The sequence below is a fragment of the Dermochelys coriacea genome, chromosome 2 (assembly GCF_009764565.3).
Source record: "Dermochelys coriacea isolate rDerCor1 chromosome 2, rDerCor1.pri.v4, whole genome shotgun sequence".
Classification (NCBI taxonomy): Eukaryota; Metazoa; Chordata; order Testudines; family Dermochelyidae; genus Dermochelys; species Dermochelys coriacea.
This window is the reverse complement of record NC_050069.1, coordinates 206,455,384-206,599,562: the sequence shown is the minus strand read 5'-3', so window position 1 is coordinate 206,599,562 and position 144,179 is coordinate 206,455,384. Positions and strand designations below refer to the sequence as shown.

Sequence of the window (144,179 nt, the reverse complement as noted above, 5' to 3'; positions counted from 1 at the left end):
GTCTCCAATTAAGCCCTTTAAAACAAGCAAACATTTATATTAACAGATTTCAAGGCCAGAAGGGACCATTGTGATCATCTAGTCTGATCTTCTGTATAACATAGAACTTCCCCCAAAATAATTCCTAGAGCATCTTTTAGAAACACATCCAACCTTGATTTAAAAGTTGTCAGTGATAGAGATTCCACCGCAGCCCTTGGTAAACTGCTCCAATGATTAATTACCCTCACCGTCAAAAATTTACACATTACTTCAACAGAAATCGTATCCCCTATTAGAAATATATCAGCACAATTCTGAGATGTGCTGAGTACCGTTAATCCCTACAGAAGTAGATGGGTATTGAGAGAACCCAGAACTTTGCAGGCTCAAGGATAATGATCTCAAGAGAAGGTGTAGTCCTTTTACAAAATGTTGCTTTAACTATGTGAGCTTTCTAAGCCTGTAAGGCTTCCAGATACCTGCAGGCTTTGGCTCAACTGCAGAATGCATCCACTCTGCACGAAGCAGTCTGCTATGCGCACACAAAACCTGGGATCATCTCTCTGCTTTTGGTTCCCTGTTCATCTCTGAACATTAGTAATAATCTTCAAATACCTACATGTTTTGGGAGCTAGTTATTTAAAAGCCATTCCTTGTCCTTGTACTGTGTAGATTGGCTGGGAGACACTTGCCGTCAGTAACAGTGCTTGAAATATCTAGGGCCAACAACAGACTCTCTCTCTTCTCTTGAGTTACTACTACAGCTAGAGCTGGTTGAGTTCCAGGACATGATTTAAGATGCATTTATGTGATTTGGCTTCTCTTTGATTGTTTTGTTCCCTGACAAAAGGACAGCAGCAGGGCTATAATTAATGCTACCCGCTGTAGGTATCTTTATTTAATTAGTACTATTGAATTTTATAGCTAAGGGGCAACCCCCTTATCTCCTCTTTCATGTGTACAAAGTGTCCCATACACAGTAGAAGCAGCATATTACTGAGAGGCAGGCTTTGAGAGTACACAGGGTTGTGCATTCCCCTTGAAACCACAGAGACCAGCTCCATAGGAGCTCTTTATGACTGCACACAGAGGTTCTTTGGAGGCAGGACTAGTGGATCCATCCCTTTATGGAATCAGTGTCTATTGTTCCTTGGAGAGTAGGTCCATGAGAGCTAAAGGCACTTCTCTAACCCTTATGCTGGAGTACCAGCTCCAGAGCAGATTCTCTGCCTGGAATAGAGGATTCCTTCTGCTCCTACCCCTTCCACCCAGGGTGATCCCCAGAGCTCAGTCTGGGCACTGGGAAGAGGACATTTTTTTAAGTGCCCAATCAGCATGGTAACAGGAGCTCCATGGATCATTAAAATAAACAGTAAATAAATTTTTGGCATACATTAAGATTCCAAAGTGTATAATTTCCCCATTCAGTGTGGCCTCAGTAACACAGTAGTCTCTGTAAGCATGCAGAGCTCCAGCATGGCATCAGTGTTGTCAGACAAAACTCAGTGCCAGAATAAAATGGGGAAATAAATAAATGCTTTTTAAAAAGTTAATTAGAGATGTTGGCTATTTTATCACTTCAGTTTCCTTTACATCAAGCCAACTTTCTCTAAAAGGTATTTATTTTGCTCTGGTTGAAAACCACAGATTTTGCTCAAGCACACCAACTCCTTTTATTCTAAAACAAAATCTTACAATGCAAGACTTAAAAAAAGGGGTAGTGCTTCTCCATCTGGCAGATGATCCTCTGAACTGGAAAAGAAGATGTGCAAGCTTATGCTATTAAACTTTCAAGTTCAAATGAAATCCAGCTGGTTAGGATCCATGAGCACTCTTGCAATTTTACTGCTCTCACTATGTATACTTCTAATCCCTTTATTTTTGTTTTCTTTAATTGTTGGGGCCTGAGATCATAAACGCCTTAGTGTTTCAAATCTGAAGCATAGCTCTTGGTAATTTGTTCTAATCAACTGTAGTAAGAAATGTCTGCTCCATAACCTTGAATGTTTTTTTTATTCCCCTGACAATAGAAAATACTCCTTACAAAAAATAAACATCTGGTTTGAATTGAACATCAAATTGCAGTTACTTTAAGTGCCAACTATTAAGTTACCTCAAATGTTTTATGTTTTAACATGATTTTTCAAGACAGCTAAATTTTTTACTGAAGCACAAATGTACATGTAAATTTACTTTAGAATGTTAATTCCCTGAAGAACACTTTTTCCCCCCTATGCAATACAACTTGGTCACTTTTTCCAGGCCTCCACATACAAAAACTTATTATTCACAAAGGTTTATTAACATAACTAAATACACACTAAGTTACTTACAGAAGAAAACTGTCATCTAAAACTCACTTGGGCCATGATTCTGCAATGCAGAAGAACTGCTGCATCTGTCTGGAATCCCATTGAATTAAGTCTATGTGTTACAAGTGGCAGCATTGGGGCCTAGATTTTGACCATAAAGGTAAGTGCAAAAACCCAAATTCAAGAATTTCCCTCAATAGCCATTCCCAACTTCCCTAGTGAGGTCTTCTGGGGTGGAGAGCGATCATGCAATTTTCATTACAATGTTGCCAACTCTTGCAATTTTATTGCAAATCTCACAATATTTGGTGTTTTTTTAAAGATCCAGCTCCTGGAGTCATAGGATTATGTAATAATCTTAGAGGTTTTGTTTTTTTAAGTATGTTTCTAGGCTTCAGGTTTTCAAACATCTCTCAGCAACCAGGAACCCTAAAGACTCAAAAAAAAAAAAAAAGAGAAGGCAAATAAAGAGAATCCCAAATCTGCTTTTGGTTTTTAAAAAAATCTCATTGTCTTTAGACCTCCCCAGATTATGAGATTGGTTTAACTTGTGATTTTTGAATGTTTGGGATTGGCAATACTGCTAAAGCTTCAGAGGATTTAAAGTGGATGTCTCACTCATTGCCAGAGGATTATAAAAGGGCTTTATTGTAAATAAGAACCAGGCCCCAGAGTCCTTCTATCCCCCTCACTCCTATATATAGAGGAACCACTTTACTCACCAATACAACCACTTCTAAAGTTAAATAGGGCAACCAAAAGCACTTAACAATACTATACAACAGTTTGGGAGAGGAAGTGACAAAGAATCCAAGTGAAACTGCACAGGGAATTGAGTAAGAAAAGTGGTTATAACTACAGCTGGGCAAATTATCCACAGTTGTATTGGTGACTTCTAAGTAGGATGCTCCTTGGAGGTTTTATACAAATAAGCATTCCCAGAAAGTAAACATAGTTTTTGCAATTATAAAAAAATTAGTTCAGGGAAGAAGCAGTAGTCCATAAGGTTAGGTCATCCAATCAAGGAACAAAAAATCTCAGCTGATTTTAATGCTAACACTTGAATATGGAATCATAAATACAGCAATATAGCAACCAAACTGTGAGCACTCCACAGGGTGAAATTTGGTCACAACAAACTTCCATTGAATGATTTAAAACTGCAGTCTGTTCATGGACAGTTCACAAAGCAGACAAAGGCTGAATTTACTGAATACGTTGCTTGTTGAAAGTTGCCAGGACAGTTATAACAATCATCTGGGTTGGAATTCAGCAAAGACAGTGAAGGTAACAGCCCTATTCGTGCACAAAATATTATGAGATCCTTAAGGCACACAAGTGGTGGAGGACTTTTGTTTTTTATCTTAGCCAAAAGATAGAACTGGTAGCAGCACTAACACTGATGTATTAATTCAGAGGAAAAAGCAACACACTCTGAACCATCAACAGTTCCTGTAACATAAGATTTTCCTTGGAGGTCTGTCAGTTACCAGCCTTGACTCTATTTAGACTATGATCTCACAAGCTAAAGTGGAACTGCCTCAGATACTACTTTTACATTATGAATGACCCAGGCTGAAACACATACAAGTCTGCTTATCATTAACCTATCTTGCATAACTTCCTTACAGACAACACGCAAAGACATTTCAGTGTACGTAAGATATGAGTAAATTGTGTTGGCAGAAAACATAGCTAAAAATATATTTAAAACTTTTAAAGCATGTTGGGAAAAAATGGCACCATGGCACTTGGATCTTCAAGAAGTACTGGATGAGCATTTTAAACCAAAATGGAACTGTTTTGAAGAAGAACTACACACTGTGAAAATACTGAGTGGATTGTTAAATCCTGGAGATATCTCCTTCAATTTTGACTCATATGGTCTTTGGCACAGCCAAAGAAAAGATTGACCTGAGAGAATCCATCCCAGGCAGTCAATCAAGTTCACAGCATTCTGAGAGAGGATCTGGGAACTTTGTAAATGCTGTTTGAATACTCAGACTGAGACATGCTTAATAAAGTTTGTAGCGATTTACCTCACTGTAGCTCAGCAAAGCAGAAGAATATATTCCCAAATCGCTATTCAAATGTGAAAACTATTTTTGAACAAACAGAAACAGCAATTTTTTCATGTCTACTTTGTGACTATTCAGCTACTTGACTAACATGAATACTCTCAGAAAAACAAAAAATAAATACATAAATAAAAACAATACCACCCCACTCTCACTTTTAAGCTCAAATGCTTCAGTATTCACTGAAGGCAACACTGGTACACATCACAGTTTACACTGAAGCACCACAGCTACACGAATGCAAATCCCACGTGTGTAGCTATTCCAGTGGCTAAAAGTCCCAATGTACACAGACCAGACCCTAAGGCACTTTCCAGTTTTAAGAGATTTTCATGTGCAGTTGGAAGGTCAGGAACAGAGAGTTAGAAGGTCAGGAACAGGAGAAGAGTTGGTTGGAAGGTCAGGAACAGGAGCAGAGCAGGGGGTGCAAAAGAGAGAAAGCCAGTGAGTGAGAGTGGAAAGAAACCTGGGGGGGAAAGTGGACAGAAAAGGTAAAAGAGAGAAACAATAGGAAGAGAAAAGAGAGGGAACCAGAAGAAAAATAGAGGAAAGATGGGGGGAGTAAAAACCGAATGACAACAGAGGAAAAATGGGGCTGATGTCATTTCTTTGGGAAATAAAATGACCCCAAAACCATAGAGGAATGTTCAGGGGAGGATCTCAGATTATCTTCTGTCACCCATGATATGGGATTCTAAACCTTCATCAAATTCAACTATTGTCTCAGACACTTCTTATTCCTCTTTCCCCTCACCCCAATAATTTGTTCAGAATCAGCTGTATCCAAGCTTTTCCAAACTTGGGGGTGTTCAAGATCTAGGGTTTTGGTTCATGATCATGTCCAATTGTTACCATGCTTGGTGTTTAGCAGATTGTAACTGAGATTGTGCTGTGCCTGAAGCTAATGGCTAGGCAGTTAAATGGACTTGTTCAGCAGGCAGAGTGCTTCTTTCCCTAGCCCTTCCCTGAGTCAGAACTTGCTATGGGTACATCCTGCACAACACCAGAGCTCAAACGAGGAACCCCCATTTCTAAAGCAGCTTTTTCATGTCTGTAGTAGGGTGGTCACCTGCTCCAGCCTTAAAGGGCTTAAAACAGCCCAGGAGAGGGCTGTGGCTCGGAGCAAGCTGTTCCCAGGCTGATGGAGGAAGCAGGCTCAGCTGGCCCTTATAAGAGGGCAGTGGGCCAGGAGCAGACAGAGACACTCTCTTTGCCTTTAAAGGGAGAAGGGCCTGTACTGCTGGGGAGTATACCTGGGTACCCAAGGTGAAGAAGGGCTGGGGAAGGCCAGAGGAGCTGGGAGGCTCCAGATGGCCTAAGATAGGTACCCAGCAGGCAGAAGCAGCAGGTCCAAACCCCCCTTGTTTGTGATGATTGGCTTATACACTGCAGTCTGCCCCAGAGTGTGGGGGCTCAGTGGTAACTGGCAGTAGCCAAAGACTGAGGTGAGGTGGGGATAGTGGTTGGGGGTTCCCTGGGGAGGGGAGACCCAGAGACTGTGGGGGTACTGCCAGGGGGCAGTACCTAAGAGAAAGAGGGGGGTCAGTGGCAAATGGGATGTTGGCCTGCAGAGGGTGCTCTGATGGCTGGTGAGCTAATTCCTGAGATGATCAGCAGGAGGTGCCGCAGGGGTGAGTTGCTGCATTGTTACATCTGCACAAGCAGCAATGCTAAATTTCTCTCTGCTGGGAGTTACTCAGATGCACTGATAGAAAAGACTTCAGGAAGAGCTAAAAAGAGAGGTAAAATGCTCCATCCTCTCCTGGATAGCAACACAACCACTTCCTAGCAGGGTTTCTGTAACCTTCCATGCTTCTTGGGTGAGAAGTTAGAATAAGAATTGATTATTATCCTTTCAACATACTCTCCCCCTCAATTTCCCACATCCTAGTATCTCACTTCTAGAAGAAAGAGCAACTTCTCTTACGAAAGCTTATGCTCAAATAAATTTGTTAGTCTCTAAGGTGCCACAAGTACTCCTTTTCTTTTTTGCGAATACAGACTAACACGGCTGCTACTCTGAAACAACTTCTCTCTGAGCCTGTCCATGTTTGCTCATGGGTATCTTAGGACTCACAGTCAGCATTATTTCTATGCCCTTGGGAGGCATACATCTTGCTTGCTGATGCAGGTTTCCTGTGAGTCTGGGCAGCTTTTAAATAACCAAACTTTTTTTTTTTTTTTTAACAATTGTAGGATGATGGGGGGGGTACATTTTACAGCTATATACGGCTTATTACGTTGCCAGCAACAACTCTAAAAAATCAGGTTCTCACCCATCATAGGGAGGTCAGAACCTGGTGTCCAAAGGGATGCACTGAGCTACGCTCAGGGCAGAATGACCAATCCTGAAACGAACACGAGTGCTCGTTTACAAAGGGTGGAGCAAAGGAGGAAGTTGTGCTATTGGGCTTGTCTACACTACTACTTAAATTGATGTAACTTACATTGCTCAGAGGTGTGAAAAAGCCATCCCCCTGAGTGACATAAGTTACATCAACTTAAAGCAGTGTCCACACCAAGATGCTCTCCTGCCGATAAAGCTTCCACCTCACATTGAGGTGGAGTAATTATGCAGCTGTGCCGATGTAGCCAAGTAGTGTAGACTAGCCCACCATGCTACAGCTGCACCAGCTAAGCACTTGAATAGACTGATCTTGCACATTTTTACCATTATCATGAAATTAGTGGACAGGAAAGGTGAAAGTGAGAGAAAATGAGCAGGTGAGACAGTGATATGGACATGTCCTTCACGTTGGAGAGGGGAAAGAAAAAGCTACATAATCTCCCGTGTTGCCTCTGGCAACCCAACCCGCAGATGCAGGGATGGAAGGAAAGAGATGAAATGCTCTTATTCCTTCTTCTTGGGAAAGAAAGATGAGACCTCACCAGCAGCCAGGCAGGAGAAGGGAGGAACAATCCAATAGGCCAGGACAGCCCAATGAGCACCTCTCAAACCCAATCAAAGAATTACAGTACTTTCACCATGCTGTAATCACTGTTTTCACAGAGCCTTTGTCTGACTCTGCAGTTTCTTCTCCAGGCCTTCTTCTCATCCTTTCCACCCACTGGCTAGAACACATCTCCTCTGCTGTGCATGATCTTTCTTGGTGCTACAGTTCCTCGTATGGCTTGCTGCCCAGTCCCATTGTTAGGTATACAAATGTTGGTGTTTAATATGTTTAATTAGGTATTTTAATAATGTATTTTTGAAGTAATGTTAAGTAAATTACTGGCTTCAATAGAATTTAATATGGAATATATGAACTATGATGACCCTTGGACTCCATCTTTGTAAGCAAACTTGTTTACAACTTAGACACTGAAGTCCTCTGGCTCCAACCGGACAGAACCAGATTTTTGCACCAGAGCCAACACTCAAAACTTTTCCCGCCTTAGAGAATATACAAGATTTTGCTCAGCGCCTGTGCGGTGCTGCCCATTCCAGCGGCAGCAAATGCATGGTTGGGTCTGCCCAAGTCTCCAAAGCTAGAGAGAAGAGTACATCTATCCCACAGCAAGGTTGAGAAAGGAGAGGCCTGTCATCACTATCCCTGCCACAGCGAACCGAATCCATTTTACCTATGGAGGGTCCTGCTTTCCTGGTGTCCATCATCCCAGAGGGTCTCCGTGCCTGCAACAAAATCCAGCAATCGTCGGGACGCCCCAGCGGTCCTCCTCAAAGGTTTCCAATTAGCCAGACAGTACAAGGTCCTGGGCCTCACATCCGTGCATAGTGTCCACTGCGCCTAAATCATAGGAAAGGTTTCTGTATTGGGGTTTCATTTATTGTTTTTCTGAATGCCAAGGGAGATTTTGTGGGTCTGAGCTTCAACACCTAGAGCCAGTCACTGTACGGTTAAGTTTGCGTTTGTCCTCACCCCCGCCCCATTTTCCCAGTTTTCTGTACCTTTACCCTTAATACACTTACTTTTGTTTGCACCATATTATCTTGTCTTTTCTTCATTTTTATTACATCACACAGGGAGGGAGGGACAGACACCCTTATTGTAAGCTAAATCCACCAGTGACAGATACAGAAGGGAGTCCAGTCTGTCCTTCTGAGAAAAGGGGCTTTCCTTTTATCTCCCCTCTACCATTTATAAGTTTTCCTTTCTGAAGCGTTGCCTTATTCCCCTTGAGGTAACACCATGTGCCAGCAAATCATCTTTTCCTCAGACATCCTTTGCTGCCCTCTCCCCTTCTGGCTATTTGGCTAGCTCTTCAAGCCCAGTCTTTCAAAAATCACTATGGCCTAGGTCCTGGCTTTGTGGGCCTGTTTCTATCCTCTTAAAGAGGGTGGGATGAGATCACATGCTCTCTTCCTCCTGCTTTTCCCTAGACTGGGTTGCCAGAGGCCCTGTGAGAGACTAGGAGCATCTTTTTCTCCCCCTTTTCTGTGAGTGGGACTCAGCAGCAGCTTCCATACGACTGGGGGCATTTGCTTACTGCTCCACCCTTTGTCTAATACAGCTGGAAGCACTGCTGTGATTGGCACTCCCTCAAACTCGGACCCAAACAAGCAGAACACTGATTCATGACCTCCACCAGCAGGCCCCTCAGCGTGGGCTGCAAATACAGTACTGGCAACAGTGCTCTCACTTTCTGCACGCACCAAGCCTCCACAAGGCAGCTGTGAAGAGGAAAGCCATGAAATTAACCCAACATGATAAATTCAGCAGCCAACATACTGCATTCATGAAATAATGAGTCTGTAAACAAGACAAACAAGTTAACATCCTCCATGGGCACAAATGCAAAAATATTGTCACAGGTATTTTTCTTGCTGAGCAGTAGTGTGCAAAATTAACATGAAAATAGAGAAGCAAGTGTTCTCATTGTATTTACTGATCATTTGCTTTTCCTTCTCACCCTCTTTTTTCATTGCCTGGCAGGCTGCTCTTTGTCATGAGAATCTAGACAAAGATGCTATTAAGAGACATACAAACCTAGAAAGATACCTGGGGGGTTTCCTCTCAGTTAGTTCTCCTTTGATTGCTGGATTCTTCTGAAGTTAATTATATTGACTCAACATGTTTCTGCTAGAACTTTTGCTCTGCTTTACTGTTTCCCATGGCCTCATGAAGATGTGTGATTGCCAAGTATTTTTCCATTTTGTTTCATCCAATACAAAAGGATCACCTCAAGTATCCTTTTGTTATTATCTAGCTCTGAGCTCTGTATACAATAGGCAGCAACTCCAAGAAGGATGCATGTTGCTAAATTACTGAAATGTTAGTTCACAGGGATGCAAGCAGATGTTTCCTTTTGGTAGCCTCATTTTCCATGTGATAATCCAAGATGTATACTAGACCTAGCTGAATCAGATTAATATGTTCCAGAGACTGACTAATTTCACAGTGTGTCACAGATAATGAAAGCATATCTCCTCATTTACAGGAAAGAAGCCAATAACTGGTCTGTTTAAATCTACTCTTTTTTTAAATAGACTATCATTACTTCCTAACACACAGTAATTACTCTGTAAATAAAGCAGGGAATTAGAAAGAATGGGCCAGACTCTGTCAATATAATTCCATTGAAATTAGCAAAAGTTGGTTTGCTTCTGAAGTCAATAGTGCTACCCCAGGGATGAATTTGGCCTAATGTTATGTTAGTTATGTTGATTAACTAAATTACTAAAAGTAACAATTACATCATGTTTTTGTGTCTATTCCACTCCTCCAGTCTAATTTGTTTGATAATATAAACAGTGTCAACTACACTACACTTCTCCAAAATAGTCTTTTACTCAGTGATATATTGCCCACCATTTAAAATTACTTAAACTTATAAAGTCGTCTTTGAGCAGTTTGGGAGTTCCCTTCCTGGGGAAAATACATGTAATTTGGTCTATTTCAGATTAAAATATTTGCTTCTTGGAAGTACATCTTTGTGAATCAAGGACAAAGTCATCTCTGGAAGAGATGTGTTAGCACTATCCAGAGAAGATCCCCTCTGCTCTGTTCTTGTCTTCAGTTCACAATTTCAAATTTGGTGACAATCTATACCTCCAGACCAGTGGCACCGCTCTGGGCACTCACATGGCCCCACAATATGCCAACATTTTTATGGCTGACCTGGAACAATGCTTCCTCAGCTCTCGTCCACTCATGCCCCTTCTCTACCTACGTTACATTGATGACATCTTCATCATCTGGACTCATAGGAAGGAAACCCTGGAAGAATTCCACCACTATTTCAACAGCTTCCACCCCACCATCAACCTCAGCCTGGACCAATCTACAAGGGAAGTCCACTTCCTAGACATCACAGTGCAAATAAGTGACTGTCACGTTACCACCACCCTATACCAAAAACCCTCTGACTGCTATGCCTACCTTCATGCCTCCAGCTTCCATCCCACACACCACACGATCCATTGGCCTACAGCCAAGCACTAAGGAACAATTGCATTTGCTCCAACCCCTCAGACAGAGACCAACATCTACAAGATCTTCACCAAGCATTCTCAAAACTCTGATACCCACAAGAGGAAATAAGGAAGCAAATCAACAGAGCCAGATGTGTACCCAGAAGCCTCCTGCTGCAAGACAAGCCCAAGAAAGAAACCAACAGAACTCCAGTGGCCATCACATATAGTCCTCAGCTAAAACCTCTCCAACACATCATCCGTGATCTACAATCCATCCTGGACAACAATCCTTCACTTTCACTGGCTTTGGGAGGCAGGCCAGTCCTCGCCCACAGACAACCTGAAGCATATTCTCACCAGCAACTATACCCTGCACCATAGTAACTAACTCAGGAACCAATCCATGCAACAACCTCGATGCCAACTCTGCCCACATATCTACACCATCACAGGACCTAGCAAGATCAGCCACACCATCACCGGTTCATTCACCTGCACATCCACCCATGTAATATACACCATCACGTGCCGGCAATGCCCCTCTGCTATGTACATCGGCCAAACTGGACAGTCCCTACGTAAAAGAATAAATGGACACATCAGATATTAGGAATGGCAATATACAAAAACTTCAACCTTGCTGGACACACAATAGCAGATTTAAAGGTAGCCATCCTTCAGCAAAAAAAAAATCACAACCAGACTTCAAAGAGAAACTGCTGAGCTTCAGGTCATTTGCAAATTTGACACTATCAGCTCAGGATTAAACAAAGACTGAATGGCTAGCCAATTACAAAAGCAGTTTCTCCTCCCTTGGTGTTCACACCTCAATTGCTAGAAGAGGGCCTCATCCTCCCTGATTGAACTAACTTCGTTATCCCTAGCCTGATTCTTGCTTGCATATTTATACCTGCCTCTGGAAACTTCCACTCCATGCATCTGATGAAGTGAGTATTCTGCAATGAAAGCTTATGCTCCAATACGGTGCCACAGGACTCTTTGCCACTTTTACAGATCCAGACTAAAATGGCTACCCATCTGATTTTCCTTTTAGTGGTTAACAGAGAAGATATAAATTGTGTGTTTTGATATGAAAGTAAAATTATACATTGTAATTGCCTCCAAAGGTCATTTTAAGCCTGAGACAGCATTTTCCTAAAGAAAGACATAATATTCTAACTGTACAGGCGTAAGAGTTTAAAAGCTGAATGTGGTAGAAATGTAAGGAGAATGGTAGGGAACAAAAGTGGGATTGGGGTGCAGGGGAACATGGGGCAATCCCAGGTGCGCATAAAGGAGTGGGATATTGCAAGTAGGAGAAATGGAGCACTCTGGGAGAAGGAATGCAGCTCTGCAGGGGAGCAGGAAGGGAAATAGGCATGTGCTGAATGCAATGGTAGACATCAGGTCTTTGTGACAGGATGTAATGGATTTGGAGCTGCTCTGTAATAGTTTTATGAATAATGTACATTGGCCTGGTTATTTGGATTTTTCCTGTACGAATATATTAGCTTAGCTCCATGTGGGGCTGACTGAAAAATAGGCAGGAAGGAAAAGAATAGCTCAAAATGGATACCTCTCAGCAAACACTAGTTGTTAAAGGACAGTGCCAGAATGATTAGCTTTAGCTCTGATTTTTGTTTCCATGTCCAGACAATCTAGTTTTGATATGGGCAGGACAAGGCCCACAAAAACAGAACAAAAGAACTCTGGTAGGAGTTGCTAGTTGTTTGGAGGAACCAGACTAGACACAGGCCCCCACTGAGGATGTCTGAATAAGTTAGGCCTGCCTAGATTACCATCAGGGGAGATGGACATATGTGTAGACTACTTCTTTTAAAATTAATTTTCCTCTTATGCTTTGTTCCTACTGAGAAATAATGAATTCTTTGGTATAAGGCAGCTGTTTGGTCACTAAGTACACCACTGTTCACAGAATCCTGATGGGAAGAACTACAGATGCCCAAATGCAGTTGGACCTGCAGGAAGGCGCAGTTGACATATAGAGGGGCTGTAGTCCAGGGCATGCGCTAAGTGAGGGAGAATGCAAAATTTCACCCCAGGAGAGAGACGCCTGAGGGAGTGCACTCAGAAAGACCAGAAAGGTTTATTGAGGGGAAGAGAATAGAGATGCAGCTAGCCCTGTACCCATTTCAGGAGAATGAATATATATCTCAATATCAAAGTGGACAGCTATCCAGGTGAAGAATAATTAGTTTTTAAGTAGTGTGTATAAATGTTAACTAGGAAACTTCCCACACAAATTTTAGTTAACTGTGAATTAAGATTGCGAGGCTACATATTTTCTCCCCTCTACCCCCCCCAAAAAAAAACAAACCAAAAAAGCAACAAAATAAGCAGTTAAAGTACTACCTACTCCAGTCATTAGCCCAGCCATCTCCACTCAGCCTGGAAAAACCAACAAGGATCTGTAAGCTTTGACCATGTGTACAGATATATGATCTGTATAAAAATACCAAATTTAGAACAACCACTAACAGATCATCAATTAACGTAAGCATTTCTACACAACAGAAAACATCCTTCAGACACTCTTTGCAATCTAAGTTTGAGATTGTGTTTTATAGATCCGGGCAACTTTACTTCAATGTTAATAAAATGGTGTATATAAGATTATATATGGAGGATGATTCCCCACTGAAAATTCAACAACAGAAAACAATAAGAGTGGCTGTCAAGTTGAGCATTAACATATATAGGCAGCATATTACCCTACTGTGAGGAGTGACTAGTGCTTTCCACCCAGCTAGAAAGCCCCCCTCTGAACAAGCTAGAAAACTGACAGGAAGAACCCACATGTAGTCAGCCTCCTTCATCTGAAAGATATCGGGAAATTCAGGGGCCATATGTTTAAACTTGGATGCCTCAAGTAAGCTCATAAATCCATATTTTGTCTTCTAAATAAGGGGCCTGCTTCTCAGAGGTTCTAAGCACTTACTAGTCTACTGACTTCAGGGGTTGTTTAACATAACTGACCCCTTATTTAGGTCCATATAAGAAATTTTGGCTTGTCTTTTTGATGGACATAGAGAAAAAATAAAATGGGGTGGGGGAGTCAAAGAACACCCTGGAAAACAAAAACAAACAAAAATAGTAAAAATAACTGTTAAGGCCCCAACCAAGCAAAAGTAGTGCTACTTCTGTGTCATACAATCTCTTTCATGGCTTGGCACAGGCTTCTGTGGTGTGAAACAGTGAGAGCCTATTTATGATTAAATGAATTGGCCCCATCTGGAAGGCTGATGAACCTGTCAACTATCCCATTCCACAAACACCAACATACAATCTAGTCAAGGAGCAAGCAGGTTAAAATGTGCCCCCCCTTTTTTCTCCCCCCCCCATACAAGAGAAGTGGCTGGGAGTGTTTTTAAAAAAAAACAAACAAAAAAAAGCTGGAAGTGAGATTGACAGGAGTGTTTCAGATCTAATGGGAATGGGAGACATAATTTTAATCTGTTACATGAATAAGGAAAACCAAGCCATATAAATCAGCTGAGACACATGAATGTCTCAGAGGTATTAACAAACACAAGGCTAAACACCAAATACATCCAGAATCCAACAATTAGGTCTGTCTCATTAGGAACCATCACTTTGGAATTAATTGTTATTTTCAAACTGCAAAATGTTTTAAGTATGAACAAACCATAAACAAATATTTTAACTGAATAAAACTTTCCCTGTACCACATGTATTAATATACGGATTGGCAACCTTTGACATGCGGTCAATCAGGGAAATCAGCTAGTGGGCTGGGACGGTTTGCTTACCTGCAGCTTCTGCCGGTTCGGCCAATTGCATGTGTGTGGTCACCGATACATACACCACTGAAGTGGACCACAGAACTAAGTGCCAGAGAGAGCAAGCACAAAAGACCTATAGTTTATTCATCCTCATATTTTTTCCCCTTAAAAAAATCAGGCATCACTTTGGATCTGATCCTGTTTAGATTGGTAAAACCCACACTTACTTCAATGGAAAGAGGATCAAGCCCTTACAGAGTAAGTGATGAATAGGACAGATGCCCCGTTTTACTCAGCAATATTCCAAGTTCTTTCATAGGCAAAACCTTTGGTCTTTGTACTGTAATACACGTGATATGTAGATCCTTGTATTGCAATATGGCATACACCATGTTATTCCTCATATATAACAAAAAATAGGAGAAATAATAGTTTTTTTCTCATATAATGCCTTTTCTGAGTATATTCACATGAAGGAATAATAAAACCCTAATGGTTTCTGACTCTTCTGATTATAAGTGATATATATGCTTAGCATCAATTACTAAGATTGTTCACACCCTTCAAATTATTTCATATTAAGCACATATGGACTTCTATTGTAGTGAATAACAATCTCTTTCTTCTAGTGGTAAACATTAACCAAGGTTAATAGTAGTTGAATTTTGATGTTCAATCAAATAAGAAGTTAATAGCTATATTCTTACATCAATTTTGAATACCTTCAAAACAAATATTTGTTTTCCAACTTTAGCCATGAAAAGTTCAACAGCTTTTCCGTGTAACTAAAGGGAGTGGACATCCAGAAAAAACTATGCAATGGTTTCACAAAACTTCTACTGCAGACAAATCAGGATGCATGCATATCCATAGGCAATATGATTTCTTAACATTGTACCACCTCTCAATATTACCTCCGAGGAGATAAACAGCCTTACATAATTGTTTTCAGCCAACCAGGACAAAGTATTTTCTTTCCGCATGTACAAGTAAGAAAGAATATATTGTGTAGGCACTCAGCTTCACCTTGTTCCTTACATACAACACTCCTGAATTAATGATGTCACAAAACCATCCTTGTGTCTTATCTAAATAAGCTACAGTGCAAAGTCTGCACTTAGATAATTATTTTGTTTAATATCTAAATGATTGCTTAACAATCACAATTAAATGAACAAGAGACAATAGAACAACATCTTGTGAGCTGATTAGAGATACTGAGTCAATGGGAGTTTTGTTATCAACTTCAGGGGGGCCAAGATTTCACCCAATGTCTTATAATGAAATGAAGAATTAAGTGGCCATAATCATAGAATCATAGAATCATAGAATATCAGGGTTGGAAGGACCCCAGAAGGTCATCTAGTCCAACCCCCTGCTCAAAGCAGGACCAAGTCCCAGTTAAATCATCCCAGCCAGGGCTTTGTCAAGCCTGACCTTAAAAACCTCTAAGGAAGGAGATTCTACCACCTCCCTAGGTAACGCATTCCAGTGTTTCACCACCCTCTTAGTGAAAAAGTTTTTTCCTAATATCCAATCTAAACCTCCCCCATTGCAACTTGAGACCATTACTCCTCGTTCTGTCATCTGCTACCATTGAGAACAGTCTAGAGCCATCCTCTTTGAAACCCCCCTTTCAGGTAGTTGAAAGCAGCTATCAAATCCCCCCTCATTCTCTCTTCTGCAGACTAAACAATCCCAGCTCCCTCAGCCTCTCCTCATAAGTCATGTGCTCTAGACCCCTAATCATTTTTGTTGCCCTCGCTGTACTCTTTCCAATTTATCCACATCCTTCTTGTAGTGTGGGGCCCAAAACTGGACACAGTACTCCAGATGAGGCCTCACCAGTGTCGAATAGAGGGGAACGATCACGTCCCTCGATCTGCTCGCTATGCCCCTACTTATACATCCCAAAATGCCATTGGCCTTCTTGGCAACAAGGGCACACTGCTGACTCATAACCAGCTTCTCGTCCACTGTCACCCCTAGGTCCTTTTCCGCAGAACTGCTGCCGAGCCATTCGGTCCCTAGTCTGTAGCGGTGCATTGGATTCTTCCATCCTAAGTGCAGGACCCTGCACTTATCCTTATTGAACCTCATTTAGATTTTCTTTTGGCCCAATCTTCCAATTTGTCTAGGTCCTTCTGTATCCTATCCCTCCCCTCCAGCGTATCTACCACTCCTCCCAGTTTAGTATCATCCGCAAATTTGCTGAGAGTGCAATCCACACCATCCTCCAGATCATTTATGAAGATATTGAACAAAACGGGCCCCAGGACCGACCCCTGGGGCACTCCACTTGACACCGGCTGCCAACTAGACATGGAGCCATTGATCACTACCCGTTGAGCCCGACAATCTAGCCAGCTTTCTACCCACCTTATAGTGCATTCATCCAGCCCATACTTCCTTAACTTGCTGACAAGAATACTGTGGGAGACCGTGTCAAAAGCTTTGCTAAAGTCAAGAAACAATACATCCACTGCTTTCCCTTCATCCACAGAACCAGTAATCTCATCATAAAAGGCGATTAGATTAGTCAGGCATGACCTTCCCTTGGTGAATCCATGCTGACTGTTCCTGATCACTTTCCTCTCCTCTAAGTGCTTCAGGATTGATTCTTTGAGGACCTGCTCCATGATTTTTCCAGGGACTGAGGTGAGGCTGACCGGCCTGTAGTTCCCAGGATCCTCCTTCTTCCCTTTTTTAAAGATGGGCACTACATTAGCCTTTTTCCAGTCATACGGGACTTCCCCCGTTCGCCACGAGTTTTCAAAGATAATGGCCAAGGGCTCTGCAATCACAGCCGCCAATTCCCTCAGCACTCTCGGATGCAATTCGTCCGGCCCCATGGACTTGTGCACGTCCAGCTTTTCTAAATAGTCCCTAACCACCTCTATCTCTACAGAGGGCTGGCCATCTCTTCCCCATTTTGTGATGCCCCAGCACAGCAGTCTAGGAGCTGACCTTGTTAGTGAAAACAGAGGCAAAAAAAGCATTGAGTACATTAGCTTTTTCCACATCCTCTGCACTAGCTTGCCTCCCTCATTCAGTAAGGGCCCACACTTTCCTTGGCTTTCTTCTTGTTGCCAACATACCTGAAGAAACCCTTCTTGTACTCTTGACATCTCTTGTTAGCTGCAGCTCCAGGTGCGATTTGGCCCTCCTGATATCTTTCCTACATGGCCCGAGCAATATTTTTATACTCTTCCCTGGTCATATGTCCAACCTTCCACTCTGTAAGCTTCTTTTTATGTTTAAGATCCGCTAGGATTTCACCATTAAGCCAAGCTGGTCGCCTGCCATATTTACTATTCTTTCGACTCATCAGGATGGTTTGTCCCTGTAACCCCTGTAACCTCAACAGGGATTCCTTGAAATACAGCCAGCTCTCCTGGCTGTATTTCAAATCAAAATCAAATCTTTTAAAGTTTTCCATTCTCAGATAATAAAGATTCAGAGCTATACTATAGTCTTGAGCAATGAAATTCCTCTTCACACCAGCTAGGAGTAATCCATAAAGAGAGGGCAAAAATATGGCCCTATATATACACACAATATTATTTAATTGCTCCCTTCACAAATTAGTTTAAAAACAATAAACTTCCCTCTCACAGCACCTCTAAGCAGCATTATTACTAATAAAAGCCTCAGCACCTGCAAAGTGGCATGCCCACATGGACTCTTGCACCAATGATTTTGGTGGGATTGCACAAACACTACATGCCCTCTATGTGGGTGGATCTCTAAAGAACGAAGGAAGAAATAGGTGGAAGGAGAAAAAACAACTTATTTTTGTACAAACATATTCCAAAAGAAAAAGATCTTAAGTAAAGTAAGTAGCAGTGTTTTACATATTTATTTGGTCCCTAAGAGCATTATAAATTGTGCTAATTATAGGACTACTGTACCTGGAAGCAATTTGATTTGAGTATTGGAATAAAAAAAAGTGATAATCTTAGGGTATGTCTACACTAGAAATGTAAATCAACCTAGATTAGATCATCTGATAGCAACCAGTTAATTACTGCAGCAACCTCACCAGGAGCGCTTCCACCAACCAAAGATGGCAATGTGGGGAGCTGAGAGCCCAGTCTCTCAACTCCACTGGCAGCTCCTGAGCCATGAAATTGACAAGGCTGCCCAGCTCCAGGCGCGGAAAAGGGTCTGAAGGTACCAGGGCTTCTCAGCTGAGCGGCGTCCAAAGCCAACCGGGGCTTCTCACTCTGACTCCTAACTGGGAGCAGGTTGCATTCTTCCCCTGGCTCACAGCCAGATGCAGGGGCAGCGAGGCTCTAGGTGCCTGGCTTCTTGTCGATTTCACAGACTTCAGACATAAAATTGACAAGACAACCAATGTAATGCTCTGTATTTGTATCTCAGACATGTGTTTGTTCCTGGATGACATGCCCCCAGACAAATTACATATCAGACTAGCTCTCACTGGTTATAGGCCATCCATAGGGCCATTGAAGGGAATCAGCTCTTCCTGAGCCCTTCCTGAGGACATCTCAGACAGCATGAAGCGAATGGCTACCTCTATGATTCAGCAAAGCATGCAAGGACACGTGATGAGGCCATGTGATTGAAGTCTCCATCTTTTACTAGTAACTTTCCATGCACATATGACCCTGGACTCCATATTGGCCCGGAACTTTCCAGGCGCATGACCTGGGCTTAACTTGCAAGCTGTGACATCACTTGCTTTGTCTTCATTACTGCTTCTCCTCTCTGAACTGGGATTATCTAGGAAAGCTTTGAACAAAGTTATTGAATGACCCCCAACCTGTTGGGTGAACCAGAGAGACTTAAGCCAAGCTAGCAGATTTAACATCACTGCTATCATTCTGACCTGCAAACTCAGAAAATCAATTGTAATGTATATGATTCCTAACCATTAATAACTCTCCTTTAGTAATAAAACTTTTAGTTTGTATAGTTTCAAAGTGGTAGCCGTGTTAGTCTGTATCTTCAAAAACAACGAGGAGTCCTTGTGGCACCTTAGAGACTAACAAATTTATTTGGGCATGCTCATGGCACAAGGACTCCTCGTTGTTTTTAGTTACTAAAAGGATTAGCTACAAGCATGATTTTGGGGTCAGATCTGAGTTATATATTGACCTGGGGAAGTGACTGATTCTTTGGGATTGGAAGAACTTTATATATGATTAATCTCTTTTTCAGTAACCTCTCATCCGAAACTGATGTCTGCATGATGATAGGGGCTGGAATGCCTAAGGAGACTGTTTTTTTGCTTCTTGTTAACCAGTATGGTACTGGCCTTATCTTGGTAGTGGCTGGGTGAACTCTTAACATTAGAATAACCACCAGTTTGGCGTGTGTCTACCCTGAATTAGTCATTTTCAGTTCTGACCAATTCTAACACCAGGCACCCCTCCACAACTGGTAATAAAATTGGCTCATCAACAATGCCTAAGGCCTATAAAATGATATCATACTGGATATTTTCACCAATTCCCTCCAAAACCTACTTTATCAAAAAGTTTGTTAATGTATTCACATTCTTTAAGGCAGTTTTCTTCCAATGATTATTTATTCATACTGACCCAATCACATTCTGAAATTTTTTTATAGCTTTTTTTGTAAGACAAATGACAGATTTGTTTTGATAAAAGATCTCAAGGAATAGTTATAGCAATACATTTATGATGTAATTGTCCATGAATGTAAGCAATTCAAAGACAACGGTCTTTTCTTCTATAGGAATTAATGTGCATGCCTGAGAAAAATAAACATTTGAGAAAAACAAACAGCAGTAAAAAAAAATGTATCTAGGGACATTCTGACAAAACTATGTTATATTATGGTACAACAAAATAAACTCTCTGCATTCAAAAGGTAGCAGAATGGGGCCTTACATTTATTCATTCAATAAGATACATAACGAATTATAGACCACCATTTCATCTGCAGCAACTCTTCTCAAAAAACGTCCCAAACAAAGAATAAATGTTAATGTGTGTTGATGCATATTTGTTCAGATTTGGGTGTTGCGGTTTTTTTTTTGCCAACTTTGCAGGCCACATTTTTCAAGCAGCTCCATCTACCCCCCAGACAAAGCTTTTTTCCCTGTGCAGACAAACCCTGAATTTTGTGTGTCGCTAGATGTTTGAACAGGTAAACTGGGTAGCTTTCCTCCTACCTGCCCCTTCACCCATTACATCTATTGGAAACACACTGGATATATGTGAAATTTTGTGGGTGAACCTATTGTAAACTAAAGTGTAAAGTGACTTCTTATTACCCTATTAACATGCTGATACTGACCCACTTCACCTACTTTATTTAACTTTGATCATAATCAATAATTTAAAAGGTTATGCTGATGAAACTGAAAATGACATGATTTAGGGAGATAAACCTTGGATTTATTTATTGGGCTTTTTAGGGGGACAGGAATGAGGAGATTTCTGAAGATCTCTTTAATAGTTTAAACTACATTTCTACTCTGAAGTCACTCTACAAATGGCATTTGGATTCCGTATCTATTGTGTCTCAATTTCCATATCACACTGACCTCAGTATACAAGTAAAGGTATTATTTTCTGCCAGCCCAGTAAACTCAACCCAGACTCCAAAAGTCAAACTCAGTTATGGTTGTTTCCTGTAATATCAGTTTAACAGGACAAATCAGGTTCTCAGTTACACCTATACAAACCTATTCCTGTCAGACTGTGCCCTCCATGATGCATTTGTGACATCTGTTGTAGTCAATGACTTTATATAGTCATTGATTTCATCTGTAGTTGGAAATTTTTAAACAATTCTGATAATTTATAGGCAAAGTAGGAATAACATCCAGCTCACTCTCTCCAAGTTTTGTGGCCTGCAAGGCGAAGAATAGAAAAGGTCAATTAAAATTTATTTTTGTCACTAAAAGAAGTAGATACAATTCTGAATATAGATTGATAACAGATCAATTAAGTTAGAATGTTCTATTTTACATCCTCTGGTTTTAGAGAAGAACTGTAGCAGAGAAATGCTACTATTTTACTGGTGAAACAAGACCTATGTAATAACAGTCCCATAATGCAGGAACTGACATTCCTCCCCAGTTGTTAGTCCAGACCCATGGTACAAAAATGTTTACTGATCCTGAAAGAATTTGTATGGCTCTGCTAACCTGTTTCCAGCCCAAAGTTAAGAAACATTAGACTTTAAAAATCACCCATATCATTCTGCTAACCATCTTGATTTTTTACCCATGACTTCCATTATGGCTTTGACATGAACTGCCAGAATTAAAGACCGATTAATACAGATTTATATAAGTCCAGAATTTTAGATGATATGAACCATTCATTACTATCTCTAGCAATCTTTGGGTACTGGCCATTATCAGAATTCAAAAACAACAAACAACATGGAATGACAGTATTTTAGGGTCCAATAGGATCAGCCAGTCATATAATAAATGCCTTCTACCCCTGTGAAGCTGGGACTCATATTCCCCAACAGTAAAAGTATTTGTTGTTAACCCTAACAGTTCACGAGATATCAACATTCGAGATGATCCCTTGTACACTGATCTGATAATACATTATCGGCAGAGGTCCAACATGGTCTGTACCAACCCAGGAAAACCTCTAACCAGTAAAATTATCAGTACTTGCATCCTTGGCATACATAAAAAGTGTTTCTTTACAGATATTAAAGTATTTTGGTTTAAGCCAAAATCATCCTAAACTAACCCAACATAGGTTTCAGAGTAGCAGCCGTGTTAGTCTGTATTCGCAAAAAGAAAAGGAGTACTTGTGGCACCTTAGAGACTAACAAATTTATTAGAGCATAAGCTTTCGTGAGCTACAGCTCACTTCATCGGATGCATTTGGTGGAAAAAACAGAGGAGAGATTTACAGTGTGTATGATAAACCCATTGTTTCATGTTCTCTGTGTGTGTGTATATAAATCTCTCCTCTGTTTTTTTCCACCAAATGCATCCGATGAAGTGAGCTGTAGCTCACGAAAGCTTATGCTCTAATAAATTTGTTAGTCTCTAAGGTGCCACAAGTACTCCTTTTCTTTTAACCCAACATACTATAACCAGAACAAAAGTATGGTATATTGGAAAAATATGTTGAGAAAAGATGACAGGAATGAGGTAACAGACAAGGTGCAGCCTTGGGTAATGTAAAAACAGTTTATAAACTAATAAACCAAACAAACAGTGTATTTTATACTGTTCATTTTAAAATCAATCTGGAGACACTGCTTTTCTTTTAGCAAATGGGTTTATTGATATAACTGATCATAATTGTGTACAGCATGTATGCAACTCCTATTAGAAGAATATCCAGTGACAGAGCTAAACTAAGTGGGATATACAGTTTAATGCTAATGCAATCCCCATTAATTTCTAGCAATAACAATGGTGTTGTTCACTGATAATCACTTAATCACATGGGACTCATAGCTATATAGATATTTGAAAGTAAACAAGCCAAGAGTTTAAGATACTTACAAAATTAATTCAATTTAAGGACTGATCCTGCATTTCTTCAATCCAAATTTCATTCAGTCCTGCATCTTAGTGATTTTAAGTGAAAATTTTCCTGCATATGGACTACAAGTTTTTGTCCCTGAAAGATGCAGCTTCACGAAACTTTAGACTGAGGGTGAAATCCTAGCCCCATTGAAATCAGTAGAAAAATTCCGACTGAATTCAATCGGATCGATATTCACTTTGAAATACTCTCTGCACATAACTGGTAAGGGTTAAGACAAATTCTCCTAACACTCCCTCTTCACTGTATATGGACCCTAATATTAAGAAGCCATCTCCAGGGCATAAAAGGCTCATTCCCATTCAGTCACTGGATTCTCAACAAAGGTACTAATTACTATGGTGTCTTTTGTAAATATTTGTTCATTAAAAAGCAGACACCACTACATGACTTAGTTTAGGCTACCGAACAATCATCCGACCATAAACAAAGACTTTCTGGTCAGCACCAACCTAGGTCAAATGTGAACCAGTGACACAGAGATCGACACCTCCATATATCATCAAACTCATGAGCCATTCAGTTCCTCAAGAGTTCATTTGAGGCTCTAGGTAAAATGAATAGGAGCAGAAGTAACATCAATGGTCTCAAAAACATATTGAACTCCTTCTAAAATATTTGCATATAATTGTAACCACAGTTTGGACTTTTTTTAAATTAGCCCATTTCTAGATCACACAAAAAGAACTAATGTAACTAAACCACCAAGTTAATAAAGGCAGAAGCACATTTTTGTAAATATTTAGGGAAGTAAAACTCCCAGAAAGTAGAGAGCAGCTGATCATAAAATGACTAACACTACTCAGAAAACAAAAATGCATTCAAATAAAAGTAATATACTACTGCAAGAGATTAACTCAAGATAAAGATTTAACTTTATCATTACTCAACTGGCTGAGCAAAACACTGAGAAACACAGATTAACATAAAAAAAATCAATGGATTTCACAGTGAAGGTACAAGTACATATAAAACTAATTTTAGTACAGTAAAACTAAGAGAATTACTTATTGGCATAAGTTGTTTCACATTTCTGAATATCCTCCACCTCTTATTGTTAAAGAAGGAATGCATCTATGCTACCTATCAATCAATAATTCACCTTAATATGAATTTAGGTAGCTACGAAGATGGATTATTTGAAGGTCAGTGATCCACTGACCAACCATGTACCCAGACAACTAAAACACACATTAAAGTGTAGAAGTACCAAACAGTATTTAAAACACAATTTTGAAATAATTCCCTGTAAACATGTTACAAAACTTGTGTTAGTTTTCCCCTAGTGGTGTCAGCAATATATTCCTGCAAAATAAAATCAATTGCATTACTGTTTTTTATTTAAAAGATATAAAACACACCACACATACACACAGTTGTCTTGCGTTCTATTTGAGTTAAAACACCCACATCATTCAAACGCTCCATATTCCATACTGTTCAGATACTTGCATGTTGCAGAATTCACTATTGATGCTGTTCCTAAAGTCTTATTTCAACAATATGCCTAGGAAGTGATGATGGGTTTAAAAAGTCAGTGTTCAGTAAACTTTAAACATACTCTTGTATCACATCAGCTATTTGGATTATTTGTTTGGACTAGTGAAAGATAACCTGGACCTTCTTAACACAGTGCAAGAAGATTATCCTGAAAGATACAATACATAAACTGCTGGCTCTGACGACAGAGTCCACCCCTGCTGCTATGGCATTAGCCTCCGATACTCTTCTGCTCTAGACAGCAATTATTTTAAAATGCAGAGTTACTTCCTTAGGTAGTGATTTTTTTTTTAATCTTCAAGCAAGTACTAATATTTTTAAGGATTTCTTTATAATAAATGTGCCAGACCAAACCCAACCCCACATAACCTCTCCTGGTAACTGGGATGTGCCCACGAGGAGACCTCCAGCCTCCTCCTACCCTGCAGAAGGAACACTGATATTTTGAGATTGCAGTGATGGAATTATGTAACAAGCTTGGGTCCTAATCGGTTAGACGCACCCACATGGAGCTTACTAGGTCTTACTGCAGGTGCCCATTTCAACCCACTCCCACTCTGCTTGGCAACAGCCTTAAATTCCACACAGCTCTGCCCTCGCTGAGGCAACAGGAGGGAGAGGGGAACTACAACTCCCAGTCCGCCCTGCTGAACCATGATGCCAGCATGGGGCCAGCTGGAGTTGTAGTTTCCACAGGCCACACTGCTAGTCAGCGAATCGCTGCTGCAGCAGGTGGTCGTCCCCACGCCGGGCACTGCTGCTGTCGGCAAAGCGCTCGCAGGGGAACTCGATGAGGTCAGTCTCACTGAGAGCACAAGCGACGGCACCGCGGGGTGGGCGATGGGACTGGAAGCCAGAAAAGTCGGCAGAGACACCAGTGCCCATGGAGCGGGAGCGGCCGGCGGGTTGAGTACATCTGCCAGCACATGCACCGGCGCTGCCTGCCGCCGCCCCTGTATTTTTCCTCCGCACCAGGCGGGATACCCAGGCTGCCAGGGCCGCAAAGAGCAGCAGCGCATTCACCGCCAGCAATACCAATGTGAGGAGCTGCTGGTCTGGGCCGCTAGCTGTGCCCCCGTTGGGCAGGGTGACCAGCCCCACACAGTGGTCCCGGGGCGCCACAGGGCAGATTCGGCCACCCAGCACCCCCTCCACACAGACCAGGTAAGGGGTGTCAGGTCGCAGCTCCCGGAGGGTGGCGGCTGGCTCGCTCCGCTCCGCCAGGTAGACAAAGCGCTGGAACTTGACAGCGGCCCCAAAGCGGTCAAGAGGAGCCTGAAGCGCACGGCCCCAGCAGGCGGGGACTGCGGTGAGGCCGCACCCACCAGCGCACGGTCACTGAGCTAGTGCTGACCGCCTCGACTGACAGGTTGCACAGGAAAGAGCTTGTTGAAGTCACAGGGGGTCAGATACCAGCGGGGGCCCCAGCTGCAGAGGGGGCTAGGTGGAGCTTCCTCGCCTGCCGAGGCCATGCAGGGCCAGCCAGAGGCGAGGAGATGGCCTGGAGCTGCCGAGCAGGTCGAGTAGGGAGGTAGTAGGGTGGGCTCTGCTCTCCTCCGGCTGCCTCGCCTGAAGCAGGCCCCTCCTGAGCACCCAGCAGGCGCATGGTGGAGGCAGAGGGCAGGGATCCGGGTCCCCCTTGGGCCGGGCTGCGGCTGCTGTTGCCCCCAAGCCCCTCAGGAGCCAGAATCAGCTGCCACTGTTGCTCCCTGGGTTGCTGCCCTGTTGCAGGTGGTGGGGAGGGAAATGGGAAGGCCCCGCTGTGGCAGTCGGGCGCCATCGGGCGGCAGCAGGCTGTGCATCCTGAAGGTAGTCGAGGTACTGCCGGCCAGGGCAGGTGGCAGGTGGCACTGCACAAAGACGGTGAGCAGCCGGCCCTGTGAGTGCCGTGTGCACCAGCCAGCGCTTCAGGCCCCTCAGGCGGCAGTCGCAACTCCAGGCGTTGCCGTCCAGCTCTAGGTGCTGAAGAGCCAGGCTAGAGGTGAAGAGCTCTCCTGGCAGCATGGCCAGTGCGTTGTCGCGTAGGCTGAGCTCCCGCAACTTGGGCAGGGGGCCAAAAGCAGCAGGGTGCAGGGCAGCCAGCACTTGCGGCTCAGGTCCAATGCTTCCAGGCTGCGCAGCGGCTCCAGCAAGGTGGCGGGCAGGTGACTCAGCAGGTTCCCATCCAGTCGCAGCTCCTTCAGTGCCCCCAGCCCAGCGAAGGCATTTGGCGCCAGCTGAGCTAGCCGGTTGCTGCTGAGCGAGAGCTTGGCCAGGCTGGGCAGGTGCTGAAAGAGGCCCCCACCCAGCTGCTGCAGGCTGTTGCCAGAGAGGAGCAGTGTGCTGAGCGAGCCCAGTGACCCAAAGGTCTCTGGGTGACGCAGCGAACTCTGCTGGTTCCCAGACAGGTCAAGGAAGCGCAGTTTGGCCAGGCCAGCGAAGGCGCCACGGCTCAGCCAGCGGATGTGGTTGGATTCCAGGTGCAAGTAGAGCAGGTTGGGCAGCCCTGAGAAGGTGGCTTCGCCCAGCGAAGCCAGCGCGTTGCCGTCCAGCCGCAGCTTGACCAGGCTGCCCAGGCCGGCGAAGGAGGCAGTGCTCAGGCGGCCAATCTCATTAGCATTCACGTAGAGGATGCGCAGCTTGGCCAGCGGGCGGAGGGTGCCCGGCACCAGCGCCACCAGCCGGTTGTTGCCCAGGTAGAGCTCCTCCAACAGCGCCAGGCGCTCGAAGGCCTTGGGGTGCAGCCAGCGGATGCGGTTGTACTGCAGGTCCAGGCGCTGTAGCCCCGCCAGGCGGTGGAAGTCGAAGGCAGAGATGTTGGCGATGAAGTTGCCCCCAAGGCTGTAGGTCAGGATGCTCTGGGGGTCGGCCGTTTTGGGCACAGCCCGCAGCCCCCGGTTGGTGCACAGGAGGTGCTGCTGCAGCTGGCAGTCGCATGGCTCCGGGCACATGGACTCCACGGGGGGAAGCAGCAAGAGGAGGGAGAGGCAGCCACAAAACAACCACGGCAGTAGCAGCAGGAGCATTAAGCCGAGCCTGCGAGGCGCCTCCATCCCGGGAAGAGCTGCGGCGGGCTGCTTCCCCCGCCGGCTTTGTGTCTCTCCAGCATCCCACCCCCCTTCCCAGCGGCTGCTACTCGGCCCCTCCTCCGCTCTGCGGGACAAGGTCTGAGCTCCGCCGGCAGCGGATGCGGCGCGCCCTGCCCAGCACCCGGGCTACTTGTTGCACTGGCTGAGCCGGGGGAGCCGTCGCTGGACTCGGGATCCCCGGGCAGGAGCCGCCGCCGCCGCCGCAGCCCCTCTCGGGCCCGCCTCGCTCCGTTGAAGCCGCTGCCGCTCCAGCCGCGCAGCCCCGCGCCGGCCGCTCTCCCTGCCCGGCGGGGCGCGGGAGGGGCCCCGCGTGCAGGCGAAAGAGCTGGGGTCGTCCCGAGGGACCCTCCGCCCCCGCTCCTCTCGGCTCTGGCACGGGCGGGGCGGAGCGAGGGGGCAGAGCGGCGGAAAGACCAGCGCGGAAACTTGCCGAGAAAACCGAGCGGAAACTCGGACTTCCCACACTCCCCCCCCCCCCCGCCCCCAGGGGGAGCGGGGCTGGCGGAGCGGAGGCAGAGCCCGGACCTCGCCAAGGGGGAGAGGGGACGTGGGCAGCAGAGGAGGACAAGAGGCTAAACCAGGAGGCGGCGGGGCGCGCGCCCCTTTTTTGGAGCGCCGGAGCCGTGGCCCCGCCCGCGCTGCTCCTCTTCCCGCCCGCCGCCCGCCTCTTCGCCCCGCCCCCGGCTCCCAACCCCTCGCGCCCCTCCCTCCAGGCTCCCGAGCGCTCGCGCCTCTCTGCTCCCGCCCCCCGCCGCCACCGCCGCCGCCGCTCTGGGAGCGCTAAGTAAACGCACGGGCGGCAGATAAAGCGCGGTGGTTTTAATTTAAAGCGCGGCGGGGAGGAGTTGAAGTAAACTGGCCCCTTCTAGCTGTATTTAGAAACCTGCCAAAGGCACTAATCAGGGTTTGGCACAGGTTAGGTCCCGATGAAACAAATAGAAAAGGAGGACTTGTGGCACCTTAGAGACGAACCAATTTATTTGAGCATAAGCTTTCCTGAGTTTCATTGCATCCGATGAAGTGAGCTGTAGCTCACGAAAGCTTATGCTTTAATAAATCTGTTAAGTCTCTAAGGTGCCACAAGTCCTCCTTTTCTTTTTGCGGATACAGACTAACACGGCTGCTACTCTGAAACCTGTCATTATGCAAGGCACTGAATTTAGCCGTATAGAGTGGAAATCTGTCAACTTCATGAAAAAACTCGCACACATACAGACAGACATCATCTTCTCTGTGTGTGTATATAAATCTCCCCTCTGTTTTTTCCACCAAATGCATCCGATGAAGTGAGCTGTAGCTCACGAAAGCTTATGCTCTAATAAATTTGTTAGTCTCTAAGGTGCCACAAGTCCTCCTTTTCTTTTTGCGAATACAGACTAACACGGCTGCTACTCTGAAACCTATGAAACAAATGGTTATGAAAGGACTAAACCTCCCCTAGCCCAGCAGGACAGGAACCCTGAGCCTTTTTCTGCCCCCCCGGGCAGTCCTCCCCTCACAGCTGCTAAGGCACAGGGAAGTTGTCAATGCAGCCTCAACAACACGCCAGGCTCTTTAGAAGGGTATTGAGACCCGGTCCCTGCCCCCCAAAGAGTTTACAGTCGGTAGGGGGGGAGGTGGGAAGAAGGCAGTAGAAAGCCACAGCTCTGAACATCGAAGTAAGGTGCAGGGCCTGGTTAGTTCCCTAATTTTTTTTTAAGCATGTGTTGGGAGGGAAGTCAGAAGAAGGGTGGGATAGGGTGACTAGATGTCCTGATTTTATAGGGACAGTCCCGATTTTGGGTCTTTTTCTTATATAGGCTTCTATTACTCCCCAGTCCCTGTGCTGATTTTTCACATTTTCTGTCTGGTCACCCTAGGGTGGGAAGATTAGGGTTTGAAGGAAGACATGCATATAGGGTGACCAGATGTCCCAATTTTATAGGGGCATAAGTCCCAATATTTTGGGCTTTTTCCTATATTGGCACCGATTTCTCCCCAACCCATCCCGATTTTTCACATTTGCCATCTGGTCACCCTACATGCATATTAAAGGCAGGCATGGAGAAGAGAGAGGGTACATGGCAGCTTGGTGCTGAGAGGGGGATGCAAACTGAAAAAAATATTCACTATCATCTGCAGTTGGCCAGAAGAAAAAGTCTCCAATCCTATGGAAGACAGATCTAGACAAAACGATCCATAGATTTTTAATATCTAGGCTGGAATACTTCAACTCTCTTCCTCAAGGAATGAAGCGCCATTCCATTAAAAATCTCCAACTTGCTCAGAATAAGCAGCCTGGCTGTCCAGCAACATAGGATGCCAAAAACATATAACCCTAATGTATTGCTGTCTGCAATGGCTCCCCATAGAAATCATGGAGTAGGAGAGTTCAGGGCACCTTTCTCTTCCTAATAGCATCACTTCAGTTACATCCAGGTTAATTTTCACTAGCTGTTCTTCTTCCACCTGCCAATCTTGGAAAGCTAAAAAGAACTGGAATCACAAGGATGAAAATAAAGGAAAAATTCAGAGAAGATATGAAACACTTTTAGTCCACATGATTGATCCCAAGTACAAATCCAATCAGCTGAAACTGGAACAGAAAGAATCAGGTGAAATATCTCTGGTGGAATATATTGTTCAGTATCCTCCCTTCCTTTTCTAGCAGTTTAAAACTGAATATCCAGATTTTTCCTCAAAAATCTGTTTGCAAAGGAGATTGTCACATCATGTTGCTTCAAAATGGAGCATTGTGAAAATAAACATCAGAAGTCAGAATAGTTGAATTCAGAACTTAATCAACTTTTAAAAGGTATGGAATACTTGTGGCACCTTAGAGACTAACAAATTTATTAGAGCATAAGCTTTTGTGAGCTACAGCTCACTTCATCGGATGTATTTGGTGGAAAAAACAGAGGAGAGATTTATATACACACACAGAGAACATGAAACAATGGGTTTATCATACACACTGTAAGGAGAGTGATCACTTAAGATAAGCCATCACCAGCAGCAGGGGGGAGGGAGGGGAAAGGAGGAAAACCTTTCATGGTGACAAGCAAGGTAGGCTAATTCCAGCAGTTAACAAGAATATCAGATTTCAGAGTAGCAGCCGTGTTAGTTTGTATTCGCAAAAAGAAAAGGAGTACTTGTGGCACCTTAGAGACTAACAAATTTATTAGAGCATAAGCTTTCGTGAGCTACAGCTCACTTTGAGCTGTAGCTCACGAAAGCTTATGCTCTAATAAATTTGTTAGTCTCTAAGGTGCCAAGAATATCAGAGAAACAGTGGGGGGTGGGGTGGGAGGGAGAAATACCATGGGGAAATAGTTTTACTTTGTGTAATGACTCATCCATTCCCAGTCTCTATTCAAGCCTAAGTTAATTGTATCCAGTTTGCAAATTAATTCCAATTCAGCAGTCTCTCGTTGGAGTCTGTTTTTGAAGCTTTTTTGTTGAAGTATAGCCACTCTTAGGTCTGTGATCGAGTGACCAGAGAGATTGAAGTGTTCTCCAACTGGTTTTTGAATGTTATAATTCTTGACGTCTGATTTGTGTCCATTCATTCTTTTACGTAGAGACTGTCCAGTTTGGTATGGACTCATGTCTAGCAATCTAAGTCATCAGTCAAGCATGGTTTTAGCACACTTGAATTAATTTGGTTGAAACTTCATAATAAATGCTGAAAAGCATTTACATTTGTAGTATTATCAGTATCTCAGGATGGAAACGAGAGGCTTGTCTGCCTAAGTGAGGTGGGAGACTTGTATTCTTGTATTTTACTTACAGAATTGCAAGCTTGAAGAATAAGTATGCTTATAGAGTGAATGTGATCTGTTTCATTTAATAAAACTATGACTTTTTATTAAATAACCTTGTCCATCTTACTCTCTTGATTCCTAACATCCCCAGTGAAGAGTTCCATCCCAGTTTTCCAACTTAGTCTTGACCTCACATTGGATGTATTTTATTTCAAGTCTTTAATATCCAGCTCAAACAATATGAGAAGTTGGCCCATAAAGGCTGCAGCATTTGAGGCTTTCTTTCATGGTTGTCAATTCTATTACTCTGCCTCTGACGGATTTTTTTTATTTTTATTTAGAGGTAGAACCCAGTTAGCTGGTGGATGGATTTCTTTTAACTCAAATTGAGTCATTATATAGTTTATTTAGAAAAAATACTCAGAAAAGTGACTGTGAAATGACATGTTTATCTATCCCTTAAGAATTTCCATCCCAAAAGTGCTCAATTTACAAAAGAGGGGGGAAGCATCACTTGACTAATTATCATCCCTACAAAAAGAAAAGGAGTACTTGTGGCACCTTAGAGACTAACAAATTTATTAGAGCATAAGCTTTCGTGAGCTACAGCTCTCATCATGAAGTGAGCTGTAGCTCACGAAAGCTTATGCTCTAATAAATTTGTTAGTCTCTAAGGTGCCACAAGTACTCCTTTTCTTTTTGCGAATACAGACTAACACGGCTGCTACTCTGAAACCTGTGATCATCCCTACAGACTCACTGTAATTCCTTTTTTCTTCATACATCATCACAAATAATAAAGATCAGATTATGCATAATGCAGAGCCTTTGCTTTCTTTCTATGCCTTGCAACATCTAGCCAGGTATTGTTTTCAGTGGGTTAGGCTGGAATTTAGTAAACAATTTATTGTTGATGCTCAAGAAGGAAAAGAATCAATCATAGTCATCCTTATGCATATGGGCTCTACACTGCCTAGAGGAGTAAAAGAAAAAGGGTAAACTTATTTTTCCCACTAACAAGCAATTATGACTAAATGCATTTTAGGATCATATCTGTAGAGGTAAAAGATGCCACGTTTACTGTTCCTTTTTGGAGCTAGAATAGAAGAATGACCATACTGAGTCAGACCAATGGTCCATCTAGCCTAGTATCCTGTCTTCTAACAGTGGCTAATGCTAGGTGCTTCAGGGAGAATGACTAGACTAGGCAATCATTGAGTGATCCATCCCATCATCCACTCCCAACTTCTGGCAATCAGAGGCTAGGGACACTCAGAGCATGGTGTTGCATCCTTGCCCATTGTGCCTATTGATGGACCTACCCTCCCTGAACTTATCTAGTTCTTTTTTGAACCCTGTTATAGTTTTGGCCTTCTCAACATCCCCTCGTAGCAAGTTCCACAGATTGACTGTGTATTGTGTGAAGAAATACTTCATTTTGTTTGTTTTATACCTGCTTATTAAGTTTATTGGATGATCCCTATTTCTTGTTATGTGAAGGAGTAAATACCTTTTTCTTATTCACTTTCTCCGTAACAGTCAAGTATTATAGTGTTATTATACATATGCTTGGCAGAATTCAATTTTTATTTTTTATAATTTTGACTTTTTTTTTAAGCACCTTTTTATTTACTTAAATTTTGACAGTCGTGAAAAACTTGGAGCGGAGTCAGGCAATAATTGTTTAATGAGAGGAGACATTGAAATTCAAAAAGGAAAGCTTTAACTGTTAAAACACAAATTGTCATCATCACATGTGAGAATATACAAAGTGTCCTTAAACTCTAAGTTCTCAAATAGCATTTTTCTTACTTTGCCTATCTGTAAATTTCAGTTATCGATGGAAATATTTTTTCATCAGTTTGTGTGTCTGTAGTGATACCAACATTTACCAATAAATCTAATCCTTCCAAACCTAATTATACACAAGCTCCATGGGTTTTAAAGAGATCCTTGAATTTGAAGTTTAAGCTATGTGGAGTGCTGAAAAGCATGAGCATATCTGACAGACTAATCTGTACAATGTGAGTTTCCTGGTTAAATAGTCTCAAAGCTCACCCATTAAAGCATCTCTTGCGCGGTCAATTGTTTTCTTTGCCAGTGAGTATGTCAGTGTTCAACATCAGCGCCAATACTGCAGATACCATAAAGCAGGATAATGTGAGTATGCTGATGCCAAATGTGATAAATAATTTATTTTTTTTCTTTAAAACTTTATGGTTTCCCTGTGGAAGCAATTCATCTACCACATGTAGTTTATATTGGTTGAAATTACCACACTGCAAGACATTTTAAATAAGGGTAAACCTCTTTTTCTGGTATGATAACTTGCTTTCATTTAAGAATGGAATGTCACTTGAGACCTCCAACTCCTCTTCAGAAAGAAAGCATGATTCCCAGATTCACAGTTAATGTTCTAAACCTTGTCTGGTCAGTGAAATGGAGGCTACCAGATGTTTAATAGATATCTGGATGCTTTCCTAGGGGGAATCCCAGACTGTAAAGCGTGGCCTACCAGTTACAAATATCTTTTAAATCTTTAAAGAACTAAATATTTGAGTAAAGGATGTATAAGGATTACTTAACATGTGTCACTAGCTAAAATATTCTCTTATAATTGTTTGTTTTCGCTCAGAAACATAACCAAAAACCACTGACTTCTGCAAAATACTGACTGTAGTTGTGTTATTTTACTAAGGTACAGCCAGTTCGCTTTTTAAAACAGTCTTGTGCTTGGTGTTAGGTTTCATATTGATAGCAAGTCATGCCCTAGTGTTGAACAAATGCATAATGTCCAAGAAGTGCCAGCCTGTTTCTTTAGCTGCATACTTCAACTATATAATCGATATCATTGTAAACTCACACCTAAATAACTATGCTAGATTAAATTTAACTAAAGCAAAACATATAATTAATCTAACTACAAAATCAGAGTATAGATACTGTTACGAGCATAAATATCCATAAAAATAAAGGGGAGGATTATGTACCTAATTTCACTTTTCAGAGTTCACTTACTCAGTGACCTTTGCCATTATGGACCAGTTATTAACTGGCTGTTATCTGTTTATGCATTCAATCTTTGCAGTAGTGTTAGAGTAGTTTTTCCATAACCATGTAGGTGAATTGGATGCTTTCTCCATATAAGGTGATCATCACAACTGATGTATTGTCCTTTTACGATGACATCCATTTTTGATGGGGCATTCTTCTTTACTCCCAATCAACTTTATAATGTATGGTGGCTGTAATAGTTAGAGAATCCATAGGAGAAAGACCTTGAAACAAAATATGGCTCAGGCCAGGACGCCTCCTTTTGTGTCAAATTGCAACTAAATTATTAAATACAATCTGTTAAACGTACGAGTGTGCGAGGAAGACCTATGGAATCATAAAATCTGCCGCATAACTAGTTTGCATGAGATTTAAGTGGTGAGATACTATTGGCTAGATCGTTATTTGGTGTAAATCATCATTGCTCCAAGGAACTAAGTAAAACTATGCAGACTTGCATCATCTGAGGAGATAGCCCAATAGTCCTGATACAACAGTGTATCAGGAGTTCCTCACGTACTTTAAGTTAAGCTTGTGTTAAAGTATTTTGCTTCATCAGGGCTTCTAAGCACTGCCCATTGCTGTGGTGAGTACTTTGCTGGTCATGAACAACAAGATCAACTGCTTATTTCTAACAAAGTGATAGTACTATACTTAACTGAAAAATCTGGAAGAGAAGGCACGCTGCTGAATTGTCATATGCTGGAACTAGAAAGACTCTTCTGAATGAAGCATAATTTATTTCTGAAAATTGTCACCATTTCTTCCTGTGTACACTTTATAATACAATATATGTAAAATTAAAGACTATAGTTTTAAAGGACCAGGACACATTATAAAATCACCTGTCTGTCTTAATCATTGGATAGTCCATAATGTTTTAAGTAAATTGACTTACAAACCTGTGCGCATTTGTGGTGGTGGACTTAAACATCCTCCGTCTCTTATTACTGTGGACAGTAAGCCTTTCAAGGTAGGGAGATATTTTTTTCAAAATCCTGTAATGGAAATAGTTCTGTTCAGCCAATTCATTTATACAAGTTCTCTGATAAAAAAATGTTTGCAGACTTCTTCAAAACATTGGGTAATTGAAGCCAAAGGGCCTGGAAAATTAAATGAAAGCAGCATCATTATGCTCCTTGCATTCTTTATATCTTTATAAATATTTGTACTTTGATTATACTGTACTACTTAGTACCACATGATGAAATGTGGTATTGGATCAAAGCTGCTGGCCACACTATAGGAGAGCTTTGTTTAAAAGGCTGACCTTAACATTAATGGTATTCCAGTATGTTTAACGTTATTACACCATAAATGACCTCAGAAGGATGTTTCAATAAGCTAAAAATCTAGAAGCAAGTCTTCCCATCCATTTCCTCAAACTAAAGTGAAATACCATTGTTGCCTCCTTTAAAAAAAAAACACACAAAAAAAACAGTAGTACCAGCCTTATAGAGATGGTAACCAAAAAAAACCAAACCCCACATTAAGAACACTAAGGTTGCAAAATCAAGAACTCAAAAAGTTAAGAAATTCCATTATTTAGGTTGCCTGTGAAACTTAATTCAGCCTCTTTTCATGTATCCATTATGATTGTCTAATTACATAATCATAGAATTTTTCCATAGTATCCTCACCTCATTCAGTGCACTGCATGGACCATGCTCACCGAAGAGGCAGCTGTTGGTATTCTTTTTATTGTCCTCATTCAGTGTGTGGCCTAACACCTTATTTACCGCTCACTGTCTAAACCCAGTACTGAATACTGTTTCCTTGTGTGCATTTCTGTGGGACTCATCATTGTAATATCTGAGTCCTTCATGAACATTAATTTATTTTAACACCTTAGTGAGATAGGAAGGCATTGTCCCCATATTACAGATGGGGAACTGAGGCAGAGAGAGATTAAGGCCAAAATTGTCAAATGTCCAGCAATTTTGGGTGCCCATCTTGAGATGCCTACCACCTGATATCTAGGAGAATAGCACTCTATTCAATGTACAGCTCTCATTAACTTCACTTGCAGCCGTGAGTGCTCAGGACTAATTTCTTAGCACAAAGCAATCCTATCCAATCTGAAAATATGGAGATTGTGCTTAAATAAAAGTTGTGTTCATCTTGCATCTCTTAAAAAGTCAAATACTTAAGTCAATTTCCAAACGTGAATGTCTTCTTGAGGGAAAAGATTGCTACTCTCTCTCAAGTAAGCATAAAATCTCTCCTGTTTTGATTTTTTTTGTTACCTCACTCCACCCTCTCATCTGGTATAAATCAGTGTAGCCCTATTGCTTCTGATAGTTATGCAGATTTATATCAGTTGAAGAGTTGGTCTAGTGACACCCAGAGGTTTCCAATCACTTACTACTTTTAACATTGTCAAAGTTTCCACAACCTATGGAGGTTGATTCTTGTACATTGCAATAGGTATAAAAGATCAAAGAATAATCAAATGAAACTGAAGATTATGTTCAACAAAATAAACACAGTTTTGTCAGTAACAGCCGCTTTGCTATAGATTGCTCACATTGGATGAGAATAAGCAAGATAAAACAGTGTATGTTGAAAGTGAGAGGGTCAGTTTTCTATATGCTGTTAAACCAGCGTCTGTGCAGTAACTTCACTGGGTGTCAGTCTGGCTTTCCACGAGTCCGAGCACACAGTATAGCAGCATTTAAGCTCTTGTGATTGTTAGAATGATATCCAATAATTTAACTTTATTTTTAAAAAAAGGAATATAGTTTATCTTTGTATCTGCTCCCCTAACTATTCGCTTAGTGTGTCCCTCCCTTCAGCTTTGCACTTTTCTTCAAAACTGCCCCTTAGGTTTAGAACAGCTTTGCCCTTCCTGTGTGCCAAGTGCTCTCTTCCTCTTTAAAACATACTTCTTTCGGGAAACCTTAAGCTGTACAGCGATCATTGTATAGTCTACATTAGTGACTGTGATATCTTCAGAAGAGGGTCCTTGTCTTTACCTGCTTGTAAAGAACTAAGCATTTTATGGAATTAAATAATGCCATAATTAAAATGTGGACACAATATACAGAGAAAAGAGGCAAGTTATTGACTGACTAACTCAAATACAGTCCCTGAGGGACAATTCAGAGTTATAGCAAAGAAGAAAAATATCTGAAATGGAAGTTATGGAAGATTTTTTGTTGTTGCCATATATCATCTGTGCATAATTGTAGCCTGCAGGAATTGAAAAGGATTTAGAAACTTTGGAACTTGTCTATTTCAGTAGAGGAAATCTCCAGGCTGGATGAAGCTATCAAGTCTAAATAAGATAATGGCTGAGTTCTACCAAAAGTTTAGAAAGAGAAATCCCCATTTTATTCCATTTTCTTGAAAGCTGAAGTAAGGAACACTGCAGTCTATTAGACTTGGACTTCAATCTCTTGATCACCGAAAATGACAGAGGCCTTCAGTTCTTGCATCATTTTAATTATAGAGTTTTTTAAAAATCACACTTTTCACAAAATTAATTGAGATTATACTCCACCCTTTGGTAGGTAATTTGTTAAAATTAAAAAATACACATCAGCAAATTTGAGAGCTGTATTTAAATTTAAAAGTGAGATTAAGTACGCTGTAATTGAGATGCCTCTGACTACAAAAAAGATACTTGACAGATGAGAATAGGATGAGTTTCTTTTAAATGAAATTCTGAACCTATATATACACATTTAGAATTCAAATTCTAGTACAGCATTGGGAGCTACATGTATCCAGTGGTCAGTGCTTTGCAATGGAAGAGCCTCAGTTGTATTCAGCGAACATGATAAACATGTCTTGTCACCTCTTGTTTATCTTAGTGACAGCACATGTAAAATGATCAGAGCTAGCCAAACAACAGACTTAGATGGAGTGAGGGGAATTGTTTTAAATACGCAGAATTTACTCAAATGGAAAATTCCAAACTACTGCTGAGAATGGTGAGTTAGTTTTGAAATGGTAAAAAATTGGGAGGAGTAAGATAGTGTCACACTATCTGTTCTGTTTAACTATACTTTTTGTCACAGTTGCATTTTAAATGGCTAAACAAAAGGACATAAAATATTTTAAGGATTTTACTTGAATTAGGGGTTGTAAAAATCCCTCCAGTCTGGAGCCTTTCAAGTCTAAGGCCTGTTGGTCAAAGCACTCAACGTGACCTCAAACGGTGGTGGCAATAGCATATGAAGAGAGAGTTGGTTTTTTAGATAGCCAGTTCCCAAACCAAATAAAGTTTTATAAAATAATGTCAACAGCTTTCATGATACCTGGACTTCCAGTCTGTCTCACATCAAGGTAAGAAATGGCTGATGCCCAAAGGAAGGTGCAAGAAACACTGCTTTAGGCATTGCGATAAGCTTCCCTCCACATTCTAATAAAGGCCTCATCATACTCTCTAAACCTTGTATTTTAAGTATGAAGTACAAAGTTTTATATTACTATCAAAAATTTTTAGCATGAACTGTAACTCTGGATATTCTTGTTCACATAGATATCCAATCCCTCTGAGTCTTGCTAATTATTTCATTTGAATATAAACTCTGCATCATGCCATCCCTCCTCCTGTAAAGATCTGGTGAAAGTATGACTCCAGGGATGGATAGTACTCAGTCTTTCTGACTACTAGACATTTTCCATTGGATTTTCACAACTGTTGCATTTTACCCAAATATTTCCCTGTGGTAAAAATTGCTACTTTCTAGAAATTTAAATTGCTCCTAAGACAAAGAAAAATCAGAAAGCTTTCTGCATCACCACTAGCAGTTTAGTATAAAACTGCTCTTGTTCAGCCTGTTTAGGTATTTCTATTGGCACACAACAGTACTGGAGTTTTGCCCAGAGTAGCACAATCTTCTTATCAACTGGAGACAGAGTTAGCCACTACCTCAGCAATCAGATACTGTGCCTTCTACTAGACTTGAACATATTTTTCACTGTTTTAACTACTGCAACACCTCTGAAGTTCTGTGATGTTCACACTTTATCATTTCATTTCTCTTGCCAGCACTTCTGTTTCCTCTGAGTTTATGGTTTTCACATGATTCTAGTGTTCTCTTCCAACTCTTCCTTTCAGCTGCTGCCTGCATTGACTACTTGCTTATGTTGTCATGCCAACTCCCAAGCTTAGAATCTCAACTGGAGTGGATGCCTTTTTTCAAGCATACACTTCAGTTACCAAGGTGCGTGAACAGAATACATGAGTGTGGGCAAATAGCTAAACCAGTATGGGTTTGGCATGAATTTCCAAGTATCCATTTCTGTTTCAGGAGTGCTCTTTGTCATTTTTGCCCTACTCCCTGGCATTCATGCCCATGCCACTGAAAATACGTAGATTAGAAGGGGACCAAATGGGGAAAATAAATACCCCTTAGTGGTTAGCCACTGTTTTATTTTCCTCATTTAAGCAAAACTACTAAATCTATCAAGTGATCTAGATAGAACTAACAAGAAATCCATAAGTGACTAGTTTACTTAGTCTCTCTGAAAGTCAGATCTTACTGAATTTGATTTACATTTCATGCTGAGTCATTCAGGATATCTATGTATCAATTTTCCAAATACCCAAGTAAAAAATTCAAGAAAAGTACAGGAAATTAAAAATGTGGACTTTTAACCTTTTTAAACCCAGGTCACATGTAACAATTGTGCTTTGTTCCTTTTACTGTATTTAACAAAATGGTATGTACTGTAGGTTCTAAATGAAACAGACAGTGTCCAAGATAAACAATATTTTAGAATAGCTTTAATATAACTGACAGCACATTCACAGATTAGTTCCATAATGGAAGTAATGGAATTATCATTTATAGAAAATTGGTTAAAAACTGTTAAATGGAAAAAACATGGAAATTTCATCTCAGACTCTGTAGCTCATTGGCAATTTCTATAGGCAAGCATGCACTGGATTTCAGAGGATCAACCTGTATTAAAGAAATGCAACTGTACTGAACTTTAGTATTCCATGCATGGATCTTTTAAGATGTCTATTCACTTTCACCACAGCATATTTCATGCAAGAAGTTTTAAAGCAACGCATTACTGTTCAAGTTTGAAACAGTGCTTAATAGGGTGACATATTCTTTTGAGAAAAATACATTAGAGAATAAAGTAAGCTGATTCAGCCTTTTCATAATGGGCTGTTAGGAGTTTCCTTTTTCTTTAGTACATCAGACTAATAGTCCTCGAATCATAAAAGATTAGGGTTGGAAGAGACTTTAGGAGGTCATTAATCCGACCCACTGCTCAAAGCAGGACCAACACCAACTAAATCATTCCAGCCAGGGCTTTGTCAAGCCAGGCCTTAAAAACCTCTAAGGATAGAGATTCCACCACCTCCCTAGGTAACCCATTCCAGTGCTTCACCACCCTGTTAGTGAAATAGTGTTTCCTAATATCCAATCCAGACCTCCCCAACTGCAACTCCTTGTTCTGTCATCACTGAGAACAGCTGAGTTCCATCCTCTTTGGAATCCCCTTCAGGTAGTTGAAGGCTGCTATCAAATCCCCCCTCGTTCTCCTCTTCTGCAGACTAAACAAGCCCAGTTCCCTCAGCCTCTCCTCGCAAGTCATGTGCCCCAGCCCCCTAATAATTTTTGTTGCCCTCCACTGGACTCTCTCCAATTTGTCCACATCCTTTCTGTAGTGGGGGGCCCAAAACTGGACGCAATACTCCAGGTGTGGCCTCACCAGTGCCGAATAGAGGGGAATAATCACTTCCCTCAATCTGCTGGCAATGCTTTTACTAATGCAGCCCAATATTGGCCTTCTTGGCAACAAGGGCACACTGCTGACTCATATCCAGCGTCTCATCCACTGTAATCCCCAGGTCCTTTTCTGCAGAACTGCTGCTTAGCCAGTTGGTCCCCAGCCTGTAGCGGTGTATGGGATTCTTCTGTCCTAAGTGCAGGACTCTGCATTTGTCCTTGTTGAACCTCATCAGATTGCTTTTGGCCCAATCCTCCAATTTGTCTATGTCACTCTGGACCCTATCCCTACCCTCCAGTGTATCTACCTCTCCCCCCAGCTTAGTGTCATCTGCGAACTTGCTGAGGGTGCAATCCATCCCATCATCCAGATAATTAATAAAGATGTTTAACAAAACCAGCCCCAAGACTGACCCCTGGGGTACTCCGCTGCCATCTAGACATCGAGCCATTGATCACTACCCGTTGAGCCCAGCAATCTAGCCAGCTTTCTAGTCATCTTATAGTCCATTCATCCAATCCATACTTTTTTAATACTGTGGGAGACCATATCAAAAGCGTGACTTTAGCAAAGCTTTTGACTAGTAGTCCTGTTTTAAAATAACCTGCTCTAAAATACAAGGCTTGAACTTGAAGTCAGCTTAAGTTGGTTTTCATTTCAGATTCAAAAAGGCAACAGAACTGAAAATGGCTGGAGGAAAGTTTGATCCAATGGATAGCTGTTGTGCATTATACCTCTAGGACACTGATCCTCACAAGCTTGCCTGTGAACCACTTCCTATTAAGCCAGTGTGCTCTTATCTCAGTAGTGGAGCACCTCACTTTTCAACACAGTGAAACTTCCTGCTAATTGGAGCAAACACCAGGACTCTGTTTTCAGAGACCTTGAACACCTGAACAAAAAACTCTCCTCTACCACCAGGTTGGAGGGGTAGAAAATACACACAGGAGGACAGAAACAAACTGCAAAATGACCAGCAGAGATTCCCTGCATCCTATATCCAACAAGTAGTAGTAAACTGATACAAAAGACAGAGAAACATAACCAGCCATATCCTTCATATAAAAGCAAGGATATTTTCATCTTGTCTGCTTCTTATTGTCCTGATATTGCTTTTCATGTAACTTGCACACTATTTGTTGAAGGAAAGGTATTCGACTGGGAGAAGATATCTTAGATGGGCCATAATCTTTAAAAAAAAAAATATTGAGACCATGGCTCTGTGAGCCTGCCTTGTTAATGCTGTTCAATCAAATTAATTTTAGTTAGAAAGGAAACTTATTCACTTTGGCCCTGGGGCCTCTGGATCATCTGAGTGGAGGTAACCAAAGAGCCAGGGAATTTAAACTGGACAAAGAATATCTGCAAATGATGTTTTGTTAAAAGATGTTATCCCAAGAAGCTTCAGTGATGATCTAAACTTCAATCTAGGCTGCACGTGCTGCATCCTTAAGGCTCATTTAGAAATCCACTGCTTTTGTTTTCACAAGCAGCAAGGTATAGAGCTTACTTCTTGTTGGTCTGAGGTAAGGACTTCAGCTGTTCAGAAGTACATATCAGAGTGGTTGTATGGAAACCCTTACTGAACTAATTTCAAATGGTTGATTTAGAAGCTTGGCCAGGCCTTGTCTGGCTGCATGTTGTCCCAATTTCTGTATGTTCAGGGGCGGTGTGTGATTCCAGCATTTGGGGAGACTGGGCATGAGCACTGGAAGCTCCCTAGAAGTGTGTGTTTGTGTGGGGGAAAGCAGCACTGGTGCCCAGACCATGGCCCCAACCTCTTCTCTGTCTCAAGGCCCGTCACCGCTCAGCCTCCTCTCCCTGAGGCCTCACCCATGCTCCACCCCCACTCTGCCGCAGGCCCTGCTCCTACTCAGCCCCATCTCCTACCTGCACCTCTCTGCCACCTCCCCCACCCATACCTTCCCCCCCTCTTCCCCTAAGGCCTCCCCCACCTGCTGCTCATGCCTCTTTGCCCCCTCTCCATGCCCCACCCTCGTGACTCTTCTCCCTCCCACCCCCCTAGCCTCTAATAGAATACATTAAAAATCATCCACACTAGTCGATGGATTGAGTGGCTAACATTTTTCCAAATTCTAAGGATTTTCCTGGGGCAGGGAGGGGAGGAAACTTAGGTGACTTCAGAAAGTTAGTTCCATGTTGTTTTCTCACAGCATTTTACCAATGGAAAATTTTCAATAAGACAAACCAGCAACAAGGAACATTTATATCCATTTTATTATGCTCATCCTCAATTTCATGGGTTTTTCCTATATGGCAATATTTTCCACTATAGTACATTCAAAACATTTCTGAAGCATTTGGCAAGGTAGTACATTTACACTACATTTTAAGTTTTAATTTTAGAATCATTTGTCTTCCATCCTTCTCCAGAGATAAATCTGTCAATCAAGTCAAATGATCTTTCAGGTTGGTCATAAGGTAAAATATGTCCTCCACCTCGAACAATTACCTTCAGGGTGCAAAGAAAGAATAGATTAGTAGTAAATCCTGAGCAACAAGAGTCAATTTTGCCAGCAGAAATTAATTAAAACTGGGTTCTCTCATGTACAAAGATCTTAGCATGCATGCTGAGTCAGAAGGATGACTTTCACTCTAGTCAGTAAAATATAAACCAACATATCCAAAGTCAAAGTCATGTGATCTTAGACCTGTTAATAATAGGATCAAATAACTAACAAGCCTAATTGGTAATCTTTGATATTTAGACAGGCCTAACATGGATACCGTTTGCATCATGCTTTGATTTAGATGCTTTGAGTCTCCACAGGGAAACTAGCAGCAGCATCACCCTCACATTGTCTGTGATTTATATTGCCTAGTCAAATATTCATTCTGTCGGCAAATGTTGAAAACAACAGCACAAGTCTATATTATATGATCTAATTTTGGAAACTGAATTTATTAGGAAACTTCAGGTCTTAAAATAATAGGTACAATATTAGTATAATTCATTTTATCCAAGCAGATAATGATAGATTATTTTCACGTTAGTTTATAGTACTCTACTTTTTGATCTCATTAGTCATCTTTCCGCTCTTGTGTATTCCAATTTTTGCGAAATTCAGAAGGGAGCGTGTGTGTTATTTTACTCAATTGAATTAGTCTCATATAATTGAAGTGTGAAACTGTTTATATGATTCTGTTTTTCAAAAGCATCTTACGTTACAGTGCATTCCCAATTTTCCTGTGTTCAAATTTTAAGAAATTTTTCAATGTATGAAGCTTGTTCCACTTCATGGAGTATTTCCTCTTTCCCTCAGCCCCTGCCTTATGACATGCTAAAAGTAAACAACTGTTTGACATCTTGAAGTCATTCCGAAGAAGATCTTTTACTGGCACCCACAATCTCGGTCTGTAGTAGTCAAACAGAAAGTAGTAATCAGGGTTCCATCTTGGCCGTTATCTGACAAAATGACTTCTGTGCAGACATGTAGTTGGACTGAGGACACTTAAACGAGTTATCTGTATGAGAAAATACAACCGTTGAGTTTAAAACATGTTTGGCAACTGGCAGCTGTTATCTGGACTACATCTCAACAAAATATATAACAGCTAAAGGTCACGGTCTCGTATACATTCCATTGTGCCCTTGCTGCCTCTACTGCACCACTAGTAAGGCTAGAGTAAAAAAATCTGTCAGTATATCTATTAAGCCCTTCTCTTTCAAGTTCATCATCATTTAGGTACAGTAATTTGCAGCATGGCTTCATAGAACCAGCACATATGGTTTGAATAAGTATGCATATTAAATGTTGATTAACAATTACATTCATATTCCTTTTATCCCAAAACGACCCCAGTGCACTTTAGAAGCCAGTTTATCATCAACTACACTAGGATCCACCACTGAAATACAGCAACAGCTTACAGAGTAGCAGCCGTGTTAGTCTGTATTCGCAAAAAGAAAAGGAGTACTTGTGGCACCTTAGAGACTAACAAATTTATTAGAGCCATAAGCTTTCGTGAGCTTCAGCTCACTTCATCGGATGCATTTGGTGGAAAAAACAGAGGGGAGATTGATATACACACACAGAGAACATGAAACAATGGGTTTATCATACACACTGTAAGGAGAGTGATCACTTAAGATAAGCCATCACCAGCAGCAGGGGGGGGAAGGAGGAAAACCTTTCATGGTGACAAGCAAGATAGGCTATTTCCAGCAGTTAACAAGAATATCTGAGGAACAGTGGAGGGTGGGGTCGGGGGGGAGAAATACCATGGGGAAATAGTTTTACTTTGTGTAATGACTTATCCATTCCCAGTCTCTATTCAAGCCCAAGTTAATTGTATCCAGTTTGCAAATTAATTCCAATTCAGCAGTCTCTCGTTGGAGTCTGTTTTTGAAGCTTTTTTTGTTGAAGGATAGCCACTCTTAGGTCTGTAATCGAGTGACCAGAGAGATTGAAGTGTTCTCCAACTGGTTTTTGAATGCACTTTGCTACCCTAAAGATCAGCTCAACAAGAAATGAAGAATACCACCCTCCCCATTTGACAAAAATCCCTTTGTAGTTTCAGATGTAGGCAGAAGGTAATGATCCAAATACAATTTTGGCCCATACAGCCCCCTCCTTTCAGGGTAAGAATCACGTGCACTTTACAGACCACAAGTGCTCGTAAGACCTGTTTCACATTTCATTAGGAAGACTGCATCTCCAGTAGTTCAGGGTCTCCCAACATCCTGCAGAAGCACTGTTCAGGGCAGAATATTGTTGAATCAATAGGTGGCACTTCTTGCAGCACCTGGCTATGCCTGATATTTATTAAAGAACCAACAGGCCCAGTCGCTGCTTAATTTGAAAGATCTGACTGGAGCAAAGCACAAGATGGCCTGGCTTGAAGCTTCTGAATTTCAGTGATTTGCCCATGGTGATTTCTGAAGCAGCCACTATGGGTAAAATTTTCAAAAACTGCCTAGTGACTTAGGCTGCTAAGTACCTAAATTACTTTTGAAGACAGGATTAAGGGGCTTTTGAAAGTTTTACATTTACCTCAGACATGTACTACTACCCATTCATTTTTTTCAGTTTTTACAAATTAAACCATAACAGCCCCCATACAATTTCATAACATACATTAAACACAACAGCTAGTAAAGGCACAGCAACAATTATGAAGCATTAAGTAAGGTTGGCTCAGTGCAAGACTGCACAGTTGCAGCATAATTAAATGCATCGCTAAGTACCAAATGTGGATTGAAAGATTCCGCAGCTTTCTACAAAGCAGTGAGGAAAGTTGTCTTTATGATCAGTTACTTTTACTGTTGCATTCTACAAGGAAAGCAGAACCCACTAGGTTAAAAACAGTATCAAAGGTCTCACTTAAAGCCTGGAATGATAGCTCATCTTTAACCCACCCTATTGTGCTGCAGTCTCAGAACTCTGACGCACTTCATTCGATACCATATGCGCTGCAATTCTTCAGCGCACAATGGGAATTAAAAGCCTCTATCAATCGAGTTTCAGCTTTAACTCTTAATAGTTCGGCTTTTTAAAAACAGTATTAATCTGTTTGGTCTATTCAGTTAAGCTAGTACAATTATTTCTCTGTATCTGATTTTTTTAGGCCAGGATTCTACTTTATATAGGAACATTTAGTTTTGCATTTATTTATTGTTATGAGAAGAAGTGGTATAAGTACTGGAAAACTTCCAGTTTCTAGGAATTTTGACATTCACACTAGACAAGAAGAAAGGCAGGAATATAAATTTAAGCATATTATTCTGTCACTGTTCCTCAAGCCTGACCAGGAAAGACCAGCCTTCCACAGGGTCATGAGAGAGAGTTCAGTCTTCATGCTAAACCAGTTCTGGGTCTTACCCAAGTAGGGACTGCCAGCTATGCCAAATTATTTAGGACATACATTATAAGACAATGTTAACTGAACAAAACCACACCCAGTCAACCACCACATTCATTATACTTTGGCTTTTGGGTAGTTTAAATCCCAAGAGCTGCCAATGCTCTATCCCAGATAGCCCTCCATTCCCTAATTCAATCACTACCATGACCAGAAGCTGCTAGCAGTGTCATGGAGGCCTGCAATGCTGTTCCAGATTTCTGTCTTAAACAAAGAACTGCAAAATCTTAAATCTCAAAACAAGAGCTTGTTCAGTAAAACGAGTAAACAGCTGCATCTCCCCTCCCCCCTACTCTGCTTCAAAGAGATAAACACTGTTGGGGAAAGTAAACCAGCAGAGTTCACAGGCTTCAGCTCTGACACTCTTTCAATGAGCAAAAGTAACAGTAGGATGCAGGGTCTCTGCTTACATTTACTGTGACCCAAACTTCCTTTTTGACCTCATTGTTATTAGTAAGGAGGACTGTGGCTGTAGGATGTCACTACACTGTCTGGATGTGGATGTTCAGGAATTCCAGTGAGGCTGACCTCTCAAGCATGAAGAAAGTTACTCTTCAAGTCGGGCTGGACTTGAGTTTGTTTAACCATATTACTAGTACGCATGCAATTTGTTATGTTTGTTAGAAATAGTGATTTTTTTTAAAAAAAATCCTCACTCAATTGTAGTTTTATTCTTCTATTGTATTTGGGTGACTCAATTAACAGATAGCAGTATAGATGTAAAATGTCATGATTCAGGTTATCATAGGGTATAACTTCAGCTTGAGTAGACATACCTGAGCTAGTGTGAATCAATCTAGCTTGGATACTGGAGCAGCAAAGCTGAGCAGCACATACTTACTCATGGAGCTAGCCCATGCTGAATTACCCAGGGCTGTGGTTGGGTTTGTATAGTCCATGCTGATGTGTGCCCTGCTTTGGCTTCATTACTCACTGCTAGCTTAAAACTAGCCTCAGATACATCTAGTCGAGCTGCAATCACACATTGTGATTGTGGACAGAGATTCCTTGAGTGGAGAGTGCAATATAGACACAAACAGTTGCCACCTTCAGTACATATACACCCATCTTAGCACATAAAATACAAGCATTGGTCGTCAAATTGTTCAGATTCTCTTTAAATCCAGCTACAACATGTGACCTATAACCTGCCACAGTGAATTCCAAAGGCTGACTCCCTGCTGCGTGAACTGGTGTTCCTTTGTCTTTTATATTTACTTTCCATTAAAAGTGATCCTTTTTTTTAATATATAAATGGGACAACATAAAACTAGAGAGACTGATCTTCTTCCTATCTACTCCTGACTCCAATACCTTGGTGAAGTCCCCTCTAATTAAGCTTTCAGAAGCTCCATATCAGCACCCCACCAGATCTGGCAATCTTAGTTACTCTTCTCTGGCTGGACCTTTTCAGTACCTACAGCAAAACCTTGTTATAGTTACGGTTGGTGCATTTGATTTGTTGGGGGGTTACAAAGCAGACCTCATGGGAGGGACAAGCAGTTGAAGGCTCAGGGAAGGAGCCAACTAATATACTTTGCTCATCTAAGGAATGGGTACCTCATCACAATTCCTTGGGTTAGTGGTATGCTGCCAAGAAGGCTTAATCAAGCCTCTTTAGTACTCATAAGGTTCTGCTGGCGAATGCAGGTGTCCTCTTCCTCCCCTACCATACCTGTGCAATACAGACTTAGATTTACCCTATATGTTCAAGGTGGGCAACCAAAATTCAGAGAGTAAGACTGAACACTTCTGAAATATGGGTCTCCACAGAGCTCTTATTTTCACTAGCCTAATTTTTAAAATGGAGAAACACATTGTTTAGTGCACCTACACATTTAGGGCAGGTTTTAGTATGCTTTTTGATATATTTATTCTGTTTCCCAGAAAGATGTTTTAAAGAATTAAACTCATTGGTTTTCAATAGGGTAGAAAGTGTGCCCTGGGTTTCCAGAAGTCAAGGAATCACTGCCTGAGCCTTGTAACTTGTTTGGGGATGGGGAAGGGGGAGGAGCCATTTCCAAAGTCCTCCTTACAGTCACCACTGAAAGTAATTCCAGGGCTCAGGAAGAGTGAAGACGGCAGAATTGTTTTGAAAGAAGTTAAAAGGAAATAAGTTACCCTTTGATTTATTTCCCAGATTTTACCAACATCTGTAGTGACAAAATTAGTATCCTGGTTATCACTGTGATATAGAAATAAAAACTCTGTCCTCCAGAGACTCCCATGTTAAAATGTCTCAATTGGTTTTGCTCCATTTTATTCTTTGCTACTTTCTTTGTTGGCTAGTAGCTAGTTAAACTTAGACAAGTGGTTCTTTGTGGCTTAGTCTAGGATATCAATAAGCATGTACAATTAAGCCAGTGAGGGAAGTACTGCAAAACAGATGTGAACAGCCCTAGACATAATTGGGTGGGTAATCTGCAGGAAGCACCAAGCACAGAAAGCCAAATCTTTTCTTGCTTTTAGATCTCTGGCAAGGCAGCACAGCTGGCTAATAGTTGGTTTTTCAAGAAGCCCTGTGGCTTTTTGGTAATGCTCTGTAGTGTCACGCAGGAGACCAGCTGAATTCCTTATGTGGATTTATTTTTCCCTGGCTGGGTTGTACTGCAGAAGCAGCACGCTCTGTGTTGTCAGCATCTCAGACAGAACCTATATTGCAGGTGTGGTCAAACTGCACCTCTTTTACAGTTAAAAAGTCATGGAGCCCCCCATGCCTCCCCATTCTCTGCCTACCAGACTGGGGGGAGGGAGGGAGAAGAGCTTGGGGCTACTACCCTGCAGTGAGGTGGTAGGGTTAGGGGTTTCTTCCCTGCAGGGAAAGGGATCTTGGGGCTTTAGACCCAGTGCTCCCTCCCCACAGGGCAAAAGCTCTGTGGGGAGGGAGCTTCTCCCCATAGGGCAGAAGCTCCCAGCCCCACCACAGGGCAGAAGCTGCAAGCTTCCCCTACACCCACCAGTCTGGTAGGCAGATAATGGACAAGGGGGGAGTATTTAGGGGGCTCCAGGAAATATTTCAAGAGAATTTAAGCCCTGGTGAACCTGACAGTGTGAGAATGAGACTCTAAAAAGAGAAGCTCGACATGTGGCATTTCATCAGGAAATTGCATCATTCTGTATTCAGCCATTGTGCTGCGGAGACCTCATGAGTTCACAATCTTCCTGCATTCTGCAGAATACAAGCTGTGTGTACTGTTCGCAAGTCACATTTGACTAGTTTTAGATTTAAAGTGGTAATCCTACGTTAATTTTGTGGATGACAATGACATCCTCAAATTGTAAGGAATGCAAGTATAAAGAAGAAAACCAAAGTTTTAAGCCAGAACAGGAGGAAGATTTTGCATTCACTGCTAAAGATAGCAAACCCCTGTGCCTTATCCACAATGCGCTGCTCACTCGCTACAAAACGAGCAACTTGAAACATCAATACGAAATGAATTACAATAACTTTTTGTCTAATTACTCTCCTGAATCAGAATTAAGGAAAAACAAGTTAACTTCATTAAAATTACGCCTAAACAGTAAACAGATACTACTTTCAGCGTTCAGTAAGGAAGCTGACAACAACTGAAACTAGTTATGTTGTGTCATGGAATATCACTTGTGCTAAACGTTCATACCGCGATGGAGAATTTGTTAAGAAGAAAATTGCAGAAGTAACACAAAACTTCAATAACTAATAAAGAAAACTGCTATTTCATGCCACACTATGGAGAAGTGTATATCCCAGATCAGAGCTGATGTTGCAAGCAAGGATTCTCTAGCATTCAGCCTAGCTGTCAACGAATCCACAGATATACAAGATAAACCAAAAATAGCGACGTTTGCTAGGTTTCTGTGGATGTAATTGTGAAAGAAATAATGTTGGACTTAGTGGCATTAAAAGAAACAACCTGCAGTGTTGACGTAAAGAATGCACTTGACAAAGTATCAACAAATGCCAATGTACCACTGGATAAACTTGTCAGTGTTATAACCGCTGAAGCACCTGTAATGGTACGAAAAAAAAGTAGGTCTTATCAGACTACTGAAAAAAAATTATCCGAAATTTCCAGAGTTTCTCCCTGTTCACTGCATCATCCATCACGAACATCTTGCAGGCAGATATTTCAAATATGACAACATTACGAAAATGGTTCCAGAAATTGACAATTTCGTCTGTTCGAATGGGAAAATTCGTCGACAGTTCAAAACTTTTATCGAAGAGCAGGATCTTGAAGACAAAACTTAATGATGTCTCTTTCTACTGTGAGGTGCTTATCAACCAGCAATGTCTTAAATAGGTTTGTGGGACTGTTGGAACCTATCAATGCTTTCTTTAAAGAAAAGAAAAAGTCCTATCCACAACTGGAAGATGAACAATGGATGCAGGATCTGATCTTTTTCATTGATATTATGCATCATCTGCAAACTCTCAACTTGACACTCCAAGGAAAGGGTAAAATTATTTCTGACCTTACTCAGACAGTCTTTGGCTTCCAGAACAAGTTAAAGCTTCTGCAAAAAGATATAGTGTCAAGAGACTTCAAGCACTTTCCTCATCTCAAGAGTAAGGTAAACACATTGCCTGAAATCAAAGTGGAAGATGACAAACTTGAGGAATACAGAGATAAATTACAAGGACTGCTTGATGACTTTCAGGCCAGGTTTGAAGATTTGCAGAAGTTGAGATCCTGCTTTGCCTTTCTTGTAAACCAATTCATAGTTGATATGATCAAGAACAGCTGTCCGATTCCCGGAACCATCTACTGTAGAAATGGAACTACTGGAACTCCAGGAGGACCAGGTTCTAAAGATGATGCAGAAATCAGAGTCTACAATCATGTTCTGGAAGCAAGTGCCAGAACAAAGCATCTTCAACTCGAGTAGACTAGCCTGTGACTCATTTCAATTTCAGCACAACATACTGCTGTGCATCACTGCACTCTGTGAAGAAGTTCATAATAATCAAAGCATTGTGCAATCCTTACAAATCAACATCTCTGTACTGCCTTGACAACATATCTACTGGATTTCCAAAGACTTATGACTAGGATGTAGACCCACAAGGGCCTCTAGGTCTAGCAGTAATTAGCCATCATACATTAAGTCAGAGGTTAATATGTTAAAAAAATGCATGTATAAAGGTTGTCCCTGTCTTGCGGCTCTCGAACTTCTGAAGATTATCGCATGCGGCTCGGAGGGTCAGTAAGTTTGGCCACCCCTGCGATAGTGCTTACTATGGATTGGCAAAGCTAGGCTTTGAAAAGAGACTTCTTCAGTCCCCCAACAGAAGGCTGGTAAACACATGGAAAATGAAGGAATTAAAATCAGGGGGAAACAAGAACACCAAGAGTAAAAGGACGGGTGAGTAAAAACAGTACTACAAGGGAAGGGAATTCGCAAGTTTTGATTCTGGACCAATAAGGAAAGATGAGGGGTGAGAAGAGTGTCTCAGCTCAGGTTCTCATGCCTGGCATCCAGCTGCCACAAAAAAACCCAACAAGTAAAAATATCAAATATTAGTGAATAATCCTATACTCCAAGATCCCAGCTACTGTCTGAGTCATTTGTTTGCTCCTTATATTGAATTCTGTTAGCAACCTTAAAAAACTCACTTTTCACCTGCTGTAGTACCTTATTTATTGTCAGCTGGCCACTAACTCAATGAAAAATTAATATTTTAGCTAAGACTGTAAAACATTCCAGGTAGCATATTTTAGTTTGCTTTGATTCAAAATTCAAAGTCTACAGAGCCTTTTAACACTCTTTGTTCTGTCACTCACCTTAAAATGTCATGGATCTTCCACGCACTCAGTCAGCTACAACAAGAATGTTTTCACAGCTATAGAAAAAAAAGTATCAAGTTCTAATTTACATGGCCACATCTCAGCCTGTACCTAATAGGAAAAGATGGAGTAATAGATCCAAGCACAGGACACTGTGAGTATGTCTGCACTGCGCAAAAAAAAGACCTACAGCAGAAAGTCTCAGAGCCTGGGTCAACTGACTCAGGCTTGCAGGGCTCATGCTACTGGCTAAAAATTGCAGTGTAGATATTCAGGCTCGAGCTGGGAAGATCACCCACATTGCCAGGCTCTCTCTCAAAAAAAGAGTAGATTTATATAAATAAAGGAAATAAGGGATGACAGATAACCAAAGTCACCATACCTCAAGGTCAATGGTATCAAAAGCAGCGTCTATTCTATGGCAGCATTAATGGACACTAGCTATTGATATAAATACCATTTATATTTGAATCTTGCTGCTATTTTCAGCTGTGAAAAAAAGAATAAAAAAGTTTAGCTGCTCGCTCTCTCTCTCTCTCTCTCTCTCACACACACACACACACACACACACACACACACACAGTCTTCTTAGCTAATTTTAGAACAAGGGAATTCATGGCGGGCCAGTTTGACTCTTCCTCCCAGTAGGGGTCACTGCAGCAGTTCTCCACACTACAAGTACTAAGCACAGTGCACACTATACATGTTATTACATAAGCTATTTGTTGTGGCTACACTTGTATTTTATAGATTAGTCATCAACTGCATTGCTTGCATTCCAGTACAACCGACATTCCAGGAGCAGAAGATTTCCCGATTACTGAGCCTATGATCATGGGAATCTGGAGTTTCTAAGGCTATGTCTACACTAGCACTTTTGTCAGTAAAACACATGTCGCTCACACACCCTGACAGACATAAGTTACACTGAGAGACACACTGGGGTGGACAGTGCTGTGTCAGCTGGAGATGCTCTCCCACCAGCATAACTACTGCTTCTCGTTGGGGGTAGTTTAATTACGCCAAGAGGAGAGCTCTCTCCCGTTGGCATAAAGCGGCTATACTAGAGACCTTGAAGCGGTACAGCTGTGCTGCTGTAAGATCTCTAGTGTAGACATGGCCTAAATAAATTGAGGGTTACCAAAAACTGTATTTGTGACTTAAATCCATCAATATTATACAGCAAACAAAAATCCTGTGTAGGCTTAATCTACTCATATGACAGTCTAGCACTGAATTATAGTTGGGTAAATAATATATTTTACACAAATACTGGTTGACTTCTAAAATTAATGTGTTTCACCCATGATAATACCCACTTTATCCTCAAAAATATTTATGAGACAATAGTGCCTAGAAGCTCCAATCAAGATTGAGGCCTCATTGTGCTAGGAGTTCTACAAACATAAGATGACGTAGTTCTTGCTTGTAGCTTAAGGTAGTCATTAGGTTGAGAGAGTGATACTTTGAAATGTATATTAAAAATGTGCACACTTTTTTGCATTAATTCCATTAACATTTCAGTGATCATGCCAGCCAGCAGAGTTATTTGTGAAAGCAGATTTCGATGCTAATTTTAGTATTTGCTTGCATGCTCACCCAACACAGAAACTGCAAAACTCTGTGAAACTGCAGCTAGGAAACAGCTAAAATAGAATATTCAGAATTAGTGAAAACTGAAATGAAAAATTTGGAAAATAAAAGAGTAAAAGACATTGCGACTTGCTTATACAGAGTCCACAAATAGAAAGACTAAATTAATTAGTGAAACATGTTCACTGCGAATTATCCATTCAGCACTAATACTGTTGCACTTCATAGGGTGTTAAGAACAATGCACAGTGTTGTGATGCTAAATTTTAGGATAGCCGAAGAAGCCGCAACAATTATTGTCTTTGGTGACAACACAATACATAACAAAAGGGAAAGTTTCTACCCAGCAACATCTGTGCAATCTCTCAGAAACCAGTGGGCTTGCAAGTGGACAAGCAGAATTTAGCCCAACAGAAGTGTACTGGATTTTGATTGGATTTATTTTTATTGATTAGATGTTTTTCTAAAAATATGCTCTAGTTCAAACAGGAATTAATTCAGGGAAGTTCTATGGTAGAAAGTCAAACTAGATGATCACAATATTCTATTCTAGTCTTAAAAATCTGTGAATCTACAGATAAAGCTACAAATCATTTGTCACATTTGATTTTTACATTAAGAGGACAAATACTATTTTGTTTTGGTCATATGGGAGTCACTTCTTCCGTGAAATAGATTTCACAGACTGGAACAGGCCACTAGTGATATTTTAAAATTAAGAGAGAATTAAGCTCACTGGTTTCTTATTTTAGGAAAGATTTTTCTAGAATGGCTGATTCAATGTATATTGTATTACCTGAACAAAGAATTACATTGCTCAATTAGGGCCAGTCTAATCGCACTCTTTAGTACAGATAACAGAGTTTCTTATTAGTGGATTCATAAAATAAATATATGCTGTACATTCAAGTTGAAAGAAGAGTTACTGAAAACTAGAGTCTAATGAGTACCAAACATGTATACATCAATGTACAACGTATGTGCACGGGCACAGATTTAAGAAGAATTTATATCAAATATTCAAAGGGAATGCACAACCAGATATTAAATCCAGTCTGTCTGCATTTTTTTTCCATGAAGAGTTGTCCCTGTGCCTGACATAAGGAACACAGAGATGCTAGTAACAGATATTTTGGTTCACTGGCAATTAAAAAAATAAAAATAATAATCAATACATCAATTTTGGGTTGAACAAAACAGTTCGTTTCAATTTCAAGCTTAACATTTTTGCACATTTTAAAAATAAAACTGAAGGAAATTTCTAAATGAAAGTCATTTGGAACAGTAAATTGAAATATTTCATTTCAAAAAAGTTGAAAGAAAGCATTTTGACTTTTTAGAATTTTACTTTCTTCCACCGCTCCCAACACGAACAATTAGGCAAAGCAGACATGAATTTGCAACACATTTCAGTGTTGCTGAACGTCCATTTTCTTCCTCAAAAAGAGTGTTGTCCAAAAAAATTTCACCTAGCTCTAATCAGGAACCTAGTTCAGTTGCTCTTCATGGCAGGAATCAAGTGTTGCCTGCAATTTAACAATTACCATAACAAAGCCAAGTTTTTCTTCCTGAGAACTAGCTGTCCTTAATTATCCCAAATCTATTTAGCAGTTTCTTTTTCCATCAAAAACAACCTCCCTTTCTTTACATGTTTACTGATATTGCTTACTGCAAAACAGCTACAGCAATCTATAAAATCCTCACAAGGACCCCCAGATTCAGTAACATGCTTAAGAAAAAGTTGATCGAGTACAATGGGTCATAAGACTTAAGTAATTTGCTGAATTGAGGCCAAATACTTAAGTCATATCAAACAGTCTGTTCCGTTAGCAGAACTCTTACATTTGTAATTATTCTGATTAAATAATTTTTCCTGCAGGACTTGGATAAAACCGAGGGTACTGGTTCGGATTTTATCCAAATTCTGACCAACAGACATTTTAACCTTGAAGGGAAAATTACTGGCAAATACACTAAGGACTTGAAGTTTTGCAAATGCATCCGATGAAGCTGTAGCTCACGAAAGCTTATGCTCAAATAAATTTGTTAGTCTCTAAGGTGCCACAAGTACTCCTTTTCTTTTTGCGAATACAGACTAATACGGCTGCTACTCTGAAACCTGCCTAGACAATGGAGATACAGGGCAGGAAGTTGGGATGTAAATTGTCCATCTGGATAATGATGTTCTCTCTGAAGTTGTTACAAATGGTTACACTAGGACTCAATTTTTTTTTTTTAAATGATGGGACAGAGCCAACTATACAATTTTCCAGGTATAGTTGTACAATTCCCACAGACTGAAAAAGGGCCTTAGCATGGGTGTTGCTTCTGTGGTAAGATATTAAAATTTAGATTTAGATTTTAAAAGCATTGTTACCATTTTATTTTTACATTTATCTACATCTAGTAACATCATCAGGAGATAAAATTGCAATATTCCCCATGTCTGCTGTGTCCTCGATTGGAATTGCCAGGAGATTCCTGTAGTCAGTCTTTAAAATACTATAAAAAAGTAGGTTTCAGAGTAGCAGCAGTGTTAGTCTGTATTCACAAAAAGAAAAGGAGTACTTGTGGCATCTTAGAGATTAACAAATTTGTCAGTTTCTAAGGTGCCACAAGTACTCCTTTTCTTTTTATAAAAAAGTAGACACTTAAGAGGTGTGCAGATTCATCAAATGTGATCAGATCCATATTTTCTTACATATATATCAGTAGGTTCCAGCACCGAATATGAATGTTAAGGGAAGTTATTAGTTCTGCCCCAAACACCATGCCACAATGATCTTACATGCTGATCTCACATCTTCATTGACTTAAAGCTTTGGTGTTTGGTGAAACCTACATAAATTTTCTCTGAGATAACTACAAGAGGGAAGCTAATTTATGAAGTCTCTTGTCCTTAGATCTTCATCCCCTCCTTTTCCTTGTCCAGGACCATACTAAAAAAAAAAAAAAAAAAAAAAGCACCAATTTAACTAGATTTAGTTAATCTATTTTAAAATCTAGTTAAACTGGTGTAAACACTTAGACGTATACACATTTAAGATGAATTGATTAAGCAACTAGTTTAAATTGGTAAATCTTAAAATTGGTCTCTTTAAATTAAGGGATTCCATTAGTTTAAATCAGATATATTTTTAAAAATATAGTTAAACTGGTGCGTTTTCCTCCCTTCTAATTAACAGAAAGTATTCACACTGGAGTCTAACATACTATAGTTTAAATTAAGAATCAGAGAGCTTGGAAGAAAATAAGGTTTCATTTTGGCAGAGACACATGCTTCTGTTTTACACGACTAATACCAAACAGAAAGTCCATCATGATTCTAGTCCATTTTTTCCATTACCACACACTTGTTATATGTAGAGTCTACAGATCTAAGTTCCACAGAGAATGCTTTTGTTACTGTAGAACAATTCTATTTTATAGTTCAGCAGTAAGAGTAGAGGATCTCTGCCAAAGTTTTAAAATCACCTAAATAAAATGCAAAGACCTGGATACAGAATTTAAACACCTCTTACTTATCACAAACACATGTGATTCTCATTTCTTTCACTGCATATTATGCACTGTTAGAATATCTTTTAATCCTAGATTTATTTGATATTCCTGGGAAGAGCAAATCATGTGCTGAAGTTTCCCAAAGGCCTTTGATTTTGGCAATAAGCTACCTTTAAGTGCCCCTTTCTCCTTTAATTATGGTCTAAATTAGAAGAGACTTTCAGTACATTGGCCTTTCTGAAAAAATACTTTACATCAGAGAGCCTGGCAAAACACACAAGATGGGGATCAGACACATATACAAAAAAAAAAAAAAAAGTACAGAAAGGAGAACAGAAGGCATTCTAAGGCCTAATCTACAGAAGTGTATTGTGTCAAATACCATTTGTTCCAGCTAAAACACATCCACACACAAAAGCAATTCAGATAGTTTTAATGAAAATGTGTTAGATGCCATTTGGGGTAGACTAAACTTCAGCAGAACTAAATACCATTTCATCCTGAAGTATTTCAGTGCTAGTGTGCATGCACACTGGCTGAACAGTTCATCTAGTCCTCCTACTGCTGTTCCACAGTGCATCTGTGGCCTTTCAAGATCTCCCACAATGCCACTAGTGTTACTTGTGGAACAGTGCTAGCATGAACACAGGGCAAACCTACAAGTCTCCTTAACACAATTCAGCATGCGCAAGAGTGTGCCACGCTGGAGTGCCCCCTGCTGGCTACAGGTAGCTCTGCAGTGTCCTTCCTGAGCTTCCCCTTCTGCTTAGGGTCCATTAAAAAGCCCACACCATCCAGATATTCAAAACAAACCCCATTTCTGGAAATCAATTTATTAGATCCTGCACAAAGTCTTTCAAAAGCTCCAGTCTTCCCACAATTTCAAACTGGGCCCTGTCTTCCTGCTCTCCCAGTGTTTCTTGCCTGAAGTTTGACATTCTCTGCATTCTCCACAGATCTCCTTCCTGCTGGTGTCTTTACCCCTCTGACTCAGGGCCCTGGAGGAGCCTTCTTACGCCTTTTAATGTCTGATTGCATCTGCCATCCCACCTACAGCACCTTCTCTCTCCAGGAATGTCTACACTTCAATAAAACATCCACGGTTGGCCCATACCTGCAGACTTGGTCTTGCAAGGTCATAAAATTTCAGGGTAGACATCCAGGCTTAGGCTGAAGGCCAGGCATTAAGATCCTCACCCCCTAACAGAGTCCCAGAGCCTGAGCCTGGACATCTACCCAGGTGGGTATTGTAGTTATAAAAATGCTTGATAAAGATCTTGTAGGTGTTTGTCACTGTCTGAGGGATTGAAGCAAATGTGGTTGTCTTAGGGCTTGGCTGTAAACCATGAATCGTGTGGCGTGTCCTGGATGGAAGTTAGAGGTATGTAGGTAAGGATAGTGGGTCAGTAGGTTTCCAGTGTACGGTGGTGTTTATGTGACCAATCACTTATTTGCACTGTAGTATCCAGGAAGTGGATCTCTTGTGTGGACTGATCCAGGCTGAGGTTGATGGTGGGGTGGAAATTGTTGAAATCCAGGTGGAATTGTTCAAGGGCCTCCTTCCTGTGGATCCATATAATGAAGATCTGGATTTGACAGCTGATGGATTTCTTCACCAAGTAGTTGCTGAACCGACAAGAGGGGATGCCATTTTAGATTTGGTTTTGGTGAGCAGTTAGGACCTTATAGAAGAAATGATTGCAGGGGACAACCTTGGTTCGAGTGATCATGAGCTAATTCAGTTCAAACTAAATGATAAACAAAGATAAACAAAAATAGATCTGTGACTGGGTTTTTGATTTCAAAAAGGCTATCTTTAAAAAATTAAGGAAATTAGTTAGGGAAGTGGATTGGACTGAAAAACTTGTGGATCTAAAGGCGGAGGAGGCCTGGGATTACTTTAAATCAAAGCTGCAGAAGCTATTGGAAGCCTGTATCCCACGAAAGGGGAAAAAATTCATAGGCAGGAGTTGTAGACCAAGCTGGATGAGCAAGCATCTCAGAGAGGTGATTAAGAAAAAGCAGAAAGCCTACAAGGAGTGGAAGATGAGAGGGATTAGCAAGGAAAGCTACGTTATGAGGTCAAAACATGTAGGGATAAAGTGAGAAAGGCCAAAAGCCATGTCGAGTTGGACCTTGCAAAGAGAATGAAAAGCAATAGTAAAAGGTTCTATAGCCATATAAATAGGAAGAAAACAAAGAAAGAAGAAGAAGTGGGACCGCTTAACACTGAGGATGTAGTGGAGGTTAAGGATAATCTAGGCATGGCCCAATATCTAAACAAATATTTTGTCTCAGTCTTTAAAGAGGCTAATGAGGAGCTTAGGGATAATGGTAGGATGACAAATGGGAGGTAGATATTATCACATCAGAGGTAGAAGCCAAACTCGAACAGCTTAATGGGACTAAATCAGGGGGCCCAGATAATCTTCATCCAAGAATATTAAAGGAACTGGCACATGAAATTGCAAGCTCATTAGCAAGAATTTGTAATAAATCTGTAAACTCAGGGATCGTACCATATGACCGGAAAATTGCTAAAAGTTCCTATTTTTAAGAAAGGTAAAAAAAGCGATCCAGGTAACTACAGGCCTATTAGTTTGACATCTGTAGTATGCAAGGTCTTGGAAAAATTTTTGAAGGAGAAAGTAGTTAAGGACATTGAGATCAATGGTAATTGGGACAAAATATAACATGGCTTTACAAAAGGTAGACAGTGTCAAATCAACCTGATCTTCTTTGAGAAGGTAACATTTTTTAGACAAAGGGAATGCAGTGGATCTAATTTACCTCGATTTCAGTAAGGCATTTGATATGGTTCCACGTGGAAAATTATTAGCTAAATTGGAAAAGATGGGGGTCAGTATGAAATTGAAAGATGGATAAGGGGAGACTACAGCGGGTCACACTGAAAGGTGAACTGTCAGACTGGAAGGAGGTTACTAGTGGAGTTCCACAGGGATCGGTTTTGGAACCAATCTTATTTAATCTTTTTATTACTGACCTTGGCACAAAAAGCAGGGATGTGCTAATAAAGTTTGTGGATGACACAAAGCTGGGAGGTATTGCCAATACAGAGAAGGGCCGGGATATCATACAGGAAGATCTGGATGACCTTGTAAACTGGAGTAATAGTAATAGGATGAAATTTAATAGTGAAAAGTGCAAGGTCATACATTTAGGGATTAATAACAAAAATTTCTATTATGTATTGGGGACATATTACTTGGAAGTAACAGAGGAGGAGAAGGACCTTGAGTATTGGTTGATCACAGGATAACTATGAGCTACCAATGTGATATGGCTGTGAAAAAAAGCTAATGCAGTCTTGGGATACATCAGGCAAGGTAATTCCAGTAGAGATAAGGAGGTGTTAGTACCGTTATACAAGGCAGTGGTGAGATCTCATCTGGAATAGTGCGTTCAGTTCTGGTCTCCCACGTTTAAGGAGGATGAATTCAAACTGGAACAGGTACAGAGAAGGGCTACTAGGATGATCCGAGGAATGGAAAACCTGTTTTATGAAATGAGACTCAATGAGCTTGACTTGTTTAGCCTAACTAAAAGAAGGTTGAGAGGAGATATGATTGCTATTTATAAATATATCAGAGGGATATATACTATGGAGGGAGAAGAATTATTTAAGCTCAGTACCAATGGGGACACAAGAACAAATGGATATAAACTGGCCATCAGGAAGTTTAGACTTGAAATTAGATGAAGGTTTCGAACCATCAGAGGAGTGAAGTTCTGGAACAGCCTTCCAAGGGAAGCAGTGGGGGCAAAAGACATACCTGGCTTCAAGACAAAGCTTGATAAGTTTATGGAGGAGACGATATGATGGGATAGCCTAATTTTGGCAATTAATTGATCTTCAACTACTAGCGGTAGATATGCCCAATGGCCTGTGATGGGAAGTTAGATGGGGTGGGATCTGAGTTACTACAGAGAATTATTTCCTGTCTGGCTGGTGAGTCTTGCCCACATGCTCAGGGTTTCGCTGATCACCATATTTGGGGTTGGGAAGGAATTTTCCCCCAGGGCAGATTGGCAGAGGCCCTGGGTTTTTTTCACCTTACTCTGCAGCGTGGGGCAGGGGTCATTTTCTGGAGAATTCTCTGCACCTTGAAGTCTTTAAACCACGATTTAAGGACTTCAATAGCTTAGACATAAGTTAGGGGTTTGTTACAGGAGTTGGTGGGTGAGATTCTGTGGCCTGTGTTGTGCAGGAGGTCAGACTAGACTACCATAATGGTCCCTTCTGATCTTAAAAAGTCTATGATTCTAGGATTCTGTGAACATAGCTCAAGTAGAGGAGGGTCACTAGGGGATGAGATGAGATCTGAGGAAGCGTTGTTCTAAGTCGGCCATAAAAATGTTGGCATATTGTGGGTATTGACACCGCCTCATCAGCTATTGGGAGTGGACCACATCCACCCTGACTGGATTGACCTTGTCAACGCTGGTTCTCCACTTGTAAGGTAAAAAAGAAAAAGGAGTACTTGTGGCACCTTAGAGACTAACCAATTTATTTGAGCATAAGCTTTCGTGAGCTACAGCTCACTTCATCGGATGCATTCGATGGAAAATACAGTGGAGAGATTTATATACACACACAGAGAACATGAAACAATGGGTTTTATCACACACACTGTAAGGAGAGTGATCACTTAAGATGAGCTATTACCAGCAGGAAGGAGCGGGGAAGGAGGAAAACCTTTTGTGGTGATGATCAAGGTGGGCCATTTCCAGCAGTTAACAAGAACGTCTGAGGAACAGTGGGGGGTGGGGTGGGGGGAGAAATAACACGGGGAAATAGTTCGTTGGAGTCTGTTTTGAACTATTTCCCCATGTTATTTCTCCCCCCACTGTTCCTCAGACTTTGTTGTTAACTGCTGGAAATGGCCCACCTTGATCATCACCACAAAAGGTTTTCCTCCTTCCCTCCTCCTTCCTGCTGGTAATAGCTCATCTTAAGTGATCACTCTCCTTACAGTGTGTGTGATAAAACCCATTGTTCCATGTTCTCTGTGTGTGTATATAAATCTCCCCACTGTATTTTCCACCGAATGCATCCGATGAAGAGAGCTGTAGCTCACGAAAGCTTATGCTCAAATAAATGTGTTAGTCTCTAAGGTGCCACAAGTACTCCTTTTCTTTTTTGTGAATACAGACTAACACAGCTGCTACTCTGAAACCTGACACTTGTAAGGTAACTCCCTTCTCTTCATGTGCCAGTATATTTATGCGTGTATCTGTAATTTTCACTCCATGCATCTGAAGAAGTGGGTTTTTTAACCTACGAAAGCTTATGCCCAAATAAATCGATTAGTCTTTAAGGTGCCACTGGACTCATTGTTTTTATGGAAACACTGATCAGCTGTTCTCTGCTCTATGTGAAATGAGATGTAGATCTCAATACTTCTTACTGAACAGGATCAACAAAAAACATGTAATTGAAAAGGCACTTTTAATAGCAGCTGCAATAAAAGTGGGAGGAGAACAAGAGCAGAGGTATGCCGAGAAGCCTGCAGGGCTGCTGCACATGCTGTACTTGCCCTGGGAAAAGACATTTTTCAGAAGAAAAACATACAGCAAATTCAAACTGAATCATTATCAAATATGTGGGATATCTGTGTTCTCCAGGGCCACCATTTTTACAGATGACCCTCTGAATGGGATCCTTGAAGTTGCTGATGAAATTAGTCTTGGCTCTAATAATAGCACGAGTACGAGTGTGTGTCCCTAATAGTAGCAGGGGTGGCGGGGGGGGGGGGGGAGAGAGAGAGAGAGAGAGTGTGTGTTCGTTCATTCTGGGCTCTTTTCTGTTTTAACTGTTTCTTGTATAGGAAGAAGAGATTCAAGTCAAATTCATTCTAAATAAGTTTTTCCTAAAAAGACCAAGAAGTTACTAAAAATAACTGAGAGAACAACTGAAGTATGAAAGATGAATGGAAGAGACTCTACAAAAAGCTACTTCACGTATTATTTAAGAGAATACATTTATTTTCTTACACTCCAACAATCTCAAACCCATGTGTGTCCCTACCCCAAGATACCCTTCAGGGTTTGGTCTTTCTGGTAAGATTACTAACAACCTATCATTTGTGATGGTACCAGGAAGAACAGAAGCTGCCAACTAGTTCCACAGGCTTGACTTTGCTTATAAATATTCTTTATATATAAAGGACATTATTTGAGCATTTTGCCAACTTTAATATTACCCAAAGTGGTCTTAGAGACTCGTATTTCATAGCTATACTTCAGAGCTAGCATGTGCTCATATACTGGCAAATTTCCAATTTTGAAAAGCAAAGAACAACAAAATCCACTACAAAGGAGTGTTGGCATTTGTCACCACCATCTAGGGTCCAATCCCTGATGCCTGTGATCTCCAATTACCTGCAAGAGTTAGCCATATTATGGTAAAATATTATATAGTTAGAGCTATAGTTTGGCCAACTCACTTTTTAATGAGGGTCATGGGATGTCATGTTTGAAAAGCAAAAGTAACTATAGATATGTTTTAAACATGGTATCTGGTTCCATTTGTAGTGCTGTGATAACAGTTTTGAACATAGGAGATACCATAAAGGACCCAAACCAACCTTTGTAAATATAACTTGGGTCTCCACCTTTAAATACTTTTTCAAAGTGTGGCCTAAGCACATGCCTAAAAGTTTAAGTATGCAAACTGTCCCAATGAAGTACCTTTCTGAATTGGGGCCTTAAAGAAGTTTTTAACCTGAGAGTAGGGGCAAGCAATCATTGTTTCTTATGGGACTCAAGCTCTCACTGAAGGTCTGTTGGTTTGGTCCTTTGTGTTGCTGTCATGTCATCACTGAGCTCTTGCTTTCTATCAGCTTCCTAGGCAGCCCATGGGTCTAGTTGGGGGATGGATGAGATTTTAGCTCTCCATAGTACTACTTACTGTGCTTATAAAAACCAAACTCCAAAAAATTAATGTAACACCATAAAAATTGCTCTTCATGCAGAAAGTTACTGAAGCATCAATGACAAAAACTTCAAAACAAACATCATGCCAGTTTATTTTTTCCTGGCCTTTCCACTTTTCATTTCAGCCATATCGCTGCACACATACAGACTTATCAATCAAAAAATTGACCATACAATGCATCCTTCTTTAGGAAACTAAATAGGTAAGTAAGTAGAGTTAATTTATTCATGCCTGAATACTGGTGATATAATAGCAGAATTTTTGGAAGCTGTCTCAATCTATTGCTAACTTTGCACACTAAACAGCAACACGATCTGTCGCACACCATCTACCCATCTCCTTGTGGGTCCTCCCCTACTACCTATGACCCGCCACCAATCTTTCCATGATAATTTGCTCAAAGTTATTTCCATCTCAAAGCATGGATGTGACCAAAGTACATATGTTTGTGCCTGTTGATTTCTGAAAACAGAGTCCACTTCTCTCCAATAATATTTCTAAGATAAGCTTTATCTCCTAGTTGGAAAAGAAGGTGCAGAAGATGCCAGCACCACATCTCAAAGGCTTTGATTTTCTTCTTGTCAGTAGCATTAATTTCCTAGGAGTCACATCCATAAGTCATTATGGAAAAAATTATGCTTTTTAAATCAGTCAAACCTTCATACATTTTGAGATGCCACAGTTTTTCCACCCTTTTGTAAGGGAGGCCATGGCTGAGCAAGACATCCCAAGTCTTCTTCCAACTTCTTTGGAGTAGCCTCTTTGGTTGGATGTGTATGATCCCAGATAACTAAGTTCACCTACTGCATCTACAGCTTAACTGTTAATCGTGATGTCTGCTTGCATCCTGTTGTTACTGATTGTGTCAACGTAAAATGCATTTCATTTTTGCCACACAATCAGGAATAATCCACATTCCTCACTAACAGTTTTTAGAGACTCCAGCATTTGTTGAATGGTATTGATGGTTGCAGTAAAGAGTGTCATACCATCAGCACATCTGAGATGGGTGGACACTTCTTAACCAATGGAAATCCCAGCTCCTTCCACTTTATCCACATCTTCCAGGGCTTGTATCTTAATAAATTTTGCATACATGTTGAAAAGACTTGGGGCAGAATGCACACTTGTGTCACACCCAATGAAAAACCGCTCACCATCACTCAATTCTGTTTGCACTGTGGTCTGTTGTTGACAGTAGAGACTGAACTCTGCATGTTTACTAGTATCCTCCACAGATGGTCATGTCAAACACTTGGAAGTAGTCAATGAAACAATCAGCAGGTGATTATACTTGTGGTGGTGATAGTTCTACTTCATTCAATCCTGAATTATGTAGAGTGGCACTTTATTTGCATTCAGTATCAGGAAACTGGTAGAATAAATTGCTGCACTCTAATATAACCCATTTGTTTGGCAATGGCAAAAATATTCCCTTTGTCCAGTGGTCCAGCCAACGTCTAGTCATCCATATGTCACTGCAAATTTTCCACAAGATCAATACCAAAGTCACCAATCACTTTTAGTAATCCTGCTGGTACTTTATGTACCCCTGGTGCTTTCCCAGGCTTCATTTTCATAATAACATGCCCCATTTCCTCTTACAGAGTTGATGGCTCTGGCTCTGTACTCCTGTATCATAAGTGGCTCTGATGAGGCATGCAGATTGGCACAATAATCTCTATCTGCATTTGATATCACCTTCAGTAAGAACTCTGCCTTCATGGTCTTTTATTATGCTTGGTTGCAGGGAAAACTTTTTTAGTAAAAAGTCTGACCACTGTGAACGTACCTTCTGTATTATTACTCTCTGTAATTTTCAAGTTCCTTGAATTTTGCCCTGATGCATTCACTCGTCTAGTCTGCTTTTGAATCTGTCTGCTCAATACCTTGTATTCTCTCCTACATTCTTTAGTCTCCAAGCCACTCTTTCACTCTGTATTGTTTCTTTGACAACTCAAAACACCTTCTCTGTTAACCATGGTACAGTCCAACCCTGACTTTTCAAAATGTGCGCTTTGGTAGCTTTAAGCATGATAGCTTTCATTTAATTCCAAAGTTCATTCACATTGTTCTCCTCTTTCACTTATGACAATGACTCAATTTTGATCCGTAAAGAAGTCATGTAGTTTTTGGTGATTTTGGACAGGTCCAGATGTTGGGGACCTGCTGAATATCTTATCTTTTTAAATTGTAATTTTAGGGCTTCAGGATAATAGTTGATAACCTAACCTGCAGTCTGTACTTGGACAAGTATTTATCCATTGCGCACGCGCGCGCACACACACACACACACACACACACACAAACACACACAATCTCCAGCATCCCTATATCATTACATAGTCCATTTGGTTATTGGTCATGCTGTCAGATGACCTCCATGCAAATATATATCTAAGATGTTGGGCAAGATTGTGTTTGTAATGACCAGATGATTAGAACTGCAGAATTCAACTAAACACCTTTTTCTCTCATTTTGTAAATCCAGACCATTGTTTCCCATTACTTATGAGCGCTTGCCGCTCCAACTTTAAGGTTCAGGTCTCCAAATACAAGGATGATGTCTTTGCTTGGTGTTTTAATGAGTCTCTCTTCAAACTGTTCATAGAACTCAACTGTGGTGGCGTGAGCTGCTTTCACAGGGGCATAAACCTGTATGATCTACTTATTAATTAGGTTTACTTGAAGGTGAATTGTAATGATTCTATCTCTGATTGGATTATATCCAAGCACACACTTTGATCTTTTGTTGGATAAGTTACACGCAACCCCATTTTTTCCTCATGGTCTTGGATTCTGAGTAGTACACAACATACCCATCCATTTCCATGAAACAAATTCTACCATTCCATTACAGCTTTCAAATTCCACATACATTGATCTTACATATTTCCAATTCATTGGTCACAAGGACAACCTTCACTTCACACAGACTCCTCACATTCCATGTTCTTACTGTGATGATTCATTTATGAAGGTTCAGATCATTCTTTTCCTTGGTGCAATTATCAGGCACCGTACTCCTCAAAGGATTTGGTGCAGCACCATTATAACTGCAACCACCTTTCTTACTGGCTGGAACTTCCTCCCCCGTATAATCTGTTATGCCTTCAGGTCTGTGGGGTGGGGTGGTTTCACCGTCCAGCGCCACACGTGGATCATGTTACCTTTATTCTTCCATGATAGTTCTCATAGGAAAAAAATAGAGAGAGTGGTTTCCGGTTGTCTTTCCACCAGTTTGTGGTTGCCATTGGTTAAACTGTGGTTTAACTCTTCCACCTTTCAATAACATTTCCTCCATCTGGGGTGCCACTATCCTCCTAAAGTGCTCATTCATCCAAAGCCGTTGGCACTTCCTGAAGCTGTCAATCACAGGTGGCATCATCTACTACTATTATAGTAGCAGGCTACTGTACAACCGACCTGAAGGAACCTAAATATATAAGATAATATCCTCAGCATAGATAACAACTGCTTATATATAGAGTCCACATCTCAAGAGCTTCCTTTCCTTACCTGATACAATTCACCAGCTTGGCGCACATAACCAGCTACCTCTTTGTCAAGGGGATGGATCCTCCATACAAGTCTTTCAGCATTTTTGTATTCTTCCACTTTGCTCCATGGCACAGTACACAGAAAGCGTTCCGTCAGTGGAGCTGCTACTATGATATCAAGCTGCCCATTGTATAACAGAACCTGGAAGAAGACAAAGCAGTCGATATTAAAGAAACCGTAAAGCTCAGTTAAACAAAATTTAGCTACGCAGTACTTTAGATTCAGCACATTAAGTCCTGGCCTCATGAACCTCTGGAGTAGTCTAAAATTTAAAAGACACAAACATGACTTAAAGCCATTTTTGCCTCCCACAACTGGCCTCTGCATGTGTTTTCTGGGCTGTGCAGAATTTCAGCCAGGTTCTCTCTCTTTCTCCAGGAGGAGATCGACCACCACCACCAACATTGCAGTACCCATACTATGCCCAAACTGGTGTCAAGAAGACCTGAGAAATCCAGATATTGCAAGATTTGTTTTCGCACAATTGTCTCAATATCTTCCAAAAGTCAATCAAAATTGAAGGCTCTCTGCTCCTTAAAAAGGCATATTGATAGCATGTTATTTGACTATGAATAGTTATATCTGCGATATGTGCATTTTTATTGCTGATAGCCAATGTAAAAGCTCAATCTATGATTGAAGTTTAGAAAAGTAGATAGTCCAAGGCAGCCAGGGATTTAGCATTCTCAAAACTGTACTTGAATCAGGACTTTAATAAAAATCCTACCAGCCATTATAACTCACTTCTGTGGAAGCAACAGAGTGGTAACAGTGATTAAGAATTACCACATCAGACATTTCTGTGGTGCACTTTAACACCGCTATTCAGGCAAAAAGGTATAATTTTCACAAGAATAGCAAAAATGTATGGTATAAATATAGTGGTATATAAATAAAATCAGGATGAGAAGTTAGTTAAAATGTATGTTTAGGCTAAGATTTAGTGTTTCCTTAAAAATACTGCTTACATAAAAAGTTTGACGTATTAATAAATGCCATTAACCCTTTAACATTGGGCCTAAGCATATGCTGAAAGTGGATCATGATGGGAGCACTACTAACCACAAAGCAACAAACTACACATAGATAGGTATTCAAACCAGTGGATGTCTTCTGACTCTCTCTGATGGGGCAAAGTTTTTTTGTGGGGGAGGATGACACATGAGACAATATCCCAGGCAAACCTTATGGAATTAGATATTAAATGTAATTAAGTAAGGTTTAATTTATGTGGTCCATTGTATTGAAATGCAAATGTTTTTGTACCATTGTGGGACTTCTTTAGGAGGAGGAAGGATTAATGCAATCTCCAGGAGATAATGTGAACTTCAAAAGACTATGATGAACAATGTTTGATCTTTTGGGAAAATACGTAAAGTGGAATTCCTAGGAAGTAAGGGGTAGAATTGGATTGCAAACCCCCAAATACAAACAACTTTTGAAGCTTTGCCCTGAGGTGGGGGACCATTTGTCTGCTGTTCACTGGTTAACAGAGGACAGTTCAATGACCAAATCTGGATTCTCCTGGGACCAACAGACTAGAAAGGACTTTTGAATAAATACCCTGAGTTTAAGATGACTCAGGGCCTTCTTCCTGATCCAGCAAATGGACAGAACCTTTGGTCCATGGAGGGCCCAAATCTTAAAGGAAAGGTTGGAAGCTCTTGGCCTACTGAAGCCCCATAGGACTGTGTGCTAGTTCTAAGCTGAGGCTGTTATGAACTTGTGACCATAGAAGAGACCTTCTTTGTGGGGTCTGAAGGACTAACCAACTTCCAGAGCCAATGTCAGAATTGCAGTGACCTCTAGTAAGCTTTTGAGCATTTATGTAGGCTTTTTAAATTGTTTTTAATATGTTTTCTCTACAACGCTTTTACCCTAAAAATAAATAAGCTTGCACAGAAAGAGCTGTGTGGTAACTTATAATTGTTACAATTATTCTGTTATTACTCTCTGAAGAGAAGGCAAGAGAAGCCTGCTTCAACAGTTTGTCTTTTGTTGGCAATAATATAGTAAAGGCAGGGAACTGTTCAGCCTGGAGATAGCCGTGTCAGAAGGGAGAGAGATTAGTGTCTCCATTAAAGAAAGGTGATGGCCAAGGGAGCTGGAAGCCTGGGAATAGGTGCCCTTGCCGTACCATACAGGGGAATTAAGGTACAGTTGCTCTGAACTGTGACAGAGGAGTTCCAGGCTTTTTACTTTACCACTTGCAAGAGTAAAGAAAATTGGTTGAATCCTCAAATTAAGTGTGCATATTACTTTAGGAACAAGAGGGGAAAAGTGTATTATCTGCATGTTAAAAAAAAAAAGTTTCCTCACTCCAGAGTAAGGTTTCTTTATAAATCCCACATTTAAGTAGTATTTACATTTTGTATCAATCAGGATGTAACAGCAGTCTGGTAGTGTTCAAACTAACAAAGACCTTTGTATGTCGAGAATATGAACACATTTCCTGTGTGCTATTTATTCCTTGTTACCAAAAATCCTGGTGAAGTTAAAAGCTTTTTCTATAAGGCTCATCCAAACTAGTTCAATAAAATAACTGCATTGTTTATATAAAGGAGCTTTGCCTCAAAGACCTTGATTCCTCATGGCCACTGAAAAATCTTCTGCAGCTGTTATATTCAACAGTATGGGAACAATTATATCTGTGTTGTGCTCCCGACTATAGGCTAGAATACAGAACAGCATTATCAATCAGGATCTAACAGCAGTCAAGATTATACAGACAAGATTATGCTTTAAATAACTCTGGTAAATCTTCTATAAAATATGCTTTATGGAATTTCTAACACAGAAGTTACATACGGTCTAAACTAGCATTAACTTGTCCCATCGCTTGTTACTGACAAATCTACTTCTAGGAGAGAAAGTTTATATAGCTATATCTACATTAAAAAAGCAGCAAAATGAACTTTTGTAGTACAAATACCAAGTCTTTAGATGGACTACAAATCATTACTTAAAATGGCATTTCTCAATGATTCTTCTAGTCGAGTTACTCTATATTAAAAAAAAAAAACTTGTGAGAAAGGGAAGATTAATTGCTACTTTTATGTGTAGTTCCTAATATAGTAAGATTGCTTATGATTTTTTTCTAAGAGAAACACAATCTCTTTCTAATGTTATGGTGGAAACCAGAATAAAGAGAAATACAAGGGATGCTGAGGCAAAACCACAGAGGAGAAAAACTTTTCTCTATCACAAATGACACTTAATTCAGAGGAGGTCAGCTTGCTTTTTAAATGCTTGCTTTTAAACACAATTTCACTCCTTTAAAAAGTTGTTATTTCTCCTTTTGCTCTTTCCTTATGTTTCTTACCAGTGATTATTAGTTCCGGTATTTGGGCCCGATTACACAAACAGGTACTAGGCTAGATAGTTAGGTGTTGAGCCACAGAAACTCCATCAGCTTCCCAAATGAGAAATTCAGAAGACATTTTAATGGTGGTAGAGATAGGCCATATCCAACACTATGGCTTGGCCCCATCTCAGCCATACAATTTTCCTGCATCGCTAGCTGTTTAGGGCATACAGCGTCTAGTGGGGATGTCAGCTTGACTCTAACGGACTCAACATTCTCTACAAAGTCCTCCATGTGAAAGTCAGCTCTGAGGCAGACTGGCAAGAAGTCAGCACAGTCTTCCACAGTTTACAGAAAAAGTCTGATTGAAGACATGTTCAGATTGCACTCTGACTGATGCCAGGTACTTAAATACATCTAGGTGTTTGGCTAGCTGAAGCAAGTGAGATTTATTCCAGACTTTTGCAGTAGAAACTTACTCTGTGGCCACAGAATCAAGGAAGAAATGGCTGATCAGAGGCCTGTGATCCTCTCTTTAGAGGAAGAGAAAACTGTTTGGATCTCCTCACAAGTTTTCCCCAAAGTTGTTCCATTGGTGGTTGTAGTAAAGAGGAAATGCAGCATTTGTCCTCACCCCAGCAGAAAAGCCAGTGGTTTGGCTCCCAAACTACTAGAGGATCCAGTGTCACAATATTCATATTTTTTCTTAAACCACCAGCTCCTGGAATCATGAGAATCCCAGCATCCATTTAAAAAAGGTCCTAGCTTCATGTTTGCAAAGAAAAGCTTGAAAATGAACTTTAAAGGCTCAGACACACGAGGCAAGTAAAAAGAACAATGAATTTATTTTGTTTTAGAAAGTCTCATGATTTTTAAACCAATCATGATATTTTGAATGCTTGATGGCGTAGACCTTGGGGATCCACAGGAGCATGAGCAGCAGGTATAATAGGAGCCACTGCTGCGGGCCAACCAGGGCCGGTTAGGGCTGCTTGGGCCAGGACTCAGGTCGGCCAGCCAGCTGGGGCTGGCCCAGGACTGAGGCCAGCCCAGGGCTCCTCTGGCAGCGCGGGGTGAGAGGGGGAGGGAAAAGGCATCTCAGGTGGCCTGGGGCTCCTCCAGCTGCAGTGGCCTCAGGGCTCCTGCTGCAGGGGACGGACCTTGTGTGGAAGGGGCAGGGCTGTGGGGCTAGCCTTCCCAAAGGGGGGGTCCACCCGCCACCATGCACAGGAGGCTAGGATGATCAATTAAGGCTATATTAACTTTGTACAGGGCTCTCCATACAGAGTAGGACAGAGATTAGGGGAGAGGAGAGGGCCATTGCAAGTATACATTTTTCACTTACTTTAAAAATGAGGGTGATAGAAAAACTTCACTGAGTCATTTAATTTGGGATAGTAAAACCAAGACTCAGAATTATTTTAATCAGTAAACAAACAAACAGTTTAGGTTGTAAATAATGAAATAAAAATGTCCTTGAGTAAATAAAAACCTGATCCTGGCCCCAACGCTCCATTGCATTAAATGTTTTGCACTCTTGCTCCTGGTGCTAATCAAACTTAAACACAAAGGGCTTGTCTTCACTACTGCCAATATAGCACAGCGTAGACACTGCTTTAAGTTGATATAGGTTATGTTCCTCGGGGGTGGGGGGTTTCCACACTCCTGAGCGATGTAACTTACGTCGACTTAAGCAGTAGTGTAGACAAGCCCTGAAGATCCAGGCATTTGATGTACTTGGGTAAGAGTATCCTCAGGTAATACAGAACTGTCTTAATGGCTACTGGAACTTCCCATGAGGGTTATTGATAGCGAGTTAGCTTGTGCCGGTGATTGGCCAAGTATTCACCAACTCCAGGGCTCAGACCTCCCTTTAGGCACACTGAACACTGTACAGGTGCATGCCAGGAATAGGCCTCTTGCAACTTTTATTTTGTATAGCAGCTTTCATACAAATTGTATCCACGCATACTTGAGAGAAAACGAAACGGAGAACTAATGATCAGAGAGTGAGTGAGTTATAGGCCAGGGAGACAAGATAGAATTTCATTTCAAATCCCAACAGAAAACCTGTCACTGGGGTGGAGTGATACAGTAAAGCCATTTGGGATGGCGGGAGCCTCTGGGGGAGAAGGTAGTAAAGTAGTACCAGTGGCAAGATTGTACGAAGGGACGTTGGTGGATGGTAGGGAGTAAGAGAGATGAGGTTTGTAAGGAAGACTTAAGACAATTGTGGATTGGTTCCTGAAATAAATGGTGGCAATGAGGGTGTGGGGTGAAAAGTAGACTTTTCTTCCCTTCCTGCCCCATCGTGTTAGTTTTACTTTATTGTTGGCCATAGCAAGAGGCAGAAGGAATAAGGTATTCTCCTATATGGGATAGAAATGGGGGCTGTAGGAGAGGTCAAAAACAGAAAGGGAGGGAGACCAAGAACAAACCCAGACAGAGAGGGACACACTCAGATCGAGATCAGAGCAGAGAAAAGAAAGCAAACAAGACTGGGATGGAAAAAAAGGAGTGGCTCAGAATTTAGTAGATAACATCTAACCTAGGCCAGTATCAAATAATCAGCATGTGATTTTGGTAAGTAATTGACCTTTAAATATTCAGGGTAAATAGGACTAATCCCCTGAGATGGGATATTAGATGGATGGGATCTGAGTTACCCAGGAAAGAATTTTCTGTAGTATCTGGCTGGTGAATCTTGCCCATATGCTCAGGGTTTAGCTGATCGCCATATTTGGGGTTGGGAAGGAATTTTCCTCCAGGGCAGATTGGAGAGGCCCTGGAGGTTTTCTGCCTTCCTCTGTAGCATGGGGCACGGGTCACTTGAGGGAGGCTTCTCTGCTCCTTGAAGTCTTTAAACCACAAATTTGAGGACTTCAATAGCTCAGACATGGGTGAGGTTTTTCGTAGGAGTGGGTGGGTGAGATTCTGTGGCTTGCGCTGTGCAGGAGGTCAGACTAGATGATCAGAATGGTCCCTTCTGACCTTAGTATCTATGAATCTATGATTTTACCTTGAATAAAATGAGAGACTAAATTTTAGACTGTAAAATTGCAGAAAATGTAATCTGTACCTTCCAACAATATACAGCCTTATCTTCTTTAAACATATGTAAATGAAGTTTTAAAACTTCTTAACCACTGGAATAAATAGCAGTTTAGTCATCAAAACTGAAAGGCATGATTCTCGTCTCAATTCCAAACATGATTGGCAACAGAAAAACATTAGATTCCCTTCTAATTTTTAGCCTTTGGGATAGGATTGCCAAACCTCCAGGATTGTCCTGCTGTCTCCAGGAATTAAAGATTATGTCATGCGATGAAATCTCCAGGAATTTGTCCAACCAAAGCTGGCAACCCTACTTGAGGAGGAGGCAGGTAATTGGCCAAACCATGAATACAAGTCACATCTTCCTGAATACTCCTAATTACAAAGTTATCGAAACAGCTGGAAGTTGTTTCAGGTTTACTGTTGAATGCAGAGAAAGTTGTGCTTTGCAAATCAGTCTTATTTTCTTAGTTTGTTTTTTTTAAAAAACTAGTTCCATTGCCATAGCTTGTCCTACTTACAGGACATCATAATACTTTGCAGACAAACTTGTGCTCCTTTCCCAATGATCTAGTGACCTTACTCTCTAATATTTTGTGGTTTCCTGTTTGGGGAAATGATTCAACAGCAGCCTAAGCTGTTTCAGGCTGTGGAATGATCTCAATTGGCCGATATCTATCTCCATTTTGAATATGTTCATATTCACCAACCAAAATGGTAAATAGATATCAAGTTAGTGAAAAATCTGCTGGGAAGTGCTGCATACTTATTCATTCGACTACTGGAGAGTCCTAACTCACAGCTATTGTAACATGTAGTAGTTTCTGCTTTGTGCAATTTGGTGCATTATGGTTGTTTGCCTTCATACTATACTGAATTTTGTTGAATTGTATAAGAAAATGTTCCAAAAATCCTTCCTTACAGAATTAAGTTAAAGCCAAACAAGACACCAAGGACACAAGTTACTCTAAATTAGCTTTCAAGAAGTAAAAGCAAACTGCATTTAAATAAATTAGTTTTTATAGCTCAGATTTTGACTGATCATGAACAAACAAATGCTAAGACAAAGCCAGTTCCATTGATTGTACTTTTCATTCGCCTCATACTTTCTGTTGTGGTGCTGCAGAAGCAGCAGATTCTCAACACACTGGGTTGCAAAATACAGGAACCTGAGTCATCATAGCTGACTTTTAACAAGTTGTGATAGAAAACTACTACACATAGTGAATACACGAAGTGACTTGCAATACTTTTTGGTTACTTTTAGACTACTGCTTCCTTCTGTAGAAGAAGTAGTTGGTAAGAGGTTTTTTTGACACTTTTTTGTTGAAACTGAAACTTTTCATGGGGAAGGATTGGTTTTGATGAATTTCTCAACTCGAAAATGTTGACAACATTTAGAAGTTTTTGAAACATCTAATTTTCACATTTTTTTAAATAAAATTTTTCTAGTTCAAAACAACTTCATTTCAAAATTTTAGCTAATACTATTACAATTAAAAAAATTTAAATGGTCAAAATCTAAACAAACATTTTGTACTTATTGAAATGAAACCTTTTGATTGACGCAAACCAAAATTGTTGTTTTAGATTTTCATGAACTGAAAATCTGAGATTTCAACTTTTCATCCCAATTCAGGATGGGAAAATTTTTCAAGGCCTAAAATTTTTGTGGGATGGGAAAATGATTTCACACCTTCTTCCAGTGAGATGAGCATGATGGATAAGGCTGAATAAGGCTTCCCCATTCCATCAAGCCTCCAGGTGGTTTGCTTTTTTTGCAACAGCATTACACTGTTGACTCATATTTAGCTTGTGATCCACTGTGATGCCCAGATCCCCCTCCGAAGTACTCCTTCCTAGGCAGTCATTAACCATTTTGTATGTGTGTAACTGATTGTTCCTTCTTAAGTGGAGTACTTTGCATTTGTCCTTATTGAATTTCATCCTACTTACTTCAGACCATTTCTCCAGTTTGTCCAGATCAATTTGAATTTTAATCCTATCCTCCAAAGTACTTGCAACCCTCCAAGCTTCGTATCCTCCGCAAACAATATAAGTGTGCCCTCTCTGCCATTATCTAAATCACTGATGAAGATATTGAACAGAACCGGACCCAAAACAGATCCATGCGGGACCCCACTCGTTGTGCCCTTCCAGCATGACTGTGAATCACTGATTACTACTCTCTGGGAACGGTTTTCCAACCAATTATGCACCCATCTTATAGTAGCTCCATCTAGGGAATACTGGACGCATTGTCTTCTGAGAGAAGCCATGGGCTACAAGCTCTGCTTAAGCTTCCTCTAGAATGGGGTGAGAAAACTTTTTGGCCCAAGGACCACATCTGGGTATGGAAATTGTATGGTGGGCTATGAATGCTCACGAAATTGGGGGTTGGGGTGCGGGCTCTAGGGTGGGGCCAGAAATTAGGAGTTCAGGGTGTGGGAGGGGGCTCCAGGCTGGGGAAGGAGGTTGGGGTGCGGGATGAGGGCTCCAGCTGGGGGTGCGAGGTTGAGGATTCAGGAGGTTGCGAGGGGGATCAGGGCTGGGGCAGGGAGTTGGAGCGTGGGATGGGAGTGGAGTCCAGGCTCTGGGTGGTGCTTACCTCAAGCATCTCCCAGAAGCAGCAGCATGTCCCTCCTCCGGCTCCTACACGGAGGTGCAGCCAGGCGGCTCTGCAAGCTTCCCTGTCCACAGGCGCTTGGGACGGGGGCAGCATGCGAAGCCCCCGGCTGCCCCTACACTTAGGAGCCGGAGGATGGACATGCTGCTGCTTCTAAGAGCCACACGGAGTGGGGCAAGCCCCTGATCCTGATCCCTGGCTATGAAGAGAGTGAAAGTCCTCTATTGTCTGAATGAACAGGCTGAAGAATCACAGAAACGGAGAGATATTTGTTTTTTGTATTATGGTAGTGCCAGTAAAAGTCAGCCCCTGCCACAAAGAACTTACCATCTGAATAGACGAGACAGCCAAAGGCTGGGAGGGAAAACAGAGGGACAAGGAAGAGTAGGAAGGAAAACCAACACAGACCTGCTGCGTGATCTTGGGCAAGAGAGAGGAACAGAATGCAAGTGTCTTGGCACCCAGTCCAGGGCTCTATACAATGAACCACAGGGCATCTCATGCTCCTTATGTTAACAAATAAGCTAGTTCTAGAAAAACAGAAAGAGGCAAAACAATTCCCCCAATCCTTTTTCTCCATTGAGGAAAAGGAATATTTCTACAGTTTTGACTGTACTTTCTCTGCCCTGCTGGTTGGCTTTTTGCTCCAATCCTCACAACTCCCTCTCTCTTCTTAGTCCCTCAATCGCAGTTTCATTCCATACCTACTCCTTACCCTCTTCTCCCCTGCTCTGTCTCCCAACCCCCCAGCCCACCCTTCACTGTCCCTCTCCCTTCCCTTTTCTTTCCATTTAGCTTAGTCCCTCCTAAGTAAATCCATCAATAAAAATAAAATCATGGCACTAACATGCCTTTTACCACCATCATGTAGTTCATTCTGCTGGTGTGTTCTATCCCTTTCCCCACCCTGCGTCCATCTTGTCCATTTAGATCATCAGTTGTTTGGGGCAGGGACTACTCTGTGTTTGTGCAGCGCCTAGAACAATGGGCCCTGTTCTTGGCTGGCCCTTAGGCACTACTGTAATAAACACGATCAATCAGCTTCAAAAATAGTACAATCAAAGCTCATTTTCTGCTTATATTTGGATGCACAAACTGATATAGAGGCTAACTACGAAAAGTAATATTGAGTAATACCAGTCTCATGAAAGTTATGCAAGAGTGCTGCAGTGTGATTGCTCTCTCTAATGTAGATTTTAAAAAAACCCATCTTTTATTTTAAACACAAGTTGATTTAAGTATTTACAGGTCCATTCACAATGTTATCTATTGACCTGGAACAATATTTTCAAAGAGAAAGAAAGAGGTTTTCATACAAGACTCTCTTAAATGGAAGGAACTCCCACACAGTAACACAGAACTTCACAGTTAAGATTTTTTAATCAAATAGTTTGTGTTCTCACAGATTTTCCAAAAAAAACACCCCAAAATATTTGTATATACTTTGGAGCAGTAAACTTTGTGCCTATCCTTTTCTAAGTAAGGTTTTAGCTAATTTATTGATAGTTAAAATAAGATCCACAAGTGCATCAAATGTGTGGAATGGGACATCATAACGGCTTAACTAACTGGAAGAATGAACCTGTCTCTTAAGTGTTGCCCAATGATAGGACAACAAAACAGAATTCCAGAACAGAGTGACAAGTTTAAAGGGAACTGTACAGTCCTGGGAAACATACAGTCACAGTCTGTTGCACATCAGGCGGTTATTTTCTCTCTAAAAGTAATGAGCAAGGTTGCTGTGAAACACCTTTAACATTTTAAAGTTTATACATAAAGAACGGCAACAAAAGAAGGAAAAAATCTTCAAGTAGAAAGAAAAGGAGTACTTGTGGCACCTTAGAGACTAACAAATTTATTAGAGCATAAGCTTTCGTGATCTACAGCTCACTTCATCGAATGCATTTGGTGGAAAAAACAGAGGAGAGATTTATATACACACACACAGAGAACATGAAACAATGGGTTTATCATACACACTGTAAGGAGAGTGATCACTTAAGATAAGCCATCACTAGCAGCAGGGGGGGGAAAAGGAGGAAAACCTTTCATGGTGACAAGCAAGGTAGGCTAATTCCAGCAGTTAACAAGAATATCAGAGGAACAGTGGGGGGTGGGGTGGGAGGAAGAAATACCATGGGGAAATAGTTTTACTTTGTGTAATGACTCATCCATTCCCAGTCTCTATTCAAGCCTAAGTTAATTGTATCCAGTTTGCAAATTAATTCCAATTCAGCAGTCTCTCGTTGGAGTCTGTTTTTGAAGCTTTTTTGTTGAAGGATAGCCACTCTTAGGTCTGTGATCGAGTGACCAGAGAGATTGAAGTGTTCTCCAACTGGTTTTTGAATGTTATAATTCTTGACGTCTGATTTGTGTCCATTCATTCTTTTACGTAGAGACTGTCCAGTTTGGCCAATGTACATGGCAGAGGGGCATTGCTGGCACATGATGGCATATATCACATTGGTAGATGCGCAGGTGAACGAGCCTCTGATAGTGTGGCTGATGTGATTAGGCCCTATGATGGTATCCCCTGAATAGATATGTGGACAGAGTTGGCAACGGGCTTTGTTGCAAGGATAGGTTCCTGGGTTAGTGGTTCTGTTGTGTGGTGTGTGGTTGCTGGTGAGTATTTGCTTCAGATTGGGGGGCTGTCTGTAAGCAAGGACTGGTCTGTCTCCCAAGATCTGTGAGAGTGATGGCTCGTCCTTCAGGATAGGTTGTAGATCCTTGATGATGCGTTGGAGGGGTTTTAGTTGGGGGCTGAAGGTGATGGCTAGTGGCGTTCTGTTGTTTTCTTTGTTGGGCCTGTCCTGAGTAGGTGACTTCTGGGTACTCTTCTGGCTCTGTCAATCTGTTTCTTCACTTCAGCAGGTGGGTATTGTAGTTGTAGGAATGCATGAGAGAGATCTTGTAGGTGTTTGTCTCTGTCTGAGGGGTTGGAGCAAATGCGGTTATATCGTAGCGCTTGGCTGTAGACAATGGATCGAGTGGTATGATCTGGATGAAAGCTAAAGGCATGTAGGTAGGAATAGCGGTCAGTAGGTTTCCGATATAGGGTGGTGTTTATGTGACCATCGCTTATTAGCACCGTAGTGTCCAGGAAGTGGATCTCTTGTGTGGACTGGTCCAGGCTGAGGTTGATGGTGGGATGGAAATTGTTGAAATCATGGTGGAATTACTCAAGAGCTTCTTTTCCATGGGTCCAGATGATGAAGATGTCATCAATGTAGCGCAAGTAGAGTAGGGGCATTAGGGGACGAGAGCTGAGGAAGCGTTGTTCTAAGTCAGCCATAAAAATGTTGGCATACTGTGGGGCCATGCGAGTACCCATCGCAGTGCCGCTGATTTGAAGGTATACATTGTCACCAAATGTGAAATAGTTGTGGGTCAGGACAAAGTCACAAAGTTCAGCCACCAGGTTAGCCGTGACAGTATCGGGGATACTGTTCCTGACGGCTTGTAGTCCATCTTTGTGTGGAATGTTGGTGTAGAGGGCTTCTACATCCATAGTGGCTAGGATGGTGTTTTTAGGAAGATCACCAATGGACTGTAGTTTCCTCAGGAAATCGGTGGTGTCTCGAAGATAGCTGGGAGTGCTGGTAACCAAGGGCCTGAGGAGGGAGTCTACATAGCCAGACAATCCTGCTGTCAGGGTGCCAATGCCTGAGATGATGGGGCGTCCAGGATTTCCAGGTTTATGGATCTTGGGTAGCAGATAGAATACCCCAGGTCGGGGCTCCAGGGGTGTGTCTGTGCGGATTTGTTCTTGTGCTTTTTCAGGGAGTTTCTTGAGCAAATGCTGTAGTTTCTTTTGGTAACTCTCAGTGGGATCAGAGGGTAATGGCTTGTAGAAAGTGGTGTTGGAGAGCTGCCTAGTAGCCTCTTGTTCATACTCCGACCTATGCATGATGACGACAGCAGCTCCTTTGTCAGCCTTTTTGATTATGATGTCAGAGTTGTTTCTGAGGCTGTGGATGGCACTGTGTTCTGCATGGCTGAGGTTATGGGGTAAGCGATGCTGCTTTTCCACAATTTCAGCTCGCGCTCGTCGGCGGAAGCAGTCTATGTAGAAATCTAGGCTGCTGTTTCGACCTTCAGGAGGAGTCCACCCAGAATCCTTCTTTTTGTAGTGTTGGCAGGAAGGTCTCTGTGGGTTAATATGTTGGTCAGAGGTGTGTTGGAAATATTCCTTGAGTCTGAGACGTCGAAAATAGGATTCTAGGTCACCACAGAACTGTATCATGTTCGTGGGGGTGGAGGGGCAAAAGGAGAGGCCCCGAGATAGGACAGATTCTTCTGCTGGGCTAAGAGTATAGTTGGATAGATTAACAATGTTGCTGGGTGGGTTACGGGAACCATTGTTGTGGCCCCTTGTGGCATATAGTAGTTTAGATAGCTTAGTGTCCTTTTTCTTTTGTAGAGAAGCAAAGTGTGTTTTGTAAATGGCTTGTCTAGTTTTTGTAAAGTCCAGCCACGAGGAAGTTTGTGTGGAAGGTTGGTTCTTTATGAGAGTATCCAGTTTTGAGAGCTCATTCTTAATCTTTCCCTGTTTGCTGTAGAGGATGTTGATCAGGTGGTTCCGCAGTTTCTTTGAGAGTGTGTGGCACAAGCTGTCAGCATAGTCTGTGTGGTATGTAGATTGTAATGGATTTTTTACCTTCAGTCCTTTCGGTATGATGTCCATCTGTTTGCAATTGGAGAGGAAGATGATGTCTGTCTGTATCTGTGCGACTACAATACCCACCTGCTGAAGTGAAGAAACAGATTGACAGAGCCAGAAGAGTACCCAGAAGTCACCTACTACAGGACAGGCCCAACAAAGAAAACAACAGAACGCCACTAGCCATCACCTTCAGCCCCCAACTAAAACCTCTCCAACGCATCATCAAGGATCTACAACCTATCCTGAAGGACGACCCATCACTCTCACAGATCTTGGGAGACAGACCAGTCCTTGCTTACAGACAGCCCCCCAATCTGAAGCAAATACTCACCAGCAACCACACACCACACAACAGAACCACTAACCCAGGAACCTATCCTTGCAACAAAGCCCGTTGCCAACTCTGTCCACATATCTATTCAGGGGATACCATCATAGGGCCTAATCACATCAGCCACACTATCAGAGGCTCGTTCACCTGCGCATCTACCAATGTGATATATGCCATCATGTGCCAGCAATGCCCCTCTGCCATGTACATTGGCCAAACTGGACAGTCTCTACGTAAAAGAATGAATGGACACAAATCAGACGTCAAGAATTATAACATTCAAAAACCAGTTGGAGAACACTTCAATCTCTCTGGTCACTCGATCACAGACCTAAGAGTGGCTATCCTTCAACAAAAAAGCTTCAAAAACAGACTCCAACGAGAGACTGCTGAATTGGAATTAATTTGCAAACTGGATACAATTAACTTAGGCTTGAATAGAGACTGGGAATGGATGAGTCATTACACAAAGTAAAACTATTTCCCCATGGTATTTCTCCCTCCCACCCCACCCCCCACTGTTCCTCTGATATTCTTGTTAACTGCTGGAATTAGCCTACCTTGCTTGTCACCATGAAAGGTTTTCCTCCTTTCCCCCCCCCTGCTGCTGGTGATGGCTTATCTTAAGTGATCACTCTCCTTACAGTGTATATGATAAACCCATTGTTTCATGTTCTCTGTGTGTGTGTATATAAATCTCTCCTCTGTTTTTTTCCACCAAATGCATCCGATGAAGTGAGCTGTAGCTCACGAAAGCTTATGCTCTAATAAATTTGTTAGTCTCTAAGGTGCCACAAGTACTGTTGTCAAGGAATTATGACGTGATTGGAATAACAGAGACTTGGTGGGATAACTCACATGACTGGAGTACAGTCATGGATGGTTATAAACTGTTCAGGAAGGACAGGCAGGGCAGAAAAGGTGGGGGAGTAGCACTGTATGTAAGGGAGCAGTATGACTGCTCAGAGCTCCGGTACGAAACTGTGGAAAAACCTGAGTGTCTCTGGATTAAGTTTAGAAGTGTGTGCAACAAGAGTGATGTCATGGTGGGAGTCTGCTATAGACCACCGGACCAGGGGGATGAGGTGGATGAGGCTTTCTTCCGGCAACTCACGGAAGCTACTAGATCGCATGCCCTGATTCTCATGGGTGACTTTAATTTTCCTGATATCTGCTGGGAGAGCAATACAGCGGTGCATAGACAATCCAGGAAGTTTTTGGAAAGCGTAGGGGACAATTTCCTGGTGCAAGTGCTAGGGGAGCCAACTAGGGGGAGCGCTTTTCTTGACCTGCTGCTCACAAACCGGGTAGAATTAGTGGGGGAAGCAAAAGTGGATGGGAATCTGGGAGGCAGTGACCATGAGTTGGTTGAGTTCAGGATCCTGACGCAGGGAAGAAAGGTAAGCAGCAGGATACGGACCCTGGACTTCAGGAAAGCAGACTTTGACTCCCTCAGGGAACAGATGGCCAGGATCCCCTGGGGGACTAACATGAAAGGGAAGGGAGTCCAGGAGAGCTGGCTGTATTTCAAGGAATCCCTGTTGAGGTTACAGGGACAAACCATCCCGATGAGTCGAAAGAATAGTAAATATGGCAGGCGACCAGCTTGGCTTAATGGTGAAATCCTAGCGGATCTTAAACATAAAAAAGAAGCTTACAAGAAGTGGAAGGTTGGACATATGACCAGGGAAGAGTATAAAAATATTGCTCGGGCATGTAGGAAAGATATCAGGAGGGCCAAATCGCACCTGGAGCTGCAGCTAGCAAGAGATGTCAAGAGTAACAAGAAGGGTTTCTTCAGGTATGTTGGCAACAAGAAGAAAGCCAAGGAAAGTGTGGGCCCCTTACTGAATGAGGGAGGCAAGCTAGTGACAGAGGATGTGGAAAAAGCTAATGTACTCAATGCTTTTTTTGCCTCTGTTTTCACTAACAAGGTCAGCTCCCAGACTGCTGTGCTGGGCAACACAAAATGGGGAAGAGATGGCCAGCCCTCTGTAGAGATAGAGGTGGTTAGGGACTATTTAGAAAAGCTGGACGTGCACAAGTCCATGGGGCCGGACGAATTGCATCCGAGAGTGCTGAGGGAATTGGCGGCTGTGATTGCAGAGCCCTTGGCCATTATCTTTGAAAACTCGTGGCGAACGGGGTAAGTCCCGGATGACTGGAAAAAGGCTAATGTAGTGCCCATCTTTAAAAAAGGGAAGAAGGAGGATCCTGGGAACTACAGGCCGGTCAGCCTCACCTCAGTCCCTGGAAAAATCATGGAGCAGGTCCTCAAAGAATCAATCCTGAAGCACTTAGAGGAGAGGAAAGTGATCAGGAACAGTCAGCATGGATTCACCAAGGGAAGGTCACGCCTGACTAATCTAATCGCCTTTTATGATGAGATTACTGGTTCTGTGGATGAAGGGAAAGCAGTGGATGTATTGTTTCTTGACTTTAGCAAAGCTTTTGACACGGTCTCCCACAGCATTCTTGTCAGCAAGTTAAGGAAGTATGGGCTGGATGAATGCACTATAAGGTGGGTAGAAAGCTGGCTAGATTGTCGGGCTCAACGGGTAGTGATCAATGGCTCCATGTCTAGTTGGCAGCCGGTGTCAAGTGGAGTGCCCCAGGGGTCGGTCCTGGGGCCCGTTTTGTTCAATATCTTCATAAATGATCTGGAGGATGGTGTGGATTGCACTCTCAGCAAATTTGCGGATGATACTAAACTGGGAGGAGTGGTAGATACGCTGGAGGGGAGGGATAGGATACAGAAGGACCTAGACAAATTGGAGGATTGGGCCAAAAGAAATCTAATGAGGTTCAATAAGGATAAATGCAGGGTCCTGCACTTAGGATGGAAGAATCCAATGCACCGCTACAGACTAGGGACCGAATGGCTCGGCAGCAGTTCTGCGGAAAAGGACCTAGGGGTGACAGTGGACGAGAAGCTGGATATGAGTCAGCAGTGTGCCCTTGTTGCCAAGAAGGCCAATGGCATTTTGGGTTGTATAAGTAGGGGCATAGCGAGCAGATCGAGGGACGTGATCGTTCCCCTCTATTCGACACTGGTGAGGCCTCATCTGGAGTACTGTGTCCAGTTTTGGGCCCCACACTACAGGAAGGATGTGGATAAATTGGAAAGAGTACAACGAAGGGCAACAAAAATGATTAGGGGTCTAGAGCACATGACTTATGAGGAGAGGCTGAGGGAGCTGGGTTTGTTTAGTCTGCAGAAGAGAAGAATGAGGGGGGATTTGATAGCTGCTTTCAACTACCTGAAAGGGGGTTTCAAAGAGGATGGCTCTAGACTGTTCTCAATGGTAGCAGATGACAGAACGAGGAGTAATGGTCTCAAGTTGCAATGGGGGAGGTTTAGATTGGATATTAGGAAAAACTTTTTCACTAAGAGGGTGGTGAAACACTGGAATGCGTTACCTAGGGAGGTGGTAGAATCTCCTTCCTTAGAGGTTTTTAAGGTCAGGCTTGACAAAGCCCTGGCTGGGATGATTTAACTGGGACTTGGTCCTGCTTTGAGCAGGGGGTTGGACTAGATGACCTTCTGGGGTCCCTTCCAACCCTGATATTCTATGATTCTATGATTCTAAGTACTCCTTTTCTTTTTGCGAATACAGACTAACACGGCTGCTACTCTGAAATCTTCAAGTAGTATCTGTAAAAGTGGTTTAACTGATCTGGCATCGGGCACATCAGCTGAATTTTCCCCTCAGGCTTATAAGCTGCTGTGGGACTTTGACTCTGCAGTCAAACACAAAAGTCCACCTCTTCTAGGCTGGAACAAAATCCAAACAAAAACACACAGTCCTTCTCTTACCTGGGGTTTTCAGAACCCACAGAAGGGGTAACTTAACTATTTCACTCCAGGCGGTGTCAGGAATATATCAATAGGAACACAGCAATTACGTCTGATAAGATTAATGCAAATAAGCGTGCTCTTATCTACCACTGCAGTTTATTAGACTTTTTAAGCACACACACGTAAGCAACAGGTTTAGAACATCCCAGATATTTACCCAATATCTGGAACAGTACTGAGTAATTAACAACCGTCAGTTGCTCACCCACCGGGGAGAAAAGGTTTCAGGAAAAACTTCTCTCAAGGTGGCTTCAGAGGACTGCTCCAAAGTACACCCTATTAACTAATCTTTTATCATTAACTTTTCTACAAAACACACAGGTCATAATGACCCCCTACTGGATCACCACTTTTCTAACTTTCAATGAAGGTTTAATATCAGAGACGTCTAGATTCAAGACCAACCAACAAGATTGTCAGTCTCAGTTAAGAACACAAGTTGTTTACTTGTCTGTCCCCTCCTCCCACTCTGATAGCTGAAACTGCCAAGCTATGACCTTGCTTCAAATTAACCCCTAACTATGTGGTGTTCTAGTTCATTAAATTCCTGGTAGCTAAATGCACATAATATAGTTAGAATTGGCTTCATCACATTCCGGGGTACACACACCCTTCAAATCCAGGGTAACACTTCCAACCAGCTTCTTTTGCTGGGTCTCAGACCACCCCTGGAGGTCTGTCTTCCCCGTTCTCAAGGGAGAAATTACCTTCCCCATCCCATGAGGCTCAGTATAGTTCGTTAGTTACCACACTGATGCGAGGTGCCTGTAGTACTTTTCTCTCCATGACTATCATTAGCTATACCTGGGTTCAATTGTTCCTTGGCTACGCACAATCTCCCATCAGTTCCTTTATTTTGATGACGCAGGCCACAAAGCTCGCTCTGTCCCTCCTGGCTGTTTCTCCAGCTCCCTTAATGGAGCTCCAACCCAGGCCTCCTGCTTGGCCTCTTAGCAGTGCTGCCAACTCTCATGATCTCTTCAGGACTCATGGGATTTCGGCCAGCGATGGGGCCAGATGCAAGCAGATTCTGCCTGCTGGGGAAGAGCGGCTAATCAAGGCTGCTGAAAGAAGCAGACAAGCTTGCTCTCTTCTCTTCAGGAGCAGGCATCATTGTCATATGAGGGGAGGGGAAACAGGGAATAGAAACTTTAAAGTAGCCCCAGGCAGCTCTACTCCCTTCATTTCTCTCCCCCCAATCCCTGCAACACCTGGCCAGGGAAGGAGCAAGCAGGAGGATGAAGATGCCCTGCAGCTGCAGGAGGAATAGAGGTGAGTCTGGGAGGTCAGAACGGATGAGGGACTGGGCAGAATTAACTGCATTGATAAATGTGTGAATGTTGACAACACTCATTGGGAGTTCAAAAATTAAAAAACAAAAAACAAAAAAAACCCTAGACCAAACCACAATATAATCTTTTTTTAAAAATAGTATCATGATTTTTTTGGGGTCTGACTCATCATTTTTGAACCTTTGGGATTGGCAATAGTGCCTGCAGCTCCTCTCAGCTAAATGCTTCCCAGCTCTCCTAGACCGTCACTCTAGCCTACCACAGAGATATGCCCAACACCTCCTGCTCCACACTGGCTATACTACTAACTACATACAGCCATAGGTTTGCCTTCTACACAGTCTGTCCTGTACTGTCCCACAGGATCATCACCTACCTCTCTCCTGTCCGATTTCCCACCTGGTGTTACTCCCAGTTTGATTACATGACCCTTCTAGGGATGTACAAGTCCCAGAATGTCTGTTCCTAAGGGGAGAGAATATTGGAATAGGCCTGGCTGGACCGAGACCACAACTAACCTTGGGGGACAGAATGACCTGTTAAAGTGTCCAAAACTAATCAAATAGTAGAAGCAATATAAACAGTCCCGACCTAGTTCTTCATTCCCACTACTGACAGGGGCAAGAGCACCTCCTTCACTCAACCTTTCCTGCCCTGCTATAGCCAACATATTAAGAATGACCAGCTTTGGAAGGAGTATAGTAATAGATGGGGAAAGGTAGGGCATAGAAGGGAGTAAAGAAGGTGATCTTGAAAGTACATTCTCTCTCTCTGATAGCAAATAAGAAAAAATAAATATGGGTTGTCTCTGGAGAGACACCAGTATGTTGTGATTGAATCCAAGTGTGGATCCCACATGCTTCTAAACCCCACTACGTTCAGATAGTGACTGGTCGTTGTTCCTTGGTCTAGATCTCTCAGACACACTCCCACACTCAGGCAGACTCCATGTTTGACAGGACCCTGAAAGTCCAGCCTCTTTAGACCTTGGAACCAGCGCCTCAGCCCTCTTGAGTCCCCAGTTGCTTGGACTGTAGGGAAATGTGTCTATGTGCCACCAAAGCTGTAGTTTATAGGTCAATGCTTCAGGAACAATGTGGCAGGAAAACAAGAAACATAGGCTTAGATAGGAATTTCTTTACCACTTCTTTACCATTTGCTCCAACCCCTCAGACAGAGACAAAAACCTACAATATCTCTATCATGCATTCTTACAACTACAATACCCACCTGCTGAAGTGAAGAAACAGATTGACAGAGCCAGAAGAGTACTCAGAAGTCACCTACTACAGGACAGGCCCAACAAAGAAAACAACAGAATGCCACTAGCCATCACCTTCAGCCCCCAACTAAAACCTCTCCAACGCATCATCAAGGATCTACAACCTATCCTGAAGGACGAGCCATCACTCTCACAGATCTTGGGAGACAGGCCAGTCCTTGCTTACAGACAGCCCCCCAACCTGAAGCAAATACTCACCAGCAACCAAACATCACACAACAGAACCACTAACCCAGGAACCTATCATTGCAACAAAGTCCGTTGCCAACTCTGTCCTCATATCTATTCAGGGGACACCATCATAGGATCTAATCACATCAGCCACACTATCAGAGGCTCGTTCACCTGCGCATCTACCAATGTGATATATGCCATCATGTGCCAGCAATGCCCCTCTGCCATGTACATTGGTCAAACTGGACAGTCTCTATGTAAAAGAATAAATGGACATAAATCAGATGTCAAGAATTATAACATTCAAAAACCAGTCGGAGAACACTTCAATCTCTCTGGTCACTCGATTACAGACCTGAGTGTGGCTATCCTTCAAAAAAAAAAAAAAAACACTTCAAAAACAGACTCCAAAGAGAGACTGCTGAATTGGAATTAAATTTGCAAATTGGATACAATTAACTTCGGCTTGAATAGAGATTGAGAGTGGATGGGTCATTACACAAAGTAAAACTATTTCCCCATGTTATTTCTCCCCCTATCCCCCCCCATTGTTCCTCAGATGTTCTTGTTAACTGCTGGAAATGGCCCACCCTGATTATCACCATAAAAGGTTTTCCTCCTTCCCGCTGGTAATAGCTCATCTTAAGTGATCACTCTCCTTACAGTGTGTATGATAAAACCCACTGTTTCATGTTCTGTGTGTGTGTGTGTGCGCGCGCGCGCGAGTAAATCTCCCCACTGTATTTTCCACCGAATGCATCCGATGAAGTGAGCTGTAGCTCACGAAAGCTTATGCTCAAATAAATTGGTTAGTCTCTAAGGTGCCACAAGTACTCCTTTTCTTTTTGCGAATACAGACTAACACGGCTGCTGCTCTGAAACCTGTCTTTACCACAGACACTATAATCATTCTTATGGCTCTTATCTGAATCCTCTCCTATTTATCAGGATCCTTTTGGAATTAAGAACAACAACAGGATCGGAAAATATGCCTTATAGAGATAGATTCAAGGAGCTCAATTTATTTACTTTATTAAAGAGAAGATTAAGGGGTGATCGAAGTGACTGCAAGGGAACAAAGATATGATAATACAGGGCTCTGCAATCTATTAGGCAAAAGGTATAACAAGATCCAATGGCTAGAATTTGAAGCTAGACAAATTCAGACTCGAAATAAGGCATAGGGATTTAACAATGAGGGTAATTAACCACTGGAATACTCTACCAAGGGTTGTGGTGGATTCTGCAACACTGGAAATTTTTTTTTTAAATGTTTTTTTTAAACAACAACATACGCTCTAGATCAAATAGGCATTAGTTCAGGGAAGTCCTATGGCCAGACTAGATGACCATAATGGTCCCTTATGGCCCTATAATTTATTCATTTTAAAGTACACTACAGAGTTACAAATTTTGGTAAAACAAAATCCCAAATGCAGCCTTTGCTCCACCTCCATGTCCCATCTGATCTAACCCCTCCTGTTAGTCCTGGGTTTTGTCAGTGTCCTTATGCCAGGTAGCCCTTCCTGCATTCCTTAGCTCTATCTTCTTGTATGTGGTGGTGGTCAGCCCCCTTGCTTAGAGAACAAACCATCTTTTTAAAAGTCTCTTTCCCCATTTTGCTCATGTGCTTCAGATGGGGGAGTTATGGGTTCCTGCTACACTCCCCTCCCCTTCAGTTTCTGTGTAGAATCATTCAAAGTCAATGGCCCTACCAATAGAAAATACATTACTCCAGTAGGAGAACGTCATTAACACCTATGGTGGATCTGCCATAGGTTTTCAGACGGTCTTTCCACTAGATATTAAGCCTGCTACAAAACAGGTGCTCTAACCCACAAAGAAGGTTACAGTACAAAGCAGAGCCCCTGAAAATAAATAGGGCTCATCCAAACAATATGGAATTCATAGTTTGACCCAGACATATCCCCAGGTGGTCACAGGAGTTAACTATTTTTTTGGTAAAATAATTAACGCAAGAAACAGCCAGCATCTTCAGATTTTCCATTCACAAAGCAAGACTAACAGTTATCAGCTGCAGAATGCTCAATAAATAAACATGGAACCATGATGGGATCCCACCAATACAAGCATTACAAAATGGGTCCAAAGAGAACATTTTAGTCTTATTAAAAAAACAAAAAAGGTCTCCGAAAGATTATCATATTTCTCCCTCATTATGTTAAATGGTCCTTTCTCCACTCCACACCTCCTTTTGTTGAGGATTATAACAAGCAATTAAATAAATAGGTCTGAACGATGATTTTTGACCTCTGGTACCTGATAAATTAATGCAAATTAACAAATCTGTGATTAACTGCAAAAACAGAGCAGAATATTCGTATTCCTGTGCAAAGCTACACAGGAATACAATTCCTCACTATCAAACCAACAGAGGAAGGGAAAAGGACTTCAACAGGGCTACAGTACAAAACAGCCAAATGAAGCTATTTTAGCTTTTCCCTAGGATTTTGGAACACAGCCTGATTCATTCCAGATGTAATCTAGAAGTCTCATTCATTTTGCTGATGGCTAGATAATGATACTTCATGTGCATCTCAAATATTAAGTGACTAGATGTTAAAAATAGAACTGTAGATTCTCAATTTTTGTATACTTTATCTGAATCCAAGAGCATTTAATGATCATCCCAAATTATATGGCTCAACCCGAGCTCAAACTGCAGCCGATTATTTGACCTCACAGGAATTATTCTAAATTCATACCAAATAAAATCCTCATCAGAGACTTAACTCAACAAGTCTGAATTGCCTTATGCATGCTCTTTAACTATAATTTTTTAAATCTATTACTTATTTGGTTTGAACTGTAATTTTATGTTCACATTTTTTCCCCTAGCACTGATCTAGAATACTTTATCTGAGAACAAGGAGTGGTTTAAAAGATAAATATTTGGTAGGCAGGATATTCTGAACACAAATTTATCTAGTTTAACCAGTAGCAACATTTAGTAAAAAAACATTAAATAAAAACACACACTACAAATGTTCATTTATTCTTTCAAAGAAAATTGCAAGATTACATTGTAAACTAGCAGATGAAGTTCAGCTAAGAAATGTACCAAATGGAAATTCATTTAAAAAGAAGTTTTGGGTCTTGTAGATCAAATTTGAATAATGGTTATTGAAAAACAAAAAGTTCAGTACCCCCAAAAGACAGCAGTTCTGCAATTTAAGTGCAAATTTCAATTCCAAGTGTCCAGAATAAATTAATTCCTAATAAAATTTGTATAGCAGATCTGTGTCTGTTTTTATATTTAAAAAATACTGTCAGTTTAAAAGGATGTATGAGGATGTAAGAAGGATACTTTTATCTGCTTCATTCTCATTCAGACATGACTAAAAGATTGCAGGCTTCTCTGAGTAGTCACCACAACAGGAAGCTCTTAGAAGGAAGGTAATTTGGATGGTGAGCATTCAGCTGTTACCACCTGGACAGGATGTGCCATGTTTGTCTGTCTGTCTTTCTTCCGCAGGATAGAAGCAACTTTGTCTGTACAAAGTGCAAACTGGTCTCCATATTGGAAGAGAAGGTTCAAGGTCTGGAGAAACAAGTATCAACCCTTGCATAATGACAGGTTTCAGAGTAGCAGCCGTGTTAGTCTGTATTCGCAAAAAGAAAAGGAGTACCCGTGGCACCTTAGAGATTAATAAATTTGTTAGTCTCTAAGGTGCCACGGGTACTCCTTTTCTTTTTAAGTATCAACCCTGTGTTGCATGAGAGAAGCTGAAGATTTCCTAGACAGACGTCAGGATATGCTTCTACGGGCACAACATTCTGAAGATTCAGAGCAGGCTGTGCAGCAGGGAAGAAATTTGGCAGCATGTGACCTCCAAAAGAAGACAGGACAGGAGCATCCATGTACCAGCAATGCAGATACAGGTAAGCAACCATTTTCATGTTCTCTCCACAGGTACTAATGCAGAGAGAAGACTAGATGATACATCTGAGGGAAGGTTTCAGAGTAGCAGCCGTGTTAGTCTGCATTCGCAAAGAAGAAAAGGAGTACTTGTGGCACCTTAGAGACTAACAAATTTATTCGAGCATAAGCTTTTATGAGCTACATGGAATGCATCTGATGAAGTGAGCTGTAGCTCACGAAAGCTTATGCTCAAATAAATTTGTTAGTCTCTAAGGTACCACAAGTACTCCTTTTCTTCTTATCTGAGGGAAGGGAGCAGAAGGAGACTCCACCAATTGGAAGGCATGAGATGCACTGTCTTAGGGAAGGGAGTTCCACGACCACCGCTCCCAAGAGAAGGAGGCGGGTGGTGGTGATGATCAGGGACGCCCTCATCAGGGGGACTGAGTCATCTATCTGCCGCCTCAACCTGGAAAACCAAGAAGTCTGATGCTTGCCAGGAGCTAGGATTCACGATGTGACGGAGAGACTGCCGAGACTCATCAAGCCCTTGGATCGCTACCTCTTCCTACTTCTCCACATAGGCACCAATGATACTGCCAAGAATGACCTTGAGTGGATCACTGCAGACTATGTGGCTCTGGGAAGAAGGATAAAGGAGTTTGAGGCGCAAGTGGTGTTCTCATCCATCCTCCCTGTGGAAGGAAAAGACCCGGTAGAGATGGTTGAATCATGGAAGTCAACAAATGGCTATGCAGGTGGTGGCAGAGAGAAGGCTTTGGATTCTTTGACCATGAAATTGTGTTCCAAGAAGGAGGAGTGCTAGGCAGAGATGGGCTCCACCTAATGAAGAGAGGGAAGAGCATCTTCACAAGCAGGCTGGCTAACCTAGTGAGGATGGCTTTAAAACTAGGTTCACTGGGGGAAGGAGGAGACCACAGCCCTGAGGTAAGTGGGGAAGTGGGATACCAGGTGGAAACACGATCAGGAGAGTGCAAGAAGGGAGGTCTCTTGCCTCATACTGAGAAAGTGGGACAATCAGCGAGTTATCTTAAGTGCCTATACACAAATGCAAGAAGCCTGGGAAACAAGCAGGGAGAACTGGAAATCCTGGCACAGTCAAGGAATTATGATGCAACTGGAACAACAGAGACTCGGTGGGATAACTCAGATGACTAGAGTACTGTCAAGAATGGATATAAACTGTTCAGGAAGGACAGGCAGGGCAGAAAAGGTGGGGGAGTTGCATTGTATGTAAGAGGCAGTATGACTGCTCAGAGCTCCGGTATGAAACTGCAGAAGAGAGAGTCTCTGGATTAAGTTTAGAAGTATGAGCAACAAGGGTGATGTCATAGTGGGAGTCTGCTATAGACCACCAGACCAGGGGGATGAGGCTTTCTTCTGGCAACTAACGAAAGTTACTAGATTGCAAGACCTGGTTCTCATGGGAGACTTCAATCACCCTGATATCCGCTGGGAGAGCAATACAGCAGTACACAGACAATCCAAGACATTTTTGAAAGCGTAGGGGACAATTTCCTGGTGCAAGTGCTGGAGGAACCAACTAGGGGCAGAGCTCTTCTTGAACTGCTGCTCACAAACCGGGAAGAATTAGTAGGAGAAGCAAAAGTGGATGGGAACCTGGGAGGCAGTGACCATGAGATGGTCGAGTTCAGGATCTTGACACCAGGAAGAAAGGAGAGCAGCAGAATACGGACCCTGGACTTCAGAAAAGCAGACCGACTCCCTCAGGGAACTGATGGGCAGGATCCCCTGGGAGAACAACATGAGGGAGAAAGGAGTCCAGGAGAGCTGGCTGTATTTTAAAGAAACGTTATTGAGTTACAGGAATAAACCATCCCAATGTGTAGAAAGAATAGTAAATATGGCAGGCGACCAGCTTGGCTTAACAGTGAAATCCTTGCTGATCTTAAACACAAAAAAGAAGCTTACAGGAAGTGGAAGACTGGACAAATGACCAGGGAGGAGTGTAAAAATATTCCTAAGGCATGCAGGAGTGAAATCAGGAAGGCCAAATCACACTTGGAGTTGCAGCTAGCAAGAGATGTTAAGGGTTTTTTCAGGTATGTTAGCAGTGAGAAGAAAGTAAAGGAAAGCATGGGCCCCTTACTGAATGAGGGAGGCAAACTAGTGACAGAGGATGAGGAAAAAGCTAATGTACTCAGTGCTTTTTTTGCCTCCGTCTTCATGAACAAGGTCAGCTCCCAGACTACTGCACTGGGCAGCACAGCATGGGGAGGAGGTAACCAGCCCTCTGTGGAGAAAGAATTGGTTCAGAATTATTTTGAAAAACTGGACGAGCACAAGTCCATGGGGCCAGATGCGCTGCAACCAAAGGTGCTAAAGGAGCTGGCGGATGTGACTGCAGAGCCATTAGTCATTATCTTTGAAAACTGATGGCGATCAGGGGAGGTCCCGGATGACTGAAAAAAGGCTAATGTAGTGCCCATCTTTAAAAAAAAGGGAAGGAGGAGGATCCGGGGAACTACAAGCCAGTCAGTCTCACCTTAGTCCCTGGAAAAATCATGGAGCAGGTCCTCAAGGAATCAATTCTAAAGCACTTAGAGAAGAGGAAAGTGATCAGGAACAGTCAGCATGGATTCACCAAGGGCAAGTCATGCCTGACTAATCTAATTGCCTTCTATGATGAAATAACTGGCTCTGTGGATGAGGGGAAAGCAGTGGACTTGACTTTAGCAAAGCTTTTGATACGGTCTCCCACAGTATTCTTGCTAGCAAGTTAAAGAAGTAGGGGATGGATGAATGGACTAGAAGGTGGATAGAAAGCTGGCTAGATCATCAGGCTCAATGGGTAGTGATCAATGGATCCATGTCTAGCTGGCAGCCGGTATCAAGCGGAGTGCCCATGGGGCCAGTTTTGTTCAATATCTTCATTATTGAGCTGGAGAATGGTGTAGACTGCACCCTCAGCAAGTTTGCAGAGGACACTAAACCAGGAGGAGTGGTAGATACACTGGAGGGTAGGGATAGGATACAGATGGATCTAGACAAATTGGAGGATTGGGCCAAAAGAAATCTGATGAGGTTCAACAAAGACAAATGCAGAGTCCTGCACTTAGGATGGAAAAATCCCATGCATTGCTACAGACTAGGGACCAAATGGCTAGGCAGCAGTTCTGCAGAAAAGGATCTAGGGGTTACAGTGGATGAGAAGCTGGACATGAGTCAACAGTGTGCCCTTGTTGCCAAAAAGGCTAACAGCATTTTGGGCTGTATAAGTAGGGGCACTGCCAGCAGATCGAGGGACGTGATCAATCCCCTCTATTTGACATTGGTGAGGCCTCATCTGGAGTACTGTGTCCAGTTTTGGGCCCCACACTACAAGAAGGATGTGGAAAAAATTGGAAAGAGTCCAGCAGAGGGCAACAAAAATGATTAGGGGACTGGAACACATGTTTATGAGGAGAGGCTGAGGAACTGGGATTGTCAGTCTGGAGAAGAGAAGAGAAGAGAAGAGAAGAGAGAAGAAGAGAGAAGAGGAAGAGAAGAGAAGAGAAAGAAGAGAAGAGAGAGGGGGATTTGATAGCTGCTTTCAACTACCTGAAAGAGGGTTCCAAAGAGGATGGGATCTAGACGTTCTTAGTGGTAGCAGATTACAGAACAAGGAGTAATGTCTCAAGTTGCAGTGGGGGAGGTTTAGGTTGGCTATTAGGAAAAACTTTTCACCAGGAGGGTGGTGAAAGCACTGGAATGCGTTACTTAGGGAGGTGGTTGAATCTCCTACCTTTGAGGTTTTTAAGGTCAAGCTTGACAAAGCCCTGGCTGGGATATTTAGTTGGGGATTGGTCCTGCTTTGAGCAGGGGTTGGACTAGATGACCTCCTGAGGTCCCTTCCAATCCTGATATTCTATGATATCCATTTCCTTAAAGGGAAAGCAGATGCTAAGACTTCAAGCTAGGACAAAAGTAAATGAGACATAATTCACGTCTTTAAAGGCCTCACTACAATAAATAATAAAATAAAGTGCACATTCTGATTTATATACTGTTGCTGTAGCAAATAAACATGCAAAGAATCACTGAGCTGATCCTAATTACTTTTACTCTTCAGCCCTTGTACATAATAAAGTAGTTCTATTGAAAGTCCAAGTTAGATGCTATTCTTTTAAACTGAACACACTGTGTTAGTGTGTGGTTTTGAGTTTAGGAGTTGGAAAAAAAGACCTTTCTGGATTTGGAACATTACTTTTGGGATTCTAATGAACTATATGGATGTGAGCCTCAAAGTGAATTCCCATTTAGATCAATTACCCACATAGTTTTACCATATACATTTGAAATGTCTTTTCCATTGTCACAAGAGAGACATAACTTGACTGTTTCCAGTATATTGATATGATGCCAAAAACAATGATAGGCGTTTAGAAATAACGTTCCTGCACAAGAACATACAGTCTACAATAGACAACGTATGGGTGAGAGAGTGAGAGCTGCAAACAAGTAGCAAAAAAGGATAAAGAGGCAATGTTTAGCAACTAAAATAGGGCATAGTGGCCTCAAAAATTCCAATGTCAAATACACTCAGATTAATAATTAAATGATAAGCAATTACCTCATGACTTTCAGGCTACTGAACTGAATAGCTGAATGTAGTTTTCCTTAATCAGAACAAATTTGACATCTAAATTTTATTGTTTGGTGTAGAATAAGCAAGTAAATACGCACAATGGTATGATTTTAAGCTTTCAATGTGCTAATTAGGCAGAGAAACATTAAGACTTGAATACTGGAGAAGAGTGAAGGTGCAATTAGCTGTGATTTAATGGCTGTGTAATGATAAGTTGACAGGGCTATGAAACTTACAGCCACAATTTCTGACTAGATGAACTCTTAAACACTGCAATACTAAGCGCTACCCCCAAAGCAAGTTAACCTCTCTAATGTAACTGTTCAGAGGTGAACACAACATTCCAACACCGGCTACAAGTTTTCAGGGACCACACACTATCTTGGCAACAGGAATGCCTATGGTTTCATAGTAATCTTAGCTCCAATTAGAGCAAGCACCATTTTCCACTCTAGCCTCATATTTTTCAGTTCATGATGATCTAGTTTATTAGATGGTTGAGTTCATCTGCTGAAGAGAGGAATCTTTTAAGCAGCCACACAAGTGGAATTCAATATCTAGGGCATCCAACAATCAGAAGTCATAGCAAATAAAAGTTTGGATGATGAGAAGGGTGCATCTACAAAGAACACCTATTTGAAAACATCTCATATAAACTGGAAGCACGAATCTTGAAAGAAAGCAAATCTCAACACTGGAAAAATGATATTTGTAGCATGGGAGAGTAGGGGAAGAGAGAATCTTTAATCTGTCATGCCACAGCCTTCAATGTCACAATCTCCAAGTCAAAACCTCTTTGCCTCACTCCCACACCTAATCTGAAAGTGGGGAAAAACCACCACCTCTGAAATAAGGAGTAGTTAACACTTACGAAGAGCTATGAGATTCTTGGATGGAGGCACTACTGGATTACTACTGCTCACAGAAATAAGCCAAATTAATGTTGCCCACAGAATCTTAATTCTGCCTCCTTGGGTATATGAATTATGATAGTCTATACTTGTACGGTTACATACAGTTTCCTTCTACAGACCCCTGGCCTCATTCAGTGCATAGACTGGACAATGCACAGCAGGATCGGAGTCATGCAGACCCTGTTCATTATTTTTGGCAATATTCTATTTGCAGTTACCACAGGATAAATATGAATTTATGCTGCTATTCAACTAACCACATCTGAGCCCTCAGTAGAGGGGAATGTGTAATAAATGAGATCGTGCAATTAAAGAACACAGTCATGCACATGAGGTAGAATTAAGGCCATATAGGCAGCCTTAGTTTTGGCATTTCCTGGGCTTTAAGTGTTCCTTTTGGGACAGTAGCGTTCAATATAAATTTTTCATATGAACACAAAGTAATGAAAGCAGCATGGCGCAGTGGCTGAGGCACTAAACTGGAATTCAGTAAAACTACTTTCTATTTATTACCCTACCACTGAGTAGCTGCAGGACCTTGGGCATGTCACAACATCTCTGCTTTAGTTTCCTCAACTGCAAAATGAGGACAATAATGCTTTCCCACTTTTGCAAGTGCTTTCAGACCAATGGATGAAACTCTTATTATGGAGAGGCAGTAGAATTTTCCTGGAGCAGGGACACAGATCTTTTACAGGGAAAGTAGCTTTCTGCAGTGCAATTCATTATGCGAGGGAATGGGGGTATATGTAAATTCTGACATTTAAGATTACTACTACAAAACTTTGACCTTTTTCATTCATATTTCCCTCCTTTTAGTACAACAGCTTCCCAGAGCTACATATTCGCCAAAATGAAAGTTAATTATTTACTTGATTCCTATTTATTTGCACATCTTACTCAAGTGCACTCATAAGCACTGTATCCTCTACAAAATGGCTCTATTAAGAGAATGGTGGACAACATCCAAATATGACAAATGATTTCAACAGCCACCTGATGTCCCAATTGGATAAATCAAGATGGAAAGCGGAGACCAAAGAATGAAGTGCCAGTAACCATAATATCTAATCCATCCCAAATAACTGCTGCAACAGGCAAAAAGACAGTTTGCCAAGAGACCAGAGAGCCAAAAGTAGCCTGCCATAATTCTCTGACACGCAAACACCAGGTTCAGTGATTCACAGCCATTGCAACACCATGAGACAAGCAAGCATGATTTGCCTCTTGTGCAACAAAGCAACTGTGCTACACTGTGTCTCGATTATACTATCCCTCTGCCAATATCAACAAGTGGCAACAGTGTAATCTTCAAAATCTTGCTTAACAGGACAATTCACTAAATGAATGTCACTCTAAGAAGCTTCCCTCTCATCCAGTGATAGGATTTTGAAAAATAGTGTACAGTGCATCTCTTATTTCAATTAAGAAAACAGCAGCCAACATCTTGAAGACCAAATATGCATGCATTAGTTCCTGAGGTCTTTCCCTGGTTTCATAAAGAACAATAGAGCCAGTGTTATAGGAGAATACTGAAAGATGGCCAAGTTGCACATGTGCCATGTTTTACTTGCTGTCTGAACCTGTTGGTATAATATTTCCTTAAAAGTGACAAGATAAAACGTCTTCTGGCAAAAGCTTGACAGAAGTCTGTAAACATTTCAGTAAAGTTCTTAGGCAGCTGCAAGAGGAGGAAAAGGTTACCCAAATTAAAGCAAGGCAGCTTGATCGAATCCCACTATTTGAAAGAAGTGTGGGGAATCAGAGCCAAAAACCTAAATGCATAGACAAGCATGTGTGCGCACACAAATCAAACGATTGTTCAGTTTGCAAGATAAGATTTTGCAGCCTTTGTCTTCAGTTAAAAAAAAAAAATATAGGAAACAGCAGTCAAAACCCTTTTCAGTCTTCTGGAACACACTAAATATCTGAGAAGAATCTAAAAAGAGGAAACAGCAAGAGATTTATGAGGTTCTGCTTCCCATGAGGACCTATTGTACTTTACTAGTCCGAGCTGTAAGCTGTTCTAGCCAAGAGCCTTCCCAATGCATCCGAACTACCCCTCTTGTAATAGCAATCCATCAAAATAAATATGTTGACAGAAATTACCCATCTGGGGTTCCAGCAAGAATATAGTATGAAGAGAAAGTGCCCATTTAGAATCACTAACTTTGCTTTCTCTCCAATTTTTACCAGTAATTCCAGTAGCCCTTCTGAAGCAATAATTATATCGAAGGGATTTTTCCCCCCCACAGAAAACCTTTTGTACATTACTGTAATAATGTTTCATTCCTATGTAGTAAAGAAATATGTACAGTTAATACTCCAGACTACTACAGAGATCCTCTGACATCTCATTTTCTAAAAGAATATCACACTTCAACAACCTTAATTTTGCCCTGTTTTGATGCCATGCAATAAGCATACAATTAGTGTCATCTTTTAGTGTTCTTATTCACAGATTAAACTGTTTTTAAAAGACTGATTTTTTTCAGTTTCTATTGGCTATTTCCGAGGGCCCCCCCAGTGTCACTATAGAGCAGAGTTAAGGTTGTTTGAGTATTTTACGTATTTTCATATCTTAACATGAATTTCTTTTAAGTTGAACCTGAACTCTGAATTTCATGGTTTGTAATACTTGTTTCTTGTATAATTATATCACTATAAAATTTTACTGAAATTATTGATATATTCACAACCTTAACTCCAATTTAATGTAATTTTTGTGGGAATTCCTGTGTTTTTAGAATTAAATATTTCCTACAATGTAGAATCCTAAAGAAAATGCTACAATGTACTATTTAATTATTTAAAGGTATATAGCATGAACATTACAACCTTTTTCTCCTTGAACTGTAACTTTGCACCCCAGTCAAGAGAAGCACAAAGCAGCTAGAATATTCTGGATAGTTTCCCTAACTCCTGACTGCCACTTTCCCCTTCCCACTAAGACTGCACTTTTCCCACCAGTTTTGCCTGTCCTGCTCTTCCTGTTGAGTAGTTCTTATGCAACAGATCATTTTGTTTTGCTTAAGAAATGTAAGATCAATTATGTAACCACAAGTGCTGCTTCTGTAAAAGGAGTTACAGGAGGTAGGCATACAACTAAACAAAAAAGGAAGCAAACTCCTCTAGGTTTGGTTTAATGATAAACCATCTGGAGGTTAGTTGAGACACACAGGTATCCTTCAGAAAATAGAAATTCAGCCCAAGTGAGAGGAACAAAAAATGGCAGGAAAAATGGAAGATGGGAACTGAGAGTAAGAAGGAATTTGAAAAGCAAATAGCTAAGGAGCTAATGAATGATAAAAGTACTGTACAAAAAACTGGTCGAGAGGTAGAAAACAAGGAGTAGGAATGAACAGCCTGTTTTCAGTATGGAAAAAAAAATCATAGTGGAGCACCCCCGCGATAGATAAAGAAAACAGTGCTAAATATACGCACTAGTGTTCCAGAAGAGGGCTGAAGAGTGAGGTGGCAAAATTTCCCCAAGGATACAAAATTATTACTTAGTTGAGACTGGAGAAAATTGAGGCACTTCAGAGAGAACACACACAACTAGGCAACCAGGCAGCATTAACAACAACAGGTGAAATTCACTTTTGACAAATGGAAAACAAAGCATATTGTGCTAGGTTCTAAATTAGTTGTAACCACTAACACCTGTTGGGTGTCACTCTGGACAACTCAATGAAAATATCTGCTAAATGGACAGCAATTGTCAAACAGGTAAATAAAGTACATATTATATAAAGAACGAGTATTGAAATCATTATATAATCAATTGTATACCTTGAATACCGTGCTAAGCTCTCAAGAGATATATAGCAAAAAACAGAGCCACAGATGAGCAAAATAATTTAGACATGACAAACTTTCAGAAGAGGAGAGATTTAAAAATTGAAATAAACTCACAAGTTTTGTAACAAGTGGTTCTTACCTCAGACTACTGAGTTGAGTAAAATGACTACTGTAGTTTCAAAAACAAGAAATCTGCACTTTCTTCTGAGCTCACATCCCTTGGCTTCACAACTACATTTAAGAATCTTGGCCCAGATCCTGGGATGTCATGAAGAGGTTTTGGTCCCAACATTGCAAATGTGGCCAGAGCTTGCCTATGCAATGCTGATCCCTCGCTGCCATATTGCACCTTTGCGGCTGCTGGCAGCCAGTGCAACGTCAGAGCAGCCTTTAAATCCGATATATTAGGCCAGAGGACTGAACCCAGTACAGGATTCGCACAGGACTGAGGAACATAAAGGCCACATTTGCACCCTGACCTCTCCCAAACTGCACTGGGCCATCCCTTTCAGCCATAATGGATTATCTGGGCCCTCGACTTTTCAATAGGCTAAACCAAGCATTAAAAGCTTGATTTTAATGTTTTTTTCAAAGTCAGATTATTAGTTATTAATACCACATTGTCAAAAGAAAAATGAGAATGGTTTAACTAAGAACAGAGTGGGTGCTACAAATAATAGTTGTGTGCATTCTTGATACAACTCCAAGTGTCCAGTGGGAAAATGGCAGGTATGTAGCTCTTAATCTATACGTTATTATGGTCTGTTAAAGACCAGTTGGTCCCATTTTCATCACTACAAGTACCACATGGCATTCTTTTTTCTTCACATATCCCCCACAATAAATTATGATGTGTTAATTCCCAACTATATTTCTAAGTACATTATTGCTCACTTAATGACAATTCAGCCATGTCAGAGCTCAGATAGTTGGTGAACACCTACCAAGACACAATCTTGTTTACCAAAAATTTACTGTACAACTTTCATCTATTCATTCCTGATACCAAGCTATTTTTGATTTCTTCCACTGACGTTTCCAACAGGCTACCAGCACTAGATAGACTACATCCTGCCTGAAAAGTGGGTGGGTTACTGCCTAACGTGATAACAACACTTGAGCTTTAGCTTAGACCCCAGGATGGGCCAGTTAGCCTGGGTTGAAAGCACCATACTCTGGTCCGAGGTTTGTGTGCACACACCGGAGCAGGTTAGGGATAAGAGCCTGGGTTAATTCTGTAGTGAAGATATACCCCCAGAATAGGAAGTTAGAAGCTATTACTTTCTTACCCTGTAATTATCCATAATTACAGCCAACCATGGCTTTATTGTCTTCATCACATCTTCAAGCAAACGATTCTCAACTGTAGACCCATCATGGAAGGTAAGATTTCCCACATGGATAGCTTTCCTCACTTCTGAAAGTGATAAAAACGCTCCAAAATATTCCTGGTCAGCAGGCTCCTGTTACAAGAAATCTGCATTAAACAAAACACAATTTTCAGCAGTGTGACCACATACATCAAGATCAAAACCCCTGACCCCTGCCAACTCTTGTTTATTCAAGACATTAGCGAGTGAGTCCACTGATACTCTAAAATAAGCTACAATAAAGGAGAAGGTCCCCCCTCCCCCCAGCTCTTCTTGAGCCTAAAGAGAAAATGGAAGGGGATGTCTAAACTGACTTATTACCACATATTTTATATGCCATACTGTTCTATTTCTGCTGTATATGGAAAGGAATTCAACTCCCATCAGAGATCATTCTATTACCAAACATGATCAGGCTTGAATTTGTGAAATATATAGCAGCTCTCTAACATTGCAAAAGTGCATTCTACAAAAGATGGCTTACAGACCAAGTGTTTAACCTGAGTAAGGCCTTGATCAGCTAAAGTGCTTAACTTTAAGCATGTGAATATTTTCTTTGAAGTCAGTGGGACAACTCATACTTTGAGCTAAGCATGTGCTTAGGTGTGTGGGTAGACTGGCACTAAATTACATTTATACACACACCTTTACTACAGTCAGGCAATTTCCTAACCCTGACATATAGAATAAGACATTTGCTTATGTTAGACAGTAAATTTCTTTTGTTTTGGTTATTGCAATAGTAAGTTTACCTGGCACTGCAAAAAGTTAAAGTAGTTGCTACATCCTGTAACATTCCAAGTGTAGGAAGAATTTGTTTCATCACCATTCAATAAAGTATCAAATACCTGGAGGGAGAAACCAAGATAAACATATTATTTAAAATAAAAACATAAAATCAAAACTGCTTCTCAATTAAACTTGCTCTTTATGTCATGTTCTTAATGAAGTTAAATATGAATTTCATTCCATTAGAAAGCTATTTAAGTTTCCAATGCTAAAGCCACAATTATAAGAGAACAGAATCTTTTTCAGTCAATTTCAGAAATATAGTTTCATGGTTCATGAACCTAAATTTGCCTCTAAATAATGTAAATATCTTTACAGTCTACACTTTCATCTATGTGTATTGCAAAGGGAAGTCCAAAGGTTAACCATTTGATGATGAAAAAGAATTCACTGCTATTTATGCAGTATATGGGCTTGCCTGTCTATAGTTATGATTACTTGTATATTTATTTATGGCTTCTAAACACGAGTTTTACTTTTAGTTTGCTACCTGATGATTTCAGATTGGAATATGGGTTACACCTGAAAACCACTCAAAAATCTCAGTCTAGGACAGATGCATTCTGCCTTCTCATTTAGTGTCATACATTTATCCTTCACAGACTGCACTGGCTTCCAGATGGGTTCTGGGTACAATTCAAGGGGTTTCTTTGCAATATTAAGCTCTTTATGGCTTTATCACTTTAAGCAGCTGGAATCTTCAGACCAATTATCCCTGATTTATGTGCCCATGGTGAGAGCATTCTCAAAAAGGCCTTCTGATCCGGAATTTGCCCCTTACCTTGGTTCAACAGGTTGGGTCTGTTACCCATCTAGATGGTGGGTTGACTAGAAGATTTTGAAGCTTAAGGAGCTTTATCATCAACTCTGTGATATTACCAACAATTAAAAAGATATGACAAGAACTTGGAATAAAATAAGATATTTTGCCTAGAAACCAATTTAGTCCCATTAGCTAGAAAAAGGAAATTAGAACCCTGGGAATTTTGCAATCTGGATCCTTACCAGATTATTCTTGGAGCTTGTTCTAAGTCCCATTAAAAATCCATAGGAAGCCTTTCAATACTTAGCTTGATCCTTTTTATAAAAGGTTTAGCCACTTCAACATGTATCCTTATGCAAAGTAAAGCTGTTTTTTGTCTTAGAAGCATATACTGAAGCATTAAACAGTTCAACATGTAATAAATGCAACTACATATGCTTCTAAGAGAAAAAGAAAGATTGAGATTATTGAAGCTAGACCCATGATAGTTCAGACACCACTTTGCCCAACCCTCAGCCATCACCACTGACTCCCTGAAGTGAAAACATAAATGTACACAAATGTAAAGAAACGAAGGCAAGATTCACATGTGCAGAACAAGAACTTGTGCCCCACTCCAACAGAAATGAATTTGAACTATTATTTTATAAATCACGTTGGCATCCCTATGTTGTGTTATAAAAATAACTGTCATGTCATACTGACAGTCACAAGCTTTGAATTCAAAATTAATTTTAATATTTTATCAAACAAGAATTAACCATAAGTGCTGAATTACTGTTTGCATGAAAGATACACTATAGAAGCAAAATTATTCTTGACTTTTGAGGGTTTTTTAAAAAAAATCAGGTTTGAAATCCGTACCAACTGAAAGTTATCCTTAAGGAATGCATTTCTTTGAAATCTGCCACTTTGTCATTTAACTTTTGTATTTTTCCTTCTCAGAAATTCAAGTTGGGTGGAAGTGTAATTTATTCTAGTAATATACTGTAAACACATTTATCATTACATCCATTACAAAATGTTCAGTCCTTCACTTTTGCTCCCACAGCCAGTCCTTCATGCTAACTCATTTTTAAAGATCAAAGTTAAAGCTTGTTTCAACAATCAAAGACAGGTTCAAGCCCAGTTTACAACATCTTGCATTTCTCCAAAATTACTAGTGCCACAAATAAGGTCATTTAAGATGGCAGCCAGCAGCAACAAGCTCAAATATCTATTAATGAGATGTGTTTATGACAAACATCTGCCCTGAACAAACAGGTACTGGTACTCTTAAAGCAATTGTAGTAACTATTGTAGTAACTTTTATTTCTTGTACAGATACAATATGCAAGTGGAATATGCAGAAATGTTTCAAACGTATTGAAGTGGATAGGTTAAACCTCTTCTTTCACTTTGGAAGCTGACATGTTTCTTCATTTTCACTGAGACAAAAATTAATGGGCTAGATACCCAGCTGGTGTAAATCAGCTTCATGGCCTAATAACTTTTTACTGCAAGGTTACAAAAGCTATCTTCAAAGTTTATTTTCCTATGACAAATACACAAGCTTTTGCAACACCCTGTTATTCAACCTATTTAGTTCATCTGTATTATGGCATGAATACAAAATACACATGAGCCTTTATCCCACAGTGGAAATGGATGGTATGCAGAACTTCACAGGACCAGGTCTTTAGTGTCTAGAGGTGAAATCCTGGCCCCATTGACATCAGCCCTAGAAATCCAGAAGTCAGTTGGGTCAGGGTTTCAGATTAGAACTGTTTGGGTTGAAGAGTAAATACCGGCCTCTGAGGTGTTGAAGAAACCTTATCCTCCAGGCTAAGATAAAGGACCTTATAAATATTATGATTCAAGCATTTTATTTGTGTGGGGTTGAGAAACAGGTTCAAACTTTTATATTTGGTACATTTTCTGGCATGATGGACACTGTTAGTAGCCATTGTGCCAGTTTCCCCACACAGTGCTCTTTATTCATGAGCAAAGCTAGCTGATTCTGAATGGTGATACAGCAAATTTCCACTAGTCACAAGTTTGAAATTGGCACCTTGTGACCAAAGATGATTCAAAATTTTAACCTCTAGTAACTACATAGTGCAAGACTTCCACAGCTGGGTACCTAATCTAGGCTCCAAAAATCCATATTTAGCCACCAAAATACAAGACAAAAAGAAAAGGAGTACTTGTGGCACTTTAGAGACTAAAATTTATTTGAGCATAAGCTTACACTCAAATAAATTTGTTAGTCTCTGAGGTGCCACAAGTACTCCTTTTCTTTTTGCGAATACAGACTAACATGGCTGCTACTCTGAAACCTGTCAAAATGGAAGGGTGTTTACTTTCAGAAGTGCTTAACAATCCCTCTCACTGAAATCAAGGGAGCTGCAGGTGTTCATCTTTAAGTGTCAGGCCACTTCTATTTACATGCCTAAATTTTGATTATAGTGCTTAACTATCAATCTTAAGTACTTATATGGCCCTCAGTACTGTAGTGTCTGAGCATCCCACAAGTAATCCACTGCCAAGCTACTTACCCAACCTCTGGGGAGATCTTTTCCCTAAAAATGTAACAGTTTTCTTATTTTAATCCTATTTTGCAAACATTGTGAGAAGTGTTATCTGTATATTAAAAAAGTGTCTAACCAGAAAATATCCACATCATAAATACGATGCATATTCTCCCGTTATAATGCTTAAATTGTAAAAAAGAAAAGTTACTTATTTAAAAAACAGAGATTATAAACTCAGAACAGTTACTATAATGCACTTCCAACGAGTTACAGATGCTTCCCGGGTTACGCAAGACCCAATTTACGCAAATTGGCACTTATGGAAAAAGTTCCATAAGCAGGCTTTTCGAGTTGCGCAAATTTTTGTGTAAGGTACGGATATATGTTTCCGATTTATGCAAAATTTGAGTTACGCAAGGCTTTCCAGAACGGAACGATTGCGTATAGTCGGGGGGCATCTGTACTTCGTGTAGAGAAAACATCTATGCGCCGTAATCTTGGACACCACCACTTCTTGCAACATGGGCATCCACGAACCACTAAGCAATATTCCTTGCAGACACTGATTAACACATCTATGAAATGCAGCCACTATTTTTGAATATAAAAGGTTTAACAGCACGTTCAAGTATATGCAGCAGCTCTCTAGACAGCATTTCTTCTAAGTTCCATGGGCAAGTTAAACCTTCAGGGCATGCAAGCATTTAGTTAAAGAAACAAAAACAGTTAATGAAAGACAGGACTGTATAAACATATTCTAAAGCCTCTCTGTTTTAAATGAGGCCAAAACAAATTCTATGGACAGTCCTTTTCTTTCCTTTCATTCTCTACTCCCTCTTCCCCCCCCCCCCCCGCCACGTTATAATGGGCACCTTCTCCAGCATCAAACTTCTGATCTTCGTTATGCTTCTTTCTGACCCCTTACTCAGTTCAGATGGTTTTAATTGCTAAAGGCCAACATGGGGGCCTCTGATACATACTTCAAAGGCTTTCATCCACTTCTTCTGCTGGATATAAATTACTCCCAGGTCAGTCTGCTGCTGGACATACTCCCTCTGCTTCTCATCCACCAAGCCAATTTGGTACAGGAATTCTGCATAGCCACCCAGCATCTACCAGACAGGCACACAAAAAAGGAAGCTGATAGCTTAGGAAGGCATATTTTACTTTTCCAAGATCGCCTTTTTAAAATTCTAAATCAGTCACTGAACTCAACTGAGTAAAATTTTAATTAAAAAAAAAATTGATCTAGTAACTTGATGTTTGGAAACATTTGGCAAATATTAAATGGTTTAAAGTAATTAAGAAGTCACTTGGGAAACAACTACCTTTTATCTAGATAGGACTGTAATATGAGAAAAGCACTCCATTTAATTAAGTAAAAAAAAAAATAGAAAAAATATGTAAAGTTTACCATTTCAGGGTCACAGAAACCATCACCAATAGCAACTCCTTTGAAGTTGATCTTAACTTTGGCTTTGGAACTATGGGTATGGATGTAGTAGCCAATAGCAGGCACATATTTCCCTGCATAAGACTGGAGAGAATGGAATTGTAGGTGATTCAGTTTGAAATAATATTGCTTTATTGTGTATTACAACTTGAGTATTTCTACATTAGACAAACTAACAATATTTTATTTCACTTTTATAGAGTTACTGCAGGTTTCCATTCTTTATTTTCTACCCCTCACTGATATGCAGCTAATTTATTCCTGATGAACACATAGTTTAAATAAATTCATCATCAAAAATGATTTAAGACATTAAGGTTGAAATAGTCAAACCCTAAGGAGTTGGAATCACCCATTTCCATTATTTATAATGGAAAATGCACATCCAAATCCCATAGAAATCCCACTCTAAAATAGTTTGGCTAAAGATCTCATACCTGGCCCGGGTCAGGTTTATCCTTGGGTTGGACTGGGCTAGTACAGGGCAGTAGGTAATATGCCTAACATAGACGTTAACTCAGAGGGCCATTTAAGATTGTTAATATGGATGTTTATGTTTTAAGGCCCGATATACACTTAAATTTTACAGGCACAGCTATATCAATCAGGAGTGAGGGTTTTTTTTTTTTTTTTAAATCAACATAGTTCCGCCAGCAAAAGCTTTAGGGTGGAGGTAGTTATACTGGTGTATCACAGTATATATGCCAGTTCAATGAAATGGAATAAGCTATACTGGTATAAGCATTTTCATACCAGTATAATTACAACCACACCACCGGATTTTCCTGGTATAATTTTACCAGCATAGTGTAGACAAGGACATAGACTTGCACAATTTACTGAGAGTGATGTCTCATTTGGTGCCACAAGCAGGAGATGTTTGGGAGACCTTCTTTCGCTTTCAAGAACCAAGGCCAAGGATTCCAGCAGAACCATTGGTCATACTCAAGCCTCATCAAGGGAGAGCCAAGCTGCTAGCCTAGTAGAGTTCATAGCATGCACAATCATATTTTGAAACTCTGCACAATCTACTGCGAGCAGCATCTCATTCTGGAGAGTCACAAATGGCTTATTTTGTAGGTGGAGCTTGGAAGAATTCCACAATTCTTTTCCTCCCAATTTGTCCCCTGGATTCATCTGACACAGAAGCATTGCCAATACACTCAATCATAATTAGATTTAAATAGACATCAATCTTAGAGCAACTGCGAGATCATAAATGTTGAATCCAAGTACGGACTCAGTGACAATACCTTTAGGAAAGGTATACATGTTTAATACTACTTCCTGGTACTCAAACCACTCTTTCCCCTGCCCTCTCCCAGACCTTCCATCAAAAGCTTCTATCCCCTGTTCAGAATACCGTAACGACTCTAAATCATGCTAGACTCATCTCTAGGTTAAAACCAATAATTAGCATCATCAGTTGCAAAAGAAAAAAATGCCTTTTGCCTTCAGCTTGCTAAGAAACCTCATTCCTTCCTCTCAGACAAGAATCTGATCACAAATTGGGGCTGACACTGGAAGAAAGGCAAAGGCAGTAGCCTTCCCCTTCAGGCAAACATATCACCCATTGGCTTCAACCTATTCTATCTTCTAAAGACTGATCATCAAAGCTCACCACCAAGTCATGTCCCAGCTACATCAGCTATTCTGTCTGCATCCATGACCTGGCAAGGCTCTTCTGTGACAAACAACTGACAAAGCAATGGGATAAGCATGCAAGATCCAAAGAAGGTATTTTCTCTGTTGAAGGAGTTTGGCTGTGGAACAAGCATCTAGAGGCAAGGCTAAACTGGAATCTGGCCACCTTTAAGGCTTTTGGATACAGCTTTTCAACTATAGTAAGATTGTATGGGTATATTTAATGCCATAATGCTAGAGAAGGAGAACAGAAGAGCCCATGAAGTAGACACAAAAATTTAAATTCCATCGTACCTTCAGAGGAAGAGACAGAATGTCTCTCAAATCTATGAATGTATTAGTCAGAAGTCTACTTATTCATATAAACTTAACACTGCAAGTTCCTATAGCACAGTTTCAGGTAGATTATAAAATATGGACTATTTAGTACCACTATAAATTACAGTGGGAACATATTTGTATGGTGCCAGACGGGAGTACTATACCTTTTGCAGGCAAAATGATCCAGCAAGACTGAAATCTAATTTATGCTAACTCAATGAAACTGACAGCACATGGTGAGTAATGGGGTAGGCAAGTGGACTGACACAGTATCTTCGTTTTTCCACAGAGAGCAGACTGCATGTTTTACTTTATGAAAACACACTTGTTTAAGTGTCCTCGGTGTTTTAGGCTATATTTATTCACCTTTTCCTATGAAAACTGGAAAACAGACCATCCTGAAGTGCAAAGAATAATAAAACTAGCCTTCTTGAGGATAGTGTCAGGCACGGTCTCACCCATACTATCCTGTAATTTTTTTTTTTTTTTTTAAAAACAAACTTCTGCAGATTTATTATGCTCCTGCCAATTGTTATTAGCAAAGAAATGGCTTCCCCAGTTGAGAAGCCAAACTGGAATCTGCCCCTTCAGAGACCGTGTAGTTGCAGAGAACAAAACTATAATGAAAACTATGTCCTTTGAGCAGAATTACACATGAATTAGCAATTACTATTGCTAGAGGATTTACTCTGCCACAGTTCTTAGATATAGTTAGTTACCACGCTGTCGATGAAGTGACCTGTAGCTCACAAAAGCTTATGCTCAAATAAATTTGTTAGTCTCAAAGGTGCCACAAGTACTCCTTTTCTTTAGACAAAAGAGCGGTCTCTAAATATTACCTACCTACAAAATGGAATTCTTTAAAAAACAGACAGCCTAAGGGCCCAAACTTGCACTAGTGAATTACACCAATGCAAATCCTTGCATGGACACACATCTGCTTAAATCTGTGTTCTATCACTTTAGCTTGCAAGGGCAAGCTTGACTACGAAGTATTATATTTAAGCCAATTTAGTCAAAAGAGGTTCAACTTTATGCGTAGGCCAAGGGTGAAATCTTGTCCCTATTTAACTAAAAATGGGAGTTTTGCCATTGACTTCAGAAAAGCCAAGAATTCACCTCAGACCTTTATGACCAAACAGACAGTGAGGGAAATGGGTGGGGGGAGCGGGGAGAGAGAGATGTAATTAGAAATAGAGAAACTTTAGACAGAGAAATTTATAACTTTATAGCTTTATAATCTGAAAAGCCATATTGTCAACAAAGTTTGGGCCCAGACTATTTGGCATGAAATGTCACTCAAATTCTTCAATTAAAAGTTAAATAAAGCAGACATAATAGCTACCATATTGCTTCTTCTAGAAGGACCCTAAAATACATTGCGTTTGTTTATTGAAAAGCCAGATGGATTGTGCCCCTCCTGCTGGCTGAATAGTGAATGGTTCCCAGAGCTATAATCTATATAACAGGGGTTCTCAACCTTTTTCTTTTAAGGCCCCCCCCCAACATGCTATAAAAACTCCATAGCCCACCTGTGCCACAACTGTTTTTCTGTATATAAAACCCAGGGACAGTGTTAGAGTGTAGCAAGTTGGGCAATTGCCTGGGGCCCCATTACTCAAACTTCAGCTGCAGACAGTGGGGTTTTGACTTTCTGCCCTGGACCCCAGCAAGTCTAATGCTGGCCCTTCTTGGGGGCCCCCCTAAAACCTGTTCATGGCCCCCAGGGAGCCTCAGACCCCTGGTTGAGAACCACTGCTATAGACCATATAGCCTGCCAACACACTTGAACGTGCAAACAGATTTGTATCCCCAAAAAGAACCTCAGAAAAAAAATACAGTTCAGAGAAGAGTAAAAAACAAGCAAGCCAATGTACTGTCTGGTTTAGGCTCCCACATATTATTTACTACTGTATTACAGCAGCATTTACAGGGCCCAATTGAGATCAAGACTACTACCCCATGTACATACAGTCCCTCCCCTATAGGGCATACAATCTAAACAAACAAGAAAATATCGTTGAAGTGTTTTCCCTATAGAGAATCTCTAAACTTATGTTGCCAACAGATTTGTTTGAAATATCTCCTTTTCAATGAGGCATGTGCATGAATGACAGCCTGGTCACAAGCACATGGCTTGCAAAAGCCCTAAAAGCACTCTCTGCTCTGTGTATGCCTAAACAGACAAGAGAAGGAACAAGCAGAGAGCTCCTCACCCATCTGACTGTGGTTTATTTGAAGGTTGACTTGTTATAGCACAAGACTCGGTTTGGTTTTCTGTATTCCTTTCCGCCCGCCCCCCCGAATGAAAATAGCTTTCCAGGATCCTTTTTAACTTGTATCCCATTATTCCTATACCTCTTAAGCCCATGCCTTTCTTTTACTTTTTTTTTTTTTAAGCAAGACTAATTGAAGCATGATATGTTTATTTTCTCTTATGAAGTTACTGTGAAAGGGGCAACACCAGCACTTTTATTGAAAATAAACTGTAAGGTTCTGCGGCCTGCAATGCACAGGTGGTCAGACTAAATGATCATGATGGTCCCTTCTGACCTTAAAGACTATGAGAATGTGGGCATTTTAGAAGTTATTGGCAATTTTTTTTACAAGTAGATTAAAGTATTATATTTTTAAAATAAAATTGCAAGTATCCCTTAAATGCCAAAAAATATTACAGCAACCAGCAACTAACTTAACCTAAGGCATGACTGTTCAAAGCAAAATTGATGTTGCAGAGATCAGCAATTAGCTTTTTTCTATAATGCCAGTGACTATAAAGTAGTTCAGCAACGCATACTGTAGGTACACTCCACAATTCATTTAGTCCCATTTTCAAAAGGGCTATAACTTCAGTTTTTGCTCATATAATTTTGAAGTATTCATGCAAGTTACACTTCCGTGAAGTTTTAGGCATCCAGCTACTCAATTTGCATGTGCAAAAATGTAAGCATGAAAAACTGCTCATACAAGAATTTGATAGCTCAGACTGCCTCATTTTGAAAATCTGACCCAGAGATGACACTCCTTTTTATGTCCCACCACATACTTTGCCACTTCGTTTTTACCTATTTCATACCTAATGCACAGAGACAATAATCCACAATAAAAACAGAATTTTGTCCTTTTGAAATTAAAGTGGACTTTGGTACAGAATTTTAAAATCAGATCCTAACAATAGTTAACAAAACTTGGCAAGCACAATCAAATTTAATACAACACAGCAATCTGTCATAGGCTCATATGTAGAGACAGCTTTTTGATTCTATTTAATTTAAAAGTCAAGTCCTTAAGTGGCTGAGTAAAGACAAACAGCTTTCAGAAAGGATTAAGAGTCTAAGTAGTTTGAAACACTATTCTCCTTACATGATGCCTCAAGCTTTATGATTAAAGAGAATCAAGGCCAAGGCCAGTCAGAAGGAACAGTACAATATTAAAGTTCACTGAGTGCTTGTTAATAAAAGTGCCAGAGTAACAGCATTGAAGACAGTCCACATGTATAATACAGGCAGTGGTGGTACTGAATCTCTCATTCCTCACCTAGAAACCTCAAAGGTGACAGATGATTGCTTGTATTAGATGTACACTCAGCTTTTGGAATATGGATCCAGGTGGTCAACAGGAATGCAAAATACTGTAGTTCATTTTGCAATGTCAGACTAATAGTAACTGGACTTCAGCCACTTACTCATTTCACAAAAGCCCGTCAAGAGCCATTAAGTGTGTAACCAGATTTCTTGCTGAAGAAAATAGGCACTGTTAGGGACTAAGGTCAAAACTTTTATCTTTAGCCACTCAAGTTCAGATACCTAGAGCCATATTTGAACACAATGTAAAACTACAATCAAATATATCCCACACAGAGCCTCCTTAGTCAGGAAAGGGAGAGGAGCAGAAGACAGCCTACAGAACTTCCCCATGCAGACCTAATTTACCTGGGATGTGCTGAAATGGTGATGGGTGTTGGAAAACCCTACAACAAATAGAAAAATAAAGGGGGCATTTCCAGACATATTGAACACCCGCAGCCACTATGAAGCTCAACAGGAGTTTCACATGCTCAGTCATCATGCCATGGACTGGTGCCCAAGTGTGGATTTTGGTGCCTAAATTTAGGCAACCAAGTTTGAAAGTTCCTGTCCAAGGGCTCCCAAATGCAAATATCTAGCAGATGATCACAAACCATGACACCACAACATTATCTTGGTATGTCATCATTAGTACTAGTGATTTTATTTAAATATGACATCTGCAATGCCCAACATACCAGAAGAATGAACAATAGAAAAATAATAGGAGCTACGAGCTCAAAAAGGGTCTCCAAATACAGAGGCATATCTGATCTCCCTTCCCAGCCAGAGTGCCAGTTGATTCACGGATGGTTATCTGCAAGAGGGGAATCTACACTCCGACTTCTTTCTGTATTCTGGAAATTTCTTGTGCCAATAGGCCTCTGGGGTTTAATTGTGATCTCCAGAAGCATAAGCAGCTTGGACAAAAGATGGTGAGGCTGCACTTGAAGTCTCAATCGTCTGTAAGCCTACATATGGTTCTTGTACAAAATATCTACAACCAAGCTAAGAAATTTTTACCTGCCTTCAGCCATAGACATCATGAAGAACCATACACATGAATTCTTTAGGATACCAGACATTCAAGACATTTGCTCCTCATCCAGATTAGTATCTACACTCACACACCATCCTTCTGTCACATAAGAGCTCTCTGCCTGCCAACCTAACAGTGGAGGGCTACAGGAATTTCAGCATGGGAGAGTCCCACATTACTATTAGTCTATTCTCTTCCTACTTTTAAGTGACAACTCAATGTTTCCTAAGGTATTTATTAATTTGACCTCACTTGGCCCCTGTGATAGAGGAGTCCAATCCCCATCCAGAAGTTGACAGGGAAGACCAGTTGCTTGCTCTGAGCATAGCAAGGAGGCTAAGCCTGCTTGTATTCCTATCAACATATCACACAAAGACGTACTAAAGAGTTGGGGCTGGATTCTGGTAGCAAGAATTGGGAAGGCTCTGCTGGGAAACAGCTGGACTAAACTCACTAAAGTAAGGAGGAAAGGGTGATAGAGTTGGTTCTCTTCCATTCTGGAACCCAGATGAGACGAGCCAGGCGTTTGCCTTTCTTATACATTTAGTCTCCATTTTGGCTAAGAGACTCCTGCTTCATTTGTGTTTGAGCCTTGAGGCAGGACATACCTGCAAAACTGAAAAGACGTGTAACAATATAAAAAGTGTTTAGACCCTTTCCTGCTGCATGTCACAGCCCTAAGCACTCTTGCCCTTTCTCTTAGGGCAAACCACTCCCCTCCCTCAGTTTCAGTCACTGTGAATTGTATGCAGGAGCTCTTTTAATATGCAGTAGGCTTTCACTATATTTCACATTTTCAACTACACTGCACAGTGCATCTGAGAATTTTCACCATGGAGAGGCAGTGATTCACAAGCACATTTAAAAATAATGATTCCTGCAGATTAATTAAATGCAGATGGAACTCTTTAAGTAGGTTTTATTCTTGAGCCGTGTGTTATCAGACACTTCTTTCTTTAGTGACATTAAAGCCAGCTGGTGTGCTCAAAAAGTTGGGGTGGAGGAAAAGACTAGGAAAACAGACATTTATTCAATCCTAGTCATACAGCTTAGAGGCATGCACTAATTAAAGTTCTGGTACATGTATCTTCATGGGTCATATATCAAATGGACAAAGGTTTTTGAGAGAAAAATAGCCTACAAACTTTTTAGTTTAATAGATAAAAATAGTTATAACCCCAAAGAAAAAAAAAACTGTTCTGCACACACATTCTTTTTCTTAGGAGCTGAACTAGTCATGGACATATTTTAAATTTCTTGACCTATTTCTTAAGTTTTAGGCCATTATAAAAATTATTAATAATAAATAAGGTTTGTTTAACATAGCCCAAGGGCAAATAAACTTTGACACAGCGAGTGCTGCACTGGCAACTCATCAGGTGTCACACCTGATCTGTAGAGTTCATGCCATCAAACAAACGCCACAATATTGTTCAGGACTTGCGTCTTTGTTAACAGACCGATAGAAATGCCTCTGAGTTCCACAGCAACAAAACCTGCCGTTGATCAGTTTTTGCCTGATTTTGAGGTTACAGGACAAAGAAAGCCAGAGGCCATATTTGGTTCTCTGACTGCACTTTGGACAACTCAGCTGGCACATAATGGAGCCAGACTGAAGTGCATAGGGTCACAGGATAGGACTTCATTCTACCCCTCTCTGATTAAATAAGTTTTTATTATTTACTTCTAGTGGGCACTGCAGAGCCCAGACATCTAGGGGAGAGCGAGCTTATGCTCAAGCTTTCTGGCTCATGCATCTGAATTGTTAGCTACATACCAATTACTGTTTCTGTTGGTTATGCACAAACCAAAGAAAGCAAGCAGGGCTTTTAGCTCCATTGTGGAGTATACAGGACTGAAAGTTATGAAAGCCATATTTTTATTTGTGGATTGAGTAAATCAATTATGAAGTCCTTAAGGGAAATTAAACATGGACCCCTCCCATGTCATTTTCAAAGTTGTTTTTTCTGCATTTTAAAATTGTAGGTTAGATTGCCAAAAAGCATCATTTGAAAATAAAGTTCACTAGATGCTTCCATTCAAGACTGAAATTTGTCTAATTGGAGAAATTAAAAGTTCCTGCTGCAAAAATGGGAAACTACTGTTACGAAACTGAAGGTGTGCAAAAGTTTGCCATTAATTTTTCACGGAGTTAAAGCAAAAATGTGTCATAGGAAAGCGCAGCAGTCAAAGATCAGATCCTTGCAGGACCTTAATCTTACTAGTATAAATGCAGTGTGTATGGAAACAATAAACCAAAGCTTTTCCATCAAAAAGTTAACTACAGTATGTTTTGGAAAATTAGCTGATGACCTGTTTCCATATACTTCCAAGAGAAAGATCACATTAACAGACTGCTTTTCAGAACAGTGTCTGGAAAGGGATATATAAAATTAAGAAAAGGATATACGTGCCTACTGTTCCCTGGATATACATAAAGAAGAGATATACATCTTTTTAAAGTTACTATTTGATCATCCTGAAGCAGTAAGGTCAGAAAGTGAAAAGTGTACATTTGAGAGTGAAATATGCCAGTATAAAAGTTAAGAAACAGATATTGGTATACCTAAAGAATTACAGTATATTTCAAAAAGACTACAAGCTTTACATGAAAAAAAAGTGATTGCTCCACTTCACTCCTCTCCTGAGAGGAGTCAATGTTTTCTCCTCCCCCCATCATTCTTTTCACTGGCCTCCAAGTACTCTGCTGTCAGAGTAAGGGCAATGAAAATTTATTCTTCATGTTCACAAGTAATTATGAAGACAGACAGTTTTCTTGAAAGTAAAATAAAAAGTTATCTGAACTCACTTCTCCTGTAACATAGAAGTCATTTTTCTGATAGTCTGGAAATAGCTGGAAAAACTGGATGAGTGCACTGAAATATAAATAAAAGTATAAATCAGGACTACATGGAAATTAATCTCACCCCAATTAAGCAACATCATTTTAAAGTAGATTTACTCCAAATACACAGCAGAATCCCATATGGAGTTTTATAGGATATGTTTGTTAGGATTAATACTCTCTCCATTAGAAAACTCATATCACTAGGGTCTCTGGAGTTTTTTGTTTTTAAACCTACTCTTCGTTTAATGAGCGTGTCAAATATATAGTTCTGGACCGAGTAATCTTCTACCCCAATGTTCACAGATTTTCTGGAAAATGCAGCAGATTTAGAGATCACAGGTCATAGCATTTTTAAATTGACCCTTAGAGAGTAAAACTTTTTGAAACACCATAATATTTAGAAATTTCCTGAATCATTTGAGAGAAGTTTGCATAATGTCCACCCATGCATTAAAGTTTAACTAACTTTTGTTTCTTACTTCAATCTCAGTGGAACTTCATTTTGACAGTTTCAACTGATGAAGCTAGGTCTACAAACTATGACAGTACAGTTTATAGCTTCTAAAGGAAACAAAGCTGTCCTTTCAAAGAAGGCAGAAAGAGGAAACTGCAACTGCTTTTGACTTATGCCCAAGCTAAGAAGGGTTCTGTCTTCTCTCTGAAGCGGTGCCACAGAATAACCTACAGACACCATTGTAATCGTAATTGGGCACCCAACACTTTGAAGGTACAGGGTCCATTACTAGGATTATAAAAGAGTGAGTCAAGTTGCTAACACAGTAGGCAACTAACAACAAATAAATAAATGAGAGGGTAGAGGTTTCATAGACGGCTAAAAAATTGACCACTACTGCTCAATTTCCTGTAACTAGACCCAAATTTCTGATGAAGATTTTAGACCTTCCTTCCTTCCCCTCGCCTCTGAATTGCAGGAAAGGGGGTGGGATGCATGAAAAATGTGAAACCTATAAAGGGACAGCTGAAATCAGTTTTCTGCACTACCCTTTGATTAGCTGTTCTTCAGCCTGGAAAGCCTGAAGCTAAAATAACTAAAAAATAGCTATAAACAATGGACGCTTTGAATTAGCTTCTCTTTATACATGTCATGAAAAAGGAGATGTGTCTCATGCCTGCAGTAAATAGCCACATAGAAGGTCAACTGGAATTTGTAACAAAGTCCTAGAGAAAAAGCTAACAACGAAAAACAGTTCCAAAACGTATGAAATTACTTCTTGAATTCCATATTAAAGCGAAGATGTCTGCCAGTTAAACAAGTAAAATATTTACTATGGGAGTAACACAAACAAAAAGGTAAGTCTGTTTGAACATTTGGTGCTTCAGAGGAAAAGAAAGAGCTGCAGCTTCATCATGCCAGGTGCTAAGCACTCTGGCCCAACTCAGCAGAGCCCTTCAGCCTGGAACAGCAAAGCTTATGCTTCCATGCTCAGCACCCTCTAGGATCAAATTCTAATGCTTAGGAAGAGAGAGAGACTATGCATCCCTCACCAGATTTTGTGGTAAAGCAACTATTCCTAATACAAGGTATTCGGTGTAGTCTTCCGCCCTTCTAAAGATTCTGTTCTGCAAAAGTATCAGTGGAAGGGTAGGATTAAATTTTTACTCTATGTAGAACATAAAAAACAAAACACACAAAAACCTCTCAGCAATAGGTTCTTCTCTACAGGGGCAGGCCACCCATTTTGAATAAATGATTAAGATTCTCCAGCCCTGTTCCAGCACCAAAACCCATGCAAGCAGAGCCCCACGGTTTCATGGAACCTCACTGAGGTTCCCCTCTACAGCTCTCAGTGCGAGATCACAGTCTAAATCTCGATTTACTTTGCTCTCTGTAGAGATGTGTATTGGCTGAGGAGCCTCTGGCAATAGTTTGCCGATGAAGGGCTAGGGACAACAAGGACAAGAGGCTGCCTACCAAGAGGAATTTTTTCAGACTGACATTTGGAAAACAGCAAATTGAAGAAGAGCGGGGTGGGGTGGGGAGGCTATTTTAAAGAGCAACATTTAACCAAAAGTGGCTATAAAAAAAGTCAGGGCACAAAGGAATGGAGCAAGACATGAAGAACAAATAAAGCTCAAGAAATTCTGTTATGACCCCTACTTCCTACATCTAGGCATTACAAGGATCAGGACAAGATATAGAAGCACACGCAGGCTGGCAATTTTTCCTCATCTTTTTGAGTCCCCATCCCTCCCCCTCCACTAACTTCTCCTTAAGTGCCTTTTTAAAAATTTTATTTTCTTAAAAATATTGGTTAATGAAACAAATTGAGTGAACTTGATGTTCATTCCTGCCCTAGGTTAAAGGTTACTGAATGCAACAATATTCCCCGCAAGTGCTCAAACTGGGAATCTCTTTAGAACTAGAATGAACTGGAAGTGTATATAAATGATCCTAATGTCATGCAAAAATTCCTTGAAATAAAAAGAAAGAAAACAATTCTTATCTGTAAATGCTCATTAAAATGATTTTAGAAGCTGGCCAGAAGATGTCAGCAGTGCTAGCTTTGGGGACATAAAGATGAACAGGAATGAACACAAAGAAAGAAATGGAGTAAGGTGGCACAATTTACCTGTATAAATCTCTTCCTACATCATCTTGGTTTACTGCATATCCCGTATCATCAGTAAAACTAAAGCCAGTCCCAACCTGATAATGATATGAAAAATCATGGGATTTGAGAACAAAATTGTTTCTAGCTCCTTAATGCTTTTTTTGCCATGTGGCAAAACAAGATTCTATAAAGTATATGGTTTCTCTCAATTAAAAAGCTAAATTAGGTTAAAACTAATTAGGGCATTTAAAAGGTAAGAAACTTTATTTTTGAACACTCTCTGCTCTCTTTTCTGAGATTGTGATCTCACCCAATGGTGCAAAATAAACCCAAACTTTCTTCTTGGCAAGTAAGAGAAGAGTGGAATATATCCTTGATCCTTTTATAAAAAACAAAATTGCTTTTAAGTGCACATTGTTAGTAATTTGTAAATCAGTCTATACTACACCCCTTCACACTGTAGAATGAAGAGAGTCTTCCAGTAGCACACAAAGTGATGCGACTAGCTTTTGTCACATGTAATTCTGTCTCTCTTCTTCTACATGTCTAAAGAATTGATTACCACGAAAAAAGTTTAAGAACGGACCCTGAAAGCAGAATTATCAAGGCAACATTTTAGAAGTATACATAGTTAACTTTACAATATAGACAATACACCTAACACTCACACTTTCATATTTTGTACTTACTGGATTGTCAATGTAAAGCATGGAAAATTTAGATGTCCAAGGAAACTTCCGTTTAAACACTATTAATAGAAAAGGCATTGCTGTCAGCCATCAACACTTAAGTTATATAATCAAGGACTTATGCTGTGAAAAGAACTAGCAAATAGCAATACAAAGTTCTCACCATTTATTTCCATCCCAGATAAAGATAAACGTGTTCCTATAACTCATTTAATGGAACAGGTTGGAAACAGCCATAATACTTGATACTAATATGGCTGTGAAAAAACACTAAACAAGCTATTGTATTTTGACAGTACATTCCATATTATAGATAAGGCTGGTAGCACCACCTATTATTAAGGTTGCCTGACACTTCCCCATTATAAGTCCATGTTTTCAGTTGCTTATAACTTTGCCAGAATAACCATTCTGGCTGAAATTTTCATGCCTTGTGTCTGCCTTGGCTGATGACAGAAAAGATCAATTTTTTTTTTTTTAAATCAGTCTAAAGTTTCAGACAAAACTCGTTCAGTTGTTTCCGAGAATGAGGTTAGGGAAAAATACATGGTTTTGTCCATGTTAAAAAATTCTGACAACCTATTGTGGGGCAAAAATATATCACTCTGCTATGCTGCAAATCTCCTGTATGTCAAAGCCTATAATAATAGCAGGACATTCCAATTTTTAGGGAGTTAAAGTAACCCAATTTTTTTTAAAACAGTTTCATATGCTTCTGCCCATCTGGGAGAATCAAGGAAGTATTTCAAGAAGGGATGTTCTTAATCCAGTCAAATCATGTTACAAGTCTGATCTAGTGAGATTCAATCAGATTTCCAAAGCATACAGGTCTTCTGCATTTTCTGTGCCCGAAACAGCAAAATACACACTTAGCTCCATTAGCTTCAACAGGATCACACAATGTATGTTGCTTGAATCAGGGTCTATCTGAACCAGCATTTTTGAGATTTAACCATTTTCTACCTTCATCCTTCCAAAGAAAGACAATAGCATACACTCCCATTACTTTTGTATGTTTAGGATTTAAGCTCAATGCAACTCTTTATGTATCATGCTTAAATCTAAGCCCTTTCCTTTTTAAAAAAAAAAAGTGGTTATTTCAGTTCTACTTCCCATTCTTTTCACAAAATAATGGTTATTTTCATGCTGAATGAAAAGAGAAGGCTTATTTTGGTAGCAAGATGACCAGAAAGTTACACATTTTTAAAAATTATATTCTTAATGTTTCTTAAAGCTTTATTTAGCTTTCTGTGTTGAAATAAAATATGTTCCAAAATATGTACAAAACAAATAGTATCAGAAGATAATTTGAAAACTCTTTGGTTTATCTTAAAAGGACAAAATTGAAAATTGCTCTGGGTCACACATGCACAGCAATCAGAATACAGAAAAGATAAAATAATTCCATGCCTATAAGTATGTTAAAACTCTTCACTGCAAGGTATAAAGCAAAGGCTATGTCTACACTACAGAGCCTATGCTGGCAAAGACCCCTTGTGTAGACACAGTATACACCAACAGAAGTAGTTTGTTCTACCAGTATGGGAACACCACCTCCCCAAATGATGATAGTTACATTAACAGAAGCATTCTTCTGTTAGCAGAGCTGCATCTACACTGGGGGTTTTGTTAACATAGCCGTCAGTCAGGGTTGTAGTTTTTTCACACCCTTGACCAGACAGCTATACCAATTTAAGTTTTAAGCGTAGACCAAGCCTAAGTAATAGAAAAAAAAAAAGTCTCTTCAGAATTTACAGAACACAAGCAACACTTACATCTGAGATTCTTGTCGACAACATATGGTCCATGTTCAACAAAAAGCCCAAACATTGATGTTCCTCCTGGTCCACCTTGGAGCCAAAGAAGGACCGGGGCATTCTCTGGCTGCACCTGTTTAAAGAAGAGACAAGAGAAATAGACACCATTACATGAGGGGCTGGTCTACACTACCACTTAAGTCAATGTAACTTAGTGCTCTCCTGTCATCATAATTTATCTTCACCATATGCACCACACTGGTGCAGCTGTACCTATGCAGCGCAGTAGTGTAGACTTGCCCTATGTGAAAAGAAGTACACGTTATTCGTTACCCTCATTGACAAGAATTGGTTTTAGCCTTTTAGAATCATTAAGGGTCTGTCTATGCTGCAGCTGGGATGTGATTCCCCATGCATGTAGACAGACTTGCACTAACTCAGCTCATGCTAGCAAATTGAGAATAGAGTAGTGTGGATGTAATAGCACTGGTGGCATCTTGGGCTAGCCACCTGAGCTCAAATCCAAGGTGTTGGGCAAGCATTACTCAGGTGGCTAGTGCAAGCCACCATCAATGCCACAGTGCTATTTTTAGCAGGCTAGCTACAGCTAAGATAGCATGAGTCTGTCTACCCGGGCTGGGAATCAGACCTTCCAGCTTGCAATATTGACATATCCCGAGTGTCTTACAAATCTCTCTGATGTTTCATTCTTGTATGGAGGATTTGTCTATAGGGGATGCTTGCCCCAAAAATAGCTACTGCTAAGGAGAGCCAGACAGCCTCTACCAACAGTCATTGGGCAAGCTTCAGAAATGGTGAACAGGAAGAGGCAGGTTTCAAAGCCTCCTATTCAAGAAGTAAAGAATGATTGGGACTTATCTTGTAAGTAGGTGGAAGAAATGGAGACTTGATAAGTAGCCAGGACATAATGGGTTGCAGAAAAACATGGAGTTGGGGGGGGGGGGAGAGAATTGAGAGTAGTTATTTATGATTTGCACTGCAATCCTACCTAGTGGCTCTATTCATGGATCAGGGCCCCATTGTACAAACACAACAAAAAGTCAGTCACTGCCTCAAAGGGCTTAAAATCCAAGTGTAAGACAACAGATCAAGACAAGGGGGGCACAAGATAACAATAAGAAAAGAGTAGTCAATGATATGGCACAGAGGAGCAGGTGATGGGAACTAAAAAATGCTCATTGTTAGTTTCACTTAACTTTTCCTAGCTGATTTCATTTTATTCACACTAGCAGAATATTTGGGCTCACAGTACTGCAGGGAAATGTTTAAGCTATTTTCACTAGGGTTTTAAATTCCCCCCCCCTTTATGCAAAAACTTTCAAAACAGAAGGTATCATAAGGTCCCACTCCCCCTTCTGTGTCTTTGAATGGTTTACAGCAGACCATCTCAATTTAATAGGAATGGGATTTCTGAAAAAGTTCTCTTGATTTCACCAGAACTCCAGCATTAAGAACAAAATTTTCAAAAGTGTCTAAGCCTCATTTTCAAAAGTGACAAAACTAGGAGCCTAAATGGCACTGACTTCAAAAGTGCCTCTTTGGAAAATGGGACCTAGGGCAAAAAAATATTTAAAAGTGCCTAAGTCTACCATTTCTTTATCAAGAAGGCCAGAAGAACCTAGAAACACACTATGAAGTGCCTAATACATTAATCTCTTTTAATAAAGTGTCTTCTACCAACGGAAGAAACATCATTTAAGGACAGCTACTGATATTAATAAGTATCTATTCAATTGGACTTCTGTAGCAGCTGTTGACTGAGTTCTTCTGGTGCCCCCTACAGGCCATTTTTTAAATTTGCTGAAAGCAAAAAAAAAAAGTTTAAAAAATTTAACTCTAGATGGTTTAAAAAACCTACTTTGTACATTTTTCTTTCACTCTGCAGCACTAATATGCTTCTTTTGTGTAACACATATAAAGAACTGTTAACTGGTTTCTCCAGTTTTAAGTAGCAACCCTCCATTAGAGACTGCTTCTCGAGTCAATTCTGTATAAAATAATGCTATCCAAGTAGGAGGATCAGGAATATGGCAGGTTATTTAACAAGAGTATTGAATGTAGAAACAGTGGGAGTGTCACAACAGCACCCAGGATTAGTAGATTTAAAGCCATTTTACAAGTTAATATTGTTAGAGCACATCCTTCTTAGAAGTTGTTTATTGTTATTCAAAGAGCAAAGTTCTCTTTCCCCAATATATTCAGAAGTTAACTCGTACTAGTAAAGGCTTAAAAAACCATGATGCAATGGGACTTGTCGCTCTGATGGCCTCAACTTTATCTCCATTTAAGTTCACTTTTCTGAGATTTTATTATTTGTACTGTTTTCTGAAATCCATCCTGACAGGGGCCTGCTGATGACCCACAAGCCATTTTTCTTGTACTATACAGAACTGTCTTTCTGTAAAATATTTTGAGGACTCATTGGTAACTCTTTTCAGAGCTTCTTAAGGCCCCATTTTATAGACATCCAGGCCCAATCCTCAGCAGCTATAAATTGTCTTCATGCCATTGCAGTCAATGGAGCATTGCATATTTACATCGTCTGAGGATTTGGCCCCTGGTTTGTATAAATGGACAGTGCCTCTAAAATCAGAAAGTTAGTCTGGGAAAAGCTGGTTTCCCTGAAGACTTGGGGCAAAATCTTGGTTCCACTAAAGACCATGTCAAAACTCCCATTAACTCCAGCTGGGTCAGGATTTCACCCAGTGGGTGGGTGTTGATTGTGCAATAGATGTTGGAACATTCTTTCACAGGAAATGCAGCCCATTCTATTCCAGAGTCTCTTGGTACCTCCCCCACATCCTTTTGAAGAATCATATGTCCAAAAAAAACAAACAAACAAACCAACCAACCAGAAAGCAAAATTTGCCAATTTAAGATTAATTGGCTTGCTTTAGACCAAATACTCCTCCATGTTACTAGCTGCTGATCCAAGCATGAACTTTTCAGCTTTTTCCAGCCATATTCTAGGTTACCTCTTCAGGAAAGAGGTTTCTCTTGGTGGTGGTGAGAAGCCTTACAAGACTTGAATGACTGTTTAGTAATTTTGAGACATAACATTCTTTCCACACTTCATATACTATTACTCCTTCACCATGGGATATTAGGCATTTTAGAGGTGTTGGCATAACTGGCCCATTTAATTGCTTAGTAAATACCCAAGGGGTGAGGAAAACTGGCAGGTGTTTAAGTCTCAGTGAGGTCCAACAACAGAACAGGGACTATTGGTTGGCACAGCAAGAAATGAAATTAAGTAAAGGGTGGAGAAAGATAAGAAAAAGGGAAATGCCAAAGGAAGAATAGTTTGCTGAATATTTTGAATTTGGGGATGGGAAGAGAACAGGTTATACCCTGAAAAGCAAAAGTTCATAAATATGTAAGGCAAAGCATTTAGATACCACTTTTCCTAACTTTAGTGAAGTCAACTATTCTGTTAATTTTTTTCCTCGGTTCTTCCACATCCCCTGTAGCAGAATGTTTTCCTTGTTTCAACAGGACAATCCTCCGATACCTCACCCTCTTAACAATGCTTTCTGGGGCCAGGAAAGATCCTAACACACACTACTTGGCAAACCTGTACCTAAGGAGTATAGCTCTCTAAGTAAGTTTTATTGTCCCACGTTCTTGAGACAGAGACCAGACGTCTTATCAGCCACCTGAAAAAATCAAAACAGCTACATATTATTTTGTGAAGACTCAGCTATATAGCACAACAAGGGAAGCTACAGCAAAACAGCCAAAATGCACAAGGACAAACATAGTATGCAAGAGTTAGAGTAGTCAGTTATATCAATGCATGGAGCCGAGTGATTAGACAAATAAATGTAAAGATTTGCATCTGTTTTTTAACCCATGAAAGCTTATGCCCAAATAAATCTGTTAGTCTTTAAGGCACCACCAGACTTCTTGTTGTTTTTGTAGACAAATAAATATCTATCTAAAATAGAAGACTAAGTAGTTGTAGACACTAACTTCTTTTCAACAGTGACAAAAGTCTGGATAAGCAAACTTTCTGAAATCAATCAAATCCATGCAATCACATTAACTATCACAGGTCCATGCTCTGAGATACTGAGCTAATCTTGGTGACATCACCTTGCCATATGTCTCAATGCCACTTCCCCCTTTAGATAGGGGCATAATTTAAATTTAAAACTCCATTATACAAGCTGGTATAGCACATCAGTATCCTCTCAGAGCAAAAAAAAAAATATAATAAAGCTGGGCTAGTTGATTTTCAATCTGTTGCCTCTTTCTATAAAGTTGCTTTAATTAGGAAACCCCTCTAGATGCAGCTTCCCTAAATTACAGCAAGTTTGCACAAGTTTGATAGATACCAGAGAGAGAGAGAGAGAGATCTGGGATCAATTTTGGACTTCAAGTCAGTCTACAGCCATTTCAAGCCAACCTGCAGCCAACTAGAATGTTGTGGCTGGGGAAAAGAAGGAGGTAAAGTACAAGCAATCGTTTCAAGAGGAATTTATTGTGTTGTCTGGCTACCATTAAATAGATATTCACCCTTATTAAATAGAAGTTCATGTTTGGCTTGTGTTATGCCTAGCTTTCAAGGTAAAGTACTGCTATTCTGTAATGTCAGCTTTCTGTTGTAAATACACTAAGCAATGCCATAAGAATGGGGGGAGAGGGCCATTTTGTTTTTTAAATGGCCAGGAGTATTTCATCTCAATAGTATGTTTACCTCAGCAGGGAAGAACCAGAAGAAGAGATTGCTGTTGTGAGTCTTGTTCACTGTGAGATAGCCAGAGTAACTCTTCACATTTACTCCTTGGAGAGGGCCAACCAAACTTAACTGCCTTCCTAGAGAGATCAAAAAGATTCAAACAAGCATTAATAAAGAGATGGGTATTCAGGTTAACATGTCTGTCATTACAAGGAATAAACCCAGGGACATACAGATCCCTTACTGACCAGAGAAGAACAGCCCACTGCCCACTACCCAGTCCCCTCCCATAGCAAATGCCACCCCTCAAGAAGCCATACTTCCTGGAGCCAACCCTTTCTCCACGGGATCTGGAATGGGAATTCATCACTCTGAAGACCTCAATTGTGAATAGGAGGCAACATCCAAGAGCACTTCTGCTTCTCAAAATTTCTACAGCCTGAATACAGAAATGCCTCCCTTTCCCTCAGTGTTAAGGATATTAGCGGGATTCTAAAATGCAAAGTTCCAAACTGAAACTTTCCAAAGGCTGGGATGGTTCAGATTGCGTGTGCCCGGTCTAGAGATGAGCTTGAATTTAGAATTTACATATATCTCAATTCTACATTTATTACAAACTCACACGTACAACAATCAGGGGAAGAGGAAGAACACTGATCCCCTTGCTAAAAGTCAACAAGTAAAACAGTTACAAGAAAAGCAATGGAGTTTCTCTCATCAATCAGGCCCTCTCTCGGATGCAACTTTTCTTGTATGAGATGCAACATCTGAACCCGCTTAGTCACCACCTACATTCATATCATTTGTCACGTTTGTACCAATCTAAGTGAACAATTTTAGAGGTGTTAAAATGAGACTGCGCATTAACTAGTGAGATTTTACTCATCAAAATTCTTATTCTTCTATCTCCGTACTTTTCAAGACACTTCCATAGCAGAGGGCTATAGTTAGGCCTCAAGTTTCTAATACCTCATTACTTTTAAAAGACTATTTTACATTATTTTTAGTAGTATTTTATGTAGCATCACAGCTAACTAGATCTCCACTTGCCAAGCAAACAGTTCATTATGCTGCACCATCTCCTTATTGTTCAATGTCTACACGGGGATAAAAGCCCCGCAGGTCAGCTGACTTGGGCTCGGGCTGCCGGGCTAAAATTGGCTGTGTAGAAATTCAGGCTCAGGCTGCATCCTGAGCTCTGGGACCCTCCATCCTCAGAGATTTCAGGCGCCAGTCCAAGCCCAAACATCTACGCGGCAATTTTTCAGCCCCAGAACTTGAGTCAGCTGACCTAAGCCAGCCACAGTGTCGACATTACTGAAGCTTGGAAGCTATAGGGTATCGATAGCTGTTCCCAGGCATTAGTGAGTTAGTAAGGTTCTACAAAAAGTTTAGAAAGAGATAGGTTTTCTAGACAGGTAGTTTGTAAACATCTTCTTACCTTCCTCAGTTCTCCCACTTTCAATATAAGGGGTAAGGAAGAGCGGGTGCCCTGGGTCTCCTTTTGATGGTGTGGAACACTTGATCCTTCTAAACATGCTGCGAAAGGCACTCCATTGTTTATGAGCAAGACCTAGCTCGAAGGTCACACTCAGGCTCAGCAAAGTCAGCAGAACAGTCGCCTTCCACATTTTGTCATTTAATCCCCCTAGAAAAGAAAGCATACCACAAGTCAGATACAAAAAGGAACTTGCTGCGGCAATCACTTCGTTTTGCTTAATGGTTTCTCATGTCATATAGTTTTATCGCCATCTTAACACACTATTATCTAATATCTAATGCAGAACAAAGCACTTTCACTTCTTTAAGTTGTTCTCACTTCCACAGCAATAAAGCAGAAGTGTAGAGTTGCTGCTGTCTTACAAGCACAAAGCAGACAACTTGCACTACTGAGGGGGATCTGGAAAGCTTTCACAAATATTCTTACGAGGCAAGATCCCACCTCAGTAATATTATTCTTAAATGAGAGAGTGGCCCAAACTACAGAGTACAAGTCTTGCTCTTTAGTATCTTGAACTTTGGAGTTATTTCCTTCTGGGATATTGGCTCAGGCCCACACCCACATCGGAGTTAAAAAAGTGATTTTTGCATTTTAAAAACTTACATATAAGTCTTATGTGCAGCATTCAATATTGTTTCTCCTTCAATGGTTGTAAGTACAAAACCCACAAAAACAAGGAACAAAACACCAACACAGAAAGCAGACAATAAAAGTCAAGCCCAGTTGCCCAGTCTGGGAGAGGGCCTGTGTGAGAAGCAAGGGCTGCTTGAAAGCCTCTCCCTGGGGAAGCCTGGGGTAGAGCTGTTACTTTCCTCATGGCAGAGCCCAGGGAAATAGCAGAAGAGAGGCTGGGCCAAGGACTAAATCCTTGTGACCAAAGAGGAAAAAGAGCTGCATGAGCTCTCTGAGGGTCCAATAAAACAGAGTGAGACCAAACAGGGCTGGGGCAAGAAAATGGTAAGCAAGCCACGGGCAGCCTGGAGATAGCGTGAACCCTTGGAGCTGAGCAGTGAACCAGCTGCCTGGAACTCTCGCATTAAGGGTCGTCCCCCAGGACTTAGGAGAAAGCAGGGTTTCTCAAGTCTATGTAAAGAGTGGAGGCATTTTGAACGGTATTTGAAGACCCAGAAGGAAGATCTTATATGTTACTAAGATTTGTAGCATGCTGTTATATACAAAGGGGAAATCAAGGCACTGGTACATCTAAAAAGATTAAGCAGAAGCAGCAACCCTCTTGCAAGCATGTAGTGTACCACAGGAGCCCAATTACAACAGGTTACTCCCCCCTCCCCCACAAAGTATTCCTTGGAATTAAAAGCAGTGTTTCTTCACAGAGACATTACAGAAGAAACAAAACATAAGGAAGTGCAAACATTTCAGCCCTCTGTCTCAGTTTTACTGAAAAGTTAATATACATGTAAAGACAAATATTTACACAAGCTGTTACATTTAGGGCCCCTTCCACATTGAGGCTGGAGCCATGTTAGAAGCAGCAGTTTAAAATCGCAAGAGATACTGCTTCCTTACACAGGCCCTCTGTAAATACACTCAAGGCTTAAGAGACCAAAGTAAATCAATGATAATTCCAGTTGTGTTCAGAGATCATGCAGCAACAGAACTGCTCTCTAATGCAAAAGAAGTTTGCCCTAGCTCTAAATTGATTTTCTTGTATTGCAGATTGATGACAAATGAACCTTTACTGCCACACACATCTCTGCTAAGAACAGAATGACCTCAGAATGTTTCCTCTTATCCTTCTTTCCAGTTTTAGCCCTGAAGAAAATCTTTGCAGAAGAAAACTGATGCTTTTGCTTGGATTTTTGTAGCTGCTTCAATTCAAGTTTTTCTTCACTATTTTAAGTCATTCATTTAAAGACTGTAATATATTTAAGTACATGTACTTCAATGTTCTTGTGACTTTCCTGCAAGGCAGACACTAATAAAAAAGGCCCCACTAATCATATCATACAGGAAGTCCTCAGAATTTAAGAACATTTAAGCACGCTTCAAATTTTCCCAATGTGAAAAAAGTTCATAGATCCTACTGACAATCCATTATACAAGGACAAAAGTCAGCAGTATATCTTACAATTGGTTTAACATTAACTGCACTCCACTCTGCAGAAAAGAGGCATTTAAAAATGCCTGTGATTGAGAAAGCTTCCAGTGTGCATCAAACTCTCAGAATGCCAAGTCTAAGTTTGAAGTGCCAAAGGGTACCATGTCCTCCTACCCAAGTTACTTCCAGTGGTTGAGTGCTCTTGCTGACCCCCTGTGATAATGCAACTCTGTTTTAGAAAGAGAATGCCAGATAGACATTTTACACGCGAGGGGATTTAGTAGTCAAGCTAACGCTAACTGGACACTGTCTGTGTTGAGCCCTTCTAGGCTCCTCTTGATCAGTGCCCAGTTATACAACTGCACTTACTCATGCAAATAGTGCCATAAAAGGGCCCCGTTTCTCACCCAGGCGATGGGGAATCTGACGACACCCAGTTATTTATACTGGGTGTCTTCAGCCCAGGCCCCAGCTCCTTACAACTTGTAAGGGCCCCTTGCCCTTTGCAGGCCTTCATAAATCTCTCTAGCTTACCCAGGGAGTTCTCTGCACTCTCTGTAGGGATGGAGTGAAGGGCTCCCAACCCTGGGCTTCAGGAGTCTCCCCAGAAAGGCACTCCTGCTCTTTTCCCTCCAGCTCTCTGGAGTTTCTTCCCTTTTAAAGGCCTTCTCTGCCCACACATAAGTTACAGGTCTGGAATTAGCCCTGCACCCAGGGCACCTTGGCATCCACCTCACCAATGTGAGGTCTATACACCCTATGAGTCCCATTTAGCAAGCCACTGCTAATCTATTGTAGGGTTGCCAGCCGTCCAGGTTTTACCCAGACAGGTGTTTTTTGGCTTCTGTGTTTGGGTTGCCTTTTAGGGTTGCTGGGTGTCTGGTTTTGGGGACCTGGCAACCCTAAATGGCACCCGAAGCAAAAGCCCAGTTACCACAGGGCATGGGGAGACGCCAGATCATTAACCCGTGCAAGCCCCTGCTCAGCCAGGGCTACCTCCTACTTGCAAGGTGACCTGGGGGGATGGAGGGGGAGAAGCAAGAGATATGGACTAGGCCTTGGGCGAAGAGGTGGAGCGGGGGGTTGAGGAAGAGGCAGGACACGGTGTGGGGCTTCAGTAATCCAGTTACCAGTAATTAGAAAGGAGGTAACCCTACTCTATTGGGCTACTACAAAAAGCAATATACGAGGACTTTGCCATCTCCATACGAGACCTCTACCATTATCTTTTAACTATTTGCATGCGTGTGGTGTGGATTTATGTCAACAACCAGCAAGCTGTTTTAGACAGAGGAGTCTAAGTAAGTGCTACCTTGGGACAACAGAATACATGAGACAAATAGTTTCTAGGATCCAGATCGGCTACTTTATCATCACTGTAGGAAGCTAGTAATGTCAAAAATAAAGATGAGGTAACAGCTCTCATTGATGTGTAAGTAGCTAACCTAATTCCAGCTCTTTATAAACTGATGTTCTTTTCAAATACGTTTAAGAAAATTGAAGTGTTCAGTAAAAAGATTAGCTTCTCAGTGACAAATCCATCTAGAAGTATGTAGAGCTACTTTGATGGAACAAATTTATTATAGGCCAAATTCTTCAAAGCAGAGCAACCACTTTGCAATTCACTGCAAGTATAATCCCGTCTCAAAGCTATTTTAACCAGACAAAGAAAGATCACCCCAATGTAATGGTGATGTAATAGCATATAACAGATGGAGGGGCTCTTGGAGCCAATTATCCCTGTACGTACACACACACACACACACACACACACCCCCACGCTGCAGATGTAGCAGGAAGAAGGGGTGTTATTGCAGGAGAGGGTCAAGATGTCCTTCCACCATGATCCTCTGCTGCATCTTCAGCCCCTTGAGACAGTTGCTGCCAAAGTACAGTAAGTCAGAGCATCCCTGTACAGAACAGCAGAAGGATTAAGGAGGGTGCAAAACTGAGCTTTAAACCAGATTTGCACACGCGTGCGCACGCACACATGCCCCCGCTCCATTACCAGTGCCTTGTGCAGTTGAGTTATGCCCCTGGGTCTGCCTATTTATGTGGAAATTAAGTGTCTCTTTAGAAAGACCACAACGGTAATACATGGTTTTAATGTGTCCAGCATATCTTACTGGTAATGCCCAGTTCCTGTTTCACTTTGTATTTGTAGTCCTTGATCCCATATAGCTGCTAAAATACAGCCATTCTTCCTGATAATTATTAAGTGACTTATTCTGGATTGATTGTGATCATCATGCTTAATAGAAACAAAGCTAAGTGCTTTTTGAGCTTCTGACAGTTCAGCAACGTAGCACATGCTGCAAGGGGTACAAGAAGCAGTTAGGTAGATGATTCCTTACATCTTTTCACTTCTTAGCAATGTGCAAGAACATCCCAGTTATGTGGTTCAGTAGCAGCAAGACTATACTGTAAGGCTTAGAATGTGAGGCAAAATAAAAAGATGGAACTGAAAGTAACATTGAAGTTAAACTATACACTTTCACCATAATGTGAAAAAAACCACTACTTACACCTACATAAAGTCAGTCAACCATTTAGTGAATACACTACCTAGCATTACGAGTTATTTCCTTTTATGGATTTAACGAGGAAGACAGTGTTATCCGGCAAGCCCAGTCTTGAGGAATGGAAACTAGCGAAAAGGCAACCGGGGTGACCATGCAGGATGAGATTTCACTCCTCAAACCTTGCTGATTCAACTTTGTATGGTGCAATACAGCCAAGCCAGTGTATTCCATGGACAGCTAACCCTAAATTCTGCAGTACCCTGGAAAGTGTGGTAGCGTTATTTAATTTTTTTTTTAATTAAAAAAAAATCAGTACAGTAACCCATGCTCCTCCTTTGGAGGTTTGAGGAGACGGGGAAGAGAGAGATGGGATTTTCAAGGCATCTGCAGAGGGAGTCTAGGAAGCTCTTTGGGCAGAGGCCGTCTTTTTGTTCTGTGCTTGTACAGTGCTAAGCACAAGGTCCATGTTGGAGTTCCAAGGCATATTTCATTCTCTCTTTTTTTTTTTTTAAAAAAAGAAGAACCCTCTACTTTGAAATTTAAATGAATTTTCTAGTCTACTGCAAAAAGGTGCTGCAGAACCCAAGGAGCTTACTACATTACTTCACTGCTGCTCCCCTCAGTGGAAATAATTAACAATGTTGGCATCTTTAGGAGAACTAGGACAACATACATCAGTATTATAGCTGAGGGCTGGGCAAACTACGGTCCGAGGGCTGCTTCCAGCCTGTCAGACGTTTTTATCCAGCCCTCGAGCTCCCGCTCCACCTGCCCGGTGCTCCCCAGTCCCCGACTCACAATTCCCTTGATTTCAGAGTAGCAGCCGTGTTAGTCTGTATTCGCAAAAAGAAAAGGAGTACTTGTGGCACCTTAGAGACTAACAAATTTATTAGAGCATAAGCTTTCGTGAGCTACAGCTCACTGCATCGGATGCATTTGGTGGAAAAAACAGAGGAGAGATTTATATACACACACAGAGAACATGAAACAATGGGTTTATCATACACACTGTAAGGAGAGTGATCACTTAAGATAAGCCATCACCAACAGCAGGGGGGGGAAGGAGGAAAACCTTTCATGGTGACAAGCAAGGTAGGCTAATTCCAGCAGTTAACAAGAATATCAGAGGAACAGTGGGGGGTGGGGTGGAAGGGAGAAATACCATGGGGAAATAGTTTTACTTTGTGTAATGACTCATCCATTCCCAGTCTCTATTCAAGCCTAAGTTAATTGTATCCTGTTTGCAAATTAATTCCAATTCAGCAGTCTCTCGTTGGAGTCTGTTTTTGAAGCTTTTTTGTTGAAGGATAGCCACTCTTAGGTCTGTGATCGAGTGACCAGAGAGATTGAAGTGTTCTCCAACTGGTTTTTGAATGTTATAATTCTTGACGTCTGATTTGTGTCCATTCATTCTTTTACGTAGAGACTGTCCAGTTTGGCCAATGTACATGGCAGAGGGGCATTGCTGGCACATGATGGCATATATCACATTGGTAGATGCGCAGGTGAACGAGCCTCTGATAGTGTGGCTGATGTGATTAGGTCCTATGATGGTATCCCCTGAATAGATATGTGGACAGAGTTGGCAACGGGCTTTGTTGCAAGGATAGGTTCCTGGGTTAGTGGTTCTGTTGTGTGGTGTGTGGTTGCTGGTGAGTATTTGCTTCAGATTGGGGGGCTGTCTGTAAGCAAGGACTGGTCTGTCTCCCAAGATCTGAGAGAGCGATGGCTCGTCCTTCAGGATAGGTTGTAGATCCTTGATGATGCGTTGGAAAGGTTTTAGTTGGGGGCTGAAGGTGATGGCTAGTGGCGTTCTGTTGTTTTCTTTGTTGGGCCTGTCCTGTAGTAGGTGACTTCTGGGTACTCTTCTGGCTCTGTCAATCTGTTTCTTCACTTCAGCAGGTGGGTACTGTAGTTGTAGGAATGCATGATAGAGATCTTGTAGGTGTTTGTCTCTGTCTGAGGGGTTGGAGCAAATGCGGTTATATCGTAGCGCTTGGCTGTAGACAATGGATCGAGTGGTATGATCTGGATGAAAGCTAGAGGCATGTAGGTAGGAATAGCGGTCAGTAGGTTTCCGATATAGGGTGGTGTTTATGTGACCATCGCTTATTAGCACCTTCAGCTAAATTGCAGCTAGGCAGCTGTACTGCAAAAAAATAAAATAAGTAAATAAATAAATAAATCTGGTGGGCTATAGAAACCACTAATTAAATGAGGCAACAGTGTGATGCTGTTGTAAAAAAGGCAAATGTCACTCAGATGTATTAACAAGAGTCATTTTTCCACTCTATTCAGCACTGGTGAGGCTCAGCTGGAGTACTGTGTCCAGTTTTGGGCATCATACTTTAAGATGTGAACAAATTGGAGAAAGTTCAGAGGAGGGTAACAAAAATGATAAGAAGTTTAGAAAACAAGACCTATGAGAAAAGATTGAAAGAACTGGAACATGTAGTCTAGAGAAGAAAAGGCAAGGGGGAAAATAAAAATTTTTTAAAATAAGATATTTATTAAAACTGGAATTTTTCATTTAAATTAAGTACACTTCAAAAAAACCTATTTAAAATTAAATTTGAAATTGACAACTTATGTTGAAGTCTAAGTGTCTTTTAATCTATTAATAACATTTTGATTAAGTACAAAAATCTTAATCAGTATGTTTGCTGCCATGTTTTAAAGAAGGGCAAATCACTGAACTGGTGGAAATCACTGTCTTAGCACCTGGAACTAGAATTCAGGTGCTAAACCAGCTTTTGACAGCAGTAGCCTCCTATGCAGGTACAGAAAACATTTTCTTCATTTCAGTTTATTCAACTAACTCAGTTCAGTGACTAGTTCATTCAAAGTTAAGAAACAACTGGAAGTTGAAAAGCAGGAAAGCTTGTTTTCCTCTTCCTATCTATAATAAAAAACTAAGAAAGATGGACACACTGACCAGAAACAATCAGTTCAATTCACTAAACTACTGATCATACTTTCCTTATTTTAATAAACTAGTTTTAAAAGAAAAACATGTTTTGATAAGAAAAAAGTTTATGTATGCAGCATATTTAAGGTACTTTTATTAATAAATATTTGAATTCTGTTTGTGCATTTTGACTGACTTTGAATTTCCATCCAAATAAAGTTTACACAAATTACAAGTTAAATCAAAGAAATTCATCATGCACCATTTTCTGACATAATAAATGTAAAAAATCTGAATAAATGTATATTAAACTACATAATTGCTTAAATAATTGTGTATAATAGTGTATCCTCCTGGTTTGCAAAAAGAAGCCACAAATTTAGAAGAATTAAGTCATGTCATCGCAATGGGAAATGGAGTGAATGAAGATGGAGGACGAAGAGACAACAGGGTTTAGGAAAAACAGGAGAAAAAGAAAAAAAGTTAGCATCCTCCATCTGGCAGGATGGAGGTGCTGCTTCCAGAGAAGTCACATCAGAAATCAGCAAGAAAGTCAGTTTTCCCATGATCAGTGTTCGTTTTCTCACCTTGGGATAAAAAAATGACAAGTAAATTTTGTACTTTATAATTTAATTGAACTAAAAAGGTTTTCCTTTTGGCTCTAAATATACTTCGCAACTAAAGGCCAAGATTTTGCCACTTTTACAATGCATAGTACTGCTGCTGCATTACTACATGTGCAGTCCCGCTGACTGACTGCAAGGAGCTGTTTGCAGAGCCAGGTGCTACTCACTATGACTGAGTGGCAGAATCTGACCCTAGGAATTTTAACACTTTTTTCCCCCAGCAGTGGACCTACCACTCCAATCCTACCAACCACATCTAGGATTTTAAAGTAGTGCAGAAGAGTCAATTCTATAGTTATTTTCTGCCTCTTCCCCCCCCCCCCACCTTATTTCTGTATGAATATGCTGCACTGCCAGCCCAACTGTACCTACCGAGGCAGGCAGGTTTATGAGGAAAGGAAAGCTAATCCATTATTCCTCCCTTCACTCTGATTTGACATTAGCCTCAGCTCAATAAGGCTTTTTTGAAAAATCATCCTCATCCCCCAATATTTTCAACCTAAGTGCTCCTTCTCAACCACAGAAGTGGTCTCTGCAAAACAGGGTTGAGATGCTTATGCTGCTGCTATTTATGTTCTCGGAATAAAAAGGACTTCAGTTTCTAAATCTCAGGAATGGTGTCGCTAGGTCAGCATTTTAGGAGGATCAAATTAACTGATTTTCAGAAGTGCCTTTCAGTTCCTTTGCTGTGGATATTCAATGAAGTGCAGGTGCCTTCCTTGAAATGTTATTGCTGCTTTGGAGCCCTTGCTGGAAAGTAAACCACAATATAGGAAACTGATGCAGTTGCCTTACATAGGTCTTTTTTCTTCTTGATGACAGAAGTTCTACACCGTTAAGTCTGAAGCTAAGAATGACACACATTAAGTGCTATAAGGGTGCATGGTGCTCTGTCATGCACAGGAGAACTATACCAAACAAGTAACAGAGTCCATATTCCACTTCTTAAAAGCACAAGGTGGTCCTACTTATTACTGTATATATACACAGAGAACGGCAAGTTCATTATCGACAGAGTGGAATAGGTGGATCTTTATCAATTCTGTGAGGAAGTAGAGAATGAGGAAGTTCCAGTTGTACAGCATAAATGTCAAAGGAGTCTCACAAAGTCAGAAGAAGTGGGCAGAGAGGGGTCAGGAGAGAAATCTGGGTAAGGTGTAGTGTTTTGAACGGGATGCGGTAGCAGAATGTAGATATATAGCAGTTGGAATTCAAGAGGAGTGTCCCGAAGGCAAGTGGCATAGGACTGGGATGACTGTAAATATATTTTACTTTGATTCACTTCCATTTTTCTGAGCTGGAAAATGTCTCAATTTAGAGCTACCACTAAGTCAGTCTAGCACTTTTCATTAACCCTAAAATCACTCTTCAAGAAATAACTGAAAGCAACTGCAGAATTCTTGCAAGAAATTGATGGAGAGATCTTGAGATTTTATACCACCTTCCCAGCCACAATCTGGATACAACCACCTTTGGTTCATTATGTAAATGGATATTCATTATTTAACCTTCTAGTGAAAAATCTGCTCAGAATGGATACTTCACAATGAAAAAATGGAGAAACATGTTCCACTGGAATCAATTTTGACCACTGCTTTAATGCTGTTCTGTTCATTTACAGGCAGAGTTCTAAATTATACAGTTCAGCTTATAAAACTGAACTGGAATATAATATAACCCACAACTTTGGAGTTTTAAAGCAATCTCCAAGTTACTTCTCAGAGGCGATAAAGGATTCAAACTCCCGTCATGCATGTTCAGTGGGGCAAACACATTATTAATCATCATTTAAGGGAAGGATGGCACATGACTAGGAGGCGGCAGCAGTATGGGCTCTAGTCAAAGCTGCGTCACATACTTTCTGGATGACCATAGGTAATTCATTTACTCCATAGTTCTCTTTCCCAATCTGTAAAGATAAACTATCTACCTCATGTTAAAACTGAATGTTTAATTCACCAATGACAGGTTTCAGAGTAGCAGCCGTGTTAGTCTGTTTTCGCAAAGAGAAAAGGAGTACTTGTGGCACCTTAGAGACTAGCAAATTTATTTGAGCATAAGCTTTCGTGAGCTACAGCTCACTTCACGAAAGCTTATGCTCAAATAAATTTGCTAGTCTCTAAGGTGCCACAAGTACTCCTTTTCTCTTTGCGAAAACAGACTAACACGGCTGCTACTCTGAAACCTGTCACTTAAGATGAGCCATCACCAGCAGGAGGGGGGGAAAAGGAGGAAAACCTTTCATGGTGACAAGCAAGGTGGGACATTTCCAGCAGTTAACAAGAACATCTGAGGAACAGTGGGGGGGCGGGGGAAGATGCCAGCAATGCCCCTCTGCCATGTACATTGGTCAAACTGGACAGTCTCTATGTAAAAGAATAAATGGACACAAATCAGACATCAAGAATTATAACTTTCAAAAACCAGTCAGAGAACACCTCAATCTCTCCGGTCACTGGATTACAGACCTGAGAATGGCTATCCTTCAACAAAAAAAAAAAAAAAAAACTTCAAAAACAGACTCTAGCGAGAGACTGCTGAATTGGAATTAATTTGCAAACTGGATACAATTAATTTAGGCTTGCATAGAGACTGGGAGTGAATGAGTCATTACACAAAGTAAAACTATTTCCCCATGTTATTTCTCCTCCCCACCCGACCCCCCACTGTTCCTCATATGTTCTTGTTAACTGCTGGAAATGACCCACCTTGCTTGTCACCATGAAAGGTTTTCCTTCTTTACCACCCTCCTGCTGTGATGGCTCATCTTAAGTGATCACTCTCCGATGAAGTGAGCTGTAGCTCACGAAAGCTTATGCTCAAATAAATTTGTTAATCTCTAAGATGCCACAAGTACTCCTTTTCTTTCTCCTTACAGTGTGTATGATAAAACCCATTGTTTCATGTTCTCTGTGGGTATATATATATATATATATATATATATATATATATATATATATATATATATATATATATATATAAAAATCTCCCCACTGTATTTTCCACTGAATGCATCCGATGAAAGTGAGCTGTAGCTCACGAAAGCTTATGCTCACGTAAATTTGTTAGTCTCTAAGGTACTGTAAGAATGGGGATTGATCTGGAAAAGGAGGACCAGCAACCTCAGTCTGTAGTACAATAAAAGAAAAATTCTTTAAAAGATACCAGTTCAATGGTACCTCACACCAGACAGGTTAAAAAAAAGAGAGAGATATTGAATGTGGAAAAAGGTTTTAGAAATCGTGGTGAAAGAAGATTCTATGCATATATAGTGGACATGTTCAGCCATAACAGAATATTGGGATGCAATCCATAAGCAAAAGCATTAATTGTTGGATATTTATTACCAAACGATCCTTTGATAATCCTCCTAGGGCTTCCTAGTGAAAGTGATCATGCAAAAGAAAATGAATTAATCTCTCATCTGCTAGTAGCTGCTTGGCTATTGGTTCAAAAAAGTTGTAGTTACAGAAAAATTAAGACATCAATTACGTACCAGCAAAACAGAGGACAGATAGATGCTTAGACATTTGGTTACCTTTTATTCAGTACTCAGAAAAAGAACATTCATCTGCCAAAAAAACACCCACCAGCATGCCTGTCCAATTTTTTTTCTTAATATTAACATCTGACAGCCATATCTGGCCTGTTAAGTATGTGTGTATAGAATTTCACTTAACTTAATAAAATCACTGGAAACAACAAAGGTGTTGTAATAATGCTCATTCTGTAATATCATAACACCCTGTTAAATAAAAAGATCCGATTACTGTATTTCTGTGTAATATCTCTTTAAACAAAAAAAGTTTTGTAATTAGAGTTTTGTTTCTGATATTTACATGACAAGGATTTGTAAACTTGTTAAAACTTCCTATATAAATAGTTAAAGAAAAGCTGAATGTTTGGAGTTCATTGAGACTATCGGATGGAAGTCCTTACTATTTACCCCAGGATTATGCAATACACTAAAACAATTACAATAAGAAACTAAATATGAACAGTGCATGTTTTGAATAAATACTAAAAGCAAAAAAAAAGTTTAAAGAACTGGAGTGTCATTTAATTTGAAAGCCTTTCACTTTGAGATTGAGTGTACTAAATATACACCATGTTTTTTTTACTTCTAGGCAGGATAGGAAAGTGTTACTACACTACCACTAATACAAGCAGACAGCCAAAATGACATGTTTCAATTTATGCATGATAACTAGATCATGCTTGATGCTCAAACGGTTTCTCTATTGTACATCATTGACCTTTGGAGCCCAGAGTTTAAAAAAAAACCCTGGATTTGGTTATAAATTAAGTAAATGTGATGGACACAAATGTTACTCTAGATTAATTGCAATGGAAAAGGGTGAATATATTATAAAGTCCTCTATTGCAAAACATTCCTAGCACATAGTCCTTTGCTTTGTGAAACAGCTTTAACATGACAGTCCACGTGCATCTCAATTGCAGTGAAGCTAAATTTGCAAAGTAGAATTATTTTAAACCATTACAAGTTAAGAAAGGAATCTGTTTCTATACAATACTTCAGAATGGTACAGCATTCCCATTTTGTTTGGCAAAGACTCATGACCCCTTTAGCAAGTAGTGAAATCAATCGCTCTTAGTAGCAACTATCAAAACACACATGGAGCCAAAAAACGTTGTTGAATAAATTACTCAGTCACAGCAGCCAAAAATTCATGAATAGACAGAACCGCACCACAGAGATTCTTATCTTCAGCTGCATTATTCATAAAAAGCATTAAAAGAATGAGTGATATATTTCAACATTTCCTGAGTCTTGGGTTAAGTGCACAGCATATAAATAGCTCACCCAAAACGACAATGAAGGATATTAAAAATGAGTTCTTACCTATTAAACTGATTACCCCAATTCTTGCTTTACAAGCACCAACAAGTAGGAATTTATTCACAGTACCCACAACAACTGGGTGGAGCTACTTGTTAATCACAGCCTTCAAAACTTTTCTTCATAGTACAGCAATAATTTCAAGGAAACTGGTTAAGCAATAACCAGATAAGCTGCTGGCACAGTTCCACAGAGAATGCTTATGCCCACAGAACTGCAATAACTCCGATGGAATGGGCTTCAGCTACTGGCAGGCCTGCAATCCAGTAGGTTCATAAGCTTCTCAGATGCTCTCTGTCTCAAGGAGGAAGACCTTCTAGATCAGATGCTTCTCTAAACTCATGAACAAGAAAAAGTTTATCAACCACCCATTTGTTTTATTTTTTTCTTTAAAATAGCTAGATAGATTCTTCGCATAGTTTTAAATGACTTTTTTTACATCAAATTCTGGATTCTTCTCCTTAAGAAACATTTGGCTGCAACATTGGTACAGTAATAAAAACATCACAACAGAGGAATGGCAGTGCCACATCAGCCACGAATGTTGGCACAATGCTTCATGTCACCGTATCTTTGTGGAAAGATTAGGTCACTGGCCACTTGTCTCAGCAGATATAGGACTTCATAATGATGCTTTGATCAGAATTGGCTACATACGCAACGTTTAGAGATGAATGTGAATTTGATGGGGTCCTGACAATTACTTTTAGTGGAGTACATAATACTGAAGCACAATAGCGAATCTATGCATAAATTTGCAATAAGGTTCCATTATAGGTTTTATATTTAAGTACACATCCCTATAACTTTGGCTAGATACAATTGGTTTGGCCTCAATGTTACATTTACTCTGAAGGCTAAATATGCAGGAAGTTTGGGGGGGTTTTTTTAAAATGGAAAAATGTTAAGAAATTCACACACTTTTTAAAGTTAAGATCATTAATAAAACGTTTATCACAATTTCTTTCTGTCCCTCTGACACCAAAATGGCTTATTACCCATTCAAGCTTTCCACACAGTTAAATTTCTTTGAACTCGTGCAAAGGTCATACATATATGAAGGAGAGAGGTTATAACTAGTGCTGGGAAAAAATTTCAGCCTAAACTTTTTTTTGCTGAAAAATGCATTCAGGTTGATTGAAACATTTCACAAATTCATGTCAATTTTGATTATTTCAAAGAAAAGGGGAAAAAAATGTAAGAAATGTCTAACTGGGGATTCATTTTAATTGAACCATTTTTTTCAGGCTAGATTCACAACACCAAGGAGGAGGTGATAATAGTGGTGCCCCTTACCCCCACACTGTAGTTAGGGAACTCAATAACCTGGGATGTTGGAGACCCAGATTTGAAACCCTCTCTGGAGGACTGGAATCCAGGTTTTCTCCCTTCCCATCCCAGGTGAGTGTCCTTATCATTTGGCTATAGTGTTCTGGGAGTGGGTCTTTCTCAGTCTCTCCTGTTGAAGTTCATTGTGGGTGGGAAAGGGTGTGTGAGAGAAAATGTCTTTATAGC

The 144,179-nt window shown here is 40.8% G+C and overlaps 2 protein-coding genes across 4 annotated transcripts; both read right to left on the bottom strand.

The window, feature by feature from the left end:
• Nucleotides 1-23,701: 23,701 nt before the first annotated feature.
• Nucleotides 23,702-28,173, bottom strand: TRIL (TLR4 interactor with leucine rich repeats). The gene is given in 11 exon segments (XM_043509121.1): nt 23,702-25,428; nt 25,430-25,456; nt 25,458-25,499; nt 25,501-25,822; nt 25,824-26,026; nt 26,029-26,118; nt 26,120-26,308; nt 26,310-26,432; nt 26,434-26,624; nt 26,627-27,683; nt 27,725-28,173. Coding segments are annotated over 10 exon segments (2,316 nt in total). The 5' UTR covers nt 27,570-27,683; nt 27,725-28,173; the 3' UTR covers nt 23,702-25,242.
• A 15,148-nt stretch (nt 28,174-43,321) lies between these two features.
• CPVL (carboxypeptidase vitellogenic like) lies at nt 43,322-143,004 on the bottom strand. Of its 3 annotated transcripts, none has more exons than XR_006279345.1 (14): nt 142,668-143,004; nt 129,629-129,835; nt 128,206-128,324; nt 123,504-123,618; nt 121,729-121,787; nt 121,058-121,134; nt 118,428-118,494; nt 109,010-109,132; nt 108,576-108,707; nt 104,283-104,378; nt 103,450-103,623; nt 68,324-68,506; nt 53,135-53,241; nt 43,386-43,574 (listed from the first exon to the last, which is right to left on the bottom strand). XR_006279345.1 is itself a non-coding variant. In XM_038391485.2 (13 exons), exons 2-13 carry the CDS (start codon nt 129,816-129,818, stop codon nt 43,452-43,454), a joined length of 1,458 nt encoding a protein of 485 aa, XP_038247413.1. In that variant the 5' UTR covers nt 129,819-129,835; nt 142,668-143,004; the 3' UTR covers nt 43,322-43,451. The 3 variants fall into 3 exon arrangements, 1 of the variants encoding a protein (XP_038247413.1); XR_006279344.1 differs by lacking the exon at nt 53,135-53,241 and adding an exon at nt 44,469-44,587; XM_038391485.2 differs by lacking the exon at nt 53,135-53,241 and having other exon boundaries at nt 43,322-43,574.
• Nucleotides 143,005-144,179: the final 1,175 nt, after the last annotated feature.

Bases quoted from the DNA above. Each gene is read 5' to 3' on its own strand.
- CPVL (XM_038391485.2), bottom strand. From the start codon at position 129,818: ATGTGGAAGGCGACTGTTCTGCTGACTTTGCTGAGCCTGAGTGTGACC. The intron at 121,135-121,728 runs GTAAGTACAAAA...TATCATTATCAG, and splicing joins TGCTTTACATTGACAATCCA to GTTGGGACTGGCTTTAGTTT. The intron at 68,507-103,449 runs GTAAGAAAGTAA...GTCTTCTTCCAG, and splicing joins TAATTATGGATAATTACAGG to GTTCTGTTATACAATGGGCA.